At 37.6% G+C, this 121,958-nt stretch overlaps 7 protein-coding genes across 10 annotated transcripts; 5 read left to right on the top strand and 2 right to left on the bottom strand.

The window, feature by feature from the left end:
• Positions 1 to 16,778: 16,778 nt before the first annotated feature.
• On the top strand, positions 16,779 to 45,727 carry LOC103040900 (uncharacterized). 3 transcript variants are annotated; one of them, XM_049475868.1, is made up of 3 exons: positions 20,031 to 21,026; positions 33,387 to 33,611; positions 38,441 to 45,727. In XM_049475868.1, exon 3 carries the CDS (start codon positions 38,451 to 38,453, stop codon positions 39,246 to 39,248), a length of 798 nt encoding a protein of 265 aa, XP_049331825.1. In that variant the 5' UTR covers positions 20,031 to 21,026; positions 33,387 to 33,611; positions 38,441 to 38,450; the 3' UTR covers positions 39,249 to 45,727. The 3 variants fall into 3 exon arrangements, with proteins under 3 accessions (XP_049331824.1, XP_049331825.1, XP_049331823.1); XM_049475867.1 differs by lacking the exons at positions 20,031 to 21,026; positions 33,387 to 33,611 and adding an exon at positions 16,779 to 17,195; XM_049475866.1 differs by lacking the exon at positions 33,387 to 33,611 and having other exon boundaries at positions 20,033 to 21,026.
• On the bottom strand, positions 22,328 to 32,898 carry LOC111190904 (uncharacterized). 2 transcript variants are annotated; one of them, XM_049475807.1, is made up of 5 exons: positions 32,840 to 32,888; positions 29,366 to 29,454; positions 26,975 to 27,037; positions 26,804 to 26,878; positions 22,328 to 26,711 (listed from the first exon to the last, which is right to left on the bottom strand). In XM_049475807.1, exon 5 carries the CDS (start codon positions 25,378 to 25,380, stop codon positions 23,719 to 23,721), a length of 1,662 nt encoding a protein of 553 aa, XP_049331764.1. In that variant the 5' UTR covers positions 25,381 to 26,711; positions 26,804 to 26,878; positions 26,975 to 27,037; positions 29,366 to 29,454; positions 32,840 to 32,888; the 3' UTR covers positions 22,328 to 23,718. The 2 variants fall into 2 exon arrangements, with proteins under 2 accessions (XP_049331764.1, XP_049331766.1); XM_049475809.1 differs by lacking the exon at positions 29,366 to 29,454 and having other exon boundaries at positions 32,840 to 32,898.
• Positions 45,728 to 49,192: 3,465 nt separating the features above from the next.
• Positions 49,193 to 89,169, bottom strand: LOC103043054 (NACHT, LRR and PYD domains-containing protein 12). Its single transcript, XM_049475879.1, is given in 15 exon segments — positions 49,193 to 49,654; positions 53,694 to 53,867; positions 54,700 to 54,873; positions 57,236 to 57,409; positions 57,552 to 57,672; positions 57,675 to 57,718; positions 58,856 to 59,230; positions 69,530 to 70,792; positions 70,794 to 70,920; positions 71,036 to 71,249; positions 72,774 to 72,828; positions 83,919 to 84,035; positions 87,745 to 87,867; positions 88,643 to 88,738; positions 88,833 to 89,169. Coding segments are annotated over 15 exon segments (3,141 nt in total). The 5' UTR covers positions 88,910 to 89,169; the 3' UTR covers positions 49,193 to 49,647.
• Positions 84,934 to 87,647, top strand: LOC111193469 (zinc finger BED domain-containing protein 4-like). The gene is made up of 2 exons (XM_022674378.2): positions 84,934 to 86,663; positions 86,906 to 87,647. Exons 1-2 carry the CDS (start codon positions 85,038 to 85,040, stop codon positions 87,170 to 87,172), a joined length of 1,893 nt encoding a protein of 630 aa, XP_022530099.2. The 5' UTR covers positions 84,934 to 85,037; the 3' UTR covers positions 87,173 to 87,647.
• A 2,738-nt stretch (positions 89,170 to 91,907) lies between the features above and the next one.
• LOC125799331 (zinc finger protein 239-like) lies at positions 91,908 to 96,491 on the top strand. Its single transcript, XM_049475856.1, has 2 exons — positions 91,908 to 91,995; positions 93,436 to 96,491. The coding sequence occupies exon 2, from the start codon at positions 93,535 to 93,537 to the stop codon at positions 94,444 to 94,446; it is 912 nt and encodes a 303-aa protein (XP_049331813.1). The 5' UTR covers positions 91,908 to 91,995; positions 93,436 to 93,534; the 3' UTR covers positions 94,447 to 96,491.
• Positions 96,492 to 98,712: 2,221 nt separating this feature from the next.
• On the top strand, positions 98,713 to 104,425 carry LOC103028214 (zinc finger protein OZF). Its single transcript, XM_049475811.1, has 2 exons — positions 98,713 to 98,823; positions 100,952 to 104,425. Exon 2 carries the CDS (start codon positions 100,987 to 100,989, stop codon positions 102,439 to 102,441), a length of 1,455 nt encoding a protein of 484 aa, XP_049331768.1. The 5' UTR covers positions 98,713 to 98,823; positions 100,952 to 100,986; the 3' UTR covers positions 102,442 to 104,425.
• A 3,205-nt stretch (positions 104,426 to 107,630) lies between these two features.
• Positions 107,631 to 112,705, top strand: LOC111196310 (gastrula zinc finger protein XlCGF7.1). Its single transcript, XM_049475854.1, has 2 exons — positions 107,631 to 107,677; positions 109,903 to 112,705. The coding sequence occupies exon 2, from the start codon at positions 109,999 to 110,001 to the stop codon at positions 110,917 to 110,919; it is 921 nt and encodes a 306-aa protein (XP_049331811.1). The 5' UTR covers positions 107,631 to 107,677; positions 109,903 to 109,998; the 3' UTR covers positions 110,920 to 112,705.
• Positions 112,706 to 121,958: the final 9,253 nt, after the last annotated feature.

Here is a 121,958-nt window from a genome sequence, read left to right on the forward strand (position 1 = left end):
TCATACTTCTTTTGTTTCAATGTGTTACATTTTTATACACACATAAACAAAAAGCAATGACTTACTTTTCTTATGTACATATTAAAGATTACTTCAGTAATGTACAGATACTCAGCAAATACTGTACGTACAATAACCAATTACATTTACTTAATTTCTGTTCAACACTATACAGAGGACAGGTATAAAAGTGCTCTGGAAACTTACGAAGTTCAAATAAAGCATAATAATTTCTCTTGCTCAGTCATGTGTATTGATGTTTAAAATATTTATTTCTATTATTAAACATGCAATGTAAGTTTCAGTATTGATTTAACTATTTAATTTTTAGTTTGATTCAGACACTTGAGTACATGAGTGGTCTTTCTTTATAACTTGAATTATTGAAACTGTATTAAAACTCAACATTTGTCCCTCATGCCTCACTGCTGTGAAGAATGGAACCTTGTTAACTGACGGAAACCCATCTGCACCGAACAAAAACTTGCCTCCATTAGTCCTTGCTGTGACTCCTGCAAATCTCTCGGTTCTGTACTGCACTGATGGTCTACAGTATAAGATGACATGCCACGGGTCTGGGGTAGGTTCATTTTCAACAATGGTGCTCAACGTTGGCTGCTTCAGTAGCTCTTGCACAACAGTTTATAACCATATGAATTAAAGCATTTAAGAGACTTTAAGTAAAATAATGTGTGGATTACTGATATTTTCTCTTTCTTTACAGTATCACTCTCAGGTTATATATGCTGGTACGTATCTGCAATTAGTGTTTTAAATGTTTTAGAGCAGGAGTTGAATCACTGAGCTTCTGTTTGTGGTACTTTGTGATAAGTTAGTAAATGACTGGGTGCCATGCCCATCTGATGATGGTCTGATAAAGAAAATAGTGCTGTTACGAAATGCCTTCTACTAGAAAGTGTTCTAAAGTCCTACAGTTGAGAAAATGGGATGCAGTGCTGTATAGGCTTGTCCTACAGTTGAAAAAACATGATGAACTGTATTTGATGGTACGTGATAGAATAATTTGTCTATAAAGTAAAAAAAAAAAACATTTATTTTTATTTATTTATTTATTTACTGTTGTTATTATATGTTTATTTTTACCCCCAATATATGTTAACTTCTTAGTTATCTATATGTTTTGTAGAGCTGTAAGGGAGGGGGAAATATAGGATTGTCTTATCTTATACCTCTTAAAAATGATGAGTTCCTTTAATTTTACAAAATTGAAAACCTCTGGTATATAATCAAGAGGAAGATGGATGATCACAAGCCACAAATCCAAGATGCATGAAAACTGTGATTAAAAACCAGGGTTATTCCACCAAATATTGATTTATGAACTCTTAAAACTTTATGAATATGAACTTGTTTTCTTTACATTATTTTTGAGGTCTGAAAGTTCTGCATCTTTTTTTGTTATTTTAGACATTTCTCATTTTCTGCAAATAAATGCTCTAAATGACAATATTTTCATTTGGAATTTGAGAGAAAGGTCCGTAGTTTATAAATTTAAACAACATTGTTTATTTTAGGCCCAGTGTTGGTCAGCATGTTACAGTTCGGTTATATGATTGTAATATTTTTTTTGTTTATTTTTTTAGTCAGGAACGACACACACGCTAGTGAGTATTACATTTACACTTATCTTTTTTTTAATCATCTGTCTGCTGTTTTTTTGTTTTTTTTTTTAATAGATTTTTTTGTAGATGTGGTCTGTGTATGTAATAAAAAGTGTTTTTGTGTGTTTAGGTGCAGATTTAATCAGCCAGGGGAACCCTCGTGAGTATCAGCTCCCAGTGATGATGTCATGCACTGTAAAATCTAACTGCACTTTTTAATTAAATATCAAGTGCTGTCTGACCTCAGTTAAAGTTTGTCAAAGCAAATTGCTAAATGTTCTGCTGCTGAGAGTAAATTTATAATCGCTAAAATGTATAATAATATAATGACCACTAATGTAAAATGCTGCATATGTGAAACTGGAGATCATATATTAGCAATTAAAAATGTTGGTAAGGAATTATTTGTATCTATTTTAACTTGCTGTTTGAAGGAACCATTCTTATTAAAATGCATATTAGAATAACATCATTAGAATAAATGGGCTGAAGCTAATTTGCTTATTTAAATATAACAGATTAATATGAGCTTTGTTTGTACTCAGTTCAGGGTGTTTTTTAACTTGATATTAAATGGTTTATTTAATGTATTAAAAGGGTTTAAGGGAATACATATTTTTAAACCATTTGAGTTCTCTTAACTCATCAGGGTTTATGTGTGTGAGAGAGAGAGAAATAAACTGCAGTGCACTGTGGGGGTATAGACAGAATAATGAAGGTCTGATGGTAGTTTATTGTGGTGGGTTTAACAGGTCAGCGGCTTTTCCTCCTCTTCTATTTGGCTGAAGGAATCCTCATCATCTTCTTCATCATCTTCCTTATCTTCTACCGCAGCCCCAAATCAAAAACTTCAGGTATCATTACAGTACTCTGACCAGTCAAAGCCAACCACCTTATTAATCAGGTCAGCTCTCATATAGTCTGGGCGAACATTCTGACCAATCAGTGCAGCCTTCTAGTCTATACAGTTAATTTCATAGTTATGAAGCACAGCTAACTATAATGCTAACAATATTCAACTACCAAAACTTATGAGCACTGATAAGCACTGGACACTGTGCAGTAAGTGACCTGTAGATGTATTTAACTTATTCTGTAAAACTGAAACTTAGCTTCAGATGAATGTGCTCTGGGACAGTTGTTGTGCTGACAGTTGACTAGCACTGTTTTTTGTTGTTGGATTTGAACAAACTTTTCTGAATTATGCATTAAAATCTTAAAATCTTCTTATTCCATCTGAAACAGAATGAAATAAGAGATCAGTTAATGTCACCCCCTGCAGATGCTTATAACAGGTGAGTAGAGTTTAGGATTACAACACCCACCTACCATACACCACTCAAACCACCTAGACCACCCAGACCACTGTGGCTTGTGGTGAACATGGGAGCACATTACTCGCACAATTTGCATAAGTTCTATGGCGTCAAAATATTTTGAGAACCAAAGTATAATCTACAACCAAGAAATTTAAATTTGAAAATTTTATTGATATCAAGAATTTTAAAATTATATTTGAACAGAGAATATTTGATATTAAATAGAGAGTTTAAAAGTCTCGTTCCATCACACGAATGCCATGTGAGCCGCTTTTCTTTTTTTTGTGGAAAAAAGTGCTACCGTGTTTCTGTATAACCCTGCTTTAGTTCACTGAAATAGTGTTTTCTGAAGAAAGACAGGATTTCAGCTCTTACTCATGAAAATATATATATGCAAATATATTGTCTCTGATTGGCTAACAGCACTGCAGCAGAGAACGCTACATGCTTTCACCCCACAGTCCAATTTACAGCTCTAAAACTCAAAGAACAAATTGTTTTCAGAGATACAGCCTTAGTTACAAAGATGCAGCATTATGCAGCATTATGTAAAGTTAACCCTTAAACGTCACTAAGCATCATATTCTCAGCGTTGCTTAGTTGCTGGGCCGAAAGAAATATTATTAATCTCTCTGTGGCTCTCTATTTCCAGCAGCCAATCACCGACTAGTCCCCACCCACCCATAAAAACAGGGTCAAAACTAAATTAGAAAACATTCTCAAACTGAAAGCAAGACCAAGAGAAGCATAACTGTAAAAAAAAAATCCTGAAAGTGAAAACAGATTTCTTGTTAAGGTAAAAAATTAAATGGAAAATTAAACTCTCTGCTCGATATTAAATATTCTGTTTACAAACATGATTTTACAATTCCTAATATCAAAATCATTCAAGCTGTTTATTGTTTTAACATTGATGATTTTGGCAAAAAAGTAAAGAAAAAACTCAAAAAAAAAAAAAAAATCTAAAAGAAATTAGCATATTTCATCCGACCAATAAAAGAAAATTGTTTTTAAAAAAAGTCAACCTTCATATAATTATGTTCTGTTATGCACTCAATACTTGGTCCGGAATCCTTTTGCAGAAATGACTGCTTCAATGCGTCGTGGCATGGAGGCAATCAGCCTGAGGCCCAAGATGCTTTGATAGCGGCCTTAAGCTCATCCAGAGTGTTGGGTCTTGTGTCTCTCAACTTTCTCTTCACAATATCTCACAAATTCTTTATTAGGTTCAGGTCAGAAGAGTTGGCAGGCCAATTGAGCACAGTAATACCATGCTCAGTAAACCATTTACCAGTGGTTTTGGCACTGTGAGGAGGTGCCTGGTCCTGCTGAAAAATTAAACCTTCATCTCCATAAAGCTTTTCAGCAGATAGAAGCATGAAGTGCTCCAAAATCTCCTGATAGCTAGCTGCATTGACCCTGCCCTTGATAAAACACAGTGGACCAACACCAGCAGCTGACATGGCACCCCAGACCATCACTGACTGTGGGTACTTGACACTGGACTTCAGACATTTTGACATTTTCTTCTCCCCAGTCTTCCTCCAGACTCTGACACACTGACCCACTGAGCAACAGTCCAGTGCTGCTTCTCTGTAGCCTAGGTCAGGCGCTTCTGCCGCTGTTTCTGGTTCAAAAGTGGTTTGACCTGGGGAACGCAGCACCTGTAGCCTATTTCCTGCACACGCCTGTGCACGGTGGCTCTGGATGTTTCTACTCCAGACTCAGTCCACTGCTTCCGCAGGTCCCCCAAGGTCTGGAATCAGCCCTTCTTCACAATCTTCCTCAGGGTCCGGTCACCTCTTCTCGTTGTGCAGAGTTTTCTGCCACACTTTTTCCTTCCCACAGACTTCCCACTGAGGTGCCTTGATACAGCTCTCTGGGAACAGCCTATTCGTTCAGAAATTGATTTCTGTGTCTTACCCTCTTGCTTGAGGGTGTCAATGATGGCCTTCTGGACAGCAGTCAGGTCGACAGACTTACCCATGATTGCGGTTTTGAGTAATGAACCAGGCTGGGAGTTTTTAAAAGCCTCAGGAATCTTTTGCAGGTGTTTAGAGTTAATTCATTGATTCAGATGATTAGGTTAATAGCTCGTTTAGAGAACCTTTTCATGATATGCTAATTTTGTGAGATTTTGGGTTTTCATCAGCTGTATGCCAAAATCATCAGTATTAAAACAATAAAAGACCTAAAATATTTCAGTTGGTGTAAAATGAATCTAAAATATATGAGGTTAATTTTTTTCGTTTCATTATAGAAAAGAATGAAACTTCACCTCATTATGCTAATAAGGACCTGTAGTTCCTCTTGTGTTGTAATGCCATACGTACACTGTTTCAATTTTTTTGTTTGTGTTGTAGGCTGCCCTCTGGAGGACATTTAGGATCCTGACAGACTGAACTACCAACACTGACCACCAACGCCCCCAGCCAGCACTGCCATTTGATGTTTACATATTTATTAAATATTTATGTGACAGTACTGGACAAGAAATAAAGCTAATTTATTAAATCTTAAGACAAGACATTCTCAGTTTTTATGTTTTTTTTTACATGTTCTTGCAGTTTGAAAAGTTGTAACTGTACAGTAAGTAGGAGGATCCCTCACTTTGGAAAAGCCTTCTATGACATAAAAATGAATTTATGTTCAATTGAAGTGCTTTCCTTATTTTTTTTTTATTTCCTGCAGGATTTGAATGAGAATGAGTGTCTGTCAAATTCTCAAACAACAGAATGACTATGTGTACATAAACATAAATCCTATATAACTATATAAGTAACTTAGTTACTGTGCACATTTTTAGGTCTAATTTTTAGTTGATTGCTGAAGGCTCTGGGTGAGGTGTTTTTTGCTGTGATTGTATGTGGTATTGTGCTTGGGGTTACTGTTGTCCTGGTTTCAGTCAGTGGCGCACCCGTGTTACCTGCCGCAAAGATGAAAATAGATTGTGGATGGGGGAAAGATAGCAACGAGCACTGCAACGCGCCTTTCACAGTGTGTACGATAGGGCCCATAGGCCACCAAAAAAATCTTATCTGTCAACAGTTTTCTTACCCTGAACATAATTCATATTCATTCATATTCTACAAATAAAAATGACTTTAAGCACAGCAAGGGTTTAATCTGTAACTGGCAGTTGGCAGCAGGAAGGAGCAGTCAGTTGCTGCCGCCGGTCGGGTAAAGGCAGCCGCCGGTCGGGTAAAGGCAGCCGCCGGTCGGGTAAAGGCAGCCGCCGGTAGGTAAAGGCAGCCGCCGTTCGGGTAAAGGCAGCCGCCGGTCGGTAAAGGCAGCCGCCGTTCGGGTAAAGGCAGCCGCCGGTCGGTAAAGGCAGCCGCTGGCCGGCCAAAGACAGCCGCCGGTCGGCCAAGGGCAGCCGCCAGATCAGCATTGACGGCAGCCCGTTATTGCTAATGAACCAGGACAGAACCCTTTGGCATTGGCAGTTGCCTGTGGTAAGCAATACATACTGCAGTTGCTTTGTCAGGTGTTGTGACGAATTCTATTCGCGCGCGCCCCGCAGCAGAATGAATGTAAAAAATCATCCTTAGGTTCCTTTAATTTGTAAGTAAAGGTTAATCTTGTGTTACATCAAATAAATTAATTCCCAGTTTAAGCGTTTGTGGCCATACTGCGTGACGCGCCTGAACACCGAGGGGCGTTCCAGGTAACAGTGTTGTTAAACATTATTCATTACTGATATACAGTATTACCAGCTGACAGTTTACAGATAATCTTTTTATTAATGCAGCATATGAACATGAATAAGCCCTTGGTTTACACCGCTTTTTGTGAACAAATGAAATAACCATTCCTCAAACTGCTGGCTTTCAACTGTTCACAAAAATATTGTCACTGTCAGTCAGACAACAAACGTGGCAGTTGCTGGACCAAAAGAATATTTACACTGACATCTCTTGTAAAGTTGCTATTTTGAGGTTTTCAGAACAGCAAAAATATAATCTTTATTAAAACAAAAACATACTGATAATGATCAGTTCTCAAATGTGTAATGGTCTTGATTACAAGAATTAGACAACAATTGTTGTACTTCAATAAATTTATTAACAAATTTACATATTTGCCATTATATTCAAAATATATAGCATATTTTAGGTGCCTTGTCACAAGATGTCCACGAGATGCTTTAACTCTATCTTGAAGTAAGGGCAATTTTGGTCATCTTGCAAAAAAAAAAGTTCCTCCTCTCCTGTAAAACCGTTCACATGTGTACGATGTAACAAACAAAAGCAATTCCATATTGCTACAAGGGCTTTAATAATGTGTTAGAGATCACACAGACTTTTGCCTCCTAAACAATTATGGTCACTATATTTGTAATATATCATGCTTATGAGATTTTGTTAGTCTTAAACCTGAATATAAAAGTTTATTTATAAATTTGTTTACTAACTGTTTAAGCTATTCTTTCCTGCCATGCTGATGAAAGAGTAAGTATGGTGTGATGAAGAAAGATTAGGGAGAGGAAGCTCTTAAAAGAGCTGTTGGGTTATGCTAAGAAAAGTAATAGATGGAGGAGAAGGTTTCAGTAGAGTAAAAAAGTGAATGAATGGCCAATGTGAGTATCTAATGAAAGATTTCCAGTTTACACATTTTTTTTGTTTTTTTTTTTATTCTTAGCAGACTCTGCACTACTAAAATATGTACATGACATAGCATTAAGTAGAAAACAAGTAACAAGAAAATTAGAAAATTGTTAGAAAATTTGTTCTACTGTATTAACAGAAAAAAAAGATCGTTCTATTTTTTTAGACATATAAAACACTGACTAAACATCACCATTATGTTTCCCCATGAATTTCATAATTAGTGTTTTTATTTTAAAAGAGTCAAAAAACAGGTTGCCCTCCCAAATACTTCTCACGTGCTAAATCCGCAAAAAATAATCCGAAAAATTAAGAGGATCGGACAGCACTTAGACCTTCAAGGTCTAAGAACCGAAACGTTCGTGTTTTATCTGTGACTCTATCAATATTACTAATATTAGTTTGTACTGTAAGGTCGGCTGCATTTCATATGTCATTTTCATAAAAGGGCAAAAGATACTCACATTGTAAACACCTGGACGGTATCAAAACAAAAGGGCAATTTACTCTTCTGCGTATAATCTACGTCTGTGCGACCCTTGCTTAACGTGCACTTCGCTAGAAATGTAACTACGCGCGCGGCGTAGTGGCAGCAGCTGTGATTGGTCCGGCGAGCTTTGCGTTCATGAATACACCCTCCTACCTTATGAACGCCAAAAGGCCCAAAAAACGCCTGGACCAGACGCCTTTTATCGAAAAGAACGGCGTAAAATACGGCGTTCTGTGTGGGTTTTACGCCGTAATATACGCCGTATGATTTCAAGACGCCGTAATATACGCCGTATGATTTCACGACGCCGTTAAAAACGCCGCTAAAAGCACAGAAAACGCCGTTTCCCACGGCGTTTTTCGACCCTTTTGGCGCGCCGTACAGAGCGCCGTCTCAGTGCAATAAGACGGCGTAAAAAGCAGCGTTTGACGCCGTAAAAAGCGGCGTTTAATAATAAGATAATGAGTTTTGAAAGCCAATATATTTAAACTCTGTTCAGCCAATGCTCTTACAGAGAGACTCAGGCTGTATTCGAAATGGCATACTACATACTACTCGCGTACTAAATCTGCCTAAAGCTAGTATGCAGTACGCAGTATGCGACCAAACTGAGAATATGTAGTGCACTACAGGTACCCGGATGGTGTACTACTCCGCTCCGATTTCGCAGTGTGCATGGAGAGCTGTCTTTGTGGTGTACTGCATCCCAACAACTTCAGAAAAAACAAGATGGTGGCGAGTGCCAGAGATTTTCAAATTATGGAAATATATATATTTTTAAATTAAGGGAATTATTTTGGAAAGTATCGGCTCACCGCTGTCGAGCCCCTCAGCTGCCGCGGCCGCGCGCTCTCCGCAGCCGGGACCCTCCGCTGCCGCGGCCGAGCGCTCTCCGCCGCGGCCGCGCGTTCTCCGCGGCCGGGACCCTCCGCTGCCGCGGCCGAGCGCTCTCCGCCGCGGCCGGGACCCTCCGCTGCCGCGCCGAACGCTCTCCGCGGCCGGGACCCTCCGCAGTGTGCAGCAACATACAGTTTTAATAAATTATTCTGTTATTTTAATAAATAATTTCCTCAGTTTTAATAAATTATTCTGTTATTTTAATAAATAATTACCTCAGTTTTAATAAATTATTCTGTTATTTTAATAAATAATTACCTCAGTTTTAATAAATTATTCTGTTATTTTAATAAATAATTCCCTCAGTTTTAATAAATTATGTTACTTTAATACATAATTCCCTCAGTTTTAATAAATGATTGTTATTTTAATAAATAAGTCCATCCGTTTTAATAAATTACTCTGTTACTTTAATAAATAATTCCCTCTGTTTTAATAAATCGTTCTCTTTATTTAATAAATAATTCCAATAAATAGTTCTGTTAATTTAATAAATAATACCTTTGTTTAAAAAATCGTTCTGTTGATTTAATAAATAATTCCCTCAGTTTTACTACATATTTTTCTTTTAAATAAGGGAATGATTTGAATACAAATTAATAAAATTGTTTTACTTGTTTACTTTTATAGTTGAGATTGTGTAAATATGAATAAGAGTTTGTTTAAATGTTTTCTTCTTGATGGTACTTACATAGATGAAAATAGTAATCTACTAAAATAAATACTATTTAAATATAACTGGAACTTTCTTGGGTTGTTTCTGTTTACAACTCACTGTGAGGAATTCGGAGCACTACAGAGGACTGACTGGTGTGTCATGGGGCCATGTAGGGTACTACAATCAAAAGTGTTGCAGTACCGAATGTTTGAGGGGCGAGACTCAGTAATAAGGATTGCTGGTTGAGGCGGTAGACCATGGACTATGATCCCCGTTAAAAGATCAAGGCACTAGACAGAGAGATCCCTTCTTTCTTCTTTATTGAAGGTTGTTGGTCACTTTACAAAGTGTTTGTGTATGTATATGAGTGTGTGGGTGTGATGTATGTATGGCGTGTGTGTGTGATGTGTGTGATGTGTGTGGTCTGAAACATAAAGGAAATGTAATACAATGTATTAGACTACTGATATTATAATATTGTTCAACAATAACACATTAATAAATAAACTGTAATGTAGCATAATACAGTGACAGAGGTGTAATGTTAGTCATTATACAATTGCCAATACAATATTAGCAGATACTTAACAGCATAATGTTATGAGAATAAACAACGAATATTTACAAATTCAAACAGTTCAAAGTAAGCTAGTCACACTCATAACAATAAACTGTGTAACAATATTAACACTACAAACAGTACATTCATCATTATTAAGCCATCAAGCATTCAAACTTAGCTGCAATGCTAACAAGAGACAGGGCTAAACTACTTAGCTGCAGGCTTCTTAGCTAACTCAACAACAACATATATTGTAATTAAAACTAACACAAACTGCAATATTAATCAAAATATCCATAACTAAGAAGGTGGAAATTACTCACATTTCCTCAAGAACGCACACACGATATGAGAAACACGCAAAGAAAGTCCCAGCAGCTTCAGTCAGTTCACTGGCTGCTCTATTGCTCATCAGTGTGACTGGGCATGCCCAGAACATGTCCTGAATGCATATCTTGACTGCAGTACCGCTGTTTCACCAGTAGATGGCATTCCACAATTGGGCTTTCTCACACCGAATACTACATACTGGGCAGTGTGTAGTATGCAGTACATACTAGTGCAGTATGCAGTACGCAGTATAGTAGTATGCCATTCCGAATACAGCCTCAGTCTAAAGCAATTCACTGCAGATCCGAGCTCCTGAACCAGAGCTCTTCAGTTTTTAAATACAAATTTACAATATACCTTCTTTAGACATTCCCGCTGGTGCTCATGACTTTTATTAGTCTAATATTTATGCTGTTCAATGTATTTTAAATCAAATTAATAGTAGTAGGGACGCCCCTTGCATGAATTTTATTAATTAATAGTGTGTTTCTTTTTAGGCTATACGTTTGGTAAATGGTAGCGAATAGGGTCATTCTGCTATATTACAAGAGTTTCTTGGTTTATTAGCTCTTAAATATTTGGCCAGGTACTGTATCAGTATTTATATTATTTGAAGGATCTAAATAACAGGAGTGTTAGTAATCATAAAATGAAAGGAAACGTAAATGTTTATAAGATATACAGTGATAAACCAAAAAACACTTTAAAAAAAACACCCCGACAGCTGAATATTCAAGGACACGGAGGTGGTGGTAGAGAGAAGGATGACGGCTAAATTTATACTCCACGAAGAACACTCTCAATCACTGGATAGCTCAACTTACCGATCATTCAATCATTCAATCAACAAACCTTTTTTTTCCTCTCGGGAGTACATCATTTCCAGTGTAGACGAGCATTTACAATTTAAAAGGGACTGACAACATTGAGTAAGAAAATAGAATTAATAAGAATAAAAAAATATATATATATATATATATATATATATATATATATATATATATATATATATATATATATATACGTATATATATGTATATATATATACGTATATATATATATACGTATATATATATATATATATATATATATACGTATATATATATATATATATATATATATATATATATATATATATATATATACGTATATATATATACATATATATACGTATATATATATATACGTATATATATATATATATATATATATATATATATATATATATATATAATCAATGCCAGGCTGCTTTGCCCCTGTTTGTGCAAATAAATGATTTTTAAGACCACCAGAGACAAAATTATGAAAATATGAAAATTGCAAAAAGTACACAACAACAATGTTAAATTCAAAGGATTTACAGTAAGATTTAAAGGCCTTTTTTAGGGTAAATAAATGACAAGACTTGATAAGACATCCGCAAACCGTGAATAGGTGTCTATACACAGGAACGTCGCTTAGCCCCTTTTTAGGGATGTTTTAATCGTTTTTGTCTCTCTAATATGTTAAAAATATTCAAATCTTAAAGTATACTACAATTAAAGAATTTTAGTAACGAAATCAATCTCCCCACGCAGCGCGAAAGATCTGGGGTGGGTTTCCCGAAAGCTTCGTAACGCTAAGAACTTCGTTAACTCGTACTTAAGATTGATCGTTAATTAAAGAGTGTTTCCCAAACCAGTGCGTAACTAAAGTACTACGTAAACTCGCTCGCAGATTAACGAGTGCTCTGACCCAGTCGTTATTCTTAAAGAGCTTCTTTAGGGGATCTCGACTTGCAGTTCAGCACCTTAAACACCAGGGACCGCCAATTTTGAGGGAGAAAAATTATAATTTCCCTGGTTGAAGCAATTATATTATGTTACTATTAATTATAATCAATTATATTATTATATAATTATCAATATTATTATATTATATTATATTATATTATATTATATTATGTTTTGTTATGTTATATTATATTATATTATATTATATTATATTATATTATATTATATTATATTATAATATATTATAATGCCAACTTTGTCTGTGGCTTGTAGTCTAACTGGGCATATTGGAATTGACCAATCAAACCCACGAATAAATCATTAAAATCCAGATTAGCGATGCTAGAGTTCTTGACATTAATGCTGCAAGAAATGCAATCAGTGAATTCCTGCAGATGATGCTCACGGTTTAAGCAAAGCTGCAAAGTAGGTCCGGTGCAGGGGACTTTAATCCCACCTATACGTATTGTAAAGGGTATCGGTGAATGTGCAGGTAATATTTAATAATATTCCTTATTCAGGTGCTTCTAACCAACATTGTGGCCGTTCATCTGGGCAAACTCTGGGGTGTGCCAACTCGCAAATATATAAGTACCAGTCAAAAGTTGGACACGTCTCATTTAATGATTTTATTTTTTATTTTTTTACATTGGCGATTAATATTACAACCATGAAAACGATTAATTGACGCATATGGAATTGTCTAGTAAACAAAAAGGTGCATGGCCTTCACAATCCCCTAACCTAAACTCAACTGAGTGATTTAGGATGAGCAGGAGCCTCATAGAGTGTATATAAAACATATTTTGGTTGGTTTAAAAAAAAAAACAGGTACATACGTATAAGTATTATTATTATCATTTATTTTTTATAGATTTTATATTATTTTTATATAATTATTCATAATAATAATAATAATAATAATAATATATTAATATTACTATCAATATTACTATTAATAATATTAGTATAATATCTATTAATATAATATATATTAACTATAATAGTTTTAAAAAAGTAAGAAAAGTTTAATGTTTTAAAATAGATTAGATTTTTTATTATTTATTTAGTCATATGTATCTTTAGGAGTATTTTATTAATGCCAAAGTACATCCTTTTGTAATTTAAATTTCAGAATATGTATAATGTTGATGATTACAACACAGTTCTACGTTTTTTATGGCCTAATAGTGAATAAATACTGCATATATGCAGTGTTGAATCGATATTTGTGGATCGATTGAGTGCGCTGTTTCGGGGGAGGAGTCAACAAAGACGTTCTTTAACCTCGTTCGTTAATTTTCACTTTGCGAAGCTCTTTGGGAAACACTCGCAGAACTGGCTCGTTCTTTACTCACGTCATTCGTTAGTTCATTCGTTATTCCCTAAGATTGATCGTTTTCGGGAAACCCACCCCTGATCCACTTTGTCTCGGAGCCGCGTCAAGAAAAATGCATACACGCACGCAAAATTAAACAGCGCTTTTTTTAAGCTAATGATCCAGGCTGTCCAGCATTTAGACTGGAGTGAGTTAGGCTAGCTGTGGTGCTGTTGGTCAGTTTGTGTGTTTATAATAAATACAGTGTATTGTACTGCCTGTATGTGTATCAGCTAATTGATGTTACATAATAATAGAATATGATGAGATAAGTTGACACTCATAATGTGCGTGGGGCTTGCCAATGAGTTTGGATATTGAATAGATTTTCCAAAGTAAAGAGCCAGATTAATAATTTAATGAAGGTTTCTAAACGACTGAAGTAAATATAATATAATAATAAATATAAATATAATAAATATGTAACTTGTAAGTCTATGTCTGTAAATGACATTACTTGTTTCCTTATGGAAATAGAAAAATTACCGGATCTGCTGAAGCATAAAAACTAATATTAATAATATTATGCTTAAACAACAACAAAACAATAATATTCATAGTAAATTAAGAATAATTTACATCTTATAATAATAATAATAATAATAATAATAATAATATATAATTATAATATATAATTTTATATAATATAATATACACTGCTCAAAAAAATAAAGGGAACACTCAAATAACACATCCTAGATCTGAATGAATGAAATATTCTCATTGAATACTTTGTTCTGTACAAAGTTGAATGTGCTGACAACAAAATCACACAAAAATCATCAATGGAAATCAAATTTATTAACCAATGGAGGCCTGGATTTGGAGCCACACACAAAATTAAAGTGACAAAACACACTACAGGCTGATCCAACTTTAATGTAATGTCCTTAAAACAAGTCAAAATGAGGCTCAGTATTGTGTGTGGCCTACATGTGCCTGTATGACCTCCCTACAACGCCTGGGCATGCTCCTGATGAGGTGGTGGATGGTCTCCTGAGGGATCTCCTCCCAGACCTGGACTAAAGCATCCGCCAACTCCTGGACAGTCTGACCCACTGCCAAACCGAAGGATGTTGCAGGCAGCAGACCGCTCTCCACGGCGTCTCCAGACTCTGTCACGTCTGTCATGTGCTCAGTGTGAACCTGCTTTCATCTGTGAAGAGCACAAGGCGCCAGTGGCGAATTTGCCAATCCTGGTGTTCTCTGGCAAATGCCAAGCGTCCTGCACGGTGTTGGGCTGTGAGCACAACCCCCATCTGTGGACGTCGGGCCCTCATACCATCCTCATGGAGTCGGTTTCTAACCGTTTGTGCAGACACATGCACATTTGTGGCCTGCTGGAGGTCATTTTGCAGGGCTCTGGCAGTGCTCCTCCTGTTCCTTCTTGCACAAAGGCGGAGGTAGCGGTCCTGCTGTTGGGTTGTTGCCCTCCTACGGCCTCCTCCACGTCTCCTGGTGTACTGGCCTGTCCCCTGGTAGCGCCTCCAGCCTCTGGACACTACGCTGACAGACACAGCAAACCTTCTTGCCACAGCTCGCATTGATGTGCCATTCTGGATGAGCTGCACTACCTGAGCCACTTGTGTGGGTTGTAGAGTCCGTCTCATGCTACCACGAGTGTGAAAGAACCAACATTCAAAACTGACCAAAACATCAGCCAGACAGGTTCTGAGAAGTGGTCTGTGGTCCCCACCTGCAGAACCACTCCTTTATTGAGTGTGTCTTGCTAATTGCCAATAATTTCCACCTGTTGTCTATTCCATTTGCACAACAGCAGGTGAAATTGATTGTCAATCAGTGTTGCTTCCTAAGTGGACAGTTTAATTTCACAGAAGTTTGATTTACTTGGAGTTATATTGTGTTATTTGAGTGTTCCCTTTATTTTTTTGAGCAGTGTATATATAATATATTATAATTATACTGTATAATTATAATATTATAATAAGAATAAAAATAAGAATAATCAGCTTCCTAATATAATTTGTAACTAATTTAATAAATTAATAAATTCATTTATTGAAACCCTGATGTTTTTGCAACAATAGGGTTCTTCATGTGTGATATACTGACAAGGTGATGTGATTTCCGTCTGGATAAAAAAAAAATTGGGGAGCTGCACAGCATTTTGCTTTCACCTAAACCTAGAGTTTATTTTTACATTGATACAGCATAAATATTAGACTAATAAAAGGCATGAGCACCAGCGGGAATGTCTATAGATGGTATATTGTTAATTGTGTCTGAAGAGCTCAGGAGCTCGGATCTGCAGTGAATTGCTTTAGACTGAGTCTCTCTGTAAGAGCATTGGCTGAGTTTAAATGTATTGGCTTTCAAAACTGGAAGGTGGAGCTCATTATCTTATTATTAAACGCCGCTTATTACGGCGTCAAGAGAGACACTAAAACGCCGCTTTTTACGCCGTCTTATTGCACCGAGACGGCGCTCTGTACGGCGCGCCAAAAGGGTTGAAATACGGCGTATATTACGGCGTCTTGAAATCATACAGACATTGTAAGTGATCCAAAGTAATCAGATTACGTTACTCACTTGAAGTAATGTAACTGATTACGTTACAAATTACATTTTGAGTGATGTAATCAGTAACTGTAAGGGATTACATTTTAAAAGTAACCTTCCCAACACTGGTGCTGTGTGTGTCAGAACTGAATTCATCATCCAAATCCCATATGAAATCGAATACGTTTCTATAAGAAAGAGAGAGAAATACACATCGTAATATAAGGAACAGGTTCGGGTTAGTATGAGTAAAGGGAATAAATAAACATGTATGTAACCCTTTGGGGAAAAGAAGATAAAATAGTGTTTTTTATTTTTATTTTTTCATTGTTAAATGACTTTTTTTGTAACTTTGTTACTAGGGAAATATTTTTGTGTAAAAATAGTTCTAAAAGATGTGGAAAATCTTCTAATGTTCTAATATCTGTTCATATATGGGTGAATGTAACTCTGGCGTTTAAAACTGGGGAAAAAAGGCTAGAGTTTGGTTGGAGTAAACAGGGTGAAACATGTGCTCAGAACAACCTAGCTTCATGTAAAACTTTTAGTTTCTTTGATATTTTTTCTAATTGGATAAGCCACAAGGTCTTCACGAGTGAGAGGGGCGGGAGAAGGAGGCTGTAGGAGAGAGAGAGAGAGAGAGGAGTACAAACGGCAACAGTACGGCTTAAAAGTTAGTTTTCTCTATGGCTTATAGAGTGAAAAAGCGCTATTAATATTTGCAGAAAGTGTCTGCTAGACCTTTTAATGCAGAGCAGTAGAGTTCTAGATAAGTATCTCTGAGTAACTTCCTAACTTTCAGTTAGATAAGTTAGGGAGCTGAGTGTATTTAGCATCTGTTCTAACTTGTGCCTGAGTTTGGCTGGAGAAGCCAGACGAGCGAGGAGAGCTGTTTTGGTCGGAGTGACTGGAACGGAGAGCTTGACTTTGCCTTGGTGAGAGTGAGCTACACCACTCCATAGCCCGGTTAGCTGGAGCAGCTAGCACGACTCCAGAGCTCCGTCAGTGAGAGTTGCAGCAGAGAGAGAGACAGAGAGTGGGTGAGTGACTGAGAATGTTTGAAAGGAGCCAGAGACGATTCAGAATTTGCAGTTTTCTGAAATCCGTAGCGCTACATTTATTTTCTTTTACGTAGCCCTACGAGGTGAAGCGGCCATTGTTGTTATTGTTTTATGGCCTCAATGTGGGTGGGAAAAAAAGGGGACAGAAAAAAAGATTGTGGTGATATTTGATTAATACTTCATCTTATTGGTATGATTGAGTGTAATACAAAGGTTTTTGAAATTTTGATTTATTCACACTAGAAGGTTTTAAAAGTTTCAGTACTGGTTAACAATTTAAGATTGATTGCAGAGATAATTGCATAGTTGTGTGTTCATTCAATTGAAAGCTACCAAAGACTAAGAAAAAAAATACTAAAGATTTGAGTAAAGAGTCATTTAACGAACCCTGCGCTCCGTCTGTGTTACTCGAGTGTAACTCACTTTCATTATAAGGCATAGGAGCGCTACATGTACATTTTAGCAGGGTTGGTATGGTCATAGTTGTTCCTCTGCTGTTTTTAAGAAATGTACACATGACAAATATAATCAACTGTTACTTTCAATTTAAAACTTTTTTTATGTTGAATAATTGAAGCATTACTCTTGACTGTGTGTATCAGGACTGAATTCATCAAAACAATCCCTTGTGGAATCGAATGTGCTCCTATGTGTGGGAGAGAGAAACACTATAATATTAGGAACAGGTTCAGGCTTAGTCTGAGTACAGTGAATAAATAAACATTGCTTTAAATTTTAATCATTTTTATGTTAAATAATTGAAGCATTACTCTGTGCTGTGTGTGTTGTTAGAAATTCGGCTTTCAGGAATCAGGAGTCAGAATCAGGAATCAGGAGACAGCTTGAGAGATGAGTTTATTCTCGTGCAGACAGAAAATCTACACGGGCACAGCTTAGTTGGTCGTTGCTCCCTCTGTGTCCGCCTGACTAGTCCATGTGACTTGTCTGTCTGTTACTGTCTGTGTGAGACTCTCTGACCGAGACTCAACTAGACTGAGCTACTAAGACATTTTAGCAGGACTTTACATACAGGAGAAACTGCTTTGAACACAGCAGGGGGAGAAAGGGTAAGGGTTTATGGAGGAGTATGTGGGGGGTGTCATCATTGGGGGTGTCTCTATCAACTTATGTTAAACAAAGGAGAGATGTGAGAGATAAGGGTGAGGGGCAAAAGGTTAGGAGTGTATAGGGAAAAAGGGGGGTTAAGGAGTGAGACAGTTTAGAACCTAAGAAAACTTAATAAAAGTACAATTTGTACAATATACCTTCTTTAGACATTCCCGCTGGTGCTCATGACTTTTATTAGTCTAATATTTATGCTGTTCAATGTATTTTAAATCAAATTAATAGTAGTAGGGACGCCCCTTGCATGAATTTTATTAATTAATAGTGTGTTTCTTTTTAGGCTATACGTTTGGTAAATGGTAGCGAATAGGGTCATTCTGCTATATTACAAGAGTTTCTTGGTTTATTAGCTCTTAAATATTTGGCCAGGTACTGTATCAGTATTTATATTATTTGAAGGATCTAAATAACAGGAGTGTTAGTAATCATAAAATGAAAGGAAACGTAAATGTTTATAAGATATACAGTGATAAACCAAAAAACACTTTAAAAAAAACACCCCGACAGCTGAATATTCAAGGACACGGAGGTGGTGGTAGAGAGAAGGATGACGGCTAAATTTATACTCCACGAAGAACACTCTCAATCACTGGATAGCTCAACTTACCGATCATTCAATCATTCAATCAACAAACCTTTTTTTTCCTCTCGGGAGTACATCATTTCCAGTGTAGACGAGCATTTACAATTTAAAAGGGACTGACAACATTGAGTAAGAAAATAGAATTAATAAGAATAAAAAAAAAAAAAATATATATATATATATATATATATATATATATATATATATATACGTATATATATATATATATATATATATATATATATATATACGTATATATATGTGTCTTGCTAATTGCCAATAATTTCCACCTGTTGTCTATTCCATTTGCACAACAGCAGGTGAAATTGATTGTCAATCAGTGTTGCTTCCTAAGTGGACAGTTTAATTTCACAGAAGTTTGATTTACTTGGAGTTATATTGTGTTATTTGAGTGTTCCCTTTATTTTTTTGAGCAGTGTATATATAATATATTATAATTATACTGTATAATTATAATATTATAATAAGAATAAAAATAAGAATAATCAGCTTCCTAATATAATTTGTAACTAATTTAATAAATTAATAAATTCATTTATTGAAACCCTGATGTTTTTGCAACAATAGGGTTCTTCATGTGTGATATACTGACAAGGTGATGTGATTTCCGTCTGGATAAAAAAAAAATTGGGGAGCTGCACAGCATTTTGCTTTCACCTAAACCTAGAGTTTATTTTTACATTGATACAGCATAAATATTAGACTAATAAAAGGCATGAGCACCAGCGGGAATGTCTATAGATGGTATATTGTTAATTGTGTCTGAAGAGCTCAGGAGCTCGGATCTGCAGTGAATTGCTTTAGACTGAGTCTCTCTGTAAGAGCATTGGCTGAGTTTAAATGTATTGGCTTTCAAAACTGGAAGGTGGAGCTCATTATCTTATTATTAAACGCCGCTTATTACGGCGTCAAGAGAGACACTAAAACGCCGCTTTTTACGCCGTCTTATTGCACCGAGACGGCGCTCTGTACGGCGCGCCAAAAGGGTTGAAATACGGCGTATATTACGGCGTCTTGAAATCATACAGACATTGTAAGTGATCCAAAGTAATCAGATTACGTTACTCACTTGAAGTAATGTAACTGATTACGTTACAAATTACATTTTGAGTGATGTAATCAGTAACTGTAAGGGATTACATTTTAAAAGTAACCTTCCCAACACTGGTGCTGTGTGTGTCAGAACTGAATTCATCATCCAAATCCCATATGAAATCGAATACGTTTCTATAAGAAAGAGAGAGAAATACACATCGTAATATAAGGAACAGGTTCGGGTTAGTATGAGTAAAGGGAATAAATAAACATGTATGTAACCCTTTGGGGAAAAGAAGATAAAATAGTGTTTTTTATTTTTATTTTTTCATTGTTAAATGACTGTTTTTGTAACTTTGTTACTAGGGAAATATTTTTGTGTAAAAATAGTTCTAAAAGATGTGGAAAATCTTCTAATGTTCTAATATCTGTTCATATATGGGTGAATGTAACTCTGGCGTTTAAAACTGGGGAAAAAAGGCTAGAGTTTGGTTGGAGTAAACAGGGTGAAACATGTGCTCAGAACAACCTAGCTTCATGTAAAACTTTTAGTTTCTTTGATCTTTTTTCTAATTGGATAAGCCACAAGGTCTTCACGAGTGAGAGGGGCGGGAGAAGGAGGCTGTAGGAGAGAGAGAGAGAGAGAGAGGAGTACAAACGGCAACAGTACGGCTTAAAAGTTAGTTTTCTCTATGGCTTATAGAGTGAAAAAGCGCTATTAATATTTGCAGAAAGTGTCTGCTAGACCTTTTAATGCAGAGCAGTAGAGTTCTAGATAAGTATCTCTGAGTAACTTCCTAACTTTCAGTTAGATAAGTTAGGGAGCTGAGTGTATTTAGCATCTGTTCTAACTTGTGCCTGAGTTTGGCTGGAGAAGCCAGACGAGCGAGGAGAGCTGTTTTGGTCGGAGTGACTGGAACGGAGAGCTTGACTTTGCCTTGGTGAGAGTGAGCTACACCACTCCATAGCCCGGTTAGCTGGAGCAGCTAGCACGACTCCAGAGCTCCGTCAGTGAGAGTTGCAGCAGAGAGAGAGACAGAGAGTGGGTGAGTGACTGAGAATGTTTGAAAGGAGCCAGAGACGATTCAGAATTTGCAGTTTTCTGAAATCCGTAGCGCTACATTTATTTTCTTTTACGTAGCCCTACGAGGTGAAGCGGCCATTGTTGTTATTGTTTTATGGCCTCAATGTGGGTGGGAAAAAAAGGGGACAGAAAAAAAGATTGTGGTGATATTTGATTAATACTTCATCTTATTGGTATGATTGAGTGTAATACAAAGGTTTTTGAAATTTTGATTTATTCACACTAGAAGGTTTTAAAAGTTTCAGTACTGGTTAACAATTTAAGATTGATTGCAGAGATAATTGCATAGTTGTGTGTTCATTCAATTGAAAGCTACCAAAGACTAAGAAAAAAAATACTAAAGATTTGAGTAAAGAGTCATTTAACGAACCCTGCGCTCCGTCTGTGTTACTCGAGTGTAACTCACTTTCATTATAAGGCATAGGAGCGCTACATGTACATTTTAGCAGGGTTGGTATGGTCATAGTTGTTCCTCTGCTGTTTTTAAGAAATGTACACATGACAAATATAATCAACTGTTACTTTCAATTTAAAACTTTTTTTATGTTGAATAATTGAAGCATTACTCTTGACTGTGTGTATCAGGACTGAATTCATCAAAACAATCCCTTGTGGAATCGAATGTGCTCCTATGTGTGGGAGAGAGAAACACTATAATATTAGGAACAGGTTCAGGCTTAGTCTGAGTACAGTGAATAAATAAACATTGCTTTAAATTTTAATCATTTTTATGTTAAATAATTGAAGCATTACTCTGTGCTGTGTGTGTTGTTAGAAATTCGGCTTTCAGGAATCAGGAGTCAGAATCAGGAATCAGGAGACAGCTTGAGAGATGAGTTTATTCTCGTGCAGACAGAAAATCTACACGGGCACAGCTTAGTTGGTCGTTGCTCCCTCTGTGTCCGCCTGACTAGTCCATGTGACTTGTCTGTCTGTTACTGTCTGTGTGAGACTCTCTGACCGAGACTCAACTAGACTGAGCTACTAAGACATTTTAGCAGGACTTTACATACAGGAGAAACTGCTTTGAACACAGCAGGGGGAGAAAGGGTAAGGGTTTATGGAGGAGTATGTGGGGGGTGTCATCATTGGGGGTGTCTCTATCAACTTATGTTAAACAAAGGAGAGATGTGAGAGATAAGGGTGAGGGGCAAAAGGTTAGGAGTGTATAGGGAAAAAGGGGGGTTAAGGAGTGAGACAGTTTAGAACCTAAGAAAACTTAATAAAAGTACAATTTGTTGTTGACAGAATCTCTCATTGCTCCCTCTGATTCTCCCAACATGGAGAATCACAAAACTATGTACAATAAATTGTCATATGTATAAACAATTAAAGAGCTGTAACTATACAACTGTAATTGTACCATAAATGTCAGAAAAGTTGATGTAACCAAGTATTGGATCTGTTTATGGCTGTTACTTGGTCCCAAAAATGTTCCTGAAGAATAATGAAGAAAGTGTCAGTAGTTGTCCATGGTTTTCCAAGAGGCTTGCTCCCATGTGGTGATGTCTCCTCTTACATCACAACTTCAGCTTTTGAGCAGCCACATTGTGTGTGCGTGTGTGTGTGTGGATGTCCATGGCGATTGCTTCAATGTCGGTGAAAGACAGGTAATCTGGGAAGTCCACTTTGAACATCAGTTGTCTCTTCAACTGATGAGCTTGCGTCTGACACGTCACAAATTGTTCTCACCATGCTGGATTGGCTGGAGCACTGTCTGGCTCCAACAGATCTGTAACAGAGGAAACACTGAGCAGTAAATTGTTCATTGATGTTGATTATGTCTTTTTTTTGTAGTTTATCTGCTTATCCCCACTGTCTGTCCCTCAGAAGAGGCTGCTATGATAATGTACAGTGTGTTGAAATCTTCATCCCAAAGGGTAACCCCCATGAAAATAGAAATCATGGTTCTTCCTCAGGACTCTGTACTATTACCCACCTCTTCTTTTACTGACCCTAGATCTCAGTTTTGGGGAGCAAGCAGAAACTAACAAAACCTAATGAGACATTCTCATCTAAATAGATTGTTTCATGTTTCCTCACCATGACCCATTGACCAGAAATAACAAGACATTTGCTCTAATCCCGTTAGTTGTCGGAAGTTTACCCTACTGTGACCAAATTGTGCTTTTAAAGCTAGTGTTAGCTTCCCCTTTGATCCAGAAACCATCTGGATCACTTTCAACATATCAGTTCAGCCATACTCAGAGTTCCACAGATCAGGAACTCAAACTACAGGTTGTAGCTGAAAAGAATATAAAACTTGAATCGTATAATTGATCGTATAGTGGTTTATTCAGTGTATAACAATTTTAAATTGATCGTATAGTGGTTCATTTTATCTAAATGCAATAACTACATCACCTAAAGTCTGCAAAAACTTTGTTTGGTGCATTATCTCAAAAATTGTGCAACACAACATAACTTAATCAGGACTGAAAACAAAACAAAATAAAACTGTTCGAAAAGTGCACTCAAATCTCAATAAGATAATATTAACATGCTACTAAGCTTATGGTAAGATCAACCTGGATGGTAAATTCAACTTGTGTTCATAAGAAACTTAAGATTCTACTTTGTGATTTAAAACCAACAAAATCAGTTCTTAACAACCTATAGCACAAATATGAGCTTAAGTAGCAGGACAAATTAGCTTAAGCCAAAGCAGGAGAAACTGTTGAAATCCCTGTGACTCCCTGTAGAGCACTGAATATCAAAGATAACTGCCCTGTGACACCCTGTAAGGTCTTGATTATCAGTGATATCTGTTCTTGGGAAATCCCAGCTGGGCTTCCCTGTGAGAACCCACCAAAAGAATTTCCCATTGTGCTTTCTCTAGAACTAGCACCCCTTTTGCGTCTATCTGCCTGCTTTTTACGACAAACTCGAGAAAAGTGACCAATTCTATGGCAGTAGTGGCACTCTTTTTTCTGATTAGTGAATGTTTGAGTTGGACCCAAGTTTGATCCATTCTCTGTGAGGATGTGTATGGATGCAGGAACATGGTTTGGTTCAAGATCCACATCCAAACGGTCCAGTTGATTCTTAAGATCAACCCACTTAGTTTTTCTCCAGTTTGGAACAGCAGTCACCAGAGCTTGTCTAAGATCTGTTTGTAGTGACTCAACCAGCTGTCTAAAATGGGGACCATCAGTTGTATTGTTGATGTTACCAGCACTGTATTGGCTGATACCTGAATGGCGCAGAAAAACTCTTTCAAACCTCTCACAGAAGTCTGCGGCAGACTCTCCCTTTCTATGTCTGCAGTTGGTAATCTGCCCCCAATCAGTGGTTTTACGGTATTTGCATTTAATCCAGTCATCAAAAGCTTCCCAGCCTTTGTCAAGGTTCTGGCCTTTGTCACCCAAAGCATTCAACACCTTTTTAGCAAGTTCTCTACCATCTGTGATGTTAAGAACTTGGCTAGCAATTGCTACTGCATCATTGGGATGTAGTGAGTACAGATTCCTTTTCTTATGCATGAGGTCAATGAAGTCGAGCCCCATTTCCCTCGGAGGTTTAAACTCTTTGGATATTGTGTCCAAAGTTGCTGCATCTAAAAGAACGTGCCCAATTTCTAGTCTGGTTTCACCACCTGCATTTCTCCTATTACGTACCTCAGAGGATACAACAGTTACAGGTCTCATTTTAACACAGATTGGAAAGTGTGTTTTACCAGTAGCATGGTCAGAATCTTTATCTGATGACACAGATTCTGGCCCATCAGAGAGGTCACTCTCAGACAATTCAGGAGACAGTCTGACTGTTACTTGAGGATTTCCATCCTCTTTGTAACACGGCTGACCTGGAGTAGGGGCAACAGGGGGAGAACACTGAGGACTTGACTTTGTCTTAAGTTTGGCATGTTGCTGTTGCACTTCTGTCAGTGTTTGCTGCAGTTGTTTACATGTGCTCTGGGCATGTTTCGTAGCTGTTTTATGCCTTCTGCACTCGCTGGTTAGCTCTAAAACATTTTCTTCTGCTTCTTTTAACTTTTCATCCATAGATTTCAACTTGCACTCCCAGTACTGCTTAGTAACAAAAAGACATTCCTTAACTGAGTTGTGCTTAAGGCCATAACCTAAACCTGTTTTACACTCAGCAAGAGTCCATTCTCTATCAGCAGAGAAACCTTTGGATGAAAAGTACTGAGTTATCTTTTGCTCACAAATATGTTTCTTCCCAATGTCACTGATTAGGCTTTCAAAATCAGAATCAGACCACTGTGGCATTTCAGTCCCTCCCTTAACTAAAGTGCTGCTTTTATAGTTAAGAGGTTTAGCAAGATTCTTAATGTTTTGGCCTTTAGCAGACATGGTGGGGAAACAAGAGAACAAAACCAAGCTCTGAAACAATAGCAAAACAAAGACACTAGCAGATACCAACAAACTGTACTTCACAGAGGACTACAGCAGTAAGTTTCAACACTAACTAAGTAAAATGTCTCTCTTTGTTAGAGAGGGTCCCAGTTACAAATCCTAAGTTTACAGTTGTAACAAAACAAAACGTCTCTCAGTTCAGAGAGGATAACAGTTACTAATTCTGATCTTCTAGCAGTAACAAACAAGCATCTCTCACTTCAGAGAGGATAACAGTTACTAATTCTGATCTTCTAGCAGTAACAAACAAACATCTCTCACTTCAGAGAGGATAACAGTTACTAATTCTGATCTAGCAGTAACAAACACACATCTCTCAGTTCAGAGAGGATAACAGTTACTAATTCTGATCTAGCAGTAACAAACACACATCTCTCACTTCAGAGAGGATAACAGTTACTAATTCTGATCTAGCAGTAACAAACACACATCTCTCAGTTCAGAGAGGATAACAGTTACTAATTCTGATCTAGCAGTAACAAACACACATCTCTCAGTTCAGAGAGGATAACAGTTACTAATTCTGATCTAGCAGTAACAAACACACATCTCTCAGTTCAGAGAGGAAAACAGTTACTAATTCTAATCTTCTAGCAGTAACAAACAAGCATCTCTCACTTCAGAGAGGATAACATTTACTGACTCCTATTTTATCCAGCCAAAATTTCTCTTCAGTTCGAAATGGCGTTTACTCACCAAGTAGGTTTCAGTAGCCATCCGGGTCACGGCACCAAGTTGTTAGAAATTCGGCTTTCAGGAATCAGGAGTCAGAATCAGGAATCAGGAGACAGCTTGAGAGATGACTTGAGTTTATTCTCGTGCAGACAGAAACACGGGCACAGCTTAGTTGGTCGTTGCTCCCTCTGTGTCCGCCTGACTAGTCCATGTGACTTGTCTGTCTGTTACTGTCTGTGTGAGACTCTCTGACCGAGACTCAACTAGACTGAGCTACTAAGACATTTTAGCAGGACTTTACATACAGGAGAAACTGCTTTGAACACAGCAGGGGGAGAAAGGGTAAGGGTTTATGGAGGAGTATGTGGGGGGTGTCATCATTGGGGGTGTCTCTATCAACTTATGTTAAACAAAGGAGAGATGTGAGAGATAAGGGTGAGGGGCAAAGGGTTAGGAGTGTATAGGGAAAAAGGGGGTTAAGGAGTGAGACAGTTTAGAACCTAAGAAAACTTAATAAAAGTACAATTTGTTGTTGACAGAATCTCTCAGTGTCAGGACTGAATGCATCATCCAAATCCCAGTGTACTTTTTTCCTATAAGAAAGAGAGAGAAATACAAAGCAAAATATTAGAAACAGGTTTGGGTTTAGTACGAGTACAGTGAAAAAATAAACATGTACACTAACATTTTAGCAGGGTTGGTTTGGACAGAGTTTTTCCTCCGCAGTTTTTGAGACGTTTGGAGGAATATTGTGGGACTCCTATAATGAACATAGAGAAATATACACATGACAAATATGATCAACTGTATCTTTCAGTTTAAATCTTTTTTTTATGTTGAATAATTGAAGCATTACTCTTGACTGTGTGTATCAGAACAGGATTCATCAAAACAATCCCTTGTGGAATCGAATGTGATCCTATGTGTGAGAGAGAGAGAAATACACATCAGAATATTAGAAACAGGTTCAGGTTTAGTCTGAGTCTGGTGAATAAATGAACATGTACACTAACATTTCAGCAAGATTGGTTCAGTCATAGTTGTTCCTCTACAGTTTCTGAATTTTTTAGTGGATTATAATCCTATCATGAACACAGAGCTTAGAGACACAGGCTAACGACAGAGTACAGCTTAATTTCAGCCTGGACTAAATCCAAGCACTACGGGTAAGAATACATTTAGTAATGAGCAGTGCAGATTCTGTGTTAAATGCGGTTTAACTCTCTAAATCAGGGGTGGGCAATTAATTTTACCCAGGGGCCACATAAGAAATTGGAACGGTTTTAGAGGACCAGACTAATATATTTAACTCGGTTCTGCCGAATATATATATATATATATATATATATATATATATATATATATATATATATATATATATATATATATATATATATATATATACAGCATTTATAATAACTCTTTTTATATAAAAACAGTAAATGAAACATTACCATAATTCAATAAAATGTAGTGGATTATATAATTATGTAATAAACATGTGATGGTTCAGTTTAGAAACTGTAAACATTTTGCATTATTTTGACTAGCACCACAACCTGACATAAAACAGCATGTTTATCAAAGACCAGCATCACTTTATCTTAACCTCTTAAGCTCCAAGCCTATTTTGACCAATTTCCGCCTGAAATTACATACTCACCTTTGAAGGCTTATCACTCCAATATTAAATAATTCAGAGTCAATTCTATGAATTAATATTACTTAGAAGCCTTTACACAAATTATTTAAGACACTTTAATTATTCAATTGAACATATAATGGCCAAAATATGGTAAAAAAAAAAAAAACAGGAAAATTTTTAGGCGCTTTTCAGATTTTCTATTTTATTTTTTTATTTCCAGACATATAAAATTAACTATTTATATGGAACAAGGGTTTTGGCAGCTCTACATTTACAAGTGTTTACAATCCTCATATAAAATTATAAACTGCTGCCTTTTACTGGTTAGATTTTATTGTGATCTGAAGCAGTAATGGTATTTTCTTTCTCCAGGACTGGAAACTTTATAATAATTAAAACTCCCACTTTAATAACTCATTTGGCAGTAATAAGGCTATTTTTTGTATGGTCTATTCATATACAAACAGGAAAACGCAGTGTCTCTTTAACAGAGCGCTTTCTGCAGAGTGGGAAGTCTCTGAGACTTCCAGCTGGCTGAGCTCGACACCTGATTGGCTGACAGACCTCATTTGCATACCGTCACGTGCAGTAGAGTCTGCTGAGTAATCTGACTAGGTTTTGATTTTTTATAAGGAGTTAAAATTTATATTAATTTCTTTCTGCCTGAAATGATTTCAAGCACTGATTCGATATAAATGGGGATTATAGGAGACTGGATTGATGGATTATCTTAAATTTGGACTCGTTTTGAAGGTAAGAGCGTGGGGGACGCGATGGTGGGGGTTGGGGGGGGTGTGTGGTGTGTCCTGAGGTAACCCCAGGACAAAACTCGAGCAGGTTTTAACTGTAAACACGCGCTCCGACGCTCTTTCAGCTCTAATTCAGGAACCGTACACCCTACAGTAAAACACATTTCCGGAATCCAGAGAGCCAGACGGTTCGAATGGTGTATATCATGACCGCATTCGCTCAAATATGGTTGTACGATAAACGCAAATATGAAAGATATGAATCATATCTTTATGAAACTAGGCATATTTCGCCATAAATGTTTCTTTTCTGAAAGGAGATACAGCTATAATATCTAGATAACTAGATAACTGGAAAGCAGAGATTCTAAGCTTTAAAATGGTATATTGGGTGTCTATATTGAGCCTATAATTGCTCATAACTATTCATAAACACAGCCAGATATTATTTCTCATAAGAGGTTAATTAATTTTTTTACCCATATTATGTGTTTGTTTTAAATAAACTGTAAAAGACATTCAGTTGCCTCTTCTTTTTGCACACTGTATACTTTGCAAATATAAATGTTTCTTAAATATTCAATGTTTGAGCTATTGGAATAAAAGTAGCCAGTTCAGAGTACTAAACTATTTTAATATTGTAATTTCAGATTGCTGGACAGAGAAACTATAGACCTTAACAGTGCCAAACATCTAAATTTGAATTCAGCCATTTTGTGTCGTATTTGTGTATCTGTAAAATGAAATTCACACATGACAAATGTGCCCTGTAAGAGGGAGAGAAATACATATAACAGAATATTAGGATGTGCTTCAGGCTCAATCTGAATACAGTGAATAAATGAACATTTACTCATCGTAGGTGGAGTCATAACTCTGTGAACTGGGATTTGCCCATCCTGCCATGATTCAGCTTAGCTGGAGGATAACAACCACTACAACCTGAAAAAAATAGAAACATAAGGCATAAAAAGGAAAAAAAATCCTTTCTAAACAAAAGTCTGACTTATCCTTGCCAAGATTTTCTTTTTCCCTTCTCTCACTCTCTCTATAGCCACCCTGACCACATTCAGTCCAAATGTATCCATGAGAGAACCTGGCTATGTCTCCAACTGATGATACCAGAATCAGAGGTGGATTTCCTGTCAAAGCCTTTCACTTTAATGATCTAAATATAAAAAAAAATGTGCATTAGTTTCAGTAGCTTTTCACCTGCTCTTGTTGCAGAAGTAGCTGCTGTATAATGTATTTATGGTATTTACAGTATTTAAGGTTTAAAACATTTGGTAATTAATTTTGGCATGCTGTACGCAAGCGATTGTAAATGAGATAAACAATCTAATGCTAATCAAATGCATATTGTGTAATAGCAACGTGTAAAGATAAACATGTATCAATAGTACAGTCTACAGCAGACAGATGTCATGTTAAGTGTAGTTTTAAAATGTGACAGTAGATTGGATGAAAGGATGTTAACTATTGTAAAACAAAAACTGCAATAGTAGATATTTACATGTAATTTAAAAGATTCAGTGTTAAAGCTCCACTAGGTAGGATTGAGATTTTGTGCTCATGGGCTCCCCCTACAGTTGCAGAATCTAATAAATGTTTCAGGCCGATTAGTTTCTTTTTCTCGTTTTCTGGCTTTCACAGACATATTCGTTCTCTTTCCAGCTTCTGCCAGAGTGTCTGTATGTTAGTTTGTAAAGAATGAACCAGTAGTCCTTGTAGAACTGTTAGAACTAAAGGTCGGAAAGCAGGTCGCAGTTCTCGCGAGCGTTGGTCGCAGCCGCCTCGGAAAACTTACAGAGTCTGATTTGAGCTCAGAGGAGCTTTGGCAATGCAATGCAGCGCTGCAGTGAGTTTCAAGCTGTAACTCAAAGCTCAAACTTCTTTAAAAAAATAAAAACTCAAGATAATCCTACCTAGTGGGGCTTTAAGTTAGAAAACTTGAAAAAAAATACTCTATTACAAAATAGAGTTTTTGGCATAGAGACAGTTATAATAGTGTAGTGTGGTTTAGGCCTGGCAGATTAAAGCCTTTTTTATTTAATTATAATTATTTTGGGTAGTTTTGATGCTTTTAATGTGCTGAGTAAACATTAATAATAGCTTTTTCACCAATATAAAAGCAATATAGCCCTAAAATTACATCATGATATTTCACTGTTGTTTCACGATAATGATGCTCTTGGCGATATGACAAAACACTGAATAAAAAAAAAATCAGGAATACACTACTGCAACAAAATGAAATATTTATTTTATTAGTGCATACAATATGATATGGCACACCCCTAACAGAAATATTAAAAGAATACAAGAATTTCATCCGAAATGTAAAAGAAATCAATGATCCAGAAAGTCATGATACTATTATTAATGCACTTCAAGTATCTTCATATATCCAATATTAAAGTAACTGGACAGATATAATCTGTCTCTAGTAGATATGCAATGGTAAATGAGAACAGTGTGAATTTTTCTTTTGCTAAAAACAGAAGAAAAGTAGTGCCCTGATTTGAAAATTAGGGGTGGGAGATATGGCACAATATTTCAAGGTATAATATCGTTCACAATATTCAAAAATGTTTGCAATATTATTGCGTACGATACGATATGGCACATGCCTAGCATTATGTTTTACCTTCGACAACTTGAAAAAAGTGTGTGTGTGTGTGTGTGAGAGAGAGAGAGAGAGAGAGAGAGAGAGATTAAATCCATATTTCAGCTTAAATAAAAGTAAACCCTCTTGACATTAGCGACTATGTGTTTACACCCCTTAAAACCTCATAAAAGCACTAATACGACACCAGACCTTGTAAAAAGCATGAATTACATCTGGAAGATGGTAGTAATGCAATTCATTTGCATAGAAAATTAGCACATAAAATGTTTCCAGATTAATTGCATGTGTAAACTCATGGTGTTGACAGCACTAACTTTTTCCCATTTCAAATTAATTACATTTAATTCCAAAATACATTTTTACATACTACACTGCAGCACTGCAAAAAAACAGGTTTTATAAACACAGGTACAGTAAAGATGTAGTGTAATCATTCGGACTCAACCTTGTCTTGTGGATTGAGACCTAAAACAAATAGAATATAAAAAATATGTAAACATATATTTGTATTTATATTTAATATAAATATAGTACTTGTCCAATTCCATGCTTGTAAAATGTATATATGCATTTAAATTATATTGTAAAAATACATTTCAGCTATTTTACACGTTGCTAAAACGTATAAACACAGTAAATTGAGTGTGTTTCTTATGTGAGGCAGCAGTTGTCAAATGACCGGAATAAAATTGTAATCTAAATCTATATCTAATGCATCAGTAACCGTTCATTCCAACATTCCTCTAAGACTGCAAAAATAATCAGAATAATCCAAACTTAATCACACAGCATATGCATATACAGGGCCATCTAAAAAAAATTAATATCTTTGAAAAGTTACTTTATTTCAGTAATTTAGTTAAAAATGTGAAACTAATATATTATATAGATGTATTACACACAGTGATCTATTTTAAGTGTTTATTTATTTTATTATTGATGATTATGGCTTACAGCCAATGAAACCCAAAAATCAGTGTCTCATAAAATTAGAATATTATATAAGACCAATTGGTACTTTTGGCAGTGTGGGCAGTGTGCCAAGTCCTGCTGAAAAATGAAATCCTCATCTCCATAAAAGTTGTCAGCAGAGGGAAGTATGAAGTGCAGTAAGATTTTGTGGGAAAACAAAACTGCACTGACTTTAGACTTGATAATAAAACACAGTGGACCAACACCAGCAGATGACATGTCTCTCCCAACAAACCATCACTGATCATCAGTAAATTTACATTTCATTTGTAAATCAAGGAACCAAAGTCTGGAGGAAGAGTGGAGAGACACACAGTCCAAACTGCTTGAGGTCTAGTGTGAAGTTTCCACAATCAGTGATGGTTTGGAGGAGAGACATGTCATCTGCTGGTGTTGATCCACTGTGTTTTATTATTAAGTCTAAAGTCTTAAATCTTACTGCACTTCATGCTTCTTCCCTCTGCTGACAACTTTTATGGAGATGTGAATTTCATTTTCCAGCAGGACTTGGCACACTGCCCACACTGCCAAAAGTACCAATTGGTCTTATATAATATTATATAATATGACACTGCTTTTTGGGTTTTCATTGGCTGTAAGCAAAAAAAAAAAGTAACTTCTAACTTTTCAAAGATATTCTATTTTTTAGATGGCCCTGTATAACAGCAAGAGGTAAATAATCAAATAAACAAATCAAATAAACAAGTTCTTCAAAATTGAACCCACCTGCTTTAACACAGAATATAATCTCAGTCCTCCTTCTCTTCAGCCGTCTGCAGTCGAACAGAAGCGAAACTCAGAACCTGGACTTACAGAACTTTTCAAGTAATCTTTGATTCAGACATCCACCTCCCACTTCAGAGTTAAAGTCCACTTTTATAATGTGTGTGATAAAAGTGCAAAAAAAATAAAGTCCCCTCGGCTCACTGGATCAAAGGTCTGTTTTAGTTTTGACCTGAATATTGCCACTCTGTGTAAAATGTATATTAAACTTTAACTATTAAACTGACACAGTTCTCCATTCTCAGATGCTTGTGTTTTTGTGTTACAGTGGTTACATTTGTAATTCTACATTGTTGTCAGAATTGAACTGTATATATAGTATAAAGTTTGTAAATCTGAATTATTATAGATATTTAAACAGTGAATGTTAACGTTTTTGCTTTAAATTATATCACGTGTGTTTTACTTCCATGTATTGCGTAATCTGTATTGCGCGTCCATGTATTGCGTAATTTTACACAGAACGGTGTTATGTTACATCTTGCTATAGGTTTGGACTTGCAGTGATTAGACACACAGATGTGAGTTGTGCTGTGGGTACATGCAGTCAGACAGGATTTCAGAGGAATGAGGAAACTCAGTTTAAACTCTGCATTTCCCAAAAACGACTCTTTACGAGCACAATAACTTCCTTAACACCTTCCAGTCAAGCTTTTGCAACCGTGGCAGAAACAGCAGTGCACCAAGTGACCGTCTGCAACGTTGCTGAGGAGAGGTCAGTACAGAGATTCAATCTATTAGACTTACTGATCTGGACAAATTATTATAATAATATAAATAATATATAAATATAATATATAAATAATATTTATTTTGTTGTTGTTATATTTTACTACATTATTGGGATTTGACAGCATTTTTATACAGATTTTTTGTGATCCCTTATTGTTGAGTCTTTAATTTTAGGTCGGTAATTTATAATACTTTGACAAAATTTAGAGCTTTACAAATTACAATGCATAAAAAGCATATTTTACTGTCATTATTTCGGTTTAGTAATCTCTGCAAAGGTGTCAAAAGTATTAACATTCATTAGTCAGGTAGAAGAATAGATACTAGGTTTTAAAATACAAAACGCATTTTTCTAAAAGCAATAATCACTATAGCCACAATCAGATTAAGTCAGGGGTGTCCAAACTTTTTTTGTTGGGGGCCAGAAGGAGAAATATATTTTAAGTCACGTGCCACAGACTCTATAATAAAACAAATAATAAAATATACCACTTTAAATAACACTTTTTTCCTGATTATTTCATTTACACACCATTTTACTTGACTTACTATCTTTATCTTTGACAGTGTTGTGTAAACTAAGATTTTTCAAATTGATGTTTAATTTCATGATGTCTCTTAATATTAAACTCCTTAATTAAGCCAACTTTTACAATCTTTTTCCCCCCGTTTTTCTGCGCTAGAAATGCGCACCCTCTCCACTTTTAGACTCTTTGGCCCGTTTTTCTGTGTAGAAATGCGCATCTTCTTCGCTTTTACACTCTTTTACCCCGTTTTTCTGCGCTAGAAATGCGCACCCTCTCCGCTTTAAGACTCTTTGCCTCGTTTTTCTGCACTAGAAATGCGCACCCTCTCCGCTTTTAGACTCTTTGCCCCTTTTTTCTGCTCTAGAAATGTGCACCCTCTCCGCTTTTACAGTCTTTTGCCCCGTTTTTCTGCGCTAGAAATGCGCACCCTCTCCGCTTTTACAGTCTTTTGCCCCGTTTTTCTGCGCTAGAAATGCGCATCCTCTCCGCTTTTAGACTCTTTGGCCCGTTTTTTCTGCGCTAGAAATGCGCACCCTCTCCGCTTTTAGACTCTTTGCCCCTTTTTTCTGCTCTAGAAATGTGCACCCTCTCCGCTTTTAGACTCTTTGGTCCGTTTTTCAGCGCTAGAAATGTGCACTCTCTCCGCTTTTAGACTCTTTGCCCCGTTTTTCTGCGCTAGAAATGCGCTCCCTCTCCACTTTTAGACTCTTTGGCCCATTTTTCTGCGCTAGAAATGCGCACCCTCTCCGCTTTTAGACCCTTTTTCCCCCAGTTTTTCTGTGGTAGAAATGCGCACCCTCTCCACTTTTAGACTCTTTGCCCCATTTTTCTGCACTAGAAATGCGCACTCTCTCCGCTTTTAGACTCTTTGGCCCGTTTTTCTGCGCTAGAAATGCGCATCCTCTCCGCTTTTAGACTCTTTGCCCCGTTTTTCTGCGCTAGAAATGCGCACCCTCTCCACTTTTAGACTCTTTGGCCCGTTTTTCTGTGCTAGAAATGCGCACCCTCTCCACTTTTAGACTCTTTGGCCCGTTTTTCTGCGCTAGAAATGCGCAACCTCTCCGCTTTTACACTCTTTTGCCCCGTTTTTCTGCGCTAGAAATGCGTTCTCTCTGCTTTTAGACTCTTTGCCCCTTTTTTATGTGCTAGAAATTCGCAACCTCCGCTTTTAGACTCTTTGCCCCATTTTTCTGCGCTAGAAATGCGCAACCTCTTCGCTTTTACACTCTTTTGCCCTGTTTTTCTGTGCTAGAAATGCGCTCTCTCTCCGCTTTTAGACTCTTTGCCCCGTTTTTCTGCGCTAGAAATGCGCACTCTCTCCGCTTTTAGACTCTTTGCCCTGTTTTTCTGCGCTAGAAATGCGCATCCTCTCCGCTTTTAGACTCTTTGGCCCGTTTTTTCTGCGCTAGAAATGCGCACCCTCTCCGCTTTTAGACTCTTTGCCCCTTTTTTCTGCGCTAGAAATGTGCACCCTCTCCGCTTTTAGACTCTTTGGTCCGTTTTTCTGCGCTAGAAATGTGCACTCTCTCCGCTTTTAGACTCTTTGCCCTGTTTTTCTGCGCTAGAAATGCGCTCCCTCTCCACTTTTAGACTCTTTGGCCCATTTTTCTGCGCTAGAAATGCGCACCCTCTCCGCTTTTAGAGCCTTTTTCCCCCAGTTTTTCTGTGGTAGAAATGGGCACCCTCTCCACTTTTAGACTCTTTGGCCCGTTTTTCTGCGCTAGAAATGCGCACTCTCTCCGCTTTTAGACTCTTTGCCCCGTTTTCTGCGCTAGAAATGCGCACTCTCTCCGCTTTTAGACCCTTTTTCCCCCAGTTTTTCTGCGGTAGAAATGCGCACCCTCTCCACTTTTAGACTCTTTGGCCCGTTTTTCTGCGCTAGAAATGCGCAACCTCTCCGCTTTTACACTCTTTTGCCCCGTTTTTCTGCGCTAGAAATGAGTTCTCTCCGCTTTTAGACTCTTTGCCCCGTTTTTATGTGCTAGAAATGCGCAACCTCCGCTTTTAGACTCTTTGCCCCATTTTTCTGCACTAGAAATGCGCACTCTCTCCGCTTTTAGACTCTTTGCCCCGTTTTTCTGCGCTAGAAATGCGCTCCCTCTCCACTTTTAGACTCTTTGGCCCGTTTTTCTGCGCTAGAAATGCGCACCCTCTCCACTTTTAGACTCTTTGGCCCGTTTTTCTGCGCCAGAAATGCGCACCCTCTCCACTTTTAGACTCTTTGGCCCGTTTTTCTGCGCTAGAAATGCGCAACCTCTCCGCTTTTACACTCTTTTGCCCCGTTTTTCTGCGCTAGAAATGCGTTCTCTCTGCTTTTAGACTCTTTGCCCCGTTTTTATGTGCTAGAAATTCGCAACCTCCGCTTTTAGACTCTTTGCCCCATTTTTCTGCGCTAGAAATGCGCACCCTCTCCACTTTTAGACTCTTTGGCCCGTTTTTCTGCGCTAGAAATGCGCAACCTCTTCGCTTTTACACTCTTTTGCCCTGTTTTTCTGTGCTAGAAATGCGCTCTCTCTGCTTTTAGACTCTTTGCCCCGTTTTTCTGCGCTAGAAATGCGCACTCTCTCCGCTTTTAGACTCTTTGCCCCGTTTTTCTGCTCTAGAAATGCGCACACTCTCCACTTTTAGACTCTTTGGACCGTTTTTCTGCGCTAGAAATGCGCATCCTCTCCGCTTTTAGACTCTTTGGCCCGTTTTTCTGCGCTAGAAATGCGCTCTCTCCGCTTTTAGACTCTTTGCCCCGTTTTTCTGCGCTAGAAATGCGCAACCTCCGCTTTTAGACTCTTTGCCCCGTTTTTCTGCGCTAGAAATGCGCACTCTCTCTGCTTTTAAACTCTTTGGCCCGTTTTTCTGCGCTAGAAATGCGCACTCTCTCCGCTTTTAGACTCTTTGGCCCGTTTTTCTGAGCTGGAAATGCGCACCCTTTCCGCTTTTAGACTCTTTTGCTTGCACAGTGGGGGTTTGAGATGATGGCATTTACAGTGGGGGTTTGAGATGATCTTTTTCACAGTGGGGGTTTGAGAAGAACTTGTTCGGAGTGGGGATTTGAGATGATCTCATGTACAATGGGGAGATTGAGATTAACTTGTTCAGTGGGGGTTTGAGATGAACTCGTTCAGAGTGTGGGTTTAAGAGTAATTTATTCAGAATGATAGTTTGAGATGATCTAATTCAGAGTGGGGGTTTGAGATGAATTCATTTAAAGTGGGAGTTTAAGATGAACTTGTTTAGAGTGGGGGTTTGAGATAAACTCACTCAGAGCGGGGGTTTGAGATAAACTCACTCAGAGTGGGGGTTTAGGATTATTTTGTTTAGAGTGGGGGATTAAGATAATTTTTTTCAGAGTGGGGTGCTGATATAAACTTGTTCAGAGTGCAGGTTTGAGATGAACTCGTTTAGAGTGGATGTTTGAGAGGATTTCTTGTACAGTGGAGGACTAAGATCAGGGGCGGATTTTAACACAATGCAAACCACGCAATTGCTTGGGGCCCCAGCGATCAGGGGGCCCCCTGCTGGCCAAAAGGTTGGCAAAAAAGAAAGAAAACAAATTTTTTCACATCAGCAAGAAATGAATCGTCTGACAAGGATGAGGTACATGAGACACTTAGGTTGTCAGAGTCAATACTGCATATTGCTATACAAAATAATCTTTTTGATCAGGGCCTCCAATAAAAAAATTGCTTGGGGCCCCAGAACTTTCAAATCCGCCCCTGATTAAGATGAACTCGCTCCTACAGAGTGGGGGATTAAAATGAACTTGTTCAGAGTGGGGGTTTGAGATAAACTCGCTCAGAGTGGGGGTTTGAGATGAACTCGTTCACAGTGGGAGTTTAAGATGATCTCCAGATTTCCAGGAGTGGATTTCCAGGTGGGGGTTTAAGATGAAGTTGTTCAGCGTCGGGTTGGTGGTGAACTCGTTCAAGGAAGGGGTTTATGATGAACTCGTTCAGAGTATGGGTCTGAGATAAACTTTTTCAGAGTGGGGGGTTTAGGGTAAACTTGTTCAGAGTGCAGGTTTGAGATAAACTTGTTTAGAGTGGGGGTTTCAGATGAACTCAGTCAGAGTGGAGGAATGAGATGAGTCGGGCATCAGGCAGTATATTCTTAACAATTAGGTGTAATATTTTTGTTTCTATGAGGAGCTTTTAGAGCTTCAGAAGTTTTTTTCAGACCAATACTGCTCTGAATCACTCTGTTTACTTTTCAATTACACAGAATGTTAGAAGAATGGGATGGGTGTAGTGTATTTTAATCAATATTTTTATCATAATTGTGTTGTCTGCAGGACACTTCTAATGGATCTCCAGGAGAACTGTTCCAGCTTCATCAAGCTGTATGAGGAACATCAGCCTGAACTCCAGCAGATCATCACTGCCATGCGGATGAGCATTGAGGAGTTTTTGGATGACTGCAGAAAAGCAGCCCAAGGCAGGGGTGGAATACGAATGCGGAGAGTAGCAGCAGCAGCACTTGGAGCTGGGGTTGGTGGTTTGTTTGTGGCGATTGGTGCTTTGCTGGCAGCTATCACTGGCACTTGGCTCTGGGGTGCATTAGCGACTGTAGTACTGAGTGCAGTCGGGACTGGAATGCTCACAACTGTTGGTGTTCTTGAGATGTTCAAAGCCCCCAACAAGCCCTTACCAAACCTAAAGGATCTCCCAGAGGACATCAAGAAGTTTAAAACAACAGCCAGCAGAATCAGCAGCCCCCTGAAGTACATCTGCAAACACGTGGAGAACCTCCTGCAGATCTACGGTGACAAAGATCTCAGAGACAGAGCAGATGAGCTGTTCAATCCTGAAGATTTGCGCACACTGTCCGTACAGGTAGAGAAAACTCTGGAGATGATAGACAATATCCAGCCATCTGCAACCACCGTTCCCCACCTGACTGAAGACCCCAAAACACTCAGAGACGTTAATAAACTGAAGATCCTCTCCACCGTGCTGGAGAACGAACTGGAGTCGGAAACAGGACGCTTCGTCTGGAGAACGAGAGAGATGATCAATCATCTGCAGGACACCTTAAATCAACTGAGGTTCTCAAAGGCAGGGGTGGAGAAGGTGCTCTTACCTAAACTCAGTGCTTCTTAAAGTTTTGGTAGAGCACATTTTGAGTCACTGAATGTTGTTTAAAATGATGCTGAACTTAACTCAACCTGATTGTGCCATCTCGACCAATCAGTGAAGGCATGTTACAGTAAATATTTACTGGAGGTCATGCTTTCTTTTAATAGTACAGCTTTTCAGTTCTCATCCATAAATCTCTCCCCACATGTGGATTGTCTGTGAGGGACTTTAAACATAGTTTTCAGGATGGATGGATGCAGTCAGGGGCATTGCCTGGGTATTTAAAGATCCGGGGCTCAGCCCAGCCAATTAAGGTCACTGGTGAAGGGTGTGATTGGAGATAACCACACCTTCACACTCTTATTCTTAAATGTTTTAGACATTTATATATACAGTTATTATTTTTACTGTTCACATTATAATTCACTTAATAACCTTATGATCTCTGCTCTCTTTTTAACTGTCACTATGACCAAGGCTTTGGAGGTTGTTTTTACTTTTTCAGGAATCAGGAAGGTCAGAGTGTTTTCATCAACAATGAGAGCTGTGAGGAGAACGTGACCCTGAGTGGCAGAGAAGCTTCACTGCTTTTCTGCTGTTCTGGGACCAGTGCATATGAACTAGGAGACAACAAGCTCTCTGAGTGAAGTGCTGGGAACCTCTCCTCAGATAGCCAGCGCATGCCTGTTCTACACGGCGTAAAGTCACACACAGGCCAGAAGATCTTTGCATCCACTCTTTTCCTCTGTTTCCTCTTCTCACAGACTTTAGGACACTTAAGGACTGTCTGCTGTGTTCATGAAGGACACAGAGCTGAACAACATCATGATAAGAACCTGTTGCTCAGACAGGCTGGAGCGGATCACGTCATTGGAACTGGACAACAAACTGTTTACTGGACTCTGCTGACGTAATCATATGATAAGTTCTGTCCAATCACATGTCATTTGCAAAATGTATAACTGCTTGGATGAAGTCTGAGGAGTTCTCTCTGCCCCTCGACTGGCTTTAGTTTCTTTCTCTTTCTCTCTCTCTCTCTTTCTTTCTCTCTCTCTTTCTCTCTCTCTCTCTGGGTTGTGAATGTGTTGATCTATCGAGATTTTATTCGTTGATGTACTTTTACTCTTTTCTAATATATATCTATTAACTTTTGTTCCTTTTATATATCTGTAATGCTGAAACTATTTTTCAAGTAAACTTCAATGTATTTTAAATTCTAAGCTCTGACTCATTGGTCATCATTTCATGTTCTGAGATTTCTCACATCCGAGTTTTATCTAAGTCATGCTGTGGTAAATTACCCTACAGCTTTTGGTGTTTCCGCCCGGTCGTGATAAAAAAAAAAGAAAAAAAGAATGATGCTGCTTTGGGCCTGTAATTTATGGACCTTCTATACTGTCATGACCAACTGCTGTGTAAGGTAGGTTACATTTAATTAAGTAATATCAAAAGGGCTGGCACTGGGAGTTAAGGTGACTTGCGAGATGATGCCCTGGTCCTGGAACAGTACCGGACCAGGGGGGGCTTTTTGGCCTGTTTGCCTTATGGTTCGGGGGTCCTGGAACAGTACCAGTCCTAGAAACCGGCCATAAAGGTGTTTGTGTGGCAGTTGGTGGTTTGGTCCTGGAACAGTACCGGTCCAAACGGAGCTTAGAGCTCGTACCTTATAGTTCGGGGGTCCTGGAGCAGTACCTCGACCACAGAACCTGGCTATAAGAGTAGTGTATACTAATATTGTCGTAGTCGCGACGTTTTTTCGTCTTGCATGATCCTTATCTCCCAAGTGTTCAAAGGTGGTGCACCACCACAGCAGATTAGGAGAGGATGAGATCTTACCATCAGATGAGGTAGAGAAATATACCAATATTATATATGGCGCCAAATATAGATTAGATTAGGTAGTGTGAAGCAGTGTGAGGTAGTGTGAGGCTATGTAAGGGAAAGTAAAGTAAACACAGTTGCAGAAAAGGATTCTTCACTTGGTCATGGTAGTTGTGGTCTTTGTGTCTATGGTCGTTTTAATCCCAGTTCTATCGATTATTTGGTAAAATTCATGTATAAAGGTTTTCAGCATTACAGAAGACCTGTTGATCTGAGCAAGAGAGTCTGTGTGTGTCCTGTCTGTATGGAGGCTGTGTGTGTGTGGGTTTAATTCTGGAACTGAGGTACATTGCAATCATTTTTAAATCAGTTTTGGACCCGACACCCTTTATTCTGTCCGGAAACCTGTGGGAGGTGGTGAGTTGCCTCAGTAATTTCTATAAAATGTTTAAAAATTATATACATCTTAATATTTTATCATCCTATATATCCTAAAGGTGGTGATGGAATTTTAATTTTTGGCAAGATTTGTTTTTGTAATGATGGCTAAACTTCTTTACACAATTTTGAAACACATATTTTGAGAAATTCAGCTCAGTTTTGCCAACTTTAGGACCACATCACTAGATTTCTTTTAGACCAATCTAGTGAATTATTTAAAATATACACATGTATTAAAAAAAAATGAAAGTAAGTTGGCAGCACTGATTCTGGTTTTAGACGTGCCTAAGTTGATAGGCAGAAATAGCACAAAATGGTTCAAAAAGTTAACTCATGTCTTGTCCCATATATACTTCACTAAATACTTCACTAAATAATTCCAGATCAGTAACAGTAATCAACCCAAATTTTGCATGTTTGCAAATAGATGAAAAAAAAATAGATAAACGTAACAAAACTAAAGCTTTGGAGGACATGAACTGTTTGGTTTTTATTCAGGAAAAGCCAATTTTATGATTTTATTCATTATATCAGATTTACTTAAACATTTTTTATATGTTCTATTAAAATTGCAATTATGCTTTTCAGTAATGTCCCTCATCAAACATGAAAGCTTATGTAATTCTTATATAGAAATCCTGGCCTGTTAAAGAGTTAAACAGGTAAACAATAGCAGAGTTGACCATGAATGAAACCTTGCTATACCTTGAGATGTTGTAATGAACCTACAGTTCTAGAATGGAAAATGTGTGTGTGTGTTTATGTAGTGTTGTTCAAAAGTTTGGAATCGTTAGCATATAAACCCAATATACATATAATAAAGTAGGGCAGAATATTGAGCCATGCTGGTACTGTTCAATGTAACATGTTTCATTATCTTTATGGAGAATGCTGTAGAATTCTGAGGATGACAGTTTAGTGAATATGCGAGACTGCTTCATGTTTGAGTAGTAGTGATGAGTTATGTACAAATGTCCACATTGTGAAAGTCATCCCTGATTGAAACAGAAAAGAGATGAGGATTCCAGGCTTTTGAGACAGTGTGTGTGTGTTTCTGCGTGTGTTGAATGAAGCAGTGAGAGAGATAGACAAAACATCTCTTCTCTGCTATCTTCTATCACATTTGGTGTGTGTGTCTGTGCGTGTGTGTAAGTGTGTATGTTTCTAACATTTGTCTAACTCTGATATTCTATAAGCGAATCTAATGATGAATATAATGTGTGTGTGGCTGTGTCAGAATCGCTCCCTATTCCAGAAATAGTGCACTATATAGTGTGTAAACCATTTTTGCAGTACTGTTTAAAACCGCAGCAGTACATTCTATTACCTATATAGTTCACTATGAAAAACCTAATGCATCACAAAATTTAGAAATTCCAAAATATACTATAATGCAATGCAGTGCTGTTGTATTAGACGTCCTCAGAGCAGGACAAACATGGTTTATTGTTTGGTTGTTCCATAATTCGTTTAGTAAATAGAAAATGCTACATAGTGAAAGAGTTAATGAGTGAGCCATTCTGAACACAGCTTCTGTCTTCATGTGGTTTAGGCCTTTTCTATTCTCATTCTTTTCTTATTGAGACGGATTTCAGCTCAGTCTCAGCTGAATGAGATTTAAAGAATACACATATCTAATTTCTCTAGTGGTTCTCATGCATCTCAGTTTATGCTGTTCTTTTGATTCTCTTAATGAGGATGGTAGATTTTAGAAACCAGTAAGGAAAGACCTTACTTTCTTTGGAAAGGTGTAATTTGACAAACTTAGTATTGTATCTATTACGAGCTGCAGTAAATTGGGTCTCTCTCTTTTTGACTTTTAAACAAGGAGACATCAGATGTTTTTAAAAAAAAAAAAAAAAAAAAAAAAAACAGAGCTTTCTGTTTTGCTTTCCATATGTATTCTATTTCTCGCAATGAAGAACTTGCTTGCATATTCTTGGCTATATTTTGAGTCCCCATCAGAGCACAACAATATAATGTTAATGTTTATACAGTTTAGGAATATCAAGCATTGTTTGGCTGGAAATAATTTTTGTTTTAGTTATTTCATGAGGCTAAACAATTTTTAACCATATTATAGAATTCCTTTCAGGATTTCTTTTTTATTATTTTTTCTTTTAAGGTTTTTTTTTTTTTTTTTTTTGGAGGGTTTATCTCTTTTGACTGAATGTTGCACAGTGCTGTTTTCTGGGTGTTTGAGAAGGCGGGGGTGGTGCTCATCACAGGAGTTTTGATCCTCAGAGACAGGGTCCTCTGCAACAGTACTGTGAACATCATCTGAACCAGAGCACTTCATGAGGAGAGTCTCAGATGAGAGACTGTGTTTGGTCCAGCTGTCGGTCGATGGCTGGACTGCGTCTTTACCGGACCTGTTGTGATTCAAATGTTACAGCACTGGTCCAGGAAACTGGTTTCACATCTGGAAGAACTGAGCGATCAGAGACCGCTTCAGACAGCAACTGCTCAACCATCAACACCACCCACCCCCAGCAGCCAATCAGCCCAGTGGATCCACCCCTCAGCCTGAGCCAGCAACAGAGACGTGAGACCAGATTTTTTATTTTTATGCCTGTTTACTTTTTTTCCATTAAAAGGAGTGATTTTATTTCATTTTTGATGTTTATGCCTCATGTAGAAAATGTTTGGATAAACTTTAAATCTGGTGGTGACTCAAATTATGACTGTTTTACCTTTCTTTTTAAGAAAAAAAAGGGAGGTTTTAGCTTTTTTTGTTTCTCTTTTAAATAGTGTTTCTCATCAAAAACTTTGATGAATTAAAAATAATATCTAGTTCAGGAAAAAAAAATCTTTAATTTCATTGTAAACAGTAGCCAAACATGGTTGCTGGGCAGATTAATACATTAGAGGCCTATCACACATTGGCCCTCAATTTTCACTGGAAAGTTTTTTTTAGGTTTACATCATGTAATTTATGTTGCCTAATGACTATGATTTGCATAAAACATTTTTAATAACAATCATCTCCATTAAGGCTTATGTAAGGGAAGTTGTTTACTGGCTTTTGACAAAATTAATACATATAAACTCAGATGTAGTTGTAACCAAGCATGTTGGCTTAAATAAAAATCAACCATTTAAAATTTTATTAATACATCAATGTAGACTATCAACTACAAAAAGAGCTTTGTTTGCTCCAAAAGCTTAAAAAAAAAAAATAGGGTAAGATAGAAATCTTTCTCTTATATGTGCATTAATATTAATGCTAAATTAATTCAATATATATAATAATAACTAGCTTGCTAAACCACCAGCTAACAGTCTTGCAACTATGCCAAACAAGTGAAACTTAAATATGTTTTTATTTTTGCAATTAATTTACAGGTAGCACAGTTCGCAAAAAACATATATTGGAACTGAACAAGAAAAATAAATATTAGGCCAATAACTTCAAACAGGACCACTGCAGCTCATAGGTTTGAAATCACTACCATAGAAACTAGTTAGTCTAAACTTAGGTGGACCATGCCTACAACAGCTTGTGGACACACACATTTAAATTCTAACATCAGCCAAATGTTTTTAGACTCAGGTTAACAGACGGAAAATAAGTTTACATAGTATATAGAGGAAATGCACTGACTGCATCATACTCATCAGAGTTTTTGGAGGAACTGAACTCTCTATTTAATAACTAAAATAAAAAAGGGTTTTTTTTATGCTCCTCAGATAGCCAGCGCATGCCTGTTCTACACGGCGTAAAGTCACACACAGGCCAGAAGATCTTTGCATCCACTCTTTTCCTCTGTTTCCTCTTCTCACAGACTTTAGGACACTTAAGGACTGTCTGCTGTGTTCATGAAGGACACAGAGCTGAACAACATCATGATAAGAACCTGTTGCTCAGACAGGCTGGAGCGGATCACGTCATTGGAACTGGACAACAAACTGTTTACTGGACTCTGCTGACGTAATCATATGATAAGTTCTGTCCAATCACATGTCATTTGCAAAATGTATAACTGCTTGGATGAAGTCTGAGGAGTTCTCTCTGTCCCTCGACTGGCTTTAGTTTCTTTCTCTTTCTCTCTCTCTCTCTTTCTTTCTCTCTCTCTTTCTCTCTCTCTCTCTGGGTTGTGAATGTGTTGATCTATCGAGATTTTATTCGTTGATGTACTTTTACTCTTTTCTAATATATATCTATTAACTTTTGTTCCTTTTATATATCTGTAATGCTGAAACTATTTTTCAAGTAAACTTCAATGTATTTTAAATTCTAAGCTCTGACTCATTGGTCATCATTTCATGTTCTGAGATTTCTCACATCCGAGTTTTATCTAAGTCATGCTGTGGTAAATTACCCTACACTGGTTTATACTGATTACAAAACACCTAATCAGTGATGGTATAGTTACTTTGAAAAAGTAATCCGATTACTGATTACTCTTTTAAAAGTAACTTAGTTACTTTATGGATTACTTGATTTTAAAAGTAACTAAGTTACTTTACAAGTTACTTTATTAGTTACTTTCAGCAGCTGCAGACACCTCCCGCCACCTTAACATAAACATTATAAACAGTTTTGCCAATACTCCCTTTTTTGGAAAATGTATTTTTAACAGCAACAATGTATCTCTTGACATTTAAAGTTGAACTTTTTCCTGAAAAAAGTTTTTATAAAAATAAAAGACCATTTCTCTTGAATTAACTTACCATAAATAATTGTTTTTTATAAAAAATAAAATGTTTTTTCTTGATTTCCCTTAACATAAATAATTGTTTTTATAAAAAATATAAAATAAAGTCTTTCCTGACCTGTCCCTATAACACTGTAAAACTGAACATTGAACCTGTTGTTCTCTGCAGGGCAGCAAGGAGTGGCTTTACAAAACAAAACCGTGTATATGGTCTAGGCTGACATCATGTATATTTTTGGGTTTTGGGACGGGGCCTGTAGGCTCTCACCCTATAGCGCTGCATGTTGCTGATGCCACCAGAGAGTACAGTTTAAAAAGACAGCAGGGTGTGATTTGGGACGGGGCCTGTAGGCTCTCACCCTATAGCGCAGCATGTTGCTGATGTCACCGGAGAGTGCAGTTTGAGAAGACAGCAGGGTGTGATTTGGGACGGGGCCTGTAGGCTCTCACCCTATAGCGCTACATGTTGCTGATGTCACCGGAGAGTGCAGTTTGAGAAGACAGCAGGGTGTGATTTGGGACGGGGCCTGTAGGCTCTCACCCTATAGCGCTGCATGTTGCTGATGTCACCAGAGAGTACAGTTTGAGAAGACAGCAGGGTGTGATTTGGGACGGGCCTGTAAACGCTACTGTGCAGGGAGAGAAGAGCAGGGAGTGAGCAGCAGTCCTAGAAAAACAATTTGGTTTAAAACAAGCTGATGAAATAAACGTTACAGAAGATTGATGGCTTTACTATAAACATTAAATTCAAGAAGCCCAGGGCAGGCGACGCCCCTGGATGCAGTAATATGTAACGTATTTGCCACCATTCAGATTTTTTATTATACTTATATGTTTCAAATGATCAAGTAAACCTTAATATCAGGAAAAATAAATAGAAAAAAAGTATTTTGTAGTATGATTTAATTTTCAAGAAAAAGTAAATGCCTACATGAATTAACTGTGATTAACCACATTTTTTGGAAAGCTAAGTTCAATTTCAATAGCCACAACCAGGCCTGATTACTGTCAGACCTGTGTAATCAAGGAGTCATTTAAATAGATCCTGTATGACAACATGAAGCAGCTAAAAGATCTCAAAAAGCAACACATTATGCCCCTATCTGAAGAAATTCAAGAAAAAAAATTATACTTATACATTTATATGTCTTGAAATGGTTATAAAGCCATTGGCTTAGCCTAAGGGTTAGTGAATTATTAGCCTACCGAAATTACTCCAAAAGAGCATGGACAACTCATCCAGGAGGTCACAAAGGAACCTAAAACATTTATATCTAATAGATGGATAGACTTTAGCAGCCAGTAGTAGTTACACAATATAGCAAAGTAATACAAAACTGTAATAAGGGTGGTGCAGTTTAAAAAAGGGAGCAGGTATAGCACAATTACTAACTATAGATGGTACTGTCAACTGGACTATGGTTAAAATATCTTACTATCAATACAAAGAGTGCAAGACTATATACAAGAAAAATCCATCCACAAATATGCACATATCACTGCTGAAGATAAAAATAGACGTATAGGCGTGTGTAAAACACTGTTTGTACAGGTTCCTCTGTGAATGGATTTTTGGCATAGAATTAGCAAACCAATAAATCGTGTTAAATTAGTGTCAATACTAATAGTATAGGACATATTTGTCCATATTTGTACATCGACCTAATTGCAAAAGTAAAATATGTAATTAAAAACAAATTGCATTTGTTACCTGTCCACACTCTCTAACTATAAATTTCCCATGAAATATAATTATTAAAACCCTTCAGAGATGTATATATTTTTTGCATTGTTATGTCCAAATCTTATCTGTGCTTTAAAAATATATATATATTTTTTTATAATAAATTCATAATATTTAGGTTAAAATACACATTTTATTTGTGTCCCTGGGTTTCACTCATTCCTGTTACCGTAACACATTACCCCATCTGAAACATCTGGAACATTCTACATCACATCTACAACAGGAAGTTACATAAGTCGGTTCTCATGGGAAGACCAAAATTAAGTTCCCTCATATGTTTTTCTGTATATCTGATCTTATTGTCACTGTATGACTGAGGAGCTCAATCTCAACACTCTGTCTTGTTACCTAAATAATTTTTTAGATCTTATTTGTTTATTTTTAAAATACACATTTTGGGGAAATCACTAGAATTTGCTCAGTGTCGTCACTGCAACCATTCTTCGGCTTAGAAACCTTAATAAATTTAGGAAACAAGACCTTAATAAATTTAGTAAAGCTGCCTAAGTTTGTCCAGTACTTGTTTTTTTTTTGCTGAAGGGAAAGTAATGTGATTTAAAATAACTTTGGCAGAACAAGTTAAAAATGTACTGTTGGATGACAAGAGAAGTGTAGAGAAAAGAGTGAATCTGAATCTACTGTAAAATCTCTGAAAGGTTAAAGCAAATTGGTTTTAGTTTTATGTGCAGATCCAACCAACGCCAATGACCTGTAACATTTAACAGTGACACAATGTGATCAGAGTGTGTTCTGTATTCATATGTTCTGTTCTCCACTGTTGCTTGTTAGGACCCAAAAATATCAACTGAGGTGAAAAAACCTGATTCAGGGCTTATTAATCTCTAAGCACAGTTGTCCTGTTGTGCAGGGTGGCATTTTTTGTATGTAATTTGTTCCATAAAACAAAAAAATCTGACAAAGATAATTCATTTTAAATGTATTTCCACCTTCAATGTGACCCATAATCTCAAGATTCAAGATGAAAGATTTTTATAGTCAAGTCACAGAGTACAGGTAGGTGTACATGTGAGTGAAAAACTTGGGTGCAGGTTCCCAAAATTGTGCAATACAGTATTAAACAATATTTACAGCAAGTAGAATAATAAAATATAATGGAATATACAGATAACTTTACAGTATAAACAATACACACAATAACAATACATACAATAACTTACACTATAGATATACTGACAGAGCCAACAGTTTTAATTCTACAAAGACAAGATTAACATCATTATCCAATGCTACTAATTTTTTCCTTGACATTTAACAAATGAAAATGAAAAGAAACATCAAATCTTATACAAGATTAAGGTTGAATGATTACATTTTTAAAGAATTATAAAAGATAATTAACCCTTTTACAACATACTCATACAAATATGTTCATAATTTTATTATTTGACTTTGATGCTAAAATTGCCACTTTTATCACAAGTTTTAATAATAATGCTAACATAAAAATCATATTTAGAGACAAATTAATTCCTTAAATCTATAATCTAATTTAGATCAAAGGAATAAAATATAACGATACATATAAATACAGTAAAAATAGAATGTATAGTGTAAAAGTACAGTCTTTAGAATGGAGGTAGTGCAGTTTAGTGTGTGTGTGTGTGGTATTGTGTGTGTGTGTGTGTGTGTGCACGTGTGTGTGTGTGTGTGACAAAGAGAAGAAGCTTGATGGACAGGTGCAGTCATTGATAAACAGGAAGTGATGCCGGAAAGACTGTAAGAGCAGGTCAGGTACTCAAAAGCTGTAAAACAGGACAGGATGTTAAGATATGAACACACAATTGTTACACACACACACACACACTATCAGATTGTAAGAACATCCACAAGCATCAGAAATCTTATAAAAACCTCCACACACAGAACAGCTTCATCTAACAAACTACAGCGCACAACTACAAAACTACAGCTTAACATATCAAACACATTACACCTCACACACTGTAGATGGATCAGTACTTTGGATTATTCTGTGATCAAATACTTAATATAAAACAATGAATCAGTTACCCTAAATTAACAGTGTTAAACTGTAAAACAGTGTCTGAAGAAAAACATTTTAAAACAATATAATTTTTCAATTAAGTTAAAAGACTTATTAATATTTATGCTTCCTTCTGTACAAAGTCACAATAATTAGTGTTATTGTGCAAATCTCAGAAGCAGGGGTAAAATGTTTAAGGACACAGACTGCACAATGTGGGCAGTGCAGAAAGCTTTGATGTATCTATGACAATAGTCTTTATCCTTATTTAAGACTACTAATAACAATATATCTTCACAGTTACAAAGAATGCTTGCATTTTACCTCATCATAAACTGCAGCAGGGTGCAAAGGTTACAGCTCAGACTGCATTTAGCCTCTCTACAATCTAAACATTCTAGAAGTAGTGTGGCTAAAATTAAAAACTTACTTTTAAGTGAAACAGATGCAAGTTTAATAAAAAGAAATATATATTTTTTGAAAATCTCTTTATTTTTACCATCACTGACAACTTATTTTGTCTTTAGTCATTGACAGGAGCCTTCAATAGGAAACTTTACAGCACTGAATCACATTCAGAGGTGTCGAGTAATTAAGCACAAATACTTTGTTACCTTACTTACGTAGAATTTTTGGTTATCTATTTTTACTGGAGTCAGTCTGTCACCACATTGAGCTAGTCTGGTGTACAGTGCCCTCCATAATTATTGGCACCCCTGGTTAAGATGTGTTCTTTAGCTTCTCATAAATTGAGTTTTGTTCAAAATAATATAGGACCACGATGGGAAAAAAAGGAAAGTCCAACCTTTAACTCAAGTAAATTTTAAGGGGGAAATAAAATCCCTGACTAAGAAATAATTATTCTTCATAAAATCACCTGTTCCACAATTATTGGCACCCCTAACAATTCTTAGGAAATAAATTTAATAAAAGTATTTCTGTCACTTCTACAGTAGTTTACGAAGTTGATCAGAGTATGTAGGAACATTTAATTAGTAATTCACAACTTCCTGTTTCCCTGGGGTATAAATATGACGTGACACAGAGGCCATTTATCTTCAACATGGGAAAGACAAAGGAACATACCATTCAAGTGAGGCAGATGTGTGTTGACCTTCACAAGTCAGGCAATGGCTACAAGAAAATCGCTACTCGCCTACACCTGTCCATATCTACTGTCAGAGGAATTATTAAGAAGTTTAAAACAACTGGAACAGTGGTAAACAAGCCTGGACGAGGACGCAAGTTTATTTTGCCACCACGCACAGTGAGGAGGATGATAAGAGAAATAAAAAGTTCTCCAAAGCTCACTGTTACAGAATTGCAACAAATGGTAGCTTCTTGGGGTCACAAAGTCTCCAAAACAACCATCAGGCGCTATCTACATGCCAACAAGCTGTTTGGGAGGCATGCACGGAAGAAACCATTTCTCACTCACAATCATAAACGCAAACGTTTGGAGTTTGCTAAGCGGTACTGGGACTTCAACTGGGACCGTGTGCTTTGGTCAGATGAAACAAAGATAGAGCTTTTTGGCAACAAATGCTCTAAGTGGGTCTGGTGTAACACAAGAGCTGAGTATGCAGAAAAGCACCTCATGCCCACTGTGAAATACGGGGGGGGATCAGTGATGCTGTGGGCCTGTTTCTCTTCTAAAGGCCCTGGGAACCTTGTTAGGGTGCATGGCATCATGAATGCTCTAAAATACCAGGACATTTTAAAACAAAATCTGGTGGCTTCTGCCCGAAAGCTGAAGATGGGTCGTCACTGGGTCTTTCAGCAAGATAATGACCCTAAACATGTGGCCAAATCTACTAGAGGTGTGCCAAAAAATCGATTCACATAAGAATCTTGATTCTCATTTACTACGATTCAGAATCGATTTAAAATGTCCCAAAATCGATTCTAAGGTCCAATCCCATTTCTTCCCTTGGCCCTACCCCTCACGGTAAGTTCACACTGCAGCGGCACGAAGCGTTTTTCGCTCCGCCTCCCACTGCCCAAAGCGACCGTGGCCGCTGCAGTTTGAACTTACCGTCAGACCCACACAGAGCGTAGGTGTATGAGAATCACCGGTAAGATGGCAGAACAAGCACTATATTACCTTAGATTAACGTGTAGTTTTAATGTTTTATGGCAGAATGCTTCATAACAAGCATAAAAAAGATCGCTAGTAGTTAGTTTCAGTTTCTGTTAGCTAGCTAACTAGCTAACTTTCCAGTTCCACCTTAAATAACGCTACAGGTGGCAGCGGGCTGCAGCATTTAAGGCGGAACGGAAAAATAACAATAAGCTAATCAGAGCTAATTTCAGCTCCCCATCACAGAGGAATTAAGGAATGGACAATATGAATTAATTTCTCCACCTCCTGCCCCCTTTCTGAAGAAATACAACGGCCTAAAATTAACTAGTTAATCAGCAGCTGCTCCTGAACTTTAGCGCTCCACTGCTATCATCACATCAGCCCAGCAGCGTCACCTACACACCACCGCTAGTAGCCTTATAATAAAGCAGTGTTATTTATTATTTATTTATTGTTCATTAACGTCATTGTGATATCCCAGTGATTCCTCTGTCACTGAAGACCCACATTCCTGCACATTTTATTGTTTTTGTAACACATTACCTTCTCCAGGACCAGTGTATATTTTGGAGGCTTTTTTTTTCAATAAGTTTTCAATAAATTTTTATAAATCAAATCGTTTTGAATCAAAAATCGATTTTGAATCGAATCGTGGCCCCCAAAATCGGAATCGAATCGAATCGTGAGATAGTAAAAGATTCCCACCCCTAAAATCTACACAGAAATGGTTCACCGCACACAGAATCAAGCTCCTCCCATGGCCATCTCAGTCCCCAGACCTCAACCCCATTGAAAACCTGTGGGGTGAGCTGAAGAGGAGAGTGCAGAGGAGAGGACCCAGGTCGTTGGATGATTTAGAGAGAATGTGCAAAGAGAAATGGTCAAAGATCCCTCTTTCTGTATTCTCCCATCTTGTGAAACATTACAGGAGAAGATTAGGTGCTGTTTTGTTGGCAAAAGGGGGTTGTACAAAGTATTAACATCAGGGGTGCTAATAATTGTGGCACACATGATTTGATGTTAAATAATTATTTCTTAATGTGGGATTTTTTTCCTACTGAATAAATTCACTTGAGTTAAAGGTTGTATTTTACTCTTTTTTTCCATCATGGTCCTATATTATTTTGAACAAAACTCAATTTATGAGAAGCTAAAGAACACATCTTAACCAGGGGTGCCAATAATTATGGAGGGCACTGTAGCTAGCGGGTTGCTAATGTAAGGTAAGTAAAGTATAGATATAACAACTATTTGTATTAGGCATTCGATTGTAATGAAAATAAATCTTCTGAGATGAATATGGTCCTGGGCATCCCAGATTTTTATAATGCCTGTTTTCCCCTGCAGGGAAAAGAAGGGCATGGGTTGCCTAATAAACTGTGTGTTAACTTACACTCAAGCATGATCTCTGTGTCTGAAATGTGTGTGTTTCTTTATGGGGTGATATGGGGTTATCAGATGTAGCCAGAACCCAGATTTAGTAGCACATTTTCCAGATTTTAAGGTTTAATCATGTTTTCATAAGGGGTTACAGTTATAAACATATAGAGGGATTGCTGTTGTTTTGGGGTTTTTTTGCGGGGGGGGGGGGAAGGAGTGATAGAGATTGGTAATATTCTCATGTTATCTGTGTCTCTGTTGCATCTTATATACATTTGTGTGTGTAAGAGAGAGAGAGAGTGAGAGTGAGAGTGAAAGAAAGTGATTATCTTACTGCAGTTTCTCCAGTTTACATTGTGGATTCTCCTGTACAGCAGAGAGCAGCTTCCGTCCTGAATCCTGCAGTTCATTATACCTCAGGTCCAGTTCTCTCAGACTTGAGAAGTTTGAGCTGAGAGCTGAGGCCAGAGCTGCACAGCCTTCCTCTGATATATTACAATCATACAGCCTGGAAAGACACACACACACACTTCATTGTGTTCTAAAGACAATTTGTTTTCTCAAATCTTATTTGTGTGATATAAACCTGTTTTGCTGATGCGTATGTATGTGTGTGTTTCCACTGGTGTCCTTATGGTCAGAATCACTTTATTTTCCCAGTCCCTTCTGCTGGGGAGGTTGGATACTTTACTTAAGAAGAACAATATTCTTGATGGCCCAAAGACATGAGAAATATTTCCTTTTTTGCCATTTATCTATAAATAGTCTAGAAAGTTTAGCGTACGTGCAGTAAACTTTATTTTGTTAATAATCGGTATCTGTATTACATAAATCTGTGTGCTCTTTCCAATGTAATGTTCCCTAATTATACATTAATCAGAGTTTACACATGGCTCTACAGTAAGATTGAAACTAAAGCAGCTGGAGTTGAGGCTTGGTCTGACTGGCTGGACCTTAATAATTTGTGTAACTGGACAGGAGTCAGCGTGCAGTGGAGAGAGTACCAGTGAGTGCTTCATAAAATTGTGAGTTTTAGAAACACTGGACTATACCTGGAGGGGGTGCTGTTTAAATGAGCACATTCTAATGTTTTCAAATAAAGCCATATTTCAGATTTTACAAATAAATCTTAACCTTTTTTCAACCTCCACTCACACATTTCTTAAATCATATCAAATTCAGCAGATTATAAATATATGTAAATAATGGTACTTGTTCATTACAAATTGCTGCCGATATGGTGATTTGCTATAGAATAATTTATTTGGGTCTTTTTACTGTGTACCTTAAGTTGTAAACCTAAATAACAATAGTAAAATGTATATGTGTGATTATCTTACACCAGTTTCTCCAGTTTACACTGTGGATTCTCCAGTCCAGCAGAGAGCAGCTTCACTCCTGAATCCTGCAGTTCATTATAACTCAGGTCCAGTTCTCTCAGACTTGAGGAGTTGGAGCTGAGAGCTAATGCCAGAGCTGCACAGCCTTCATCTGACAGATTGCAACATTGCAGCCTGATGAGAGAAATAATAATCCATTAAAAAACATGTAATCTATCTATAACAGAAACACGTACAATCACACACACATGCCATATAGTATTTCTAGCAAGTGTATATATAAGTTGTTAATATTGGATATTAGAAACATTTTAAAATAAGAGACAATTAGTACAAAGTAATTGGTAATTCCAATTCATACACTTCATGTACCCTAGTAAATTAAATTTATTTATCTCATTTGCTCATTAATTGATAGATGCCATTGTTTTGATTCCGTGCCAGGCTGCTCTAAGTTTACAACTGCTATACTGCATTTCAATGTTTTTCCGATATTTTTTTCACTTATTTTAATATTATTATTATTTTTTTATTTTACATATCTTTAGAGACAAAGAAAGATTTCCAAAATAGTAGACAATTTACTAATCTTTTATTTCTGATTTTACTTTGAAAGTATCTGGCCCGCAGCCAAACTTAATTGCAGACCCCTGGCATACAGGTATGTCTCAAGAAATTTGAAAAAGTTTCAGAAATTCAGTTCAAAATGTTAAACCCATGTAGATGTTTAATTTAATTAACACCCATGTAGAAATCAGTGTCTCAGAAAATTGTAATATATATAAAACCTATTGGTACTTTTGGCAGTGTGCCAAGTCCTGCTGGAAAATGAAATCCACATCTCCACAAAAGTTGTTAGCAGAGGGAAGCATGAAGTGCTGTAAGATTTTCCAGGAAAACACTGCACTGACTTTAGACTTGATGTAACACAGTGGACCTACACCAGCAGATGACATTGTTGGAAGTTTTGATACTTGTTACTCATTAGTTTTATCAATATAAGATCTATAAGATGTTTCTGATCTGAATGTAACACTACATGCTCATTGGTTGGAGTGACACAGAGGGATGTCTTATAAACATACTAACCAGGTATCTTGATGCTACTCCTCCTTTCCATTACAATTACTTGACCATCCAGGCAATAATGTGGAGTTGTGTGGCTTGTTTTGCATGTGTTTGTGACTTTTAATATGTGTTACGGATAGAGATATTTTGGTGGGGGGTTTGAGCATTATTGTATGTTTCTTTTTTTCTCCCCTCTTGTGTTTTTCTTTTGAGTGACAGGTCATTGGAGTTAGGGCCGTCTATGTGTGACGTGGCTGTTGTGGATTGGTGGAAGAGAAACTTCCCACGGCTACAAAACCTGACTGTTTCGGCTGCGCAGATGACATCTTTTTCACTCCCGCACCGCCAGCCAGAAAAACCGCCAAGAGTGTTTGCTTGTGTATACCATTTGGTTGTAAGATCTTTCCTTGTTATACTTAATCTAGCTCTCTTATTATTATTGTATTTTTATATCACTTTGAAAACAAGCCTGATTAGCAGTGTAGGGGATAAGGCCCTGTTTATTTGATCACTTTTTCTCCTGTTTTTGTTAGAGAGGGAGGTAGGTCAGGATTGTATTTAATTTATATTTTTCTGTGATAGTTTAGTTATTGCATTGGGCCCTAGTTATTTACGTTTTGTTTGTTATGTTGGGCAAACAACTTATCCCTGAAGAAAAATGCTGCTTAAAAAAAAATAAAACTTTGAGGCTTGTATATTTCTGGTTGCTGGCGTTCTTTTGTCTGGAGGTGGGAGGGGGAAAAAGGGGTGTCCATATGTCCGGTTGGGTATACCCAGCCGTGACATATGTTTAATTAATTCCCTACTGTGTTATTTATAATCTTGTGCCCAAATCTAGAATTTTCTAGCTTGGAAGTTTTAGGGGTATTTGTGATTTAGGGAAGTTGTAAGAGACATTTAAGAGAAATGTAAAGAACTAGCTAAAATGGTAAAATGTTACGGACAATGTTGTACATCTGAGGGAATAATATGTACCTAAGTAAACAAAACTGAACATATAGATGTTGACGACGATCTGTGTATTCGTTGATGTGTGTATATATGAAATTGTTTGGATTATAGCCTATTATTGCATAGAGGCCTATTTTGCAGTTCTCAGTCAATATCCTTGTATGACTACCAATCATAAGACTGTTATTAGGCTATTTGATTTTCCTTGTTGCACAGCTAAAAAATACTTTATTAATATACTAATACTAAATATGGAAGCATAATGGGAGCACAACATTCTAAGTTAATTTAGTATCTAAAGCATCAGCAGTTGTTGGTTTTCTTACAGGCATAAAATGGCCAGAAATAACCACTTTCTTTATAGATTCATCAGTCTAACATCAACGAGCATTGCATAGGGTGTACGATAAGGCCCCAAGTGTGTTTCTGTTGAAAACAAGTCCACAGTTATCCCAAACTTTTGAGTGGTATAGTGTGTGTGTGTGTGTGTGTAAGAGAGAAAGATAGATAATCTTACGCCAGTTTCTCTAATTTACACTGTGGATTCTTCAGTCCAGCAGAGAGTAGCTTCACTCCTGAATCCTGCAGTTCATTAACATTCATGTTTAGTATTTTCAGACTTGAAGAGTTTGAGCTGAGAACTGAGGCCAGAGTGGCACAGCTTTCCTCTGATATATTACACCCCCACAACCTGGAGAGATAAATAACACGCCATTAGAATTAATGACACAGAAATACACATATTCATTAATTGGCAGATTTGGTCATTAATTTGATTTTAAATTTGATTAAATTGATTTTTATTTGTGTATGTGTGAAAGTGATGATCTTACACCAGTTTCTCAAGTTTACAGTTTGGATTTTCCAGTCCAGCAGAGAGCAGCTTCAGTCCTGAATCCTGCAGTTTATTATAACTCAGGTCCAGTTCTCTCAGACTTGAGGGGTTAGAGCTGAAGCCAAAGCTGCACAACCTTCCTCTGATATATTGCACCAGTGTAGGCTTTAGACAGAAATGATAATCTATTAGAAACATTGACATACACACTATGTAACATCCATATGAATACATTTTTTTGAATTTTTTTTATTTGATTAGTACACAATCAGTTCAGTACACAAACCTCAGCATCATCATTGTTCTTAACATGACATTACATTACATTACATTTATGCTTTCATCCAAAGCAACTTACAAATAATGATGTATATTTAGCAATAGAGGACACAGACATTTAAGACAAAAATATTTTTGACAGGGCCTAAAAAGAGGCCAAGGAAAAAGGGGGATAGAGAAGAAAAGCAGGGAAAGAAGGAAATGAGGTTAGAAGAAGTTAGTGTGTTAGGGTAGTCAGGAGAGTAAGAAGAACTCTTTGAAGAACTTTGTCTTTAGGAGTTTCTTAAAGGTAGCAATGATGCTCCCGCTCTCGTAGTGGAACGTAGTTGTTGCACCAATGGGTAAATATGTATTATTCATTATCTGAGTTTAAGGTTAATTGAGATTGAGGGATACATTTTCAGAGCAACTGAGCACCAAATAGGTAATAATGACAACAGCATACAAATTAAAAATACTAACCAAAGCCTGTAGTATAAAAAACTGTTAGTTATCATACTGTGTACAATTGCTTAATACCAGTGTTAAAAAAAGTTTGACCAAAAAGAGAATCTGTGCAATTTATTTCTTTTTTTAGCACACTGTGAAACTGTAATAGTGATCATACATTACTGGATTCCTAGTTATCACTTAGGTCAAAACATTTTAATAATTTTGTTAGCTTTGACTATGTCATACAGTATCTCTGATTCAACACATCATCATGGGTCCCATGCAAATCTGAGGCAGTGGATATATGTCTAGCATGTCTGGATCTGGTGAGACAGCATGCAGGTGGGGGCAGGACTGGTGCTGTCACTGCTCCTGCATTGTTTAATATCACAATATATAGCCGAAAAAATAAATAATACAATGTCAATTTTTTCCAATATCGTGCAGCCTTAGTGCAGATTGAGATTAAAAGTTTTTAATATTGTGATATTAAACAATGCCGGACCTGTATTATCAATAAATTGATAAACTATCCCACACTTTAAAGTATTAAACAGCACAAAGGAAACACTGTTAAATGAAAATACTCACACAATATTCCTGGATGCTTTCACCACTGGCAGCAGCCTCAGAAGACATTCTTCTGATCTGTCAAATTTACTCAGGTCGAACTCAATCAGCTCATCTTCTGAATTCAGCAGGACAAACGCCACAGCTGACCACTGAATAGGAGAGAGCCCACCTCCAGTGAAATCACTGGAACCTTCTCTGCTCAGGTACTTTTGGACTTCCTGCACTAGAGATTGATCATTAAGTTCATTCAGACAGTGGAACAGAGTGATTGTTTTTTCTGGAGAGGGAGCCTTCCTGATCTTCTCTTTGATGAATGTGACTATTTTCGCTTTGCTGTTTCTGGTCAGTGGCAGCAGCCCTCGTAAGAGAATCTGATTGGACTCCAGTGAGAGACTGTGGAAGATTGGCCTTAAAATAACAAGCTTACCTTATAATAATCATGCTAGAGCTTACCTTACAATAATCATGCTTGCTAAAGCCTTAGCTTAGATAATTAAAACACATATTACACAAATATATCTATGTAAGCTATACTCTATATTCTCATCATCTTCTCGTAAACATTAATACTTAGTTACTAATCCACACGTAGACACATCGTATTCCACACGTAGACACATCATATACTTGCTTAAAAGAATCTCTCATCTCAGCAGCACTGACCCAAGGGTCAACTGTAGAAAACATGCTTCCTCTTTTTAATGGTAAAAACATCTTGCGGTCCCAGAGCGTGGCAGACTGCAGGGTTCCTCTTTTCAGCTAGATTGAAACTAATGAATAAAACACAGACTACAGGGTTCCTCTTTATTCACTAGTTTAGGAATAAAGTACATTTTGTAACCTTACATTAAAAGATTACTCTGAAAAGTTATACATACAACTTCAAGCTTTGTTTAAGATATACTAACTAACTAATCTTACGGTAGATATAACGATACCATTATAAAACGGAGAGTATGAACTAAAACTTACTGCAGATACACAGTGAGACAATGTGAATGTTAATTAACCATGGCCCGCCACAAATAGGGGAAGTTCATTGAGCAGGGGAATTAATAACCCATGGGGCCTGCCAAAAAAGGGGAACTGAATCTTCCCTTCTTCATCGAGCAGGGGAATCAATAACCCATAATAGAACCTCGTTTAACCAAAGGCCCGCCACTTAGGGGAATTGAAACTTCCCGAGCAGTGTTTTTGGCAACTCACGATTCCCCAGAAAGCCTACTGGGCAAAGGTCAAACAGAAGTTCCGAGAAGGTCTAAATAAAACGAGTTCTGAGAAAGACTGAATAAAACTAAAAATGGACTAATAATTAGAAAAACAGAAGTATTACTCATTCATGCCAAGTAACTCAAGATACGTCACAGGAGGGTATATATATTGGAGTCAGATCAGCACGAGGCAGAAGAACTTGGGGGCGACTTACTAGCTTAGGCTAGGATGCTTTGCCTGTATTTGTTCTTCCCAGATATCTGAAATAAATCATACTTGTTCACTCTCAATCTCCGTGTCGACTGAATTCCTGGATCAACGAACATTCAACAGAGAAGCTAAAGACAGCACTTTTCTACAATTTGGTGACCTTCCGACGTGCGATCCAGGGTTTCGGCCGGCGAGGACACAGCTGACAGATTTCTTCACTCATTTGGGCCCATCCTACACAGGTGAGCAGATTGCCTTTTTATTAAAAAATCTGCATATTGGATATTTCAAACAGAATGAGTGATGGGATCCAGTAAGCTAACTCCTGGTAAATTGGATTGAACAACTAAAATTTTCTATTATTATTTTCTCTTCTATTTTTATGTTTAAGAAACCGGTATAAAGGATAAAAGGATAAAAGGAAAAAGGATAAAGGATAAGGAACACAGTGCTAATGAAACCGGGTGCTGGCGTGCCCCATCTGCCCATATTGGGTTAGATTAATGGCTAGGACGTGGTGTTCCTTGAAAGTGGTTACTTCTAAATAAAATAAAAGGACTGGGAGCTGGCGTACCCCACTCACACGTGATCAATGTGAGATAATTGCCGGGACAGACGGGGTCATCCTTAGGCGTGGTCCACCTTAAACCCAGACGGTTATACAAACTGCTGGGAGATTTTTAAAACTTTTTTATTTTCTTTATTTTTAAGTTTTTAGTTTAAAGAACGAGCACTGAAATACTCTGAAGTAGTGTTTTCTGCTTAGGTGCAGGAAAGAAGGAAAAGAGTATGTAGTTTAAATAAAAATAAGAAAAACAAAATAAAAATACATATGCTATTGGTATTGTACAACTAAGGTAAAGCAATTGCTAATTGTTGATTTAATTGTTGTATGTGATTTGTGCGCGCGGGGGGGTAAAATAACATAATAATAAAAAAAAATATATATATATATACATATATAAAATAAATAGGATAGTTGGAGTATTTAACAATCCTACAGAACAATGGGTAATCCACTTGTTTAATTGATAATGACTGAACACTGGGTATGGGTTTTGGACGATCATGACATTATTCGGCCTGAGATAAGAGAAAATGGTTTGATGGATACTACGGATAGTTTGAGTAATACATGCACCCCACAGGAACGTTTTCTAATTACTCAGAATTTGCAGCTTTTTACTACAAGTAGAATAGTTCACTGTGTGCGGTAACTGGTGGGACACGACGCCCTTTTTAAAGTTACTACATTTTTCGCAGCACCACATCCAAACGGCATTGCGGTATACTCAACGTGTGAGTCAGCATTAGTGACGAGGGAGGTTCAGTCGGTGTTAAACCCACCCTTCTCGACCATTCATTTTCTGGGGGGTGACAGTAGTGATAGTACTGACCGCAGCAGCGATAGTGATGATGACTGAATAGGCACAGTAAAAGGGTGTACGAGTGTCTGTTACAGGGATTAAAAGTGTACCAGTGAGTGTGAAAGTGTATGGCAGCGAATTAAAAGAGTGTGTGTAAGACTGAGGGCGTGAAACAGAAGTGTGTGCGTATGTGTTGGAGTGTGTGTGAAACTGTGTGTGAGCGGGGCTCCTGTGAGCGGTGTGATTGGTTGAGTGTACGAAATCTTGTGTGATAACGAAATAGGAATGGATGAGTCCCACTGCAGGGGAGGAGTCCAAGGTGAAGTAGGGGGAGTTGGTCCAGCCTATTGGGTTTAGACTGAGAGGTTGGTTTTATTTGTGAATTAGCACTTGTGAGATATCATAGAAAATAGAACATCAGTTCAGTAGGGAAATAGAGTAATACACAGTGAAAATGGGGGACAGAGGTGAACAGGGGGAAAAAGGCTTTTGTATGGGTAGATAGATAGATATATAAATATAAGAAAATATAAGGATATAAAAAAACCTAACTATACAAGGTGAAGATCTATCTGTAAACGGAGCAGTGCAGTAGATATTACTAATGGTCATAAATAATTAAATAATTAACAGAGTAAAGTGCAATGACATCTATTATGACAGTGACTAATGTGAAATAGAAATATAATATAATATACATATGCATACGTTCTTAGACAGTTCTAAAATGAAAATGTGAAAATGTGAATACCCAATCATGAGTACAGTGTACTTTAATGTAAGCAAGGTTGGGAAAGTGTTAATATAAATAATTAAGTTGTTGAATAATGTCAGAGAGGTGTGTGACTGGATAGATAATTAGAGAATTTAGAGAGTTTAATACAGGGATTATGGAGACAGAATTGAGGAAAATAATTAGCTTAATTTTGGGTATTGGACTATATCTTGGGGGCCCTAACCTAACAGGGACATATGTCTAACTCTATATTCTGTAAGAAAATCTAATAATGGAAATAATGAATGTGTGTGGCTGTGTCGGAATCGTTTCCTATTGCAGAAATACTAAGCAATTTGGATTGGCCATTTTTGCAGTGCTTTGTAAAAACTGAGCAGTACATTTTTCCCCATATAGTTCACTATTAATTACATTATATTTTAATAATATTGTACAGAAGATGTATGCTGGAAATTCCAAAATATACTATGCCATGCAGTACTGTTGTGTAAGATGTCCTCAGAGCAGGACAAATAAACATGGTTTCTTGTTTGATTGTTAAATAATCAGTTCAATAAATAGAAAAATGCTACATAGTGACTAGTGAATGAGTTAATGAGTGAGCCATTCCAAACACAGCTTTTTCTATCAGGTGATTTAGTCAATTATCTTACTGTTCGTTTCTGATTCAGACTGATCTCAGTTCAGTCCTAGCTGAATGAGACTTATATAAGACGGATGTAATATCAAATTTCTCTATGTTCTCATGTATCTCAGGCTATGCCGACATTTTGATTCTCTTAAGAGGGATAGTTGATTTCAGAAACCAATGAGGAAAGACCTTATTTATTTGAAAAATGAAACTCAGTATTGGATGTAATACAAGCATTAGTGAATTGGGTCTTTCTCATTTTAAATAAGGGGAAATAAAGTGTATTTAAAATGCAGCTCTCTGTTTTGCTTTACGGTATTAAAAATAGATTAGAAAGAGATCTGGAAAACAGCATAAATTTAGTTTTCATGCTTATACAATGCCACCTATAAAACAAATGCATAATTTTCTGGCTGTAGCATGAACAAAATCAGCTAAGCAATATAAAATTGTTTCATCTGCATAATGGTAAAGTCTGCAATCTGAGAAGCAGAGCCAGCACTATAATTTATGTATATATTAAATAAAACTGGACCAAAATTTAACCTTGTGGTACATCTGTGAGATACAGATGCCAAATCTGAATAATATTCATTGACATGCACTCTTTTGGGTCTATTCCAGAGCAGTGGCATCAAAGCAAATAATTTAAGCTAAATTCAGTGGGAGAGAAAGGGTGATACTGATGGTAATGGGGAAAATCTGTATACAATAATAACAAATAATAAACCATGGATACTCGGTGCCTTGCACAGGCTTTCACGGTGAACACCAGAGTGTGAGTTTATGACAGTATGACATACCTGGGTTTGTGCTCCCTAGCTGTGCCCTGCAGGAACACTACGGCACTGAATGTTGATAAAACAGTGCTGCTACGCTGTGTGGTTCAGTGGGCTAGGCTGGTTAGCCAAGGACGGGTAAGATCCCAACATATTACACAGGGACAACCTAAGACAGGCACAGTCTCGATCTGACCACCACATGCATTTTGACAGAAAATGGAGAACACATCGTGGCAGGGAAGCGCAGCCCAGGGGGAGAGTGAGTGGATGAATGAAGTGATGGGGTGTGTGTCAGTGGAGGCTTGGGCAGGGTAGACCACACAGATGGACAGTAAAGAGGGTGAAGAAGTTTTGCGTTAAGTTCTCTGAAACAGAAATTCTGTTTCAGAAAAAGGGGGAGATGTAGATAGATGATCATTATTACCACCATTATTTGCCCAACAATTATTTTATATTTTTATTTATTTATTTATTTATTTATTTTTTTTAAACCTATTACCTTTTTCATCCCTCACCACTATTACTAAAATTTTTTGACCAATCATTATTTTACAGATATAGAGCATTTTTAAAAAATTTTAGCTTGTTTATCTTTTTACAGTTTGGTTTTAAAACAACCTCTATGCAGATGAGCAATTACTTTCAGCAATATTGTAACAGTCTTAACTTTAAGACACACTCAATCCTAATTTAAAAAGAAGAAATAAGAAACTTAGAAATTACAAAATTGAACTTTCACTATTCAACATGTGAGCCACTTTTTGAGCAAGGGAAACAGTAAGTGAGATTTGATAAATTGTTTAAGGAAATAGATGTATTGTTGATAATTGTGAAAAGCAATCTGCTTGGCATTGTATATGCATAAATACATATTGAAAATATTGAAAAGTAAATGTTAAGCATTGTTCGGATTTATTTGCTATAATAACGTGGACAAAGCAAAGCATAACATCTGTGTTTATTAATATTGATAATATTATTGTTTGTAATGGAACGATTGATACAGAGAAAAATAATCACGTTCCACTTATCCCAATTCTTAAAGCACTAAATAAAATCAACTAAATCTAGAAATCAAGGCTTTATAAAATCTTGGGAACTGAATAAAGTCGGAATCATAATTTCTTAATAAATAGCACACCGCAGAAAAATTAAAGTGGCAGGTAAAATAATATAGCCACGAGCGGTGATGCTAAAGTCCAAGCAAAAGTAACCCAAGAAAGCCCAGTACATCAACATGGAACCATTCCTGAGACAGAAGCCACATTATGTGTAGTTTGTGCAGAGTTTAAAACTTTGGGCCCTGATATTCTATCAATCAGTGTGGAGATGAATGGGAGAATAGAGCAGCTAATCATTAAAACTTTGCATGGAGCAATGATAATAAACATATAGGTTCAGGGTGGGTTGAGGCAATTCCTACCATTAAGGAGGATGCTCGCTCAGTTTGCAAAATGTTGATCAACCACTGGATTCCACAACATGGGTTTCCTAGGAAAATCCACTCGGATAACGGGACACATTTTACCAGCAAAACACTGCAGTGGGTAGAGCAAGCGTTGGGCTTGCGCCATAGCTATGGTTCTGTATATCACCCCGCCTCACAGGGTCAGGTGGAGCGGATGAATCAAAATTTGAAGGCCAAACTAGCAAAAATTAAACTGACCACAGGCATGAATTGGCTTGATGCCTTACCAATTGCCCTGATCAGCATTAGGAGTTCAGTGAACCGAAGCACAGGCTTCTCCCCATTTGAACTGGTCAGAGGCGTAGCATTCCCGGGGCCGCAGACTGCACTAAAAGCCCCATCCGAACTGCCTCATGGCACTACCAACCAAGGTTACGATGAAGTGTTCAATAAGTTAAAAGCTGTATGTGAAGCTTTTTCTGTGCAGGTACAGAACACACGGGAGCAGACACCAGAGGAGGACAACCCCCCCGAGTTGGCCATAACTCCGTGGGTATACCTGAGAGTCATAAAGCGGAAGTGGTCGGAACCCAGGTGGACAGGCCCATTCCGGGTGGCGGAGAGGACAAGCCACGCAGTCCGGCTGGACGGCAAAGGCACTTCCTGGTATCATCTCTCCCAGTGTCGGCCTGCTGATCAACCACAAGCCAAGGCAACCGGATCAGAAGAGGCTGAAAAGGAGGCCTCCACCAACATAGGGGCAGAATAATCCCCTGAGGCCAGGGGCACGTCGAGGGTAGTCTACCCCTCGCCTCCAGCGCAGATCAACTAGTGCCACCTAGGGCACCAACCTGCGCCACCTGAATTACCACCCTGAGACTCCCTGGGGAGTTGAAGAACTGAACTTTTACACCTTTACACATACACATATAGGGCTATAATCAACTATTTACTCATTAGGGGGAACACACTTGTTTTAGCTATGGCATGGTATGGCAGACGGGGTGGGGGCAGGACTGAAGAAAGGAATGGGGATTGCCTAAGCTGGTCAAATCTACAGATGGGAGTGATTCCAACATATCTGAAAGTACTATTGGTAGTACTGCTGGTTGGCATGCTCTGGGTAGACATAGCGCTTCAGAGAAAAGCTGAACCAATTAGTAAGAACAATGACACGACAGCTGTAAACTCTCCAACTAAATACACCCCACATAAGGCCCGTTCAGGCAACAATAATTTTCACCGGACTAAACGCTCGACAGATAACCAAAACGCATGTGTACAGAAGTTTAAGGGAATTAACCTAGAATATGTTATAAATACTAAAACAGCATACAATTTCGACCTATGTGACGTAATCAACTGTAACGGTCAGAATTCAACATGGCGGGGCTATCCCATATATCTGTGCTACTCGAAATACGCTAATGAACAGTGCACTGCAGGACAGGCACAATGGCTTAAAACTATCGAACTATGTCCAAACTCAGCCAATGTTTTCCTTAGCACCGATGGTCGCTCGTCTAATGGCATTTATGAGATAGTATCCAACTCCATGTATTTTAATTTGAAGCGTATCAGGATGCAACGTGACAAATCCGGGGTCCAAAACCCAATCACGTTGTCTGTACATTGGTTAAATATGCGGGAGTCAACAATCTATTTGACATTGGGGGTATCAATAACGGGAACAGATCCATTAGGTGTAATAAAGGTTAGAGTGTTAAGCACACCTCCAAAGCATCTGCCGAAAGCAGGGGCAACCCCATCACCAAATGATAACGCTACTACCCCTGACGGTGCAGTACCAACATTGGTAGGTTCAGACTACTCGACATGGACACCCGAGGACATACTAAGGCTAACTATGGGGTACAGTAACGATAATTTGTGGCTGACCTGGATAGCGGGTCAGGCTCGGGAGGCCGGGATGGAAGGCTGCGTGGCATGTGCAGAAGCTAGACCCCCATTATATTTAAGTACGGCCCCACTATATCCAAACGCTGATCCGATAGGGTTTAGCTGTTTAATCAAAATGACTCGTATGGCTACTCCACCGAACTGCACCACGCTTTCAACCATTTTTCCAGTAATTCCTAATAACACAGGCTCAGGTCCCTTCCAAGTCCCAAAAACCGGCAATTTTACTTGCTTCCGACGCACTAAGGGCAATGTTACCCATCCGCCTCAAATTCTGGGAGAAATACAATCATCTTGGTGTCATACTATTTTTACTGATACATCTAACAATTCGGTTGGCGAATGGGCCAGGGCGGGACTGTACTATTATTGTGGCGGTTCCTCATTGTTGCTGAGACTCCCCATATGGAGCAAGGGCCTGTGTGCTATGGTTAGACTGTTATCTCCAATTACCCTGTTTGGTCCCAGTACTGGAAAACCTACACTACATGGATCCAGAAGTAGACGTGACGTTTCATTCGATCTTACTAAAAACACACCCACATATATAGACTCGATTGGGGTTCCGAGGGGCCTTCCAGATGAACATAAATTAGTGGACCAGGTTTCAGCCGGATTTGAAAGTATCTTAATCTGGATTACTCCAAATAAAAATGTTGACCGAATTAATTACGTCAATTATCAGGTAATGAGACTGGCTAATATAACTGGAGTAGCGGTAACAGGATTAGCATCCCAATTGTCTGCAACGTCACTAATGACCATTCAAAATAGGATAGCTCTGGACATGCTATTGGCTGAAAAAGGAGGGGTATGTCATATGATTAGAACTGAGTCTAAAACCGAGTGCTGTACCGTAATTCCTAACAACACTGCACCTGATGGGTCCGTAACAAAAGCTTTGGACGCCCTTAAGGCACTCTCAAAAGAAATGACAGATAACACAGGGGTAAACAATCCGCTTACCAACTGGTTAGATAGAACTTTTGGCCAGTGGAAGGCTGTGTTTTTATCACTGGCATCTGCTCTTGCAATATTTGTGGCCATCATAGTCACATGCGGATGCTGCTGTATTCCTTGCTTACGAACCCTCATAGAGCGTACCATTGTTAAAATGTTTGACGACAAACAGCGGCCGCCTGATTATATGATGTCACTATTGGATGCTAGCCCAGAGAACCACGGGGGTTCTGTAGACTTCGAGCTTGACTTCGAGCTTAGTGTTGACCTGTCTTAGGACAGGCCAAAAGGAGGAATTGTGGAAGATTGGCCTTAAAATAACAAGCTTACCTTATAATAATCATGCTAGAGCTTACCTTACAATAATCATGCTTGCTAAAGCCTTAGCTTAGATAATTAAAACACATATTACACAAATATATCTATGTAAGCTATACTCTATATTCTCATCATCTTCTCGTAAACATTAATACTTAGTTACTAATCCACACGTAGACACATCGTATTCCACACGTAGACACATCATATACTTGCTTAAAAGAATCTCTCATCTCAGCAGCACTGACCCAAGGGTCAACTGTAGAAAACATGCTTCCTCTTTTTAATGGTAAAAACATCTTGCGGTCCCAGAGCGTGGCAGACTGCAGGGTTCCTCTTTTCAGCTAGATTGAAACTAATGAATAAAACACAGACTACAGGGTTCCTCTTTATTCACTAGTTTAGGAATAAAGTACATTTTGTAACCTTACATTAAAAGATTACTCTGAAAAGTTATACATACAACTTCAAGCTTTGTTTAAGATATACTAACTAACTAATCTTACGGTAGATATAACGATACCATTATAAAACGGAGAGTATGAACTAAAACTTACTGCAGATACACAGTGAGACAATGTGAATGTTAATTAACCATGGCCCGCCACAAATAGGGGAAGTTCATTGAGCAGGGGAATTAATAACCCATGGGGCCTGCCAAAAAAGGGGAACTGAATCTTCCCTTCTTCATCGAGCAGGGGAATCAATAACCCATAATAGAACCTCGTTTAACCAAAGGCCCGCCACTTAGGGGAATTGAAACTTCCCGAGCAGTGTTTTTGGCAACTCACGATTCCCCAGAAAGCCTACTGGGCAAAGGTCAAACAGAAGTTCCGAGAAGGTCTAAATAAAACGAGTTCTGAGAAAGACTGAATAAAACTAAAAATGGACTAATAATTAGAAAAACAGAAGTATTACTCATTCATGCCAAGTAACTCAAGATACGTCACAGGAGGGTATATATATTGGAGTCAGATCAGCACGAGGCAGAAGAACTTGGGGGCGACTTACTAGCTTAGGCTAGGATGCTTTGCCTGTATTTGTTCTTCCCAGATATCTGAAATAAATCATACTTGTTCACTCTCAATCTCCGTGTCGACTGAATTCCTGGATCAACGAACATTCAACAGAGAAGCTAAAGACAGCACTTTTCTACAAGACCCAAAAGGAAGCGGAGGAAAAGGTCCAGGTGTCCGTTGTCACTCTGTAAGGCCTTGTCCACGGCAACCTTAAGGAATCTAGACACTGTTGGCTTTCTTACATTCTTGGCTTGGTGTTGCAGCACATTTTGGTTGTTGCAAATGAAGGACAGAAATGCATATAATGCAGCCAGGAACTCCTGAACACTCAGGTGCACAAAACTGAAAACCTTCCCCAGGTGCAGCCCAAACTCCTGTCTGAAAATCTGGGTGCACACTCCTGAGTACACAGACACTTCTTCGACATCAATGCCGCACTCTCTCAGGTCTTCATCATAAAATATTAAGTTTCCCTTCTTCAACTGTTGAAAAGCCAGTTTTCCTAGAGCTAGAACAATCTTTCTAGTCTTCTTACAATCAGGGTCGCTTTCATCAAGGTACTTCTGGCTGCTGTGTTTGATCTGAAAGATCAGGAAACGTGTGAACATTTGAGTGAGAGTCTTGGGGATCTCTACATTCTCATCTTCACCCAACATCCTTTCTAGAACAGTGGCTGCAATCCAACAGAAGACTGGAATGTGGCACATGATGTAGAGGCTTCTTGATGACTTCATGTAAGTAATGATCCTTGCAGCAAGGCTCTTATCACTGACCCTTTTCCTGAAATATTCCTCTTTCTGAGGGTCACTGAACCCTCGTACCTCTGTCACCTGGTTAATGCAGTCAGGTGGGATCTGATTGGATGCTGCTGGTCGAGTAGTTATCCATAGGAGTGCAGAGGGGAGCAGATTCTTCTTGATGAGGTTTGTCAGCAGCACATCAACAGGAACTGACTGTGTTACATCCAATACACTCTCATTGTTCTGGAAATCCAGAGGAAGTCGACACTCATCCAGACCATCAAAGATGAACATGACTTTGTAGTTGTAATAGTCCACTGGCTTTAAGTGTTTTGTTTCTTTAAAGAACTTATTAAGAAGATCATTCAGACTGAGTGTTTCAGTTTTCATTAAATTCAGCTCTCTAAAAGGAAGTGGAAATATAAAGAGCACATCTTGATTTGCTTTCCCTTCAGCCCAGTCCAGAATGAACTTCTGCACAGAGACTGTTTTTCCAATTCCAGCAACTCCTTTAGTGAGCACAGTTCTGATGGACTGGTCTTTAAATATGTCATTGCACTTGATGGGCGTCTCCTGTGTTGCTCGTCTCCTGGATGCTGCTTCAATCTGTCTGACCTCGTGTTCATTATTGACCTCTCCACTCCCTCCCTCTGATGTACAGCTCTGTGAAGATCTCATTCAAAAGGACTGAGGTTCCAGGATTTGAGATTCCTTCATTAATTTTCTGAAATCTTTCCTTCAGTGTGGATTTTAGCTTCTTTTGGCAAAAAGGAGCCAGTTCTGGTAAAAGAGAGGTGATATGATTTAGTGAACTTTTGCTGGGTCATCACAAAATATCTGTTTGCAAAATTGTGTCACTAGCTAAAGTACTCATAACGTGATCCTGATCTCTTACTGGTCTGCAGTTTGTTAGCGAGGTCTGTCTGTTTATTATTCCTTAGGACGTGCAGTGTGATCTTCAGCGCCCCCTCTCTGACACCACTCTCATCCTCCTCATCCTCCTCATCCTCCACCTCTTTCTCAGAAGATGCTGGGTAATCCAGACTCAGGATCTTCACAAACATCTTCAGCTGATTCTTTACCAGAGTGACAACTTTGTGCTCCAGCTCCTATTTGAATAAATGGTAACCAAAGAGGGTTCTGCAAAAACTATCACATCTGTACATGACTCTAGATAATAAAACACAGTGTATTTCTACATACCTATTTCCCCATATCTAATACATACTGTCAGACTAGTGCTGGACAGTATGACCAAAAAAGGTATTTTTCAAGATTCTGATGGTTTCATGGTATATCACAGTATATATATATATATATATATATATATATATATATATATATATATATATATATATATATATATATATATATATATATAGAGAGAGAGAGAGAGAGAGAGAGAGAGAGAGATTTTTGACTAATCTATAATAATAAATTTGTTATTCCTAAATCCATTAGAGGCAGTGCAGTATTAAGATCATCTACAATTGTCTTCTTTCTCCAGTTAACAAATTAATTCAGAGTGTATTAAATCTTTCAAGCTACAATATTAATATGTTTAAAAGGGCAATTACATTCTGCCACAAGCTAATGTGGAAGTGGCGTGTGACATCATGCTTGTCACTATTGCAAGACTCCAAACTCACTCATTCATTTTCATCTAGAGATTTTAGCTCAAGATTTTATCTCTCCAGTTGGCTGCTGGTAACAGGAAAACTGACTAACAATGCAAAAACCTCCCTTATAATGTTTAAACTGCAGACGGGGAACACTTCTTTTAGATATACTCACTTCATTTAAAGATCAGTCTGGACCTAAACGGGACAAATCCACTGGAGCTTGGGGCTTTTTCCGTGTCTCTTTTTTCTTTCCCCCATTAATGCAAACTTCTACAATATTTGAATACTATTGTTCAGCATTGATAACATTAAAGAAATGCATATTTATAAAACTGACTGTCAGTACCAATCTTTCACAAGTATAACATGGAATTATACTTTGGGCTACATATACAGTCAAACGTTTGGACACACCTTAAATTCAGTGTTCTGCATTGTAGAATAATAAGAGTGAAGAACTTAAATTGTTGATATACAGTAAATAAATAAATAAATAAATAAATAAGTAAGTAAATTGGAGTAATGTTCTAATCCATATTAAGGCAAGAACTATTCAACTAGTCAGTCCATCCGAACAATTTCAAACTTTCAAACTTTAAAAGTATCCTCAACTGCAGTCAAAAAAACATCAGAAAACATTATGATGAAACTGGCTTTATTCAGGACTGCTTCAGAAAAGGTAGAGCAAGAGTTATCTCTGTTGCACAGGGTAGGTTCCTTAATGTTACCAGCCTCAGAAACCACAATGTAAAAGCACCCCGGATAAGAGCACCTAAATGCAGCTTCACAGAGTATTTTGGTTTGTTTAACACTTTTAAATTTAATACATAATACCTTATGTGTTCCTTCATAGTCTGGATGACTTCAGTATTAATTTACAATGTAGGGAAAAAATGGAAATTTAAATGAGAGGGTGTGTCTGGACTTGTGACTGGTACTTTATTTGAAATCTATATAATAGATATATTATTAAATCTATAGAATACTAGAATATTTCTTAATGGGACATACCTTAAATATGAGCTCTATATTTCTTCTGGTAGTGTCTGATCTCTCCTGCTGCACTCTGTTGATAGAAATTTAACTGTGTTTATAGGCATAACATTCATTCAACAACATTTCCATCTTCAGCTACATCCACTTTGCAGAATATCTTATTATATCATCTCCTTTCTCTTCCGCATGTCCTGAGCTGCTGCCTCGAAGTGCCCATCCCACTCCAGCAGAGTTTCTATCTCTCTCACATGTGCTGAAATGCCGGACAGCCTGTCTGGATGTGCCCATTTGTGGTTCCAGCTTTCAGGAATCAGCCCTGTCCTTCTACTCATCAGAATTATTACACAACTCCTGCTTTTTTCTCTTCCTTTCCTTTCTGTTTTCTCTATCTATCTCTTCTACATGTATGGAGATGCTCTGTTCCTGATGTTGCCCAGCCTGGCTCTCCACTGCCTGCTGTGTTGCATCCCTGCTCTACAACCCCGCACTGATTAACTGATTAACAACACTCAGAATCTGTTTCTGTATTAGCCATAGCTCTTCAGTATCAATTATGTGCTCATCACATTTTTACATTCATAAATTAGTATCTGTTACATTAGCTATAGTAACCGGCGCTCTCATTCAGCGCCGGAGGGTCGGTCGCTCCAGGCGCTGAATGAGAGATAATGAATGACAGTGTTGGGCACGTTACTTTGAAAAAGTAATTAGTTATAGTTACTAGTTACTTCTCTGAAAAAGTAACTGAGTTACTAACTGAGTTACTTCACTATAAAAGTAACTAGTTACCAGTAAAAGTAACTATTGCATTACTTCACCCTGTAAAAAAAAATGAACAAAAGAAAATAAATGATGTAATTGCTATTATTATTAGAAAAATAACAAACGAAAATTAACCCAAAATTTTGACAAAAATATAATCGATATAAACAAATTAAAAAAATAAGAAACTAAAAACTCCACATGACCAAAGAAATTTCTAAGACTTGTAATACTGAAAAAAAAAAAAAAACAGAAAAACCAAATACGCATCTGGGGATAAAATTAAACAAACCAAACCACACTCAAAGGAAAAATGTATACATAAACAAAACAGGGTGAACAAACCACGCCCATCAGCCTTAATATGATCCAAAAGTCCAATGCTATATCGAGGACGTGTGCAAGGCGTAAAAATAGACTGTTGACGGGGTGTAAGATGGCAACGCGCCACGCTACACGCCTTGCGCGGGGTGTACGATAGGGCCCTCTGTCTGTATGCGCAAAGATAAAAAAAAATGTATTCAGCTGTTAAAGTAAGGTGCAGTAACGGGGTGTCGGAAATGGTAACGGCGTTATAGTTACAGTCAGAGTAATTAGTTAGATTTCTCCTTACTGAAAAAAGTAACTGCGTTAGTAACGCCGTTTATTATAACACCATTACTAACATCACTGATGAATGATGAGCTAATATAACAGGTACTAATTTATGAGAGACAGAACTGAACCCCCACCCCACCCACCACTCACCCAACACACTCGCACAAAACTAAACTGTACACCCCCCCCCCTTTACACTCACAAAGAACTGAACTTCACCCACACACACACCCAGTCAGCACACAGAGGCTGACATGACTTTATTTGCTGCACTCTTAAAAACTATAAACTCTACCTCAGGTAACTGCTGTGATTATATATGTACTATATGTTACAGTATGTCACACATCTCTGCACCTTATCCCCACTATTAGTGATGGGACAATACACTTTTTTCAGCTCCGATCCGATACCGATATAAAACTGATATAAGATTGCCGATACCGATACAAATACTGATACTTTTAGTTTATTAATAGTACTATGATTAAGGTTAAATAATGAGGCTGAAACAGACCACACAGCCCTTTTAAGAGTATCCACAGGTGCATTTAATGTAAATGCATTCAAAAGTCATTTATTTGACACACTTCATATGCAATTACACAATAGTTTCCTTTCAAATAAAATGTTTGAATTTTTATTAAATATAAAAAAAAGTAAAATATTAAATACGTTAAACATTAAATTCAGGGCATTTTTTGCAACGGTTGTGCAGGAGACTTTTATTTTGACAGGTAGCATAGAGGATTAGCTGCAATAGCTAACGGCTAACTGGCGATGCTAACTGTATTTCCGAGCTAAATTAATCACTGTTTTTTAATAACAGATTGATTTCTTAGTGCTGGTTAGGGTTGGTAGGATCTGTGGTTTGATATTAGATGTGGATTATGGCTGTAGTTCACTTAAGATAGTTATTTATTACATTCACAATGCCGGAATGATTTTGCTAGCTAGGCTAACAGACAGCAGATCTTAATGGAGATGGCTAACGGCTAAGTGGCAATGCTAACTGTATTTCCGAACTAAATTAATGACTGTTTTTTAATAACAGATGGGTGTGTTTGTGCTGGTTAGTGTTTGTAGATGCTGTGGTTTTATAGGATATGTGGATTATGAATATAGTTTACTCCAGTCTGTAGTTATAATACCTTCACAACACCGGAATGCAGCTGCTGTCAGTTGAGTGCTAGCTAGGCTAACAGACTGCTGGTGTTAATCTGTATACCTCTCAGACGCTGACTTTACGTGTACCGTTCTGCTGTACAGCGTTTCCAAAGTGAAAACTCTCCAGATAATGGACTTTTTTTGTAGATAAACAGCTAAAGTTACTCAGTCAGCCGCAGACTGAAGCTGCTGGGGGTTCAGGGTAAACTGTTAAACTGGAATCCTGATCAAGGATGCGTTTTGTGTTAACGTTATGGCGGGTTTATTGTTCAGCTCAAGCTTTGGACTGGAATATGTGTAGGCAGCAGGTCCTAGATGATTGAGTTTGGTTGACGCGTAGCAGTTACCACAGAGTCCACTTTTTGTGTTAAAAAATGTTTACTAAGAAAAAGTTTTCCAACAAGCACAAAATCCTAAAGACTTCCACAAATATCCACTTAAGAAGTAATATGCTACGGTCTAAAAACCGTGTGCTCCATTTTCCACCTAAGTTTATTCTGCTGCTCTAATTCGCCCCCTAGTGAGCAAAAAAAAACATTCTAGAACATCCTGTTGTATTTCTTAAAGAGACAGGGTACAATTAAACTACAAATAAAACCAACATAAAGGAAACATTATTTTGTGTCTCTTAAAAATGGCAAAGAAATAAAGAAAGAAAGAACAATATAACAATATTTACAAAACAATATATACATTAAAGGCAGTCCTTCTTTTGGCTCCTATACAACCGGCCCCTAATTGTTATCCCAAGTCATATAACAATTATAAACTAAAATACTAAGGAGCCCAGTAACTGATGACTATGATGTCTCCAGCAGCAGACAAATCTTGCTGATAGGTCTGTCAAGCACGTTACTCTTGGTTTTGATGCGTACTTGGCGAACGAGCCCATGTTGATCAGGAAACACTTGGATGATTTTGCCCATCACCCATGAGTTACGAGGAGCTGATTCATCCACGAGGAGAACAAAGTCTCCAACACTGAAATTGCGCTTTATGCGTCCCCACTTTTGCCGTTCTTGCATCAGTGGTAAGAATTCTTTCATCCACCTTTTCCAGAACAAGTCTGCCATATATTGAACATGCCTCCATCGTCGCCGAACATACAAGTCTTCCTTCTGAAAAAGTCCTGGTGGAAGAGATGGTTTGGATTTTAGGAGTAACAAGTGGTTAGGTGTGAGTGCTTCAAGGTCATGGGGATCATTGGATGCCTTTGTAATAGGACGGCTATTAAGAATTGCCTCCACTTCACAAAGAACAGTTAGAAGACCTTCTTCATCCAAGGTTTGCATCCGCAAGGTGGAATTAAGGACTTTCCTTATAGATCTGATTAATCTTTCCCACACTCCTCCATGGTGTGAGCCAGTAGGTGGGTTAAAAATCCACTTGATGCCTTTATGAAGAAGAAAGTCATGAATCTGAGAGTTATTCCATCCTTGAATTGCCTCTCTTAGTTCTCTCTCAGCTCCGACGAAGTTTGTGCCATTGTCTGATCGAAGAACTGAGACTTGGCCTCGTCTCGCGATAAATCGTCGAAGAGCATGAATGAATGAATCTGTATCTAATGAGGATGCAACCTCAATGTGGATGGCACGCAGAGCCAGGCATGTAAATATGACACCATACCTCTTGACAATGCATCTTCCCCGCTTTACCTCAAATGGGCCAAAGTAGTCCACCCCTACATTTGTGAATGGTGGCTCATCAGGTAAAACTCTGTCATGAGGCAGGTCTGCCATCTGTTGTTGTCCAGTAGTACTATGCATTCTTCGACAGTTAATGCATCTTGAAAGTATCTTTCTTATTGCTGAACTGACTCCTGGAACCCAGAATTTTTGACGCAGGCTGGAAAGCATGTGGTTACGCCCACTGTGGCCTGTCTCCTGATGGATGTGACGAAGGATGAGGCTGATCACATGAAGATCTTTAGGTAGGATGGCTGGGTGTTTTGCCTCATCTGGCATTGCCGCTCTACTGAGTCTTCCACCAACTCGAAGCACACCATCTTGGAGAACAGGGTTCAGCTTGTAGATATGACTAGATCGCTTAACTGGGTCTCCTTTTTGCAGGGCATTGATCTCCTCAGAATAAGTCTGAATCTGGCAATAAGAAATGATCTGCAACTCAGCCATAGTTATTTCATCTACAGTTAGGTTGCTTTTCTCCAGGTTGGTCCTTATGTCCGTCATTTTCTTATTCAGCAGATGCGTGCGCTGATCTTCATCCATGTCCAGTTGAGAGATTTCCACCATTAGTGTTTTCCTCTTCTGCGACAGCACAAACAGAACATTCCTGATTCTGAGGATCCACGCTACTGCCTTCTTCAGCTTGCTCCATGAAGAAAAACGTTCCATAAGAAGCTGCATAGGATTTGCTCCTTCTTTAGCAGACAGCATATTTACTAACATGCTCTTTTTCACCTCTGGATCTCCAGTGTCTATTTCTCCAGAGTATTTTGGGTTCTCTGGCCAGTCACTCTCTGTCCCTTTCAGGAAGTCTGGTCCTTTTATCCATGCTTTCTTTTGGAGAAATGAATCCACCTTCAAGCCCCTGGATGCATAGTCAGCTGGGTTCATGGCACTGCTGATGTATCTCCACTGGGATGCCTCTGAAACCTTCAGGATAGATGATACACGGTTTGCTACAAAACTTCGAAACCTTGTTGTTTTGTTGTTAATGTACTTCAGGACTGCAGTACTGTCTGTCCAAAAAATTGAATTTTCAAGCTTTAACTTCAGTTCCCGCTTTAGCATAGCATCCATCCTTCCTGCCATAGTGGCTGCAGTGAGTTCCATGCGTGGGATTGATACCGTCTTCAGTGGGGCAATGCGGGATTTACCCATGACAAATGCACAGTGGGCTTGACCAGAGCTGTTTCTCAGCAAGAGGTAACTTACAGTGCCGTAGCCATCTTCACTTGCATCAGAAAAATGATGCAGCTGTGCAAAAGTGTTCACTCCAAAGTCTTTAGGCTTGAAGCATCTGTCTGTCTCAAAGCTTTCCAGTAGATGGAGCTCTTTCAGCCAAACCTGCCATTGACATGCGAGGTTATCTGGAATGACCTCATCCCAGCCTATCTTCATTCTGCAGAGATCTTGAAGAATCTTCTTAGCCTGCAGGACAACAGGAGCTACAATTCCAAGGGGATCATAGATAGAGCTGACAGTTGCCAGAATTCCTCTTCTGCTCAATGGTCGTTCCTGTATGATAGTCTTGAACTTAAACACATCCGATTGTGTACACCATGTAACACCTAGGGCCCTTTCTACTGGGAGCTCGTCTTGATCCAAGTCAAAGTCTCTCAGTTCTTCAGCCCTTTCTTCCTTAGGAATTTTGGCAAGTACAGCACGACTGTTGCTCAGCCACTTGGTTAATCTAAACCCTCCATTACCACAGATGTTGCGAAGATCATGGTACACAGAGACTGCACATTCTTCTTTTGGAACAGACCCAAGAAAATCATCTACATAGAAGTTGTGCTGGACCATATCAACTACTTCCTTTTTGAAATGAGGTCTGTTGTCTTCCATGCACTTTCTTAGTGCAAAGCTGGCACAACTTGGAGAAGAGGTTGCACCAAAGAGATGCACAACCATTCTGTGTTCAACCAGGCCTTGGGAGATGTCACCTTTCGGCCACCAAAGGAATCTGAGAAGGTCTGAGTCTTCTGGAGGCACCTTCACCTGGTGAAACATAGCTTCAATGTCAGCTACAAGTGCTACTGGCTCTTGTCTAAATCTGGTGATGACTCCTAGCAATGTACTGGTGAGATCCGGCCCCTGTAACAGCTGATCATTTAAAGATGTACCTTGGAAAGCGGCCCCACAGTCAAACACTACTCTGATCTTATGCTTTTTGGGGTGGTATACACCGTGGTGAGGTATATACCACACCTTCCCATCATTACGGTTCAACTCTTCATTAGGCACTTGCACTGCATACCCTTTGGAAATTATGTCACTCATAAATGCGCTGTAGTCTGCATGAAAAGACTTGTTCTTCATGAACTTCCTCTTAAGGTGGAGAGCACGCTGTTCTGCAACATGTCGGTTGTTGGGCATGATAACTGCTCTATCTTTTAAAGGCAGTCCAATGCTGTAATGCCCATCCACCAGTTTTGCTGACTGTGAGACAAGATTAATGAAATGGTGATCTTCTCTTGACATGTCCAGCTGTTCCTCTTGATCACATTCAGGAAAGTCAAAACGGAACTGCTGTTTCCACAGGTCATCTAGCTTGGCAACTGATATTCGATTTGATGTCACTATGATCTGATCGCCTTTTTTGTCTACAGCTGTATCTTCTCTAAGAGGCCCATTAACCACCCAGCCCAACATGGTCCGCACTGCATAGGGTCCATTTTCCACACTGCTGATTACCTGCCATGGCTCCATAGCCTTCGGAACGTTTGTCCCAATCAGCAACCCTACTTCTGCATCAATCTTTGGAAGTCGTACCTGTTCCAAATGAGACCACTTATCCACATCCCTTTGCAAGGGAATGTTTTCCTTGCCCACAGGAATTGTCTTCTGCGCAAAAACATCTGGCAGCGTTAAGAAGTTGTTTTCATCCAAACTGCTAATTTCCAAACCTGACACAATCTCACTGGTGACAGACTTTTCTTCCCCCATCGTACGCAACAGTATGTCGGTTCTCCGTCCACTGACATTGAGTTCCCTCATAAGCTCTTCAGTACAGAAACTTGCAGAGCTCCCAGGGTCCAGAAAAGCATATGTTTTTGTCACCTTGCTGCCCTTCCTGGTCTTGACACGAACAGGTACGATGGCCAGAATGCAGTCAGAACTGTTATTCTCAGGACATTCACTTGCCTCTGTATCAGCACTTATGAATCCACTGGTGACTGATTGCGCTTCTTCTTCCTCTAATAGCTTTTTTGTGGGAACATGCTTCTCTTTGTGCTTCATATGCAATAATGTTGGATGCAGCAATGAGCACACCTTGCAACTGAGCTTCTCTTTACAACTTTTACTCATATGGCCTTGCTTTAGGCAACCAAAGCACAACCCTTTGGATCGCAGAAAGTTGAGCTTCTCTTGATGATGGCTGCTCTTTAGCTTTTCACATGAGTCTAGACTGTGCTCCTTGTGGCAGAAGAGACATGGTCTTGTAAATGCACTAAAACTGTTGCTAGTTTTGGCAGGGATTGTTTCCTTTTCTTGTGAACTTGGCTCAGTCCTCTTTTTAAGGCTGTTTTCAGGTACCACTCCTGTCATAAAACTTTTGAGGCCTTTGCCCATACTGGGTGCTTTCAATGGTCTTCTTGTGACAGCAGCGTCCTTTATATCTCCAAACATAGGATGCAAGGAAATTCTTGCTTGTTTGTAGATGAAGTTAACCAGGTCTTTGAACTTTGCCCTCTTGTTCCCCTTTTCCTGAATGTCACAAGCCGTGCCTCGACATTTTTCTCTTAACTTGTAAGGCAGCTTTGCAATGATTGCCCGCATATTTACAACATTGTCCACCTCTTCCATATAATCCATGTGATTCATGACATTCAGACATCCATTGAGAAAAAGTGCATAAGAATGCAGCGCTTCTCCATCTTCAGGCTTGATAGGAGGCCAATTTAATGCCTTCTCTACATAGGCCACTGAGATTTTGTAATCATCTCCAAAGTGCTGCTTTAAAAGCCTCTTTGCTTCCTTATATCCTTGATCTGGATCCATATGGAGACAACTTCGAACTAACTCTTTAGGTTGTCCACTCGTGTATTGCTCCATAAAATGAAGTCTGTCTTTGCTACTGTCTGTTCTGTCTTCCACACAATGCTCAAATGCCCTGAGGAAGATCTTAAACTCCAAAGGATCCCCTTTGAAGATGGGTATCTCCCTAGAAGGTAATGTAGTCAACTTTTGTTGATTCACTAGCAGAGCAGTGACTTCGTTCTGACGCTGCATGACATTGAACAGTGTTCCTGTTTCAACCTCTTCATCTGTACTGGTGTTATTTGAAGCCTTTATTTTGCTATAGCTGTCGTGTTGTTCACTTGTTACAGCAATAGGCTGGGAATGTAAAGTTGCCTTATCCTTTTTTGGAGTGACACAGGCATCTAGTTCTTCTGACTTTACTTTAAGGCTTGCTTTATAAGACCCAAGGTATGAATTCATTCCATCATTTGGACATTCAGAGGGGCACTGGGAGCCTTGGAGCTCTCTCAAGACTTGGATTTTTGCAGTAGATTCAGCTAAGGCTATCTGTAGCTCAATTTCTTCCTTTTGGGCTTTTAACTGAGCTTCCTGCACTTCAATTGCTTGCCTTTGTTTCAAGGTAGCTGCCCTTGCCAACAATGCAGCTATTTCTGCCTCAGCCTTCAGTCTATTAGATGAGGATGTAAGTGTGGAACTGCCTGTTACTGATTCTTGCTTGTGTACTTTAACATTTCTGCAAGATACCATGGATGCACTATCCGTTGGAAGTACTGCATCTTGCAATTCAGCTTCTCTGCGTTGAACAACATCATTGATCCATGTTTCTGCACAGTTTATGAAGTCTTTAAATCTGTTTGCCTTGGGTTCGAACCAACTTAGCTGGTCTTCATTGTTGTCTGCTTCTGATAACTGTGCCATTAACAACTGCACTGATAAATTCAAATCAAGGAATTCCTCAAATTGTTCTTTAAAGTCTGTGAACTTGGAAGTGACAACATCCAAATTGCTCATATCATCCATAAGCTGATCCACAGTGTTCATTTTACTCGTTAACTGCCCAAGTTTAGCACTTCTTGAGCTTTTAAGACGACGTACAGCTTCCTCCATTGCTTTAGGTGTAAGTTTCACCTGCCTTTTGCTAACATTCACTTTATCTGAAGCTTCTTCCATTAAATGCTGTTGGCACAACCAGCACAAAATGCACAGTATACTGCCTTTGATCCCTCAATAACAATAATATTCCAAGCACTTCGCAGATAGATGATTTACTGGCTTGAATTCCAAAACTTGCTGCTAGCTAGCTGCTAGTTAGCTCATTAGCCAGTAAGCAGGCAAGGGACTAGCACAAACAGAGCCTCCACATCCAGAAATATTAGAACACAAGGAGATTACCTTCCAGCATGTGGGCACTCAGTGAGAAGCAGTCTTCTTAACTTCAATTTTGTCTGTTCTGACCTTTGTATGTGGAGACATATTCCATCTGGAGGGGTTTTTAGACTTGATGTAGGCAGCAGGTCCTAGATGATTGAGTTTGGTTGACGCGTAGCAGTTACCACAGAGTCCACTTTTTGTGTTAAAAAATGTTTACTAAGAAAAAGTTTTCCAACAAGCACAAAATCCTAAAGACTTCCACAAATATCCACTTAAGAAGTAATATGCTACGGTCTAAAAACCGTGTGCTCCATTTTCCACCTAAGTTTATTCTGCTGCTCTAATTCGCCCCCTAGTGAGCAAAAAAAACATTCTAGAACATCCTGTTGTATTTCTTAAAGAGACAGGGTACAATTATACTACAAATAAAACCAACATAAAGGAAACATTATTTGTGTCTCTTAAAAATGGCAAAGAAATAAAGAAAGAAAGAACAATATAACAATATTTACAAAACAATATATACATTAAAGGCAGTCCTTCTTTTGGCTCCTATAATATGGATCGGTAAGTGGATCGGCAGCGCCCGCCCGATATCCGATTCGTCGGATTACGTCAATATCGGCCCCGATACCGATATTGTATCGGATCGGTCCCATCTCTACCCACTATACACTTTATTATACCGTATCGGTAGTGCACTGTCCTGTCTTTAAATTGTCTCGTCTTTTGTATTTATTGTTATTTAGTGTTATAATTTTATGTTGCACTGTCGTCACTCCTGCACTTTATGTTGTCTATTGCTTGTGGTTCTATGTTGCACCATGGTTCCGGAGGAACGTAATTTCATCACACTGTGTACCTGTACTCAGATGTAATGACAATAAAAGCCTCTTGACTTGACTTGACTCTTGAATGTAAAAATGTGATAAGCACATAATTGATAATGAAAAGCTATGACTAATTTAGAAACAGATTCTCACTCCGGGCACTAAACTCGGGCAGACAGCGCCGGACGGTCGGTTGTTCGGTGAGCAATTCACATTTTACGTTTGCATTCGCGAGAAGTTAATTTACACACGCAAAATGTTGGATACACGCTGGATAAATTTTTCACATGGTATTTTTGTGCCCCCGACTTTTGATGTTGATGTGACGCCATACTGAGTCTGGGTTCCTCTGACTGAGTCTTGGTTCTTCCTCTTAATGTAAGGGAGTTTTTCTTTGCCACTGTGCCACAATTATTGGCATCTCTGTGGTGCTGCTCATAGGTGTTGACCTGTTTTATTTCTGTAAAGCTGCTTTGTGACAACTTTTGTTGTAAAAAGCGCTATATAAATATTTTTTTATTTATTTAATTGCATATTACAGCTTTAACTGTCTAAACTAATTATGTTAATTTTTTAAAAATTGTCTTCTTTTGTCTTCACCTATTATTACCAGACCTTATACTTTGGTCTGACTCAAACAATGTCTGAGAACAGTCTGTATAAAACAGAGCTGAACCACAGAATCCATATTTGACGTAAACTACAACATTCAGCACTCTGGAGGCTGAAAAAGCTACACTATAATTACTATAAACTATATTTACCTCAGTTCAGGAGAACAGCCCTGCTCTCCGAAGGTGTTTGGAGTGTCCATTGACTCCTCACTCTTCATGGACACACAGCTGGGTTCAGGAGATCTCGATCTCTCTCTCTGTATCTCACTAAATCATACAAAAGATAAACAAAGTCATAAATGCAGCTACTTATATTATAGTAAGTTGTATCAACACTAGGATTCCCTCATTGTTTAATTATTTAACAAGATAAAGTTTGGGATAGAAGGTGTTCTACAGTGGATCAACACCAGCAGATGACGTGGCTCTACAAACCATCACTGATCATCAGTAAATTTTGCATTTCATTTGGAAATCAAGGGAGCAGAGTCTGGAGGAAGAGTGGAGAGACACACAGTCCAAACTGCTTGAGGTCTAGTGTGAAGTTTCCACAATCAGTGATGGTTTGGAGAGACATGTTATCTGCTGGTGTTGATCCACTGTGTTATATCAAGTCCAAAGTCAGTGCAGCTTCTACCAGAAGATTATACAGCATTTCATGCTTCCCTCTACTGACAACTTTTATGGAGATGCAGATTCCATTTTCCAGCAGGACTTTGCACACTTCCCATACTGACAAAAGTACCAATTTGTCTTATATAGTATTCTTTTAACGTTTTTGATCACTCTGTGTATAATATACAGTATCTATACAATATGAGTGTCACATTTTTAACTAAATTACTGAAATAAAGTAACTTTTCAATGAAATTCAATTTTTTTTAAATGCACTTGTATCTGAAATGTTGTGTATCGGATGAGCAGAAATACAGTAGATAGTAGATGGGTGCACATAGAAACAAAGAATGGGATACCAAGAGACAAAAAAATGGGTGAAAAATAATATATCAGATAAACAAGTGCATATATTCGAAACTGAACATTTAGTATAAACTCAACAACAGTCATCTGTAGGCTGAAAAAGCTCCACACATGTACTAATGACAGCTTCTGTAAGGCAGATGTAATGTGATAATGAATAGGGGTGCACGATGATATCGGTTCAATATCTGTATCGGCCGATAACAGCTTTTTTTTAATCATCGGCATCGGGCCGATGCCTAAGTTTTGCCGATTTTTCAAACCGATACTTGCTGACGCATTTAATGTATGCCGGAACATGACCGAGCGACGCTAGGCGGGCTGTGCAACAGCGGTGCAGCTAAAATGTCGGCGGTGTGGAGGTTTTTCAGAGTGAGTGAGCAGGACATAAAGCACGCAGTTTGCAACACTTGCTCAGCTAACGTCTTGCGTGGAGGAAGCAAAGTAAGAAATTTCAACACCACAAATTTGATTACACATTTGAAGGCGCACCACCCGGACAAATATACAGAGTACATGACTGTGAAAGAGGAGACTCGAACAGCACCACGCACACCAGCGAAACCTGCTGCTTCTCAGCCTATTGACGAGCTGCTTCAAAAATCAAAGAAATTCGACAGAAACAGTCCCAAAGCCACAGCTATCACAGCAAAGGTGATGGAATTCATTGCTCTAGATGATCAGCCGTTCTCAGTGGTGGAGGACATTGGGTTTCGACGGCTTGTCGAGCATCTTGAGCCTCGGTACACTATACCTAGCCGTCGCTACTTTTCCGACGTAGCCCTGCCGGAGCTACACAGCTTGGTAGAGACTCGCGTTCACAAGCTCATTAACGACAATGTGACCGGCATTAGCCTGACCACCGACATCTGGACATCTGATGTGAGTCCTGTGAGCATTCTCAGTTTAACCGCGCAGTGGATTGACAACAACTTTGAATTGCAGAAGGCTGTTTTGCATGCAAAAGAATGCTCTGGATCACACACAAGCTCGGCACTCTCTATGGCGTTTGAGAATATGTTTGAAACATGGAAGATTTCTAAGGAAAACATACATGTTGTATTGCGTGACAATGCACGTAACATTGCAAAAGCTATGGTGGAATGTGGGGTTCCGAGCTTACCTTGTATGGCCCACACGCTCCAGCTCGCCGTACACGACGGTGTGTTTTCTCAGCGCAGTATCTCGGATGTGGTTGCAGTTAGCAGGCGGATAGTTGGCCATTTCAAGCACTCACATTTAGCCAGCTCTCGTCTCAAAACTATTCAAACGGAGGTGGGTTTGCAGCCGAAAGTGCTTCAACAAGACGTATCTACTCGATGGAACAGTACGTTCTACATGCTGCAAACCTTGCTGGAGCAGAAGAGAGCAATCGGTGCTTACGCCGCTGATTTCGAGTTACCAGCTACTCTCACGGCTTCTCAGTGGAGTTTAATCGAAAACATAGTCACACTCCTTGCTCCTTTCGAACAGTTAACCAGAGAGATTTGCCAGGCTGATGCATTGGCATCAAACGTGATTCCTTCAGTCAACGCTTTAAAACGGCTGTTGAGCAAGAGTGCTCGCTCTGACTTCGGAGTTAAAACCAGCAAAAACGCTCTGTTAGAAGCTGTAAACACACGCTTCAGTGATATTTACACAGAGCCTCTGTACTGCGTTGCTACAATGGTCGACCCAAGATACAAAGATCGCTATTTTGCCGCAGAAGTGAAACTACAGGCACACGAAATGCTCCAATCCGAGATGGAGAAAGCATCAAGTGAGCGCTCAGAGCAAACAAGTGAGCTACAAGAACGCCCACGAGAAAAAAGAGCCAGGACGGATGACCAAGCGACGTGCTCCCTCTTTGATATGTACGACGAAATTCTGGAAGAAACGCTGACCCCTCAGGAAAACACCCAGACAACAACTGAGGTTAGCGCAAAAACAGATGAACAAGATATATTTTTTATAAATAATAATAAATAATAAATAAATAATAATAAATAATAATAATAAATAAATAAATGTTTAAAATATGTACATTTAGACATTAGTGAAGTAGCTAGTTATTTCCAAAAACCCAACTGTAATTGTTGGTGCAGTATTTTAATGTGTCAGTCTTATTTTGTATATTAAAAATACACCTGTATATATTTTATGTATTTATTGATCAGGTGCAGGGATTCCTGTCAGAAGCTCCAGTAGCAAGGACAGAAAGCCCACTGCAGTACTGGAATAACAACAAAAGTCGATTCCCTACTATTGCCAAAGTAGCAAAGAAGTTCCTGTCTGCTCCATCCACTAGTGTTGACAGCGAGAGGTTATTTAGTGCAACTAGCAATGTGATCAATGAAAAGAGGAACAGAATTGCATGTGATAAAGCAGAGATGCTCCTGTTAGTGAAGAAAAACCTTCCTCTCCTTCTGAAAAATACAGACTGATGAACTTCTAGAAAAAAAAATGGTTTGCTCAGATTTTTTTGTGAAGAAGCACAAAGGCAAAGGATTATTTCTGTACTACTGTGTCAAAAAAGGTCCACTGGTATTGGTTTATGTTTAAGGATTTGCTTTAAGTTAATTTTCATTTATTTATTTATTTGATTTCATTTATTATTTTTAGTATAAAGCTAATGTTTTATTTAAATTTTTATTTTAAAACCACAAATAGTCATAAGTAAAGACCAGTTATCTAAGTAAATATGGCTAGCATTTTTCTCAGGAGACACCTTTTCATTTTATTTACACACAGATTGAAATCTAAAATGTTATGCAAATAAACGTTATTACTTAACGATGTGGGGTATCTTACTGTATTTTTTAAAATGTCCATGTATATCGGCATCGGCATCTGCAGATATGTACATGTATAATATCGGATATCGGCATCGGCCCATAATTACCATATCGGTGCACCCCTAATAATGAAACTTGTCACCGAACTGCTGAGGTTAATCAGGCAGGACTGGAAGTGAGGAAAAATGTCCCACACTATAATTACTATAAACTATATTTACCTTGGTTCAGGAGCCTTGGAACAGCCCTGCTCTCCGAAGGTATTTGGAGTGTCCATTGACTGCCCACTCTCCATGGACACACAGCTGGGTTCAGGAGATCTCGATCTCTCTCTCCGTGTCTCACTAAATCATACAAATGATAAACAAAGTCATAAATGCAGCTACTTACTTTATACTGAGTTGTATCAATACTAGGATTCCCTCATAGTTTAATTATTTTTAATTTAATTTAATTATTAACAAGATAAAGTTGGGGATAGAAGGTGTTCTACAGTGGATCAACACCAGCAGATGACGTGGCTCTACAAACCATCACTGATCATCAGTAAATTTTACATTTCATTTGTAAATCAAGGGATCAGAGTCTGGAGGAAGAAGAGTGGAAAACACACAGTCCAAACTGCTTGAGGTCTAGTGTGAAGTTTCCACCAATCAGTGATGGTTTGGAGAGACATGTCATCTGCTGGTGTTGATCCACTGTGTTTTATTATCAAGTCCAAAGTCAGTCACTTCCCTCTGCTGACAACTTTTATGGAGGTGCAGATTTCATTTTCCAGCAGGACTTGGCACACAGCCCACACTGCCAAAAGTACCAATTGGTCTTATATAATATTCTTTTATCTTTTCTGAGAAACTGATTGTCGGGTTTTCATTAGCTGTAAGCCATAATCATCAACAATAAATATAAAAAAATATATATAAATTAATATATATAATAAATTGAGTTTCACATTGTGAACGAAATAACTGAAACAAAGTAACTTTTGATATTTAATTTTTTTAATGCACCTGTATATGAAAGGGTTAGAATGTTAGAAACTTCAACTTCACCCATTTATTCTCAGGATCACTAACAATCATCTTTTTATCTCATCTTCCACAGTATCACTATCCTTACCTGAGATCAGCAGAGCTTTCGTCCTCTCTGAAATTTCTTAATTTGTCCATCGACCTGTCACTCTTCATTGAGTCCACTCTCTTACCCTGAACCAATCTAAAACAAAACAAATATTAGTATCCAGTACTATGATCTACAAGTTTGGTGTGAGAACCCCTAGTTTACCCCCAGTCCCATTATAGACCCTCACCTCCCAGCATCCTGTGTTTCCTGTTCCACAGAGACACTCATTCTGGAGCTCATCCACCTGCACACACACACACACATTCATCTGAATTCATCTTAAAGTTGCTTCAGTCTGTGTTTGGTTTGTGTAATTCATCCTTACTTGTCTAAAATTTCTTTAACTATCGAGTAGATCTAACATTTTAAAGTTTATTACCTGAAGGTTGTTTTCTTCAAACGCTGCTTATAATTCTCCCTCTAATGACGCAACTAAAGAGCAGATGAACTGGTTTAGTTTCGTTTAAGGATGTCCTGAAGTGAAATGTTCCATAAAGGTTAAAGAAAGAAGGAGGAGTAATGTGTTTTCTGACCAATCACAGCGCTCGCTTTATCTACCTGACTGAGCCTTGGCTGGATAGACTGGATTTCACCACCGGAGGGAGGCAGAAACACTGTCTAAAGTCAGTGGAATATTCTCTTAATGTTCAGTGGGGGTGCTCTACAATAGCATGCTTAATGTATCATCAACAGCCTGTATATCAGTTTGACATCTATTATTAACTCCACCACTTTTGTCTGCTCTGAGTAGCTGAGTAGTAGTTGATTCTTTCATCCTTCTTTGTTTGAATTCACCTCTAATATGTATTTTCTGATATAGCAGCTTAATTCTAATCTTCAGGTTAAAAGATACTACCTTTTTTTTTTTTTGAAAAACTATATATACAGTACTGTCCAAAAGTTTTAAGCACCTAAGCAAATTACACTTATTCATTTATCTCAGCAATATGAGTGTTTTTGCCTGGAAAAAGCACCACATATGATTTAAACCAAGGGTGTTCAAACTTTTTTTGTTGGGGGCCAGAAGGAGAAATATATTTGAAGTCACGGGACACAGACTCTGTAATAAAACAAATAATGAAATATATCACTTTAAATAATACCTTTTCCTGATTAGTTTCATTTACACACCATTTTACTTGACTTACTATTTTTGACAGTGTTGTGTAAACTAAGATTTTTCAAATTGATGTTTCATTTCATGATTTCTCTTAATATTAAACTTTACTCTAGACTCTTTTTCCCTATTTCTGCGCTACAACTGAACACTCTTGCCCCTTTTAGACTCTTTGGTCTGTTTTTCCGCCCTACAACTGAACACTCTCCCCACTTTTAGACTCTTTGGTCTCTTTTTCTGCGCTTCCACTGCGCACCCTCTTCGCTTTTAGACTCTTTGGCCCGTTTTTCTGCGCTACCCCTGGCACCCTCTGCTTTCAGTCTCTTTGGCCCGTTTTTCTGCGCAACAATTGCGCACTCTCTTCGCTTTTAGACTCTTTGGCCTGTTTTTATGAGCTACAACTGTGCACCCTCTCCGCTTTTAGACTCTTTGGCCCATTTTTCTGTGCTACAACTTCACTCTGGCCGCTTTTAGACTCTTTGGCCCGTTTCTGACACCGAGCGTTCACACTTTGAATCCCACATTGTAAAATCCTGCTTAACAGAGGGCCAACTTTCATTCTATTTCTAAAATACCTCGCGGGCCGCTCCAAAAAAGGAAATGGTCTGCAAACGGCCCGCGGGCCATAGTTTGGACACCCCTGATTTAAACAGATGCAAATAAACATAAATACAGTAAAAAGTAACAAGATTTTCTCATTTTTAGGTAAGCAGGTTGTATCCTAAGCCAAGCTGTAGAACAAAGTCTAACTCAGAGGACAGTAACATTTTTACATCTCTCTACACTTAACTTCTCCACACCATCTTTCTTTCACTTTGGTTTCTTTTCTTTTTTAACACAATCGTTCAACACTGTGAAACTAGCAGAGTTACAGGGGACATTACAAGGGACATTCTTTATGTTCATGTTTCTTAATTGTTTAAATTTTTGGTTAATTTGTTAGTTTGTCTGTTTTTGTTTATTTTGAATTGATATCTCGCTCAACTGTTTAAAAGGAGCTATAGCTGTATTATATCTCTATAAAATCTATATAATATCTTTACTTTAGTACAAACAAAATACAATGAAAAAAAATCCTAATGTAAAATGTATATTGTGTAGGGAGGTTTACCTATAGACCCCCTAGTCAATTCAATACACCCAGTATCCACTATGAATTATTCTGTATCTAGCCTACTGTGATTTACTCAATATCCACTAAAATTATGTATCTACTATAAATAACTTTGTATCAACTATGACTCATTCTGTGTATACTATACATTTCTAACCACTATGAATTATTTATCTACTGATTTACTCAATATACACTGTGAATTATTGTCTATCTACTATACATTACTCAATATAGACTACGAATTATTCTGTACCTACTATAAATTACCCAGTATCAACTATGACTCATTTTGAGCCACTATGATTTTGTTCATACTATTCAAAAGGAATTATTTTGTATATACTATGAATTACTTAGTGTCCACTATGAATTACTCACTATCCACTATGAATAATCATGTATCTGCTTTGAGTTAGTCAATATACACTATGACTCATTCAGTATTTACCATGAATTACTCAGTATGCACTATGAATTATCGTGGATCTAATTTGAATTACTCAATATACACTATGACTTATTCAGTATTTACTATGAATTACTCCGTATACACTATGAATTATTGTGGATCTAATTTGAATTACTATTACTACTATACTATTCAGTATCTACTATGAATTTCTCAATGCACTATGGATTATTCTGTATCTACTATAAATTACTCCGTATCATTCTGTATCCACTATGAATTATTGTCTAGCTACTTTGTGTTGCTCACTAAATGCTATGAATTGTTCTGTTTATACCATGAATTACTCAGTATCAACTATGATTCATTCTGTTTAAACTATGAATTATTATCTATCTACTTTGAATTACTCACTATCCGCTATGAATTATTATATATCAATTTGAATTACTCACTATCTACTCTTAATCATTCCGTATCTGATATGTATTACTCTATTTCCACTATAACTCATTCCGTATCTACTATGGGGAGTTTACCGAGGTACGGGTGGGATTTAAGCAGCCCCTGAGTCTCAGTGATCACTGCAGTCCAGTTGGGGGCGCTGTAGTTCTGTAACTGTGGTTCTCCAAAGACTGAAGAGCAGAGAAGAGGAAAATCCCAGTCCGTGTTTTTATTATAGAGAATTAGGAGCTGCTCTGCTGCAGGTAAACAGCTCCTCTACACCTTTTTACACTGATATTATTATATTGGTGTTTTCCTCACTGTTGCAGAAAGGGTTTGTAAATAGTAAGCTGTGAAAGACGTGGATTGTGAGCAGAAGCAGGTGGTCCAGGCTAAGCTGAGGAGGCTAAGGTTAAGGTTTGCTGGTTGAGTTTGGGGAGGAGATGGTGTGGTTTGGGTGAGCTGTTCACACTGGTCAGTTTGGTACATTTAGGGATGATTGCTCTACTGTAAAAAAAAAAAAAAAAAACAACGTCAACAGAAGCAGGTCAGTTTGGAGAACACAGAAGATACTTAAAAGAACATACGAGGAGTAGAGATAGATAAACAAATATTATACAAACATTGGCATAATTGCATTATCAGGTTCAAACAGCCAATGAATATTCTACAGAGCAAAAGTGCATGATGCAATTTATTTTATTGATAATAAAATAAAGTAAACAAGTGTGCTTATATATACATTAATCTATATGTATATTTACTTGTGCATACCCATCCATACTTGGACAAGTAAATACCCATGTAAAAGCTAGGCGGCCAACGCCAGCATAACCATGTTAGTGGATCTCAGTAACCAGCAAAACTATGCTAGCAAACAAGCATGTTTAAGCATGATCACAATCAAATCAAAGTACTTTTAACAACTTATGTCACAAAGCAGCCTTACAGAAATGTCATAACAGGACAGAGAATCAGACAATTCACTAAACATACAACACAGAACTCAGAACACAGTAAGCGACAGAGGCCAGGAAAAACTCTCTTTTAGAGCTGGAGGAGGAATGAAGCTTGAACTATAACATGTACTGTCACATGTAATATCAAGACTAATATACTAATCCATCTCAAAAATTAGAATATCATTGAAAAGTTACTTTATTTTAGTAATTAATTTTGAATTGTGAAACGCATATATTATGTGCATGATCTATTTTAAGCATTTATTTATTTTACTGTTTATGATAACAGTCATAAAAACGTAAAAAAAAAAAAAAAATGGTATTTTTTGCAATGTGGGCAGCAGATGACTTGGCTTTCCAAACCATCACTGATTGTCAGTAATGTGTGTGAGAGAAAAAAGAGAGTGTCTCTTAAAGGCTGTACCGTGTATTGTGTGTGCGAACCGATCCGTGACCCCCATACCGTGACGGTTCGCAAAGAATATGCATACCGTTAAACCCCTATCATATTCTAATACAGTAATACAGTAATACAACTTTTATCATTTAGTCCTTGACAGAATATTTGCATTACTAAAGAGATTAATGTTGCCTGATTCAAAAAAGGTTAAAAATGTCTCTTATAAATGTACCCTGATCTCCCAGTTGTGCAGTCAGGTCCAGTAACCTTCTGCAGGTCCTCTTTCATCATGGTCTTAAAAATCTTCACAGTTGACTTATGTCTCTTACTTCCTCCTCCAGAATCACCTGTTGTTGCAAGTCTTCTGCAGCTCCTCATGTCCATGTTCCTGGAGAGTTTAAACTGACTTCAATAAACACCACCAGAAAGTCTACCTCTCCATGTTGTCATCAGAAGAGATCAAATGTGAGAATGTGGTGTCTGAAGGCTCCAGCACTCAGCAAACATTCTTTGTTATTCTCCAAAATAATTCATTGCTCAGTAATCCAGCAACATGTAATAGGAATCGAAGAATTCACCATTGTTCAGATTGTGGGAAGAATTTTGCTGCGCAGAGTGACCTTCAGAGACACCAGCGCATTCACACAGGGGAGAAACCGTATCCGTGCTCAGAGTGTGGGAAGAGTTTTACTCGACAAAGTATTCTCACAAAACACCAGCGCATTCACACAGGAGAGAAACCCTTTGACTGCTCTGAATGTGGACACAGTTTTACTGCACTAAGTGATCTCCAAAGACACCAGCTTATTCACAAAGGGGAGAAGCCTTACAGCTGTTCAGAGTGTGAACAGTGTTTTCGAGAAAGTGGTGCCCTGAGAAGACATCAGCGCATTCACACTGGAGACAAACCCTATTATTGTTTAGAGTGTGGGAAGAGTTTTAGAGAGAGTGGTACCCTCAAAAAACACCAGCGCATTCACACAGGAGAGAAACCGTATCAGTGCACAGAGTGTGGACAGAGTTTTAATCAACAGTTTCACCTCAAGAAACACCAGCGCGTTCACACTGGTGAGAAGCCGTATTACTGCTCAGAGTGTGGACAAAATTTTAGTACAAATGGCACCCTCAAAGCGCACCAGCTCATTCACAAAGGAGAAAAACCATTTTCCTGTTCAGAGTGTGGACAGAGTTTTAGAGAGAGTGGTGCCCTCAAAAAACACCAGTGGATTCACACAGGAGAGAAACCGTATCAATGCTCAGAGTGTGGACAGGGTTTTAGAAAGAGTAGTGCTCTTAAAACACACCAGCACATTCATTCAGAACAGCTTCATGTACATGCACCAAACTTTTGAACGTACAATATATTACCAAAAGTATTTGCTTACTCATCCAAATCATTGAACTTGAGTTCCAATCACCTCCATGGCCACAGGAGTATAAAAACCAACAACATAGGCATGCAGACTACATGATTCTCCAAATATTAGTGAAACAATAGGGACTGTTACAGTATCCCTAACCATTGACTGTGGAATATTTAGCAAAGTGGCAGCAACAGGGAACAAATGCAACTCTCTCTGTCAACATAAAATAACAGATGCAAAATGAAGCATAGTGCATGGAGGTTGCCAACTTAGAACCTAGACAGGCAGACTGCTTCTACAAACATTAGTAAAAGAATGGGTCTTTCTCAGGAGCTCAGTGAATTCCAGCATGGTACCATGATAGGATGCAGCACCTGTACAACAAGTCCAGTCATGAAATTTCCTCACTACTAGGCCTATAAACAACAAACAATAATATTGTCATTTTAACGGGGAATTATAAAAAAAATGCTTTTTCCTGCTTCTGGGCTCCCAAAGGAGCTTCAAGACAGTGTGTCACAGTAATAAAATACTAGCATAATAATACTATTACACTATTTTACAGTTAAACTAAACTTTTTATTATTAAGAACAGAAACTGTGCTTCCAATATACAAATATCTTAATGTCCAAAATAACTAAAACAAATAAAGAACAAGCATCCTGGACTCTGAGAAAACTGCAATAAATATTCAACAACAAAAATTAACAACATTTACATTTAATTCAATATTCATATTCAGTATTCAGCTCGAAAAAATTGGGCTGGGTGGTTGTGCTTTAAATGAGATCTCAGATTTGTTTTCACTGTTTTGAATCAAGTCAACATACCGGCTGCTTCGCGTTGATGTTCTCCTTGCTCATTTGGCTTAAAGCCAAAATACTCGCACACACCGTAAGTCCATTTGGACTTCTAAAAAACCTTCTAAACTCTCTCTAAAGCGGTTTAGTTAAGAGAAAGTCCTCGAATACATTCGCAAGCACACGTTTGCTCGGCTGTGTGTGTAAGTGTGTGTGTGCGCGCGCGTGTGCAGACGCCGTCACTGATGAGCTCCGCCTGCCACTACACTAATTTCCTAACCAATAGACGTCGCTGTCAGCGAGAGAGCCACACAGCGCGACTCGTTCTCATGTAAACAAACTCACGTGCCCAATGGCTGTTATCGACGTTGGCAAAAATGATCGCGATTAAAAAAATGATCGTACGATAAGTCCATAACATAGTTATCGCGACAGGCCTACTCACTACTAAACATTCCACAGCCAACTGTCAGTAATTTTGTAATAGTAAAAGTGGACACAACTTGCTCTATCAGTGTAAAATAACAGAGTGGGGTCAGCAGATGCTGAAGAGCATAGTGCACAGAGGTTCTCAATTTTCTGCATGTGGCCTTAAGACTTGCTCAAGAACTGTGCATAGAGAGCCTTACATCCCCAAACGCAATGCATGGCAGTTAAGCAAGTGCTTTTGGAAATATTGTGCATCTGTGGTTTCTGGCATCAAGAAATTTCAGAAGATTCTCTTTAGTCCTGTAAGTTGTCAGGTGATGCTGCTACTGATAACACTTCCACAGGTAAACATAGAACATGTACCTTGTTATCAACGCAATGGGAAAGAACACAGAGTAGATCATCTTCTTCGATTGCAGGTACTCATCAATGCTGATTGAAAACCAATTTCATACCCTGCTGTTTTGGAAGTTTTGGAAACTCTCCAGCCATAACCACAATGTCTTGGGTCTTCACACTTCCCGTTCTTCACATCCAACGTGTCCAATACAATAACAGACTAGTTAGTTATTGTCTAAAAATAATTCAAGACCATCACCGACAGCTATGTTACCACATCATCAGCACTGTTCACTCCATTTTGGAGGAATGTTTTAGCTCACTGTTGTAGATGTGGAGGAAATATTTATACATAATGTGTAAAAAAAAAATGTCTATCTATGGATTTGTGGTTCATTGATGGATTGTATTCCACATGGTGCATGGTGGTGTGAATGATTAAAAATAAATGAGATTAATGTAAACTGCTGGGTAGTGTTGATGTGGCAAATTCTTATCTGGGACACATTTACAGGTTTCTAAGTGCAAACATCTCAAACGTGTTCATAATCATCAAATACAATTTTAAATCTTAGAAATTATATAAGTAACCAGAATCTTAAGAACAAAAATATTACAGCGTACGCTTGCCATGCAAATGGTATGATCCACTTTATCTTCACTCTGCCAAGTGCACATTCCCTCCTGTGAACTGTCCTCAATTCCATTAAATAGTTCCATCAGTTTTTTTATAAGGTGGAGTGGTGGGGGCTGGCTTCATTGGGTGCTTAGAACCCCTAAAAGTTTGATCCTATGATTGCCTCTAGATAATGATAAGCTGCGTTCTAATACCTAAGCTGCAGCCGAGGTGGGCTAAATTTCTCATTTGCTATACAGCTGTTCCTAACTGAAGGATCTATTGTATACAGCTAAAAATGAAGCTAAAGTCCAGAGTGATGTGAAGGACACAACTGATCTATCTTTCTCAGCTTCTGATTACCCACAATTCACTCCTCATGTAGAATGCAAAGGGAATAAAGAAAACCACAATTTGATGTGAAATGTCTTAACATTATATCCCACCAAAGCACATCACGCTTCTAAGTGTTGCGACAAATAATTGGTATTTACATTTTGAATACCCTTCCTATACTGTAAATGAAATTTTAACCGTTTCCGGTATTAGTAGTGTATGACATTTATCACAATTATCATATTGTAGCACTTGCCGGTCACAAGTCTCACAATCAGTTGTATGATAAACTATCATCTCTCTACGTAACCAGAAAATGTAAATTTTGTACAAAAAACAATGATACCACTGCTGCATCTTGAAACAATGTGTATGTTGAGCATGAAAAACTTAATAATGTATTCCAACTTAAATCTCATTTAAACATGTCTATGTGGTCATGCTCTCTTTTTGCTCATCGAGTGGTCTATTCTCATATTGCAGGGGTGACTGAGCTGTATTTACGCTGTTAAAATTGTAGCCATGCACATTTTTTCTATCCACCTAGCAATAGTATATTGAATCAATGTTCATTTGTGATTAAGATTGACCCAATATTGCATGGTTTTATGGTTCAATGCCTATTAGGTACAGAGCATCTAAGGTGATATCATGTTTTAAAAAAATATTAAAGACATGAAAACCTTAAGGGACACATATGGAATTATGTAGTAAATAGTTTGTTCTCCACAATCTCCTGATCTAAACTGAGAAGGTGATTTGGGATGAGCTGGAGCTTTACAGTGTGAAGAAAAAGCAGCAACTATCGTTCAGCACCAGGAACTCCTTCAAGATTCTAAGAAAACTATTCCAGCTTTAATATCTTCAATATTTAATATCTTCAATATTTACGATGTAAAAATTATAAAAAGAAATGTATTGTCCACAGGGGGAAACTGTGGACCATGTACTGTTTTATTGCACAAAATATGCTGAACAAAGAGAAATTTTGTTTGATACTCTGAAAGAAAAGGGTCTTAAAGATTGTTCTAGAACGGGGTGGCTTTTATGTGGGGCAGGGATGGGTACTGTATGGAAGCCCATTTCCGCCACCTGAAGAAAAAAAAAACGTCCTCAACTAAGTCATAATTATGAGATAGAAAAGTCATAATTATGGGATAGTAAGTCATAATTATGAGATAGTAAGTCATAATTATGAGATAAAAAAGTCATAATTATGAGATAGTAAGTCATATTTATGAGATAAAAAGTCATCTCATAATTATGACTTTCTATCTCATAATTATGACTTTCTATCTCATAATTATGACTTACTATCTCATAATTATGACTTTTTATCTCAAATATGACTTACTATCTCATAATTATGACTTAGTATCTCATAATTATGACTTAGTATCTCATAATTATGACTTACTATCTCATAATTTTGACTTACTATCTCATAATTATGATTTACTATCTCATAATTATGACTTACTATCCCATAATTATGACTTTTCTATCTCATAATTTGACTTAGTTGAGGACGTTTTTTTTTTTCTTCAGGTGGCGGAAATGGGCTTCCATAGTACTGTACACAAACTGGTCTTTCTTTTTTTGAAAGCTATTGGTATGTTTGAATTTATATTATTTTTCCCCATCCCCCCTTTTTCTTTTCCTCACACATTTATCTTTTGGTTTATTATTGATCACTTCACTTCCTGAAGTCACAGTTCACACTCCACTTCAGTAGGTGGCGGTAACGCACCTCTAAAGAAGAAGAACAAGAAGCCTGGAGAAGCGGGGAAGAAGATCCCGGTCGGTGGTGTTGCAATAGAGAAACAGGAGCTGCTCTGTTAAAGGTAAAAACTGTGTTCTGCAGTTTTACACGCTGTTTACACTGTTAACTCATTGCTCTTATACAAGGGAGAAATTTTCTATTTTAGGAAAGTAAAGCTGTAAAAGATGTGAGGATTTGTCCATAATGAACAGAGGGAGCTAATGTTAGCTCTTAGCTTCAGTTTTTGTGGGAGGGAGGAAGGGTGAGTTTGCCTTTAGGGAATTCTCTCAGTAGGTGTTTTTGGGCGGCTGAGGCTGGTTTATGCTGTCCGTACACTACACGACTTTAAAAAGACTAAAAAAGACTTTCAACAGACTAAAGTCTGACTCCCTCTTCCATCTAAATACATGTCACAGACTTTTTATTCACAGACTACGATTTAGCAAAGACTGCAACTAGATTCTTCTGAGATTATTTCCCGTCATGCTTCTGGAGGAGTTTACATACAGTACATATTAACTACATATTAAATTACAAATGATGTATATATTAATACTGTGATTTATTCATCAGAGACTCACAACGTTTGTTCCCCTCAACAGTTTATTTTTCTGCCACAATGTTATTTCTTAATATTTTTAATATAAAACATTTTGTGTTCAACTCTGCCTATAAGCCCCCCCCCCTCTTTTTTGCTACAACCTTGTATAGCAAATAATCACAGTTTCACTGCTATACATTTTCCTTTGTTTTAGATAGAATTAATGCAATGAAGAACATATTTTTTGCGAAATGTGTATTTTTTACCTGTGTTTAAAATACTGTTTACATTAAATTGAGAACCATATAAGGTACTGTTGTTGTTTTTTGTAAGTAGGCACAGAAAATATTCTTGCCTTGCAGCTTCCTGTAGCTCTCTTATTGGTCACCGGTTGTGTTTGGGTTAGTGGAACGTCTCCGGTTGTGTTTGGGTTAGTGGAACGTCTCCGGTTGTGTTTGGGTTAGTGGAACGTCTCCGGTTGTGTTTGGGTTAGTGGAACGTCTCCGGTTGTGTTTGGGTTAGTGGAACGTCTCCGGTTGTGTTTGGGTTAGTGGAACGTCTCCGGTTGTGTTTGGGTTAGTGGAACGTCTCCGGTTGTGTTTGGGTTAGTGGAACTTTACTGGTTGTGTTTGGGTTAGTGGAACTTTACTGGTTGTGTTTGGGTTAGTGGAACGTCTCCGGTTGTGTTTGGGTTAGTGGAACGTCACTGGTTGTGTTTGGGTTAGTGGAACTTTACTGGTTGTGTTTGGGTTAGTGGAACGTCACTGGTTGTGTTTGGGTTAGTGGAACGTCACTGGTTGTGTTTGGGTTAGTGGAACTTCACGGGTTTTGTTTGGGTTAGTGGAACTTCACGGGTTATGTGTGGGTAAGTGGAACTTCACCGGTTGTGTTTGGATTAGTGGAACGTCACCAGTTGTGCTTGGATTTGGATTGAGGGACATTAATGGCTGAAAAGAAGGTGGCGAAAGGTGAGTGGGATGTCACTGGTTGAGTTTGTGCTGGGGGACATCGTTGGTTAAGTTTCAGTTGAGGAAACATTGGTGAGTGCATGGAGGTCAGTGTTGATGTTTAAGTTTAGATGCAGTAGCAGTTGATTGGTTAATTTGGGTGAAGTGGGTGTCTTTTGAGAAGGGTTTTTCACTGTTAATTCTGATGCTGGCTGAAATTGGATGGAAGTATCGCTTGGATTTGAGGTTGTTCTTTAGACAGAAATAAAAGAATCATCTGTAATGTCAGTCATTTAGTTATCTTTTGTCAATCAACAATTTAAAAACTTTCTTGTGGGCAAAAAATCTAAAAAAAAAAAAATATGTGGGACTACTGTACAATACATAATTTAGAAAGGATGTGAGAAGAGTGAAAAAAAAGTGTGATGCATAGTAAGATTTTATCTGGGCACCTGGTTCATTGTTCACAGAAATCATGATGTAGGTGAGATAAATAAAAAGGCACTGATTAAGCACATTTTTGTAGGTGACTGTAGTGTATAAATTGACTCTGTGTCACAGACATCTGTGCCAATATTTGTTATCCCATAGATTTTCTGTAGTAAACTTACATTTATCCACCTTACCATCTAAAAAGTAGTCTTATTCCAGTATTACTTTTGTCTGTGAACATTTATGTTGTAAACTCCACAACTGAGACACCTTTTTGTTTCCTCCTCCAGAATCACCTCCTGTTGCAAGTCATCTGCTGCTCCTAATGTCCACTTTTCTGCACAGTTCAAATATACTTCAACAACCACCTCAAGAAGGTGTCACAATGTTGTCATCAGAGGAAATTAAATGTGAGAATGTGGTGTCTGAAAGCTCCAATACTCAGGAAACCTCCTCTGCTAATCTCGAAAGTAACACCTCGCTCAGACGACCACGAAAATCTAAAGGAAAAGAGAAGACTCACAAGTGCTCGGATTGTGGGAGGAGCTTTACTGCAGCAAGCGATCTCAGAAAGCATCAGCGCATTCACACTGGAGAGAAACCATTTCAGTGCTCAGAGTGTGGACAGAGATTTAGAGTGAGTTCTAACCTCAGAACACACCAACATATTCACACAGGAGTGAAACCATTTAAGTGCTCAGAGTGTGGACAGAGTTTTAATCTACAGAGCACTCTACAGCAACACCAGCGCATTCACACTGGAGAAAAACCCTATCAGTGCTCAGATTGTGGGAAGAATTTTAGACATAAAGGTGCGCTTAGAATTCACCGGCGCATTCATACAGGAGAGAAACCATATTATTGCTCAGAGTGTGGTAAGAGTTTTACTACACAAAGTGATTTTCAAAAACACCAGCGCATTCACACCGGAGAGAAACCGTATAAGTGCGTGGAGTGTGGGCACAGTTTTAATCAAAAAATTAATCTTCAGAAACACCAACGCATTCACACTGGCGAGAAACCCTATCAGTGCTCAGACTGTGGACACAGTTTTAGTCAAAAGATAAATCTTCAGAAACACCAACGCATTCACACTGGAGAGAAACCATTTCAGTGCACAGAGTGTGGACAGAGTTTTAATCGACACTATCATCTCCAATCACACAAGCTTATTCACACAGGAGAGAAACCGTTTAAGTGCTCAGAATGTGGGAAGAGTTTTAGAGTGATTAATTCTCTCAAAACACATCAACTTATTCACTCTGGAGAGAAACCGTATCAGTGTTCAGAATGTGGGAAGGGTTTCAGATCGAGTAATGCCCTCCGCATACACCATCGCATTCACCTAGGGGTGAAACCGTATTATTGCTCAGAATGTGGGATGAGTTTTAGAGTGGGTAATGCCCTCAGAAAACATCAAAGCGTTCACACAGGAGAGAAACCACATAAGTGTTCAGAATGTGGGAAGAGTTTTAGAGCTAATCATGCCCTAAAAGTACACCAGCGCATTCACACAGGAGAGAAACCGTATCAGTGCTCAGAATGCGGAAAACATTTTAGGGTGAACAATGCCCTAAGAGCACACAAGCGCACTCACACTGGAGAGAGGCCGTATCCGTGTTCAGAATGTGGACAGAGTTTTAGAGCGCGTAATGCCCTCCTTGTACACCAGCGCATTCACACAGGAGAGAAACCGTATCACTGCTCGGACTGCGGGAAGGACTTTCGACATTCAAATTTCAGAAAACATAAATGCATTAAGAAAGATACAAAAACTTAAGGCTTCTTTTTCTTCCCCTGGTCGCTTTAACCTGCTAGACCAGAACTTTGTGGTGTGGAGTTGAGTGTTCTGCTCTCAATCTGGGAATTTGTGGGACTTTTTTTTTTTTTAAGAGACACTGCATAAGACGGAGTTTGTGTTATATAAATGTATATAATCAAAAGACACCTTCACATTCAGGAGATAAACTGTATCAGCGCTTGAACTGTGTACGGAACTTCCACCACTCAAATTTTAAGACCTAGTATAACCTAGTATATGTTCTGTTTTTATGATGAACATAAAACAATAGAAGTAATGCAATACACTGTATATACAGTTAAACTGATGACCGTATGTTCTCTGATGTCGAGGATGTATTACTGCAAGTGTCAAACATGGAAATGTGTAAAAATATTTGTCTCCCCATTGTATAATAGTTGGACGAAAATATGCATTTGATTAATTGTAGTTGACTACAAATATGGTAAACATAGATTCTCTTTTTGCCAGATTGTCTTCTTCATGATGTGAAAAATGCACGCACCTGGGATTTCTAAATTGTGTAAAATGTTGGGTTTTCACACTGATTATACATTAGTGTTTGTTGCTACAGACAGCATTCATTCTGTGTGCAGATTTCTACAGGCTTTACATGTCTGTGTCCTACCTTTTCCCCGTCACTGTTGGGATATATGTACAGTGTTATATAAAATTTTCATGATATTCCCTTATAAATCATTGGTTGTTCAGATCAGAAATTTCAGTTAAATATATCACATAGCAGATTAACACAGATATATTTGTGAATATATCTTGTGTTGTGAATATATTGATGTCATTTTTCTGTTGGGTGCCCAAATTTATGCACCTGCCTAATTTAGATTAAAGAATTATTGCACATTTTCTGTAAATCCTATAAACTTCATCTGCTATATGATATGATATATTTAACTGAAATTGCTTAATCCGAACAACCAATGATTTCTAAAGGAAAATCATGAAAATGATCATGGGTGCCCAAACTTTTTCATCCAACTGTACCAACATGGACACCCTTTTATTTTAGAAAAAGGGAAAACAGCAGGTAATGGGCTTATCTTTTAGGCTCTGTCTGGAACATGCCTGCAATCCTGAAAGCCTGCATATTTCTTTTCTGAAATAAAAGGATCTTCTGCTATTTTTAACTCATCGTTTACTTTGGTCACACTGTATAAATCCAGCCTTCCTACCAACCCTAATGGTCCACATTCGTATTCCTCAATCTTGGTCCTGGTGCCCCTGTCTTTAAAACGGCCCTGCACCACTGAAAGGGCTTGCTAATGAGCTGATTTGTTGAATCAGGTGTGTTGGAAGCATGAGACGTGACTGGGTGCAGTCCTGACAGAAGAATCCTCAGAATACTGTCTGAGCATTTCTTATGTTTCAGAAGAAGAAATTGAGAAGAAAACACTAGTCTTGAGAAACACTAGGATTGAAAAACACAAGTCTTACATTAGGGGTGTCCAAAGTCTTGTCCTCGGGCCAAATGCAACCCACAGACAGATATTAATTGACCCATGGCATCCCATTTAAGAATAGTGGCAGAATGACGTTGCACCACTGTGTTACAGAAGTTAGCTGAAATAAAAAGCCATTAGTGAATAAGCAAATAAAATGTGTCTTCCAATCTGTTTTACACTACTAATATATAATGCTATAGCATTTTTATTTAAAATATAAAAAACTGAATTTAATAATGAATATGTATTGTTGTGTAAGTTAGCTTTCTCATAATTTGGATGCAATATTAATAATAATTTCTGAATGTTTTTTTGAGAAAGTTAGTTATTCTGATGTTCCATCCGGCCCCCTTGAAATACGTTTGGACACCCTTCTTTTACCTCATTACCCATTCATACATGCACATATTTCCAATAACAAGCAAAAGCTTCCCAACACAGCTGAATTGATCATAAATTAAAAATACCTAAATGCAAGTGTAAATAAACACAATTCAAATTGAGTTGACCTGATTATTTTGTTTTATTTTTTTCATGTATTTATTAATTTGTTTTTATACTGGAATGGAAGTGAAATAAAAGTTAGCAAAAATAAAACTTTCTCATTTTTTAAAAATGTTATAATACAAGTTATTAAGGCTATTTATTAGTTTTAGTATATGTTTGTGTATTAATGCACATTAATAAATTTGCATGATTTTAAAGATATTTATCTCTCCTACACCTACAAACGCACACAGATCCCTACGATTTGAGGCTAATACTTGAAGCCCTCGAGTTACAATATCCTAGCCAAGATGGACACTTTTTTTTTTCCCCAAAGCCCAAAATATGGTCATCCTACATATAGTTGACCTGAAGCTCTTGCATAAAAAGGAGGTGTCTTTCTCCATCTATCTGCTTGTCTTTAAGATACTTCACACTTAAACTCTTATTTTTGTATTACTTATGTTCTTCTATCTAAATATATTAGTCTTATGTCTATATCACCCCTCCCCCCTGGGTTTCCTCATATTAACTGCTCATTTCAGGTCCTTCCACATCATTTCTATTGGATTCAGGAATTTGCCTGAATTCCAAAACAGTAACTTTATTGTTCTTTATCGACTGTGCTTAGGGCAGTTGTCTTGCTGCATGACCCACCTTCCCTTGAAATTCAGTTCATGGACAGATGTCCTGACATTTTCCTTAGAATTATCTGACATAATTCAGAATTAATTGTTCCATAAATGAAGACAAGTCGTCCTGGCCCCAAATACAGCAAAACAGGCCCAAACCATGATACTACCACCACCATGTTTTACAGATGGGGTAATGTTATTATGCTGGAAAGTGTTTTCCTTTCTCTAAACATTTCTCCAACTCAATAAATAAATAACCAAGTATAATATTTTTGTCTAATTTGTTTAACTAGCTTCTCATTATCTAAGTTTAAGACGCGTGAAAATGATTAAGCTTATTTATATGCAGAAATATAAGGAAATTTTAAAAGGCTCACAAACTTTCAAGCACCACTGTATGTTTAAATTTACATTTAATTGTATTTCTCTGACAACTATCTGAAATATAGAAAATGGTTGAAAAAACATAAATGGAGCCTTGAATGGCATCTCATAAGAGTTTATTGAAATACATTGTGAATGCTTAAGTCATTTTTAAAGAAAACATCTGAAGAGGACCTTTTACTTATATTTCAAGAAATCTTTAAGCAAATTAAGAATTATTTTTGTGTTGAAATGATTTTGCTATTTTAAAATAAAGTACCAGTGAAAATTCTCATTAAATATTTTTCTTTAATTTTTTATTTTCAACTTTGTAGATCAAAATAAAAGACATCAAAGCAATATACCACTGAAGTCTGTCGTCATTTTGTAGTTGGCGCCATGTTGTTTATGCCCATATTTGGGGTTCCGTGTCAAAGAGGTTCAGGTCAATAAAAAAAATGTATGGGCTTTTCAAAAACGGGCATAAATAAATCTGTTCAGAACCCTGTACGTTTTATTCTGTGTACATTTTACTCCTGAACATCACTGGATCCTCTAAATTTCGAGATTGTTTAGTCGTAATGAGAAAAATGCTAGCTTTAAGCTAATGCTACAGCGCAGCTGCAGAGATCGGCAGGGGACTCTTTTCGGCCCAACATCAGTGAACTCCTGCCGGATCACGTTTTGGAATATTATTCTTCTTTTTCACAAAGGATTATTAAAATATGTAAACAGCCTATCTGTGTAGTGATGTTGAGCAGTGTAGTCTGTGTTACAGCTTTAAAAGGCTGATAATAGGAGGAAGGGAGCTTTTACTGTTCAGGAGCAGCACTTTCATTTGTTTATTACAGCACACCTGACCCAAATAATCAACTAACAACTAACGAATCAATGAACTATCTGCCCTTGCTGAGGCGAGCTGAGTGATACAGCAGGACAGCACTGAAACCTATTATAAGGATAAATCTTAATGTGTCTTAATGTACTAAAACAACGAGCCAAAACCACCAAACATCTAAACATGTTGGATCAGCTGGGTTTAATATGCTGTAAATATGCGGTTGGAGTTCGCTGGTGTTGCGCCAAGAAGAGTCCCCTGCTGATCTCTGCAGTTGCGCTGTAGCATTAGCTCAAAACTAGCATTTTTCTCAATACAACTCTTAAACGATATCGTAATTCAGAGGATCCAGTGATGTTCAGGAGTGAAATGTACACAGAATAAAACGTACAGGGAGGGGTCTGCACATATTTATTTACCACAGAATGTAATAGAGGCCAGTTTTTGAAAAGCCTATTTATTTTCTTCATAGGGAAAAAACACTTAGACAGGGAAGCCATATGAAGACTGCAGAATGACACGAGACTTCAGTGGTCTATTAAGGGTATTAAGGAATTGTTCTGTATCTACTATGATATACTTGATTTACACTATGAATTATTCTGTGTCTACTTTAAATTACTCACTATAACTCATTCAGTATCTACTATGGAGAGTTTACAGCAGTACGGGTGAGATTAAACAGCCCCTGAGTCTCAGTGATCACTGCAGTCCATTTGGGGGCGCTGTAGTTCTGTTACTGTGGTTCTCCAAAGACTGAAGAGCAGAGAAGAGGAAAAGCCCAGTCAGTTGCCAGATTGGCGGTTTTTCCGCCAAATTGGGCTTGTATGAAAATCCATTCACAGGTGGGAAAACACTGGGGTGGCTGAGTGCGTTTTTTGTGTTTTTTTGGGCTGCTTTAAAAAATTACAGCGGCCAAAAAAACAAAAAAGTCACAAAAAATTCACAATGTAACCAGAAATCACCTGGCGATAACAAAAAAAGAGCATTTATTTGCAGAATATGAGAAATGGCTGAAATAACAAAACAGATACATAGATTTTTTTCAAATAATGCAAAGAAAACTGAATGAACAAAGTAACCCTGGTTTTTAATCACAGTTTTCATGCATCCTGGTATGTTCTCCTCCACCAGTCTTACACACTGCTTTTAGATAACTTTATGCCACTCCTGGTGCAAACATTTAAGCAGTTCAGCTTGATTTGATGGCTTTTGATTATCCATCTTGTTTATATTCCAGAGGTTTACAATTTGGTAAAAAATAATAATAATAATAATAATAAATAAATAAATAAAAAACTCTTATTTTTTAGTGGTTTCTTCTGAAGAACTGGTTTTAGACTGACTTTTGGCTGGATAATTTTGTTGGACCTGGCAACCCTAATCCTAGTCCGTGTTTTTATTATAGAGAATCAGGAGCAGCTCTGCTGCAGGTAAACAGCTTCTCTACACCTTTACTCTCAGATTACACTCAGATTTTAGATACTAAGAGCGACAGAGGAAAAGGGATTAGATTGTATGCTGATGATGATTGTATAACAGGGCTGTGGGCTTGTTTTCCAGGTGTGTTGAGATATTCCTTTCAGCTGTACTGTAACCCTCTGTGTTTAGGGCTGGATTTCAGAGCTGGATTTGGCACACCTAACGTATTAACACGTAAACACGAAGACATTAAATCTATACAGGAACACATGCTGAAAAATTCTGTAAACAAATAGTGTTAAACAAACCAAAATATGTTTTATATTCTTCTAAGTAGCACATTATCTTTGAGGACAGATCTGCACACTCTCTGTATTTTACTATAAGTGTCTTCATAAGGTGTAAAGGAGATGAAGGGGTTCCTGGAGGTGCTGAATTGGCCTGTCACTATAAAGATTATTCTGTGGACAATATATTGCCCAAGAAATGATGGCGATACATTATATTTTTGTAATTTTAATACTATTAAATACCACTGACATAATGATAAACAAAAACAATTACACTTATTAAAGACAACTAAATTTGAATTAATCATTTATTAAAATTAGTTTGGGAATTATATTTTTTATTTCTTCACCTACTTTGTCATGCTGTGTGTATGGAGCATAACTGGCTAAAATACTGTTCATATATGTGACAAAACATACAAATAAACACAATAGACGATATCACGATTATCAAAAATTATTGAGGTCATGCTCATTTACTGTACGATAAATCGATATTGAAGTTATTGTGACAGGTCTAGTGCTGAAAAATAGTTGCTGCTTTTTCTTCATGCTGTGAAGCTCCAGCTCATCCCAAATCACCTTCTCAGTTCATCAGGTTTAGATCAGGAGATTGTGGAGGACAATGTTTTTTTTTTATTGTTTACTAGTAATTCCATATGTCCCTTAATAGTTTTCATGTTTTTAATATTAATCTCCAATGCAGAAATCAATTGAATGAAGAAGAACATTTAATGGGAATGTGTATCCAAACCTGAATTGGGTGTTACTGTTAGCAAGTCGATATATTATGATTGTTTAAATCAAAATAAAATTTCAAAATGTATATTTTATATGTATAAATTTATACGTCTAAAACACATGATCATGTTTAGAAAATGGCTTGTTATGCAGTCATAACAGTGGGATCTAATGACTGAATATAACACAAGCAGTCTAGCAGTCAGGGTTTAAATACATCACTAAATAAAACACTAGCTGACACCCTTGCGTGTAAACTAGTGCTGTAAATTAATCAAATGAATCACAACTGAGTTCTGTGATTAATTGTGATTACTCAAACTTTCTTTTCCTTATGATGTAGCTTTTAGTATAAATGAAAAAAAAAAATTAGATTCAAAATTAAATATATATTAAATACATACAGTATATAATTGCATTAATTGCAACAATATTTGTGATATGATCAGGATGGTAATCATTAGAGAGAGAGAGAGAGAGAGAGAGAGAAAGAGAACGAGAGAGAGAGAGAGAGAGAGTAATTTACATGCTGAACTCAGCAGTACAGATTTGTAAATGCGTCACCAGGCTCTGTAAACTTTGTAACCAAATTTATTTGCATAAAAAAATGTTTCTGTTAAATGAATAAGTTTCCAGATGAATCACCTTACAGTTAACCTATAATATAAAATTTATACTATGTTTTTGAAAATCAAGTATTTCAAAACAAAATACTGCAACATGATACAATATCAATATTTTCTTACACATGTAAGGAGAATAATTTAACTTCGTACTGAACTAGTGTATAAGTATATTGCCGGTAAAAGTACCTTCTTTTTGTTATCACTGGTCACTTAGAGAAAATTTGATCTTAAATAATCTCTCAATAATCTTAAATAAATAATCTTAAATAAACTCTCAATAATCAGTCATTTAGTAGAGTAGGAAAAAACACTATCTCTGTTTTATGCTAGCGTCAATGCATCTCACTGTGTAGTGATCACTAAGGTCAAATGCACTGATCAGATTTATTAGATGACTGGCTGAGGTTAAATTGACATAGAATTAACACTTACAATTCAACTAAAAAGACCAGACCAGTTCAGGAACTTTAGAACAGAATTGAATCAAGTTGACATAGTCACACTTCATCTTTGTCTGTGAAACCTTTGTCTTAAAGTTCTGATACCTGACACACTTTGCTTTTTTACTTTCTTTTTCAGAAGTCTTCTGCTGCTGCTAGTATCCACTTTCAATATGCATCTCTAAATCACTTTGACAACCACCCCAAGATACACCACCATGAGGGCTATCTAACAATGTTGTCCTCAGAAAAGATCATATGTGAGAATATGGAGTCTGGAAGCTCCTCTCCCAGGAAATCATCGGGGTTGAAACTGTATCAATGCTGGGAGTGTGGACAGAGTTTTAAAGAAAGGCGTGCCTTTAAAACACACCAGCGCATTCACACTGGAGAGAAACCGTATCGGTGCTCAGAGTGTGGACAGGGTTTTAGAGAAAGTCGCGTCCTTAAATCACACAAGCTCATTCACACAGGAGAGAAACCATTTCAATGCCCAGATTGTGGACAGAGTTTTAGAGAGAGAATTACCCTCATAACACACCAGCGCATTCACACAGGAGATAAACCGTATCAGTGCTCAGACTGCAAAAAGAGTTTTACTACACAAAGTAATCTCCTAAAACACCAACTCCTTCACACAGGTGTGAAACCTCATTACTGCTCAGATTGTGGGAAGACTTTTACTTCACCGAGTGATCTCCAGAATCACCAACGTGTTCACACTGGACTGAAACCGTATTACTGCTCAGAATGTGGGAAGAGTTTCAGAGTGAGTGGTGACCTCAAAAAACACCAGCGCATTCACACTGGAGAGAAACCGTATCAGTGCTCGGAATGTGGACAGAATTTTAGAGAGAAAGGTTCCCTCAGAGCACATCAGCGCATTCACACAGGAGAAAAACCGTATCAGTGCTCAGAGTGCAGGAAGAGCTTTAGGACTTGCAGTGCCCTCAGAGTACACCAGCGCATTCACACAGGAGAAAAGCCATATCAGTGCTCAGAGTGCGGCAAGAGTTTTAGAGAGAATGGGGCCCTCAAAACACACCAGCGCATTCACTCAAGAGAGAAACCTTATAAATGCTCAGAGTGCGGGAAGAACTTCCAACATTCAAATGTCAAGACACACAAATGCATTGAGAGGGAGATAAAAACTTAAATGTGTTTTTTTGTTTTGTTTTGTTATGAATTTAAAACTATTTCAGGACTGCAGTTTTCAAGATGATGAAATAGTGCTGGCCAGTTTCACTGTATATCACTGTATTTTTATTATCATTTTTATAATAAACACTTAAGCTTTAAATTAAGGCTTTGATTACTATTGGGTTTACTTTGTCCCACAAAATTACCAAATATATTAAGGAATCAGACCTTATTAACAGAAAAACAGCTTAAGAATTTAAACAATAAACCTTAATAGGCCAACAACTTTAACACGTCTTCCTTTACAAAGTGAAATATTTTAAATTGTTCCATAAACACTATAAATACTATAAAACCTAAAATACTCAATGTTTAAGTATTTAAAACAGATAATTCTTAAAAGCTCTATTGGACAAGACACAAGTTTAATATCAATTCACAATATGTTATTCCTAAAGCCATTAGAGGCATTATGGTAGCTACTAAAATCGGACACAATTCCCTTATTTCTCCAATTAACAAATACATTAAATTCACTGTGCATTAAAATTTTCGTTTAAGCTACAGTATTAATATATTTAAAAGGGTCTCTTTTCTGAGTAAATAATTGATGTTAGCTGTTGTTTTTCTATTTTACTTGGATAAAAACACAAAGTAATATTCTCATTGATCTCCAGGCAGAGCTAAGCTACCATCTTTCCAGTATGTTCTCTTGTTATGCTAACTGGCTAGCGATCTGTGCCAGTGTGCTTCATTGGCGGTGCTGTTCTACACAGCGCTCCGCAGCGCCTCTAGTGGTATTGCGGTATGTGAAAACTACATTTCGGATGAAATGGTATACCAGCTATCACTATAATGAAATATTGTTAATAGTAAGTCTAAAACATGAAAATGTGTCAAAATATTTGAATCACTATGATATTACAGTTAAAGAAAAAATGGACATGATGTTATGTATAGTGGCATTACCTGATGAGTTGGATAGCATTGGACCATCATTCCAAAGTAATTGGAAAATGCATTGTTAAAATTTTATTTCGCTTTTGGTCTGCCCGAATGTATTTTAGCTTCTAATGTAAAATGTAACATCTTTGCCCAAATGCTACATATAATGACTGTGTAAAAATCCCAAAGAACATTTTAACCAAACTTTACAATCTGTGTTAGGCACATAGACTGGTCACTGATATGAGTATGCTTATGTACAGTACTGTATGTTTACTGTAATTCAGTATAAGAGTCTCTCAGGATCTGGTGGGATGAGTGATTGTATAAAATGCTAAAGGGCCAATAAAGGCATTTAATTGTAGAGACGTTGTAGAAAAGTTTTTTTTTAATTATCCACAAGATGGCAGTGTGTGACAGTAACAGCTACTAAAAAGTGGCAGCATAATTTTTTTTTTAACACACTCTGCTGCATCCCAAAGTGCACACATCTACACTTGTGCTAACCAAAGTGCCCTTCTATTCTATATTAAGACAAATTGTCACGATATTTAAGTGTTTTATTATAGATGTCATGATGTCATAATTTATAAAAATAAAGGTTTATAAATAAACTAAACATAACACTATACACAGAAATGCTTTTATTTTAAGTTTTGTTTTTCTCTCAGGCCAACCACTGACTTGTCCTTTTGACAGTAATTTGACTGTCACTGGACTACATGTTAGTGTGACACTCAGTTTATGTCATTGTCTCTTTTTGTTTGCTAATTATCAATGAAAAAGGATGCACCTTTATATGTTTCTGCTTTGGAAATACGTAATAAAGTGCAATAATGTATGTACACTGTATATATGCTGTATTTCAATAAAAATGGGAATTTGCACCTATGTTTTTCTCTCATCTTTCCAAGCGTGTTACACACAAAGAGATGTAAAAATAAGTCTGTTTTGTACTGTGCAATTGGTTTCTGAAGCTGTGGTTTTATCAGAGCACTTGGTACCTATAATAACCTGTACAAACTTAAAAGGTACAAAGCCCTTGTCTTGCTAATGTTAACTGGTCAGAAGCCAACATTAGGCCAACGTAGGCCCAACATCTAACATTGGTTGGCACCCAACGTCAGGCCAACGTTGTCCCAACATAAAATATTGGTTGGCACCCAACGTCAGGCCAACGTAGGCCCACTGGCCAAAATGACGTTGGACCAACGTGATTGGCCAACGTCATGCCAACGTAAACAATGACGTTGAGCCAACATATGCTTGCTATCTGGGGTGTTGCTTACAAAATAATTTTTGAGTAATAAAAACTGGTTTAGTTTAAATAGAAAAGAACATTTTTTGTTAGTTTACTTACTGAAACCCAGAAAAAAAAAATACAAAAAGAAATCCACATCGATAAAATAAACAATTCTTCAGGCATTCTCTGCCTAGCAACAGTAAAAGTCTGCATAGCAACTATCTCTGATTGTGATAAAACAGTGGTAGTTGTTTAAGGAAGTTTTAATTAAAATATTGTTAAGCAAAAATATGTGTTAATATAAAATTGCAATTAATTAATCTTTAATTCAATGCATTTTAATTTATTGAATTTGATATTGTGTGTCAGACATATTAATTACAAATGACTTGTGTTGTGCATGTGCAGTGCTGGCAAGTAGCACATATCAATGGGTAGAAGTCAACAAATCACTGGCTTAAAGCTGTAGATAGTGCTAAGTAAATCTGCTGCATTTTGATAAACCAGTATTCATCATTTAAGATATCTAAGAACACATTTTTACTAGTCCGAATGATCATTCACGATATTAAAAAAATACAAGTCATAGCTTCAAGTTTCAGGCATTTAAAAAAAAAAAAGTAAATTTACAAAATCCGGGCCACATGTCTCATTTAGATGATGGCTAATTTCATTGTCATATAAATATTGTCATATAAATATGTTAAACATACATTTTATTTCATTATTTAATTGCAGATATCTTGATTTGGACCTTCCATACAAAAAAAATAACTAGTTATGCAGTGAACTCCAGCACACTGTTCAGTTCTGTTTTATTTTATTATTCTTATCATATTGAGTGTATAAATAGTAAACAATGAATAGTAAAACCTATGTCCATGTCTTAATTAATTTCTTACTCCCTGTAATGGAAAGTCTTTTTAATTCAAATATACTGCTTTAGAAAATAATAAGAGACCATTTCAGTTTCTGTGATTTTGCTATTTATAGGTATATGTTTGAGTAAAATGAACAGTGTTGTTTTATTTTATAAATTACGGACATTTTTCATTTAGAGAATTTATTGACAAAAAGATGCAGGGCTTTCAGACCTCAAATAGTGCAAAGAAAACAAATTCATATTCATAAGGTTTTAAGAGTTCAGAAATCAATATTTGGTGGAATAACCCTGGTTTTTAATTACACTTTTCATGCATCTTAGCATGTTCTCCTCCACCAGTCTTACACACTGCTTTTGGATGATAACTTTATGCCACTTCTGGTGCACAAATTCAAGCAGTTCAGTTTGGTTTGATGGCTTGTGATCATCCATCTTTCTCTTGATTATATTTCAGTTTTTAAATTTGGTAAAATCAAAGAAACTCTTAATTTTTAAGTGGCCTTGTTTTTTATAGAGCTGTAGGTTGCACAACTCCTTAGTTAACATTCTGCATGTGGGAATCCGGCACTGGAAGCAACATAAGCAGCTTCATCTCCAAAACATTTTTTTGATTTACGTTAAATCAAACTGATTTTCCTATTTAATTAAACTCATGACTTTATGTCTCATCTGTCTTTTGACTCTTTTTCTAAAATTGAGACAGGGCAGACAACCATTACATAAAATATAACACAATACATAAGAGAAGGTAGCCTGTTATCACAGGAGGCAATGCAAACTTGAGTTTTACTCAAAAAGTTTGCATTTCACAAAAATAACCCTGTGTTTCACTCTAAACATTAGTGCAACTGATCGGACAGAGCAGGTATTTAGCAGCAGTTTCCTCAGTTTTCAATTGGTATGACCTCCTTTGTGAAAGGACTGGAGAACAGATTGCAAAATTAATTCAGTGGAAAAGCATGAATTCCAGCTGTTGCTGAAAATATCTCTATAATATTCATGAATTTACACAGAATTAAATTTGCAATCTGTTCTCCTATCCTACCTATTCATTTGTGGTCATCAGTCGTCTTATCGTATCTTAATATCAAGATGGCGGCACCCGAAGAACTTCCTGAAGGTACTGTGTGTATAAACAGTGTTTTAATAAACTATCTGTGCACTTTTAAAGTTCTCAGTGCCTCGTTTTAAATGTCAGAGCTCCCTGAATTCTACCAGTGAAGTGGGGATCTACTTTGAGCTTGTTAATGCTGTAAAAATCAGGATTTCTTTACATGGGCAACACTATGCCCCTATCACTAGCATTGTAAGCATGTTAGTAGCATCAGCTAAAAGCGCGTTATTTTGGAATCCAGAAGCTGTAGATCGGGGGTGGGCTATTCTACAAAATTCGTACTCATTATCATGTTTTACTAAACCTCACTTTTATTTTACATCGGACTTCTCCTTTAAGAAATAGCTATTAACAGAAATAGAGGACAAGCTCAGGCCTGGAAGACTAACACAGAAAACCTTCAGAGAGAATGGATACATAGGATTACATTTAATATATAAAGCAATTAAATATAGGAATCATAACTGAAATGGTGTGTTTACCTCTGAGGTTGGTAAATAGTCGTGAAAAATAAATCACAATATAAATGTTTGATATGTGCCTTTTTTAACGATTAGTTACGCTTTATATCAGATACTTAATTCCTGATACAACTTAAACATGCAGTTATTTTACGCTTCAAGAAATAACTGACAACACAGAGCAAAGGCCTTAATAATAAGTTTCTCTTTATTTAGGTTGTTACAAAAGACCATTCCTTTTCATTCCAGTACAGATACATATACATATACATATAAATATTATATATATATCACAAAATAAAAAACTAAAAAATGAATAATAATGAAGCTGGTTCTTTATTCACAATATCCATTACAAAACAATTAATTTGACATGTACAAAAAAAACATACACGTACAGATCTATCATAAAAATATATTTACAGTGATATTTACACTCACTCAGCACTTTATCAGAAGCAACGTCATTCAGAAGGTGGTGCAGTTGTGTAGGGAATGTTCTCTTTAACTGTCTTTAAGCTGATACTACCAATAAATCAGATATTAAAGGCCAGTCATCACCCAGTGATGGGAGAATGGGAGATTCACACCATGCAGTTGCTCAAGAAAAATATATATTTATGGAGCCCAAATCCTTAGAGGCACTCCTATTGGTGATTCCACCTTATTGGTACAAATTATAATCAATATAACAGGTGATAATAACAGTAGTTGATTATAAAAATAAACAAAACAACATGAACTGAAGTGCAGCTGAGTGTAGAGAATTGCATATGTAGATTTCAATGATAAAATTATTAACAAGATAACAAAAAAAGTAAACCTAATGTACCAATAAGTGTAATAAAACTCTTATATAAACACACACACATGTACTATACAACTACTTACCAATAAAGGCAGCTAAGCTTGTTAGCAGCATTACTGCTGAACAGAAACAAGTTATTAACAGTTTAAACCTAGTTTAAATCACTAAAATATTATATTTAAGCAGCACCTTTAATATTTTCCTGATGCAAATGGATTTTTATACTTACTGCTTTAACTGCTATACAGTGAGCCTGAATTAAAGCAATAAAATGCACATCTAATGACAACTCTTTAATCAGATTCAGCCTATTTGTTTGGCTCCTTCTGCTGTTTAAGGTTGCGTATGATCACTCTCTCTACCTCTGATTTTGAAGTTTTCAGTTCATTTAAGGTGTTCTGTAGTTGTTGATTCGTTTCTCTCATTTTACAAATGAACTTTCCTGCTTTTGACTCCAGTTCTTCGTCCCGTACTGAGGATTGTGCCTTCAGTTTATCAAAATCTCTGAGTGTTCTGTTATCCTCAAAAATATTGAGAAAACCAAGCATACTTAGCAGGACTGCAATAAATAATGTGACATCTGTCTGTATAGTTACAGTTCGTGTTCCTTGATCTAACAGTCTCCGAAGATCCCCTGGTGCAAACAGTTTAGCTAGCTCTGACAGATCTTCAACACTCTTTTTAATTTGTTTTATTTCATGTTTTACCGAGCGAGACTGTTCATCATTCTGATGCAGGATCTTCTCAACATCATTACAGACGTTCTTCAGGCTGTTGGTGACTCTATCAGTTGTTGTATGGAATTTGTTCAGTGCGTTCTCCACCTCATCCACAGCTTTTTTCTGTTCAATTTCTTTGTCAGAGTTACTTATATAACTTGCTGCTCCACCACCAACAGCAGCACTCACACTCGCTGCCCCCAGAACCAAGGAAAGACCACCAGTGAAAGGAGCCAATAAAAGTGCAGCTCCAGCTCCAACAACTCCTGCTGCTCCGACTACTCCCCCTGTTCTACTCACACGAGTTGCTGTTTCATATTTATCTAAAAATACATCAGAGCTCTTTTCCAGATCTTTGATGACCTGCTGGAGTTCAGCCTGATGTTCTTCATACAGTCTTACGAACTCTTCACTGTTTTTCAGAAGATCATCAGAAAGTGCTCTATAATCAACACACATAAAATATACATGTAAGATGATTATACAGTATTTTAAAACAGTGAGTACACTCCTCACATGTCTGCAAATATTTAATTACATCTTTTATTGGGACAACACTATAGACATTAAACCTGGATATATTTTAGTCACTGTACAGCTTGTATAGCAACATAGATTTAAACATAACTCAACACACGAGTGAGTACACCTCACAGTAAACATGTTCAAATTGTTCCCAAAGTGTCAATATTTTGTGTAACCCCCATTATTATCTAGCCCTTCCTTAACCATCTAGAGCAGAGGTTACTAATAGGCGGACCGCGGTCCGGGTCCGGACCCAAATGTTTTCCAATGCGGATACAAACCGATGAACTACTGAGAAAGATTTTATTGTATACGTGCTTTGTGGCGCAGTAAACTCACAGACCAATCACGTGTAGTGTAAGATCACCAAACGCTCTCCTCTGCCAGTCAGATCTGTGAAGACGTGGTAAGGAAAAAAAATAATAAATAAACAGACCGCTCCTCACGCGGGAACCCGTGTTGTCAGGGTCGCGGTCCCGCTACTGCGGCTATTGAATTTGGACGCAGCCGTGAAAATCAGAGAATCAGAGAATCAGGCTGTATTCGGAATGGCATACTACTATACTGCGTACTGCATACTGCACTAGTATGTACTGCATACTACACACTGCCCAGTATGTAGTATTCGGTACTGCAACACTTTTGATTGTAGTACCCTACATGGCCCCATGACACACCAGTCAGTCCTCTGTAGTGCTCCGAATTCCTCACAGTGAGTTGTAAACAGAAACAACCCAAGAAAGTTCCAGTTATATTTAAATACGTTTTCCTATTTATTTTAGTAGATTACTATTTTCATCTATGTAAGTACCATCAAGAAGAAAACATTTAAACAAACTCTTATTCATATTTACACAATCTCAACTATAAAAGAAATGAGACACGTTGCACAAGTGAAACAATTTTATTAATTTGTATTCAAATCATTCCCTTATTTAAAAGAAAAATATGTAGTAAAACTGAGGGAATTATTTATTAAATCAAAAGAACGATTTTTTAAACAAAGGTAATTATTTATTAAATTAACAGAACGATTTATTGGAATTATTTATTAAATAAAGAGAACGATTTATTAAAACTGAGGGAATTATTTATTAAATCAACAGAACAATTTTTTAAACAAAGGTAATTATTTATTAAATTAACAGAACGATTTATTGGAATTATTTATTAAATAAAGAGAACGATTTATTAAAACTGAGGGAATTATTTATTAAATCAACAGAACAATTTTTTAAACAAAGGTAATTATTTATTAAATTAACAGAACGATTTATTGGAATTATTTATTAAATAAAGAGAACGATTTATTAAAACTGAGGGAATTATTTATTAAATCAACAGAACAATTTTTTAAACAAAGGTAATTATTTATTAAATTAACAGAACGATTTATTGGAATTATTTATTAAATAAAGAGAACGATTTATTAAAACTGAGGGAATTATTTATTAAATCAACAGAACGATTTTTTAAACAAAGGTAATTATTTATTAAATTAACAGAACGATTTATTGGAATTATTTATTAAATAAAGAGAACGATTTATTAAAACAGAGGGAATTATTTATTAAAGTAACAGAGTAATTTATTAAAACTGATGGACTTATTTATTAATATAACAATCATTTATTAAAACTGAGGGAATTATGTATTAAAATAACAGAATAATTTATTAAAACTGAGGAAATTATTTATTAAAATATCAGAATAATTTATTAAAACTGAGGTAATTATTTATTAAAATAACAGAATAATTTATTAAAACTGAGGACATTATTTATTAAAATAACAGAATAATTTATTAAAACTGTATGTTGCTGCACACTGCGGAGGGTCCCGGCCGCGGAGAGCGCTCGGCGCGGCAGCGGAGGGTCCCGGCCGCGGAGAGCGCTCGGCGCGGCAGCGGAGGGTCCCGGCCGCGGAGAGCGCGCGGCCGCGGCAGCGGAGGGGCTCGACAGCGGTGAGCCGATACTTTCCAAAATAATTCCCTTAATTTAAAAATATATATATTTCCATAATTTCAAAATCTCTCGCACTCGCCACCATCTTGTTTTTTTCTGAAGCGAGCTGGAGGAGCCAGCCGCAATGCATGTTGGGATGCAGTACACCACGAAGACAGCTCTCCATGCACACTGCGAAATCGGAGCGGAGTAGTACACCATCCGGGTACCTGTAGTGCACTACAGATTCTCAGTTTGGTCGCATACTGCGTACTGCATACTAGCTTTAGGCAGATTTAGTACGCGAGTAGTATGTAGTATGCCATTTCGAATACAGCCTCAGAGAATCAGAGAATCTCCTTTATGAGAAAATAGGGCGCCCAAGAACGGGCGGAAACTAAAGTCACGCCAAGCGCAAAAGAGAGACAGTTTAGGAATGTAAACAAAATCTGTCCAGAAAGAATTTTTTTATTATTATTATTTATTTTTCATCATAGTTCAAAAAAACCCTACCGGATATATCCCGCTGAATCATAACACAAGTTTAGAATTAGTCTGGATCTTGGCCTGTCAAAATTTTCTCTAACTGGACCAGTGATGTCAGTAACATCACTACTCTACTCTAATCTGACCATTTTTTTTCAATAACGAGTAATCTAACGCGTTACTATTTCCAATCCAGTAATCAGATTAAAATTACTTATTTAAGTCACTGTGCGTTACTCTCTCTCTCTCTCCACCTCATCTCCTCCACACACACACACACACACCGCTCCCTTACCCATTCACCCTCCGCTCTTCCCCAATCACACGCGTCTCGCTTTCTCCCCTGTCTCTCTCTCTCGCGCTCGGCGTGTCTTTAGTTTCCGCCCGTTTTCGTTTTTCGCCACTTCTCCCGCTCCCTATCTCTTTATAAAGGCGTTTTTTTTTTTGCGGCCGCGTCCCAATTCACTAGCCAGGGAAGCGGTCTGCCACAAATTTGATTGCCAGAGGAGAGCGTTTGAAGATTTTACACCACACGTGATTGTAAGTTCACTGTGGGGCAGAGCGCACAATACCGTAAAGACAAGAAAAGTTCCGGTGCTTTAAATGACCCGGACCGCAGTCTGCAAATATGTGATCCTTGGTCTAGACCATATACACGGTTCTGTTTTATAAAACCACTCCTTGCTGCCCTGCAGAGAACAACAAGTTCAATGTTCAGATTTACAGTGCTAAATATGTCAGGTCAAGAAAGACTTTCTTTATTTTATATATTTTTTATAAAAACAAGTATTTTTGTTTAGTAAAATCAAGAAAGACCATATTTTATTTTTTATAAAAAAATGTATGTTAAGTTAATTTTTTTATTTTTATTAAAAAAAATTATTTTTTTAGGAAATAGTTCAACTTAATAGAGATAAATTGTTGCTGTTAAAAATGCATTTTCCAATAAAGGGAGTATTGGCAAAACTGGTTATAATGTTTATGTTAAGGCGGCGGGAGGTGGTGTCTGCAGCTGCTGAAAGTAACTAATAAAGTAACTTGTAAAGTAACTTAGTTACTTTTAAAATCAAGTAATCCATAAAGTAACTAAGTTACTTTTTAAAGGAGTAATCAGTAATCGGATTACTTTTTCAAAGTAACTATACCATCACTGCAGAGGACCCCCCAAAAAAGAGAAAATTACCCCAGGACCCCCTGAGAAACTAATCCTGCCTGGACAGGGAGTTAAATGTATTTTATATTAAAGGTCACCTTCCGCGAAAATCCGATTTTTCTTGTTTTTTGTGGAATACAGTAGGTCTCTCCGAGTTGAATGTGTACACCTGCACATTAAACTGTTTTGCAGCCCCCATTGTCTGCAGGAGCTAAGCAAAGAAATCCCCCCTCCCCCCCTCCGAAAAACGGGTGAATTTTGAATTATCTTTCTGCCTACGTAGGCAGAAACTCACAGACCAGCCCACCTTGGCTCGAGAAACTCCCAGAGGCGGAGCTGAAGCGACGCAACATCACCGCTCATCAGTTAGGAGGTGGGAGGCAGTGAGCGGCAGAGCGGTGGAGGGGCGTCGCAGTACTCCTAGCCAATCAGAGGAGAGATATTTGCATGCTGTTTGCATGTATGAATATTCATGAGCAAAGCTGGAATCCGGTCATTTTGGACACACCCCTAAAACAGTCCATTAAAAAAGAGCTATACAGAGACACCTGAGCACTTTTTTTTTACAAAAACGGCTCACATGTCATTCATTCATACTAGAGACCACAACTAGACATTTTAAAATGAAAGAAAAAACGACGGAAGGTGACCTTTAAGCTGTTGTGATAGATTAACCCAAAGTAGCACATCATTGTGAAGTGGAACGAAAATGATACATCATTTTCTATTAAGTAATTAAGTGACATTATTTAAGGATTTCAGGGTAAAGGGTGAT

This window comes from Astyanax mexicanus, chromosome 3 (assembly GCF_023375975.1).
Source record: "Astyanax mexicanus isolate ESR-SI-001 chromosome 3, AstMex3_surface, whole genome shotgun sequence".
Classification (NCBI taxonomy): Eukaryota; Metazoa; Chordata; class Actinopteri; order Characiformes; family Acestrorhamphidae; genus Astyanax; species Astyanax mexicanus.

Coding starts and splice junctions, on each gene's coding strand:
- LOC103028214 (XM_049475811.1), top strand. CDS start 100,987: ATGTCCACTTTTCTGCACAGTTCAAATATACTTCAACAACCACCTCAA.
- LOC125799331 (XM_049475856.1), top strand. CDS start 93,535: ATGTTGTCATCAGAAGAGATCAAATGTGAGAATGTGGTGTCTGAAGGC.
- LOC111196310 (XM_049475854.1), top strand. CDS start 109,999: ATGTTGTCCTCAGAAAAGATCATATGTGAGAATATGGAGTCTGGAAGC.
- LOC103040900 (XM_049475867.1), top strand. CDS start 38,451: ATGGATCTCCAGGAGAACTGTTCCAGCTTCATCAAGCTGTATGAGGAA.
- LOC111193469 (XM_022674378.2), top strand. CDS start 85,038: ATGCCGGAACATGACCGAGCGACGCTAGGCGGGCTGTGCAACAGCGGT. Junction 86,664..86,905: donor ACACCCAGACAACAACTGAG/GTTAGCGCAAAA, acceptor TTTATTGATCAG/GTGCAGGGATTCCTGTCAGA.
- LOC111190904 (XM_049475809.1), bottom strand. CDS start 25,380: ATGTCTGCTAAAGGCCAAAACATTAAGAATCTTGCTAAACCTCTTAAC.